We start from the raw sequence: 125,144 nt of genomic DNA on the forward strand, positions 1-125,144 counted from the left end.
TGAAAATGAAAGTGCAAGGCAGGGCTGACAGAGGTCTTTGACACAACACAGACTACTGTTGCTACACTTGCTGATTCACCATAACTACATGGAAACACCCTATTGCTGAAGACACCAAGATATAGAGATTTAATCTAAAATCCATCAGAAAACAATTGCCCTTTCAAAAGGTCAGAAGGTACATTAGACTATGCTAGGAGGATAAAAGATGTCAAGGACTTTACTCCTACCATGCCTAACTACATTTTGTACACATGCTCAGCAAGATATGCCCAGTGTTACGATTGCTAGAGGATAAATAATTGCTATATTACTGGATTTAAACATTTACCACATAAAAGATATCATGTTTTAAATTATATTTTAATTAAAGACCCATGACTGGAGAGATCATGCACCTTAGGGAGGAATATTCTATACTCATTCTGTTACATGGCCATGGGGAAAATTGAATTATTAATAATTTATGCTTATTGCCATCACCTAATTAGGGTTTCAGTGCTGTGAAGACACCATGATCAAGTACCTCCTATAAGGGACTACATTTATTTGTATTGGCATACAGGTTCAGAAGTTCAGTCATTATCAATGCAAGAGGATGGAAACACCCAGGCAGATGGGTGACTGAAGGGGGAGACAAAAGTTCTACATCTTGTGCAATAGGCAAACAAGAGAAGATTAGCTTCCCCAAGGCTAAAAGAAGGGTGTCAAAGTCCACACACACACACACACATTGACACACTTTCTTCAACAAGGCCACACATGCTCCAACATGGCCATAATTCCTAACAGTGTCACTCCCTATTCCAAGGATATACAAACCACTATATTCTAGACCCTAGCCTCCATAGGCTTGTTCAAAGACATGAGTCTATGGAGGACATACCTAAGCATAGCATAATACAAAATGCATTGAGTCCAATTTTAAAATCCCCAAAGTCTAAAGCCATCTCAACAATGTTAAAAGTCCAAAATTCAAAATTTTCTGAGATTCAATCATGTAAATATAATCCTCTATAATATCACAATCTAACAGCAGATCACATACCTGCAATAGCATTCCAAAATTCCATATGAAGAAAGGCTAGACTAAAGAAAGACAGGCAACCAGCTAGTCATCTCCAAACTCTGCATCTCTATGTCTGATATCAAAGTAGTCTTTATACCTCTGACTCCTTTTTCATCTTTGTTGAAAGCAACAAATGTCTTTCACATGTGCTATTTCCCACACCCTTCTGGCAGCTTTCCTCAGTTCACAGCTCTTTGTTCCACTATCTGAGATAGACTCATGAACCTATGTGGTCCACCAAAGGGCATGCATCACCTCTCCAGCTGTAGCTATCGTTGCATTCTAAGTTGTGGTTGACTCTACTCTGCTGCTGCTACTGTTCTTGCTGGTCATCCCATGATACTGGCATTTCTAATACACTGAGGACTTCTGCAGAAATTGGTCTTCAACAAAAGCCTCTTATTGGCTCTCTTTATGTTGCTAATTTCTTAGATCCAACTAAATGGAATCAAATGTCCCAGTAGTTCCTTTTATGTTTTACTCTAAAACCACTTCCTTATGGCATAAAAGGCCAATTTTACTACTTGCTGTGGCTGGAACATACTCCTCCTCCTTATTCTATTACCAGCTTTCTGATTTCTAACTCCCACTCTACCTAATATTGGGAGTTCTGAAAGTTAATATTTAGTTTATTCTTGAACTTAGACGTCTGCATGGATTTGAACCCTAAATGCTGAGATGAAAGGTATGTATCACCATGTCTGGACTTAAGCTTTTCTAGACCTAGAATTTGCCTCGGACTTGGAAGAGTAAAATGATCCCATGCATCATATCAGATCACCACAGACTAAGGCTGGTCTTCAATAACAACAAAAACACAAAAAGCCCACATATACATGGAAGCTGAACATTCCTCTATATTGAAAATTGGTGAAAAGAAAGTCGAGAAAGAAATTAAAGACTTTTTAGATTTTAATGAAAATAATGAAAGCATGCCCAAATATATGGGACACAATGAGAGCAGTGCTAAGAGGAAAAGTCATAACTCTGAGTGCCTCGAAAAAGAAACTGGAGAGAGCATACGTTAGCAGCTTGATAACACACCTAAAAGCTCTAGAACAAAGAGAAACAAATACAACAGAGAGGAATAAAAAGCAGGAAATTATGAAAATCAGGGCTCAAACCAACCAAGCAGAAATAAAATGAACTATACAAAGGTGAAAGAAAACCAGGAGCTGGCTCTTTGAGAAAATCAACAAGATAGATAAACCCTTAGCCAGACTAACCAGAGGGCACAGAGAGACTGTCCAAATTAAGAAAATCAGAAATGCAAATTGTTCTGTCTAACTCTTTGAAGAATTGGATTGGTATTTTGATGGGGATTGCATTGAATCTGTAGATTGCTTTTGGTAAAATGGCCATTTTTACTATATTAATCCTGCCAATCCGTGAGCATGGGAGATCTTTCCATCTTCTGAGGTCTTCTTCAATTTCTTTCCTCAGTGTCTTGAAGTTCTTATTGTACAGATCATTTACTTGCTTGGTTAAAGTCACACCGAGGTACTTTATATTATTTGGGTCTATTATGAAGGGTGTCGTTTCCCTAATTTCTTTCTCGACTTGTTTCTCTTTTGTATAGAGGAAGGCAACTGATTTATTTGAGTTAATTTTATACCCAGCCACTTTGCTGAAGTTGTTTATCAGCTTTAGTAGTTCTCTGGTGGAACTTTTGGGATCACTTAAATATACTATCATGTCATCTGCAAATAGTGATATTTTGACCTCTTCTTTTCCGATCTGTATCCCTTTGATCTCCTTTTGTTGTCTGATTGCTCTGGCTAGAACTTCAAGAACTATATTGAATAAGTAGGGAGAGAGTGGGCAGCCTTGTCTAGTCCCTGATTTTAGTGGGATTGCTTCAAGTTTCTCTCCATTTAGTTTAATGTTAGCAACTGGTTTGCTGTATATGGCTTTTACTATGTTTAGGTATGGGCCTTGAATTCCTATTCTTTCCAGGACTTTTATCATGAAGGGGTGTTGAATTTTGTCAAATGCTTTCTCAGCATCTAATGAAATGATCATGTGGTTCTGTTCTTTCAGTTTGTTTATATAATGGATCACGTTGATGGTTTTCCATATATTAAACCATCCCTGCATGCCTGGGATGAAGCCTACTTGATCATGGTGGATGATTGTTTTGATGTGCTCTTGAATTCGGTTTGCCAGAATTTTATTGAGTATTTTTGCGTCGATATTCATAAGGGAAATTGGTCTGAAGTTCTCTTTCTAAATTCATTTGGAATAACAAAAAAACCAGGATAGCTAAAGCTATCCTCAACAATAAAAGGACTTCAGGGGGAATCACTATCCCTGAACTCAAGCAGTATTACAGAGCAATAGTGATAAAAACTGCATGGTATTGGTACAGGGACAGACAGATAGACCAATGGAATAGAATTGAAGACCCAGAAATGAACCCACACACCTATGGTCACTTGATTTTTGACAAAGGAACCAAAACCATCCAATGGAAAAAAGATAGCATTTTCAGCAAATGGTGCTGGTTCAACTGGAGGGCAACATGTAGAAGAATGCAGATCGATCCATGCTTATCACCCTGTACAAAGCTTAAGTCCAAGTGGATCAAGGACCTCCACATCAAACCAGACACACTCAAACTAATAGAAGAAAAACTAGGGAAACATCTAGAACACATGGGCACTGGAAAAAATTTCCTGAACAAAACACCAATGGCTTATGCTCTAAGATCAAGAATCGACAAATGGGATCTCATAAAACTGCAAAGCTTCTGTCAGGCAAAGGACACTGTGGTTAGGACAAAACGGCAACCAACAGATTGGGAAAAGATCTTTACCAATCCTACAACAGATAGAGGCCTTATATCCAAAATATACAAAGAACTCAAGAAGTTAGACCGCAGGGAAACAAATAACCCTATTGAAAAATGGGGTTCAGAGCTAAACAAAGAATTCACAGCTGAGGAATGCCGAATGGCTGAGAAACACCTAAAGAAATGTTCAACATCTTTAGTCATAAGGGAAATGCAAATCAAAACAACCCTGAGATTTCACCTCACACCAGTGCGATTGGCTAAGATCAAAAACTCAGGTGACAGCAGATGCTGGCGAGGATGTGGAGAAAGAGGAACACTCCTCCATTGTTGGTGGGATTGCAGACTGGTAAAACCATTCTGGAAATCAGTCTGGAGGTTCCTCAGAAAATTGGACATTGAACTGCCTGAGGATCCAGCCATACCTCTCTTGGGCATATACCCAAAAGATGCCTCAACATATAAAAGAGACATGTGCTCCACTATGTTCATCGCAGCCTTATTTATAATAGCCAGAAAATGGAAAGAACCCAGATGCCCTTCAACAGAGGAATGGATACAGAAAATGTGGTACATCTACACAATGGAATATTACTCAGCTATCAAAAACAACGACTTTATGAAATTCGTAGGCAAATGGTTGGAACTGGAAAATATCATCCTGAGTGAGCTAACCCAATCACAGAAAGACATACATGGTATGCACTCATTGATAAGTGGCTATTAGCCCAAATGCTTGAATTACCCTAGATCCCTAGAACAAACGAAACTCAAGACGGATGATCAAAATGTGAATGCTTCACTCCTTCTTTAAATGAGGAAAAAGAATACCCTTGGCAGGGAAGGGAGAGGCAAAGATTAAAACAGAGACTTAAGGAACACCCATTTAGAGCCTGCCCCACATGTGGCCCATACATATACAGCCACCCAATTAGACAAGATGGATGAAGCAAAGAAGTGCAGACCGACAGGAGCCGAATGTAGATCGCTCCTGAGAGACACAGCCAGAATACAGCAAATACAGAGGCGAATGCCAGCAGCAAACCACTGAACTGAGAATAGGTCCCCTATTGAAGGAATCAGAGAAAGAACGGGAAGAGCTTGACGGGGCTCGAGACCCCAAAAGTACAACAATGCCAAGCAACCAGAGCTTCCAGGGACTAAGCCACTACCTAAAGACTATACATGGACTGACCCTGGACTCTGACCCCATAGGTAGCAATGAATATCCTAGTAAGAGCACCAGTGGAAGGGGAAGCCCTGGGTCCTGCTAAGACTGAACCCCCAGTGAACTAGTCTATGGGGGGAGGGCGGCAATGGGGGGAGGGTTGGGAGGGGAACACCCATAAGGAAGGGGAGGGGGGAGGGGGATGTTTGCCCGGAAACCAGGAAAGGGAATAACACTCGAAATGTATATAAGAAATACTCAAGTTAATAAAAAAAAAAAAGAAAATCAGAAATGAAAAGGGAGACCCATTTCTTGTCCCATTAAACAGGTATTCTATAGGCATTTGTATATTTACAGACATCTTTTAAGGTTAGTGTTTTTTTCTATGATTCATTGAAAATATTTTCCAGGACTCGGAGCTAGGACATTCAACTTCCTTCTATTCATATTATCCTCAAGTTAGTACTTTGTATGGTATTCCAGATTTCCTGGATGTTTTGTGTAAGGAAATGTTTAGAGTTAACTTTTTCTTTGGTTGATGTAACAACATCTTTTTTGTAGTTCTACACCACAAATTCCCTCATCCGTCTCCTGTACTCTGGGTGTGATGCTTGTATCTGTTCTTCCTGTTCTCTTCCCTAGATTTTTCAACTCCAGGATTCTCTACGTTTGTGTTTTATTTATTACATCTATTTCTATCTCTCTTTATTGCTTCTGATATACTGAGAGAAAATTCTACTGGTGTGGCAGGCCTCTGATAAGTATCCTTGTGTTGTACGATTCTGAATCTACAGGTCTTTGTGGATAACAATCTGCAGATCTGCTCAGCAGTGACAGATCTGATGAAAGCAGGCAGACTAGTGGGTGGAAAACATAGGTCTCCCTGGTATAGCAGGCTTCCCAGAGCAGCTCAGCTTGCTCCAGAAGTCCTAGCCAGAAGGGAATTAGGTGGATGAAAGAAAGTCTAGCTCTTAATTGTTCTTTCAATTAAGATGAGATATTCTACATATAAAGAAATATGCAAACTGTTTGTTATGGTTCTTTATTTAGTTCTGTGGGAGTTTATGCAAACAAATATGACAAATTCCTCCAGGCTTTGTGGCATGCAGCAGAGGATCTTTCTTGTCTCCAGATGGAAGGAAGATGTCCTCTGCTCTGTCAAGTAAGATTCCAAAGAACATTCCCAAAATCTTCCAGATTGTCTCTCTGTTTGCCCTGCAGACTAAGATCAAAACAATTTTATAAAAGTTATGAATTACTACAGGAAACAAGTGAGTAACAGATTTCATCTTTTTACCTTTAACATTCACTGGATTGTCAGTCAGGGAATTTATCCAGTCTCTTCCCACAAATACAACTGAATAAATTATCACAGTTAATATTGTCTAGTCTTGTTTTAGATAAGAATACACATCCTCCATCCTTAATATTGTATTTCCTTGTGTTCAAGGCACTGGGGAACAAAAAATGGACCATTGTTTAATTTTGGACATTCTCTGAATTAAATCATGGTTTTACAAGTTCTATTTGCCAAATGAAACAGAATATAACACTATTAATCATAAGTTATTCACTAAAATGTCATCTTTTTGTAAGGTCATTAAAAAGACATGGTAACAACAAAATCCTTATCTCTTTTCACACCTGCAATTTGTGGTCAGCTGGGAAAACTGAGTGACAATATTTCTAAGATATTACTTTATGGCGAACCTGTTCTCTTTACTTATATCATGTGAATGAAAGTGCTAAGATAAAAGAAAAATCAGATGTGTGACACAGAAAATATTGTCTTATATGCTTGTGTTGTAAGGAGAAAGGGAGGATTTGAAATATAATCACAGATGAAGGTTGGGAACTAAAATTTTGGACTTTTCTTTCCATTTTCCTTCCCCACATACTAGCTAATGGGGCTTCACAGAAACATGATAATCTGCAAGAGAGTATATTACAGCATATGAATTATTTCCTTTTATAAAGAAGTTACATGTTGCAAAGCAGAAAAATATAAAATCAGACCACAGAATAAATTAGCATGTAGGATGAAATACAAGGAACATGTGTTCTGGGGACCCTGGTCTATATAGCATAAGCATAAGTCAAAAAGTAATTATTTAATAATTAATATCTTCTTGTATAAACCAGCATAAATAAGAGTTCTACTCAGGCAAAAAAGTACCTCAGCCAGTTTTTTGCTAATGACTGAAGAACACACTCAAAATGGAGATCCTCAATATTAGATTCATTGATGCCAAGTGGGACTCAATTCTAGTTCCAGGATTTGGGAATTGACACTCTTCCCCACGAAAGGAGTTTGAGGCTAGACTGAGTCAATGACAATCTGTCGAGAGAGAGAGAGAGAGAGAGAGAGAGAGAGAGAGAGAGAGAGAGAGAGAGAGAGGAAGAGAAAGGAATCCACTCTACACGGGAATGAGATTTCAAAGGCATCAGTCTTAGTGAAATATGTCACTGTCTTTGAACTCTGGGTTTAAGATGAGGAGAAATGGAATATTCATACTTAACATATTTACATATGAAAAAGGAACAAAGGTAAATTAAACCAAGTGTTTTCTGGATCATATACAGAACAGGCAAAAAACCTTAGGAATGGATATGCATATTATACATCCATAAGAAATTCTAGTAGGTACGGTCAAGAAATCATGTGTGAATGTGGAATAGAGGCAAATGGAAGAAAGAACCCGGAAGAGAGCAGTTCACAAAAGATAATTATTAAAATATAAATATAATATATGTTCACACGATGACTTGCACATTAATTGTCATGACAACTTTTAAAAATGACAAAAGATAATGTCAAAATTTGGAAAAAAGTATGTTCACATGTGAATTGAGAAATATTGTGAAATAACGGTCCAATATAAATGGGCTTTGTAAGTAGGACAATTAAACACTGATCTAATAAAAAGCTTGAGTTAGCCAAAACAATATAGTGACAATGGCAACTGTAAAAGAGTCAGAGAAATATGAAGCCCAACACAAATCTGTACATAGTACCTAACACTCTGTACTAGGCTACACTCATTTATAGTACAAGAAAGCACGTCTGCTTGTCTGAGGCCACGTGTGGGCAAGGTACAGAAAAGAACTTAAATCTTAACAAAGTTGCTCTGTTTTAGTTAGATGGTTTCTATTGCTTGATAAACCACCATGGTCAAAGCAACTTGGAGAGGACAGAATTTATTTTACTTAAACTTCCACATCAGCATCCATAATTGAAGGAAGTCAGGGCAAGAGTCATTCTTGGCAGGAGATGGAAAGCATCATCTGATTTGGATGTTAGGAAGAATTACAGCTTACTGTCTTGATTCCCAAAACTGGCTCAGTGTACTTTCTTAGCATACCCAACACCACTGTCCCAGGGGTGAAACCCAAAATAGTCTGGGATCTCCCTCATCAGGAACTAATTAAGAAAATTGTCAATAGGTTTGCTTACAGCTGTGTTATTGAGACGCTTTATCAATTAAGATTTCCTCCACTCAGATGACTGTCCCTTCTCTCGGTTGACACAAAAGTAGTTTGTACTATGGTGCTTGAAAAGATGTATGTATTTGTTAAAATCCATTTATCTCATAATGTACAGTGTTACATGTTATACTTGCAGACTCCGATTATAAGATTTGACTTTAAAAAATGTAAGTGTCAGGTGAGTAAATAAAACAAACAATGGACTGAATCATTTCAGAATTAAAGGACCGTACATGGATTGCACTGTATGATCCTAACATGAATAAATATCAACAGTGGCATGATCCAGAAAACTGACAATTGTAAATATGAGTTATGGATTAAAACATATTGCTAGATCCATAAGGAAGATTTTGAGCTTTACATTTTAAGGTGATGACACAAAAGAAATTGCTTGACACAAGAAAATATTTACTGACAACATAGTATTAACATATTATCATTATTATTAATATTAGGTGCCATGAGACAAAACTATCACTCTATAGCACAGAATGACCTCAACCATATGATGAAGCTGTCATATGCAGCTGGCCTTGATGAATATCATCATGTCTATGGGGTTTCAACTTATCATCAAATAATCAAAGAGAGATAGTGAGTGAATCAAGACATGTATAGATTATGGAAGATCATTTGCCTTCCTTAACTGGTTCAAGAATTATTAATAAACTCTAAAATAATTTTAAAACAAATTCTAGACTTTATTCTTCCTATGCGCAAAAAGTAACAAATACTAGTCAACCAAATAGAAACAAGTAATAAAGGAACAAAAATCCACAACTTTATCCTAGTTCTTTTTTCATATAATGTTGTCAAATAAACTGCACACCTACTTCCCACTCCTCCCAGGTATGTACCTATTCTTGTGACTATGCCCCCAAAAGAGAAGAAAGGTGCTGGAAAGGACAAACTCAAATAAACAAACAAAATGCAAACAACAATCTAAATAAGACCAATATGTTTTGTCCACATAGTCATTAGAGAATTGCCAAACCCTCTGTGGCCAGCCCATTATAGATAAATGAATTCTTCCCCACCTGCAGCCCTGTGAGAAGCGATCCTTTGTGGAGAGCTACACTAAAGAATTCATATCACATTTTTTAGGTTCTCTTGGTTGCTTTCTGTCTAGATTATTACTTTGGACAGGTGTTAGTGATTGCCAAGATACCTTCTATGTATCTCTCTCTGAATTCTGGTATTGCAGTCATTTATACAATGTCAAAAATGGTTCCTTTGCCATTTATCAATAGCAAAATGTTGATAGGTACTTTCACATGATTTCTGGACATATTACAGACTAAGATCATCCAAACGTTCTCTCAAATCAACACAATTTATTGATATCACTGGGCCCTTCAGTGTCAATTCAGGCCAAGACATTAACACAACTCCAGATTACTATATGACCAGGAATATCCACATGATATATGGCCTTTCAAATGACTTGAAGCAGCAAATCAGGGATACCAGAGTGGCCTCAAGAAGCAGCATGGATCATGAATATCTTTCCAGGAGGTCCAATATAGAACTAAAGAGGCCATTTAAGGAGGTCCAGTACAGGCATTAAATAATAAAATGCCCTACAGACTTTACAGCCATATCTTATTAAGGCACATTCCCAATTGAGATCCCCTTTTCTCTGGTGACTTCTGTTGAGTTGATATAAAATTAATTTGCAGAACGATGATTGAAAAGATGTACATATTTGTTAAAACTCGATATCCCAGGACTTACTGTTGTGGTAAAAATTAAAAAGGAACATTTTCTATCAGTCCCCATAAGCTGGATCTGGTGGCTCTGGTTGCTACCCTGCCATGCCCACTCCCAGCTGTCTCCCTTTTAGTCACCCTCTCCACGAGGTCTAATAGGTGGTACTTACCACACCACACGCACACACACACACACACACACACACACACACACACACACACACACACACACCTCATTCTGTGGGCCCCTGCATGTTCTCACACTCTGTGAGAAACAGAACCTGGTCCACACACTTCAAGTGCCTCTCAGTCATTTCTTTCACACACTGTCCTCTTTAGCCCAGTAAGAAGGAAGTCCCAGCTACTTGTAATTTAGCAATTAGATTTTCATGTTAAATTATCAATCCACAATTCTTGCACACAATTATTTCACTGCCAATTGATAATGATATAAACGGCTTACCTAAACAAGATAAAATCGATCTAGTTCACCTAAATCTGAACCAACCTCCTCCATAAACTCCATCTTGATTGCCCTCCTTGCTCCTCTCTCCTGCATTACAAAAACTTTGTCCCCACCCCACTCTCTACTGTCCAATCAGTTACCTCCTTTACATCAACCTGGAACTTACAGTGGGTACATTTACATGCAAACTCCAAGTTCCAGTATTGAATTTTTAAATGGAATTTTCAAACAGTGAGCCAAGCTGTCTCAGAATTAAAGGATGTTACATGTGGAAGTACTGCATGATCTTGAATATGAAGAATTATCGACAGTGACATTATTCAGGAAACTCACAGTTATGAATATGGGCTATAGATTAAAACATATTTCTAGGTCTATATTGAATTTATGAGGTTCTGAGTGAATCTATAAAAGAAATTGCTTCTCTCTTGAAAGTATTGATAGAGAGCTAAGTAATATAATTATCATTATTACTAGGCTTTATTAAAAAGTAGTCTCACTGTGTAGCATACAGTGACTTCAAACACACTGTGAAGAATAAGCTCCCCCTTAACTCAGGAAAGTATAAGATTGTAAGTGTTGAGTTATCACATGCAGCTGGATGCAGTGAATATTACTATATCTGTGAGATATCAACTTTAATCAAATGGATCCAAGAGAGATAGAGTGAATGAGGACATAGGTAGATTGTGGAAGTTTGTATGATTTTATTGAACTAGTCAGGCAAATGCTCTTCAATTCTAAACATGTAGTTTACAGAGAATAAATACACTCTAAAAGTATCAATTCTTCTATGTACAAAAAGTAACAGATAGTAATCAACCGACAAACAAATAGAAACACACAACTACATCCCAGTTCTTAATTGTGCTGCCAGAGCACTAGAATATTGAAATCCTGGTGATGATGCAGTGTGTGCTATTTATCAGTATTGTGTATTTGCTTCTGTGTTATTTGGGAAGGACAGAGTAATTCCTCAGGGCTTGGGCAAAAGACATCCATTCTATAAACATAGGTGCCCTGAGTACCACGCAGAAAAAAAAAGGCGTTTGCAGTGTTAAGACAGATATTCAAAGAGCATTTCTTTCCTTCCCAGCTCATTACCTTATTTCCGCAGTGGCCTGAGTCCTGTGGTTAAATCATTCAGTCACTAAGTAATCACAAATCATCACAGGAAACCAACAAGGATGACAAAATATTCTACTATTATATTTCCTTCACTCATTACACTGAATCACAAAGTGTATCTACCTTGTTTTTTACAAACACAGGAGCAGAATTTACCACAGTCATCATTGTATCTATCTGTGAAACCGAAAAATGTACGGTCTCCGTCTTACATAGTGATATTGTTACTGTGAAATCACTATAAAACATATAGTGAGCAGTTATTTAAGTTTGAAGGTTATATATATTTATGTGAAGGTATTTAAAACAATGTTTTTTTAAAAAATACTGATTATGGACTTAATTATAAGTATATAAGTAAATAAATTTACTTTTCTCTAAATGCATAAAAAAGGTGATACAGTTAGCTCAGACTGAAAAGGACATGATGGTATGTACTCACCAATAAGTGGATATTAGCCAAAAATGTATAGAATATCCAGGAAACAATCCAAAGAACTCAAGAAGGTTAACAAGCCTAAAGGACCAAATGAGGATATCTCAATCACACTTGGGATGAAAAAAAAATAATCACTATGGGGAAGGGTGCTGGGTTGGAAGGGCCAGGAAGGGGAAAGGTGTAACAAGATCAGGTATTGTGTGTGTAGGGGAATGGACTGAAGCCTTGAGGGCCAGCAGGAATAATGGAAATAGGCTACCTTCGGAGATAGATGTTGAAGGGAGAGGACCCTCTAGAATATACCAGAGACTTGGGAGGTGAGAGACATTCATGACTAGATGAAATGCCCTACAGTGGGGAGAGGTACAGCCAACCTCCAGCAGAAAGACAGGGCATCAAGTGAGGGATGGTGTTGCTATTACACAGTCAAAATTTCTGGCCATGTATTGTCTGAAAGAACTACTGGAACAAAAAGGGAGAAGACCTTGAGAAAAAGAAGGTTCAATGACAGTCCAAAATTGAGATCCAGCTCAGGGGAAGGCCCCAAGGCCCGACAGTGTTACTCTGTCTGCTTACAAACAGAGGCCTATAATGACTGCCCAGGGAAAGGCCCAATAAGCAGCTGAAAGAGACAGATGTCTATATTTGCATCCAATCAATGGACAGAAGTTGATGACCCCTGTGGTTTAATTATGGAAAAGCTGAAAGAAGCTGAGAAGGAGGGCAAATCCATAGGAAGACTAGCAGTCTTAACTAACTTGGACTCCAGTAATCTCTTATACACTGAGCCACAAACCAGGCAGAATACAACTGCTGATATGAGGACCCCAACACATATACAGCAGAGTACTGCCAAGTCTGGTCTCAATAAGAGAAGATGCACCTAACCCTTGAAAGACTTGGAAGTCCAGGGAGTAGGGAGGTTTGGTGGGGTATGTGATGGGGGGGGAAACATCTTCTTGGAGACTAGGGTGGGGAGATGGTGTCAGGGTAGACAGGGATGGAAGATAAATTCTGGACTATAAAAAATGATGAAAGAATTAAAAAAGAAAATGATGGTCTTTTGAACAAAACTGAGATCCTAATACAGTCTGCACTGTTAACTTTTCATTAGCCAGTTAACATAGATTTCCATATTTCTAAGGGATAATTTTATATTAAAGTTGATTTCTTCTGATACTCTTTACAAAAGCAACAGATGAATAGAAGGAATATGTTACTTGGCAAACAGGACAAAGTCTTATATACCTCTTTTATAGGAGGAAAGAGTTTTGGAATAGAGTCACAGAAGAGGTTTTGTGACCACTATTGTGGTTTATGTCCTCTTTCCTCTCTCTCTCTCTCTCTCTCTCTCTCTCTCTCTCTCTCTCTCTCTCTCTCTCTCTCTCTCTCAGAACTCATGGGACTTTGATGAAACATGGTGATTGACTATCCTTTCTGCATGCAATACAACTGTAACCTCTGCAGGATGGTGTATTAAGTGCTATGAATGTGTTCTTCAGAAAACATACTTTAAAATGTTGACAAAAATATGTAATAACTGGGAAAGCTGAAGCAGGTCTGTGACATCAGCACTGGGAGGCTGAATTAGGAGGATCATAACCAGGTTAGACTAGGCTATAGAGTCAGGTCCTAATTAAAATTTAACTAATAATTAATACCTCAATCAATGCACTCTGAACAATTAGTAAGCAGACTCCTAAACAGCCTTAGGCTTCAGCAGAGCTGACACTTCAGAGGATCAGCAAAGCCTGACATGACTGTCATTTAAATACTAAATACTGAATCTGTGAAGACCAGGAGTTCAAGGCATATTTGGTCAAGACGGTGAGTTTGAACCAGGCTAGCCTAATGAGAATGTTATGTCAAAGAATACCATACAGAGAATGATATCCAAAAAGCAAAGGGATAAAACTTTAAAAATGATCACCTTTCTTTAACCCTGGATGTAAACCGTGAAGAAACAGTATTTAGATTTACTTTAGGAACACAGTGTGAAGATAAATGAAGCCAAGGTGGCATGAATAACAGGGAGCAGAGGTAAGATACAGTAGTAATAAGTATATGTGTTAGTTAGCCAGCCATAAGATTTCATTTGGGTACAATCAATAAAGAATATGTATTGAACATGACAAAAGAAGAAAAGGCTCCAACAGTTACTAACTATTCACAGATAGAAATAAAGTACATATGCTGTATCATGAACTCTTTTGGTTACTTTCATAGTAACCTAGGCCTGTACAGAAACACAAGTTAGGAGCACATTTCTCACTGAGTTGATTAGAAGATGGCATTTAACAGATGAGCCAGCTTCTGTACCTACTCACTTTAGAGAATGGTCGTGGTGGCCACAGGAAACCTCTGACCACTGGACTCCCTTACTCAAACCTCAGGTCTGGCCCTAGTAACAACACTGTCATCAGGCAATAGTTCTGTAGCATAGACAAGGTCCACAAAGTTCTCTTAACTTGGATACAGGCATCTTCTCTTCTTCTTCTTATTCCATTTGTTACTACTTGTTCATCTCTGACTGTGAATGCTTCTACAGGCTGTAAACAAATTTATTAACTCTGTAGTCAGTCTCAGAGGCAAATACAAGTAATCCAGGTGCTTGGGAGAAAGAGCTATGACTATTAAGGCTAGTTTGTTTGAAATGATAATGTATGTAAAAAACATTAATAACAAACTAATAATCTCTGTGATTAAACCTTATTAATAAATCTTAGAAGGCTGTATGTCCTCTGTCTACCTCAGTGATAGCCTGCTTAACAGTGTCCTACAAGGAACAAGAGGAAGAATTTTTCTGGATGGTTTGGAACCTAGCCGTCCACACTGAAAACACCACACTTACATTAAAATTGAACCAGAAAATGAAAGGCCATGTTTCAAGGCACTGAAAGAAATATTCCTGATAAAGCTATAACTGTGAGTAAGATGCCTCAGATGCTTTCTGTAACAGGTTAAGAAGAAACTCGGTGAATGCCACAAAGAAAATGGCATCATGAACAAAAGGCAACAGGAATAATTAATTAAATACACAAAGTACAGACAATAGGATTACTATCTAGCACATGTAAAATCAGTATGTTGGGCATCATTTGAATTATAAGGTAGACATGTCTAACTATAGTCCCAATGCCAGAGAAATGGAGGCATGACAATCAGGTGTTGAAGGACAGCCTGGGTTTGATGAATCTCTAACTCAAAATAACATGAAATAATAAAAAGTAAAGTTATTTTTAAACTACATAAAAAGCGACTTAAACTACAATTACCTAGAAAAGTCATGAAAGGAAAAACAGAATTATGAGGTGATTTCTTAAAATTCATATTTCTAAAAAAAGTCAACAATAAGCAAAAAATACTAAAATATGGTAGGAAGGCACAAGGGCTAATCTGAAGATTCAAGGACAAGGGATGATGAAACAAAAGACAGGAGAGAAAAATAAAGATGGGTCAACCAAAACCAAGGATGTATAGAAGGTCACATCAAACCCAGGAGTTAGTAAGTTTATAGTTGACCAAAACAAAATACTCTCCAGGTTTTCTTGGTGGTTTGGAGTTTTTGTTGTGTTTGGTTTGCTTTTGCTTTGTTTATATATGTGGTGTGTTTCAGTGTTTATTTGGGGACAATTTTTTTCTTATTGGGTTTTTGTTTGCTTGCTTGCTTGATTTTATGTTGCCCTTTGGGTTTTTGTTGTTGTTTTGGAGAAACAAGTAGCATGAAGATGAATGGGTGGGAATTTGGGAAGGAATAAGGAGTATTTAGTGGAGACAGAACCTGATCAAAATATATTCTATGAAAACATCTAATTGAAAAATAGAAATTTTCAAGAATCTGAAAGAATCAAATGCAGATACTTATACCAAAACTATAGACAGAAGGCAGAGGCCCCTGTAGTTGAATTAGGGAAAACTGTGAGAAGCTGAGGAAGGTTACCCCATAGAAAGACCAGAAGTCTCATCTAACTTGGACCCCTGGGTTCTCTGACATTGAGCCACCAACTAGGCAATATACATCAGCTTTCATGAGGTCCCTTACACACATACAGCAGAAGACTGCCTGATCTGACCTCAGTGAGAGAAGATGCACTTAACCCTGGAGAGTCATGAGGCCCTAGGCAGTGGAGAGGACTGGTGGGGAGGTGGTGGGGGAGGTGGGGACATCCTACTGAAGACTGAGCAAGGAGGTTTAGAATGAAGAACAGAAGGTGGACCAAGAGGGGGCTAAAGATTGGACTGTAAAAAAACATTTAAAGAATAAAAATAAATTAATTGATTGAAATTTAATGTTAATGAAGAGTTATAATTTAGAAGATATGTATTTTTATAAGAAAACCAAAGTGCAAGGCATAGGATTACTCCAGAGGAATTACTGGTCAGGGAGACAAAACCTGTCTCCCACATAGAACAGCTATTGCTACTGTCCTTAGTAATCCATTATGAGTATAAAGTAAGGCCCTATTGCTGAGGACTTTCCCATCAAGACAGAGACATTAACATCAAACAAATATGGAAATATCTTTTTCTGTGCTAGCTTTCTAAGGGTTAGCAGGTGCTTTGCAGGTTACAGGGGAGAAAATTTATGAATAATCCTGTCCTGCACTAGACACTCTATCCTGCAATGCTGACTGATACAAAGCACACAGATATGCCTCACATTACAATTGTAATAGAGATACCTTCTTAGTGGAACTGTGGCCTTTACCCCAAGAAAAACATGCTTGATATGGAAATCAAAATCCAGAATTGGGGAGGTCTCTAGCCCTAGGTGAGAACTTGCTACTATCATTCTGCTAATTGTTCAGGAATTAAATAGTATTCTTATCATTTATAGTAATGACCTAAACCTGAGTTTCTCTCAACCTCCATCAGAGAAGCTTCTTTTACAGTGGGTAGAAGTCCGTGCAGAGAGGCAGAGATTGGTCAAATGCTTAGGAGAAGCATTTTGTGCTCAGCCATAAAGGAGACATCTACATCAACTTCCTCCCCTCGATACCACCACCTAGACTTGGGGAACAGCATGGAAGAGGACAGAACAAGAATGTAAGAATCAGAGATGGGAAAGAGCTCTCTAATATGCAGGCTATGGACAAGACGTATGGCAAAGACTGGCAAAACTTTTTATATCTTAGGGAATCACTTTTTTTGGGTTACAGGTGCTGGAAAGGAGTTATTCATTCTTTTTTTGATAGTGTGGACACTGATGTGTTTCTTTATGCAAGTTTGTGGCCTATAACCATGCACCATGATTACGAAGATATGCGTTAGCAGGGCACATGGTAGAGCTGGTGCAGAAGAAGCTTTTTGTGTGGAGTGGGGATGACATGATCATAATTTATTTTATATAATGAGATAAATGAAATTTATCAAGAAAATGAATATTATTAATAAAGATAGTAAGTGGAGAATTTTCTACTAGATTATAAATAAATATAAAACTTGGAGTCTACACAACACATTGAAATAGAAAGTAGGCATATATATGTATGTATTCATAAACATGTTCTTATATTTTTAAGTAACCAATAATTATGTAAGCTAATAATAACAAAAAAAGTCACAGGAATATCTGAGAGACTCATTGTATCTGTCATGATTATTCAGTCACTCCACACTCTCTCAAGATTTTGACTTTCTAGTGCCCTTCACAACTTAGAACAAACAGTCATGAGGTGTATTCATATTAAGTCACTTTTGGTCAGTTTCTCAAACATACATCTTCCCTCTGAAACAAGTACACAGACATGGCCTTATGTAACTTCTCCTTATGCGTGCAGTGCATAGAAAATGAGGAAAGTCATGTAAAATGAGAGAAAAGGCTTTGCACACAATTCTCCCAATCCCCACACCAGTGTTACAGTCTGAAGGGTTCAGAAACTCACAGTTTAGATGGGTTGTTGTCAATCCATGTCCAATCACTTTTTTTATTATCATAAGACAATCCAATCCAGTAACTGTCTGGAGTAACAAGGAGATGAAGGAACATCTGTAAAGGAAATAACACACCTTATGATGAAATTTCTTTCTGTTGAATGAGAGAACATTCAGCAAAAGTACCCAGCATGCCTGTGTCATTCTCTGCTTTCATATCTCAACTCTCAATCTCACCATGTAAACTTTCTAAATAAATTCCTACTAGTATCACATTTAAATCAAAACTATGTCAGTTCAATGAGTTATTGATAATAAAAACTTCAGGTGTCCTGAGATATTGGGTTCATGACACAATTTGTGACAGTGCTTGTTAGACCGAGGCTTACTATGTACAAAGCCAGTCCTTGAATTAACAATCTTCTTGCTTAAGACCCATAAAAGCAAACAGATCATTAAACAGTTTCTGATACTCTATGAAATTGTTCAAATGTGCACTTCACACTGGAATACTTCATAAGCATATAGGAAGTGCTTGTATGGGAAGTACTGCCCTATTTTCAAAGAAAATTTATAAAGGCAAAAATTGTTCTATGAAATTCTGTGCATGAAGCTCCATACTCCAGAGAGGAACTTTCCCTAGGTAAAATCCAGAAGTGCCAGAACTGAGAAGTAGATGGGGAGATATTTGCTAGTATTTGGTGTATCTTACATGAGATACCTGAGTGGTATGATGTCTAATAGAGTAATTATATTTTAAAATATGAGTGGGTTTAAATTTAATAATATTGGTGGTGGCGGTGGTGGTGGTGGGAGTGTGTGTCTATGCGTGTGTGTGTGTGTGTGTGTGTGTGTGTGTGTGTGTGTGTGTGTGCTTACATGCTTTTGCTTGTAAGGATTTACTTATGTTTTGTGTTTGCCTGGATGTAGTTATCTAGTTACCCCTTTATGTTGGATTTTTCCTTCAAGTATTTTGTGTAAGTCTGGAATTATGAATAGATATTGCTTGAAATTGGATTTGTTTTGTGATATCTTCTTATCTCCATCTAAAGTGATTGAAAGTTTTACTGGGTATAGTAGTCTATGTTGTCATCTCTGGTTTGTCAGAGGTTACAAGATTTCTGCCCAGGCCTTTTTAGCTTTTGAGTCTCTGCTACGAATTTGGGTGTAATTTTGATAGTTCTCCCTTTATATGTTACCTGCCATTTTTCTTGCTTCTTTGAATATTTTTTCTATGCTCTGTAGATTTTGTCTTTTGATTATTATGTGGTGGGAGGATTTCCTTTTCTGGCCCAATTCAATTAGTTTTCTAAAAGCTTTTTCTAAATGCTTATAGTCTCATCTTTCTTTAACTTGCTAAAGATTTTTTCTATCATTGTGCTGAAAATAATTTTGGGCTTAGAGCTGGGACTTGTCAAATTCTTCTATTCCTATTATTCTTAGGTTAGGCCTTTTTATGGTATATCAGATATCCTGGGTGATTTGCATCAGAATTTGTTTTAATTTAGCATTTTGTTTAACTGATGTATCAATTTCTTCTTTTGTACCTTCTAAGCTTCAGCTATACAGAAAATTCCCAGCATAGGATTGTCAAATGGCTGAGAAGCACATAAATAAACTTCAAAGACCTTAGCCATCCAAGAAATGAAAATCAGAAGAAATCTGAGATGCCATCTTATAAATATCAGTATTAATAGGATAAAAAAACTAAATTGATGGCACATGATAGAAAGGATGTGGAGAAAGGGGAAGGCATCTCCAATTCTAATAGGAGTGCAAACTTTTACAAGCAATTTGGAAATCAATTTGGTGGTTTCTCATAAAACTGGTAATAGTTCTACCTCAAGACCCAGCTTATCCTTGACCTATGCCCAACATAAACAGGAAATGCCAGAATTTTTTAAATTTGTTTTTTTTAATTGTCATTTCTAAAGATAGATTTTTTTTCACAGAACATACGAATACTACATGGTAATGATTAAGGAGATTTTCCACGAAAAACGCAATGGGACTAACTGTTCAAACCATTTAATTCTACATTTCTCATATTATCTCATTATGCATCAAGGCCCAGCATTCAACCATTTTCCCTGTTGTCATCTGATTACTCATTTCAGGGAGCCACACTCCTAATTCCAAAGAGCAAACTCTAGGCAGAAGGGATTTAATAAACAACGGGCTGCCACAGGATATGTTTTACCAAAGGATCAAACTTCATCTGGGAAAGATATGGTTTCTGAAGTATTCTCTTATAGATTCCTGAGAAAGGGAGGAGAGAGAAAGACAGAAGTGTCTCTATAAAAACAAGTCTCCCTTTAGAAGTACTATGGTCTACAGTTTTGTTCCCATTACAGGAAAACCATATACAAATAGTAAAAACACAGAACAAAACAAAACAAAAAACCTGGATTCAGTATCTCACCAGTTCATCCTCATCATCTATCGTCAGAAGGGGCAAACTGAAATTCTGACAGGTCTGGGTACATCCACTCCATGTTTTTCTGTCCATGATGAAATAATAACATTTTATACCATAACAGAACCAGTGCATTTCAACACCTCTACCTACAACAGAGATGGTAAATGGTTAAACTTATTATTCTCTGGTATTCTGTTATCAGAACATTGTATTTATTCAACCTGTGTAAAAAAAGGTAAACTTTCACATGGCTCAAAAATTGAGATTGTATGATGACCAGAGACCCCTGCACATCCAGGATCTATTGTTAATAACATAGAGCTATAGAAACATTTCTCGTGTCAATCATAGATGAATCACTAGACAAAATGTAGCAAAAATACACAAAAGAATACTATTTATTCTTTAAAGTGAAATGAATCAGCCTGTCATGATGACTTATGCCTGTAATCAGAGCACTCCAAAGAGAGAAACAGGAGGAACACTGCCAGTTTGATGCCAGCCTAGACTAAGTGTTGACATCCATACCAGCCTTGGCTATTCAGTAAGTTCCAAGTCATCTTAGGCTACAGAATGGCATCTTGTTTCAAACCAAACACAAAAACAGGATGCTGACCTATGTGATGAGCATCATTGACTTTAAGGATGGTGTGAAAAGTGAAACACTTCAGGCCTAAGACAACATTGTATGAATGCTTTCAGATTAGATTTCTAAAACAGCCCAGTTCTCTGAAGCAGACACTTGTGAGATACTAGGGGCAGAAGGGAAGGCAATGAGCACTTTCTGCTCAAAGGGGGTTAAACTGATGACTGAAATCTAGTTCTTCAGTAAACCATTGTGCCCAAACTAGTCCCCACACATTGATCTGAGTGAAATGCTATTATATTAAGAAAATTAAGAGACATATGAAGGAGATTTTGCTACTCATGCTGTTCTCATTGTTATGTCAAGGCCTTCATTGGTGTGCCCATAAGCCCAAATGTTTCAAGATGAATGCATTATGATGTGTGCAGTTTGTATAGGAGGATCACCCAATATGAATTTTTTGACTAGTGAGGTGCTGAGAATGTCTATGCTCTGTTAAAGTTTATCTTCCATCTTCATTTTTCTGTGACATGATATCATTGTGCAGGTCAGACTGGCCTAGAATTTACTGGAATGTCTACATTGTCCTTACAATTATAATCCTCCTTTCTCAGTCTCAAAACTATAGGGACTAATACATCAGTATGCTACCATTTACAGATAATGAAGTTATTTTAAAATAATGACCCAAAACCTATTTCATAGGTCTGAAATACTTCAATTACATATTTTGGATCATTTTTCCCCTGACACATATTTTATACTGTAGCAGATTTAAAAAAAATCAGTCCTCGCATAAAGAGAATCATCACAACCTACTATTGGTCAACTCTCTCAAAACAACTCAGATGGAAAACACACACACCCGCACACACACACACACACACACACACACACACACACACACACACAGTTATTTTTATAACTGCATTCATGTAAATGCTCTAAGTACATTTTAGCATAAATATTTTATATTATGCTCTTATTAAAAAGTTTCATGTTCTGTCAGGAATGAAGTCAGAGACTCAGATTTTCCCATAGACCAAAACAATCAAAATTCTCAGATATACTAATGTCTAATTCCATCCCCTAGGATCAGTAGGAGTGCCAAACAGACACTCCCCTCTAGAAACTATAATATTCTCCTAATCCAAACAGGGTTTTCTGGGTTTCCAGGCCCTAATAAGGAACCCCAAAGCAATTAACCCAGAGACCACCAGCATTTTAAGTTGCTTGTTGTACTTCAAATCTTCCAAATAAGAAATAATAGGGTAATGCAGTTCTGCACACTTGTGGTCCTTCCATGCTCAGTACCTGAGTGCTGTGAAGAATCTAAAACAGTCTTGGTTTTGTTGTAACATCTGTTCTTTTCTCTGTTGAGGAAGTCCAGAAAATGATTAACAGCACTATACTCTGTAGACATATCTCTCAGCATTTCTTCCTTTAAGTTGATGTCATTTTGCATGGTGCTGTAGTTATGGTGGAGGTTGGATAGTGTTTCCTGAAGTTCATGTTTTTCTTGACTGTACTGAAAAACTAAAATTAGTAACATATAAAACATCAAAAATGGTCATAAGGGTTACATATTAAAATTTAAGATTAGAAGAAAAGATTCATGTTTACAGCTAAAACATATCATTAATTTTGTTGGTACTTTTCCATTTGTAAATTGGCACTTCAATTAACTCACTATAGAAATATATACATCAAGTCTTCCTTAGAGGACAGTTAAATATAAAATAAATACGGCTGTATAAAAATTATTTTGGAAGTAATGTCCAATTACTTCATTTTTAAAGCACAAATTTACAAATAAATACGTTAACACACCATAAAATTTTGACATAAACATCGTTAGGAAATGATGAAATTCTTATTGGAGCTTATGGAAATCTACATATCCACACGTATAACAATATTAAAACACATCCTGAAAGTGATTTCCTTTTAATTGTGAAGGAATCCCATAAAGTTTAACTTTTAATTTAGCTGTGCAGATGAAGTCTGTTTACTTAAGCATGATCTCAATATATGTTGAAGAGAAAGGAAAAGAAGGTCCTTGTTATTCTTTACAAAGCTGTTTCTCACAAAATGTTTATGTAAGATTCTCAGTACTTGAGATCCATGTAGTAAGATCCAAGTAGTAAGATCCAAGTAGTATTATCACCAAGTATTGAGAAGGAACATGGCCAAAATTGAGACAAAAGGGGGAGTTTGCAACAGCCCCAGAGTTCATAGCTTAGGTATGTAAGGGGAAAGGAGACTGCAGCGTTTCAGGATAAAAAATATGAATGTACAGAGATTCTGGCTCATCCCCTCATTATAGGTAGAAAAATGGAAAGTGTGTAACTGCATAGCAGTTCATGACTAAAACTATGCTTTATGCAGAAGATCAAAAGAGATGTATCTGAAATACTCACTGTTTATCACCATCACTGCAACCGATACTAGCCGAAAGAAACACAGGATTCCAAGAGCTGTCACAGTGATCTGCCAGCAGACTGAACAATCATAAAAAAGGAAAATCCCCATGAAAAGAATACATCTCATACAAATTACAGTCTGTGTAGCATGGAAACCCAGAAATTTTTTTACACAAGTCTATGATATGAACTGACTGAACATGTGCTCTCAAAGCTCTAGATGTCTATCTAAAATGTACCTGCTCTAGGAATACTACAGGGGTAAAGTCTCATAAAATTTTGAAGAAGGCCATGGCCTTGAATTGTGAATCCTCTGACTCAGCCTAGAAGGAGGTAGATGACAGGCATGTCCCTTCACACAGTTCCATAGGAACTGTAGTGCATTCTACAGAAGACACTGGAGGCACAGTTATAATCCATGTACAAGATATCAAGTTGGAGCATGCAACCAACAAGCCAGAGAGCATAAATGAAGATGAAGAGGAAGGGAAGAGGTATGAATGCTGTTGAGAACTGATAGAGAACCTGAGTTGCTCTGGATTTGATCTGTATACAATCCCATGCATGAAAGGGAATATATGTCAACAATCTCTATTGCCCTGTAAGTTCAAAATTCCTCAATATAATATTAAACATTTTGGTATATCTAAGGTAATTGAAATCTGAAACTCATGCCTCTGATTACCACTGTATCAGAAAAAAAGAAAAGAAAAGAAAAAGAACAAATCTCGGATTGGAGCACCTCAAGTGGAGTGTTTACAGAGTAAATACAAAGAGAATAAAAAGTAAGATTTCCTTGGCTTCATTAATAAACAAAATTATTCTTTGGTAATTTTGGGAGCTAACATTGGGGTTTACTCATCCCCACACACACTAATCCTCTCATTTGCTCTCCCTTCATCTGTACATTTATTCTCAGGAGGACACTAATTCTTCTGATGGACATCTGTTGTTGCCTAGCTGCATTAGAAGTTTGGGTATTTATGGCAAATAAAACACATTTTTCAAGAGTGAAATATTTCACTCCTAACAAATGAAAGCAAAAGCTTCATTTCCTTAGGAGTTCATTTCTCTAGAACACTTCATATTATTTTAGGCACTAGCTTTTCTGTTAGTTTTAAAGGTTTAGCCTGCTATACTTATCTGCTGAGTGGCTCTTCCAGAGCATGAAAAATACAGAGGTGGATGCTCACAACTATTGAACTGAGAACAAGATCCCCATTGGAGGAGTTAGAGAAAGGACTAAAGGAATTGAAGAGGTTTGGAACTACATAAGAACAAAAATACCAACCAACCAGAGTTCCCAGGAACTAAACCACCATTCAAAAACTACAAATGGACAGACCCATGGCTCCAGCTGCATAAGTGACTGAAGATGGCTTTGTTGGATGCCAAGGCGACGAGAAGCCCTTGGGCATGAAAAGGCTGGACCAAACCCACAGTGTAGGGGAATGTCAGGGCAGGGAGGGGGAAGGGGTGGTTTTATGGGTGAACGAACATCTCATGGAATAAGGGGGATGGGACAAGGAAAGGAGTTTATGGCCAGGAAACCGGGAAAGGAGGTGAGATAATGAAATATAAATAAATGAAAAAATCCAATAAACAAATGTAAAAAAAATTTTTTTTCACTAAACTAAATAACAAAAAAACCTCACTTCTTCATTCCCAAGAATTTCTTTTACAAAGTTCCAGTGTTCAAATCAGCCCATCTGATTTATTCCCTTACCAACAAATATCTAAGCAGTAGAAATAGTGTTATATTTTTCTTTTTGTTTTATTTTTCCTTAAACTTGTTTGCCTTATTTTTTAAACGTAGCTTTCAACAATTTTTGTACATGATTACCCTCCAACTAATACTCTCTGCTTCCCACTCACTAGTGTGCATAACCAAGCCCAGATGTAATAGAACATTATACTTTTCAATAAAAGCCAGTAGGATAGATTTAAATTCCTAAAACTTTAAAATACATTTTTTTAAATGATAAAATCACTTACCTCTGTTTCCAGCTTTTCTAGGCCTCTGAGTCTCCTCAGTCCTCTCCTGGTTCTGCAGCACTGAAGATTTATGAAATCTTGCAGTTGAGAAAGTGAACCTCTGCTCATTCATCTTGGGATTATTTGGAGTATCTTCTGTGTTAAAATATGCCCTTGAGTGATTTTTAAAAACAGAAAAAGGTAAATGTTTGCCTTTAGGAAAGTACCTGGATCTGATGGTACAGAGGGTTGGGAAAGGGTGAGGCCTGACTAATTCACTTAGTGATCCAAACACCCTGATATGGACTAACCCTGAATTCAATTACAGGTGAGAAAACTTTGCAGATTTGTGTTAAAGTTGCTTACTTTTCTCATGCTAACATCAAGTTCTAGGAAATATGATAAGAATTAAAAATGTAATACTAAATTAGTATAATATTGACATGGCCTGTTTGTTCAAGATTTCTGCACCCAAAAATTTTAGGTAAAATCAGTACCACTGAAAATCATTGAAAAAATTTTAAACAATCTATGCAAATAGCAAAGAGTCAAAGTTTAAGTAATAAATAAAAATGTTGTTTTAAAGTTATTATTACACATTTTGATAAACACAAGAAAATTAAATTCTTTTTCTGTCTTTATTTATACATTATGCTCAGACCTTCACAGACATTACTACAGGTGATCCAATACACAAAATATCACTTGAGTTCCTGTGTTGAAGACCCAAACACCTAAGATGGCCAACTTCTCCATGCAAGCCACAGTCTATAGATCCCACTCATGCTGGTACCTGGTAAATGGATTTAAATAGAAAAGATCCTACTGAGTGGGATAATTCAGGCCCAGACAAACAACAATGAATATTCTCTCTCATCTGAGACTCCTGGCTCAAAGTCTTCAAAATAATTTGTAATATTTAATAACTGCCAAGAACCAGGAAAATAGAAAAGGCACATTGCCAAGTCGGGTGTGTGAACAGCAGAGAGAGGCCTGGAGGATGCAATATGAAGTTGTAATCATAAATTATTCCATGTACAGAGTCATGTCACATATAACATACTCATGCATGATGTTGCAAGAGTGGGCTAAATGAAAATACATTTTGTTACATTTTAGAATATGTGAGGTAATGCTCACAAAGGAAACAATCTGATAATAGATATCAATGCATTAGTAAACAGTAAGCCTTTGTAACTGGCCTTACCCTCACATTAATAACTGAGATGAGAGCCAGCAGAAAATAAAGACAAGCTGCACATGCATTCTCTCCTAGTTTTTTAATTTATGAAATTTTCTGGAGTAATTCATCGTTTTCCTTATTTCTTGACAAAAACAGAACCCTTCAATTACAGAATTCTTTTTCACAATTGTTATTTATTATTATTGTTCTTGTGATGGGGGCCTCAAGCCAAGGTACATGTGTCCAGAAGACAATTTTACCAAGCTGGTTCTGACACTCCAACTTCCTTTGAGTTAGTTCCAGATATCAAGCTCAAGTATTCTGTCAGGCTTCTGTAGCAAGTACACTTACACACATTTTACCTAGATCATATCATAACATCTTTCAGATGGTTTATATATAAACACCTTACACAGATAAAGAGTAATGAATTCCATAATTCCTCTACATTAATTTCTAAGCACACAAATCACAGCATACTGCAAAATAGAATCACAGGTGTGGAATAACAGTTTGCAAATTCTGCCACAGTTAACCTGATCTAACACAACAAATGAACTTCCCCAATCATACCTATTTCATGTCACACCATGTGAAATTCTCTAAATTATATTTGATCATTTGATTGAAAAACAATAAAAGCTGCAATTGTTACCTGTGTCTCTACACAGAAGTGATTCTGGTAGAAGGAATTGATCCCCCAATTGAGGGACAGCTGGTCTTCCCTGATTTGTCTCCTCTAAGAGACTCCAAAAATAAAGGTAAAACTAAATTTCTTCTGAATGATACTCAACCTCATGATTTTCTGCCCCTCCTCTTGAACAAAGCGAAAAGAGGAAATTGCTTTTGAAAGCTGCATATGAGAGCAAAGGAAAGTAGCAGCATATTATGCCAGATGCTGCAAAAGTAGTGCCCATAAATCATATTTAAAGTCTAATAAGATAAAAACTCCTGCAGATAGAGAAAACTAGTGTCTTTAGCAAAACTATTAGGAAAAAAGAGGGACTGAAACTCCTCTGCTTACACTTTTGTAATAGACTATTGGATATTTTCTCTTATGGTTACTATTTCTACACTTCTTGATTTTGAATTATGCTAATTGCAGCTAAGTGTGTATTAGAAATACCTCTAGAGAACTCACATTTCCACTTTTAAAGTCATCCTCTACCCACTGCTAGCTTCGTAATCACAGATAATATTTACTGTCAACATTGATGCCATTCCATATGGAGTGGTGAGCTGCTGATGTTTTTATAGTGCTGAGATATGAAATCTAAGACAATGAGCTTACTCAGCAAATACTCTGTCCCTGAGCTATAGACTCATGCCTTTGTTTGGTTTTCTTCTGGTGTTTAGTTTTGCTTTTTGCATGTTGGTTTGTTTGTTTGATTTCATTGTTGCTCTCTGCTCTCCCACTCACAGTTATCTGGGCTCACTCTTGTCTATATAAGTATTGCAGCTATACACAACTATAACAACTTACTACATGCTTCTGATAGTAAATTGTCTGGAAACTAATAAGCAATGCTTCATTATATATATCCATATATATATATATATATATATATATAGATCACAAGATGTTTAAACCTATATGTAATTATTAATCACTTCTATTCAGCAAAAATTAAGTAGAAAATGCTCCAATATTGAATGATTTAGCTGTTTTACAGTGTTCCGTTTTTCTGTTTTAAAACTACATGGGATATACTTTAGAACATACTAAGAAAGACATTTTATGCATGGAGTCATGGATTAAAGGAGATTTACATTGGAGGAATTCTGATATACATCATTACATGACATCTAGATCATTTACAGTCTATGAGTTAGAATGAAAATATTCACAATTGCTTTTCCAGAGATAAGAAGAGGTGGTTTTCTTCTATGAGTTTTGCACATGAGATTGTGATAAAAATTCCTATGTTTTATCATAGACTGATTTAAACTACAGGTGCATGGGGAAGTTATAATAGTGTGGGTTCTAGGAACTAATCATATTAGCAGAGGTTAACTCTAGCCCTCTAAATTAACCTATATCAGAACTAACATCTTGTGACTAATGGATTAAAAACTTCATGAAATCTATTAAAATAGCTGACCACTAAACTCCACTAGCCTGAAGGCTTAGAATGTCTTCTGATGACCCAGAGAAAAGATTCTGCCCTCTCCATGTAATTAACTTCTCTGATGTACCCAGTAATGTATGCTGAAATTGCCTTGACTCATGACTTTCAGGTTCTTTGAAACATCAAATCTTTATGAAACTGCTTTCACATTGGAACATGGAAACTTCGTCACTCAAAATGTTTCCAAAATATACTGTATTTTATTTCTCTTAAGGTGATATCTGGTTTTTGCATCAATAAACCTGCACTGAAAGTTACTGCTATGCACAAATTGCTCAGGAGTTTGCAAATTCTAGTGAAGTTTCACATGCTGAATACTTTAGATACTTCACTGTGTTACAGGGTACAGTTCACAGGAGGTATGTACAAAGGCTTGACGCATTCAACAAAATAATCATAATAATAACGATAATAATACAAGTGACAAGGATAATAACTAAAACAATGATAATAATAGTAGAAGAAAGAGAGGAGGTAGAAGACTATTTGTCTTCAATAGTCTGTTGACTTGAGCCAACCCTTTTCAGAATATGTTCAAGTCTCTCACTAAACTGTACTTTCATTAGACTGTAGCTTTTCCAACTTGCTGGTTTGTGTTGATGAAAACAATTTAAATTATTCTTAAATCAAGAGATAGTGCTTAATGAAGCACTAGGAATTGGTGGATGTCTTGAGACTACAAGAAGAAATGAAGATTCACTCTCAAGGCTTTTGCCTAAAAGATTAAGTCAGAAGGGAACACCTGCTTCTCTTCTCCACTGTTAACTTCTAGCCAGGCTTGAATCATAACTGCTCAGGGGTTTCTTCAATTTTTTTCACTCCACCTCCAATGTTTACTCCCACTTCATAATCTACTCATGTGCTTACCAATAGACTGTTCTGCCTCTTTATTATATGATCAGAGTCTTTCTTCTTAAATTGTGTCTTTTACGGATTTAAAGATTGGGTTGTTTGGTTTTTTGCTGGTTAGCTTCTTGTCTTCTTTATATATTTTGGATATTAACTCTCTGTAAGATATGGGGTGTGTGAAGATTGTTTTTCAAATTTGTAGGTTGTTGACTTGTCATATTGGCTATGTCCGTTGACTTAGAGAAGTTTTCCAGTTTCATAAGGTTCCATTTATCAAATCTTGACCTTAGAGCATGAGGCACTAGGGTTCTGTTAAGGAAATTTCCCCCTGTGACAATGTGTTCAAGGATCTTTCCTACTTTCTCTTCTATTAGATTGAGTGTATCTGGTTTTATGTTAAGGTCCTTAATCCACTTGGACTTGAGCTTTGTGCAAGGTGACAAATATGGGTCGATTTTCATTTCTCTACATACAGACAGTTAGACCAGCACCATTTACTGAAGAGGATTTCTTTTCTCCATTGTATATTTTTGGCTTCTTTCAAAGATCAAATGTGCATAAATGTGTGGTTTCATTTTCCGGTCTTCATTTCTATTCCGTTGATCAACCTGTCTGCCTCTGTACCAATACCATGCATTTTTTGATCACTATTGCTCTGTAGTAAGCTTGAGATTAGCAATGGTGATTCTCTCAGACATTTTTTGCTAAGAATTGTTTTCAATATTCTGTTTTTTTTTTTTTTTGCCTTTCCAGGTGAATTAGATAATTACTTTTTCCATGTCTTTGAAGGATTGTCCTGGGATTTAGATGGGGAATACATTGCATCTGTAGTTTGCTTTAGTGGGATGTCCATTTGTATTACGTTAATTTTTCCAGTGCATGAGCATGGGAGATCTCTCCATTTTCTGAGAACTTCTTCAATTTCTTTCTTGACAGACTTGAGGTTACTATCATTGAGATCTCTCACTTCTTTTGTTAGAGTTACCTCAAAATATTTTATGTTATTTGTGACTATTGTGAATTAAGTTGTTTCACTTGTTTCTTGTTCAGACTGTTTATCATTTGTATAAAGAAAGGCTACTGATTTATTTAACTTAATTTTTTATCCAGCCACTTTGGTTATTGTGTTTATCAACTGGAAAAGTTCTTGTGTAGAATTTTTGGGGTTGCTTATGTATACTATCGCAACATCTGCAAATAGTGATAACTTTATTTCTTCTTTTCCAATTGTTATCTCCTGATCTCTTTTTCTTCTCTTATTGCTCTAGCTATTACTTTGAGTACTATATTAAATAGATATGGGGAGAGTTGGCATACTTGTCTTTCCCCAATTTTAGAAGGATTGCATCAAGTTTCTCTCCATTTAACTTGATTTTGATTGCTGGTTTGTAGTAAATTGCTTTTATTATGTTTAGAATTTGGCCTTTAATTCTTGATGTCTTCAATAATTTTAACATAAAGGTGTGTTGTGTTTTGTCAAATACCTTTTCTAGATCTAATAGATCTAAGGAAATGATCATGTGAAAAGAAGATAAATTTTATATTGATAATTATTGGTGTGTGTGTGTGTGTGTGTGTGTGTGTGTGTGTGTGTGTGTGTAAGTACATAGTTTGAGTACATAGATGCCTTGTGGTGTACATTGTTTTCAGAGGACAACTTTGGGGATTTATTTCTTCGACCAATGATCCTATGAAACAAATTTGGGGATGACATCAGGCTTGTGTGGCATATGCTTTTACCCACTGAGACACTTCAAAATCCAATTTTGGATACTGTAACATAAGTACCTATGAGTCACCACTCAAGTCTGCCATTATCATGCACCTCATGTTCGATGAAACAGATGATAGATGTTAAGTCATCTCAACAGTAAAAGAAAAGTTACATGGGTAGAATGTGGTTGACTCAGTAATCACTCCAGCTACTCTGTTTTGTCTCAGCACCCTCATCTGGGAAGAATTCCTGTATTTCCAGCACACAATTTTGGAGGACATGAGAAGACAAGTAGGATGTAACAACAGCAGAGTTGATTAGGTGGTCCCAGTGTCCCAGTGCAGGCAGATGCTTGTGATATCTCAGTTTTCTGTTAAAACCGATGCTGAAGTAGTCAGCTGACTTACTTAAGGACCCTGTATAACTAACTCTGAACTTATGCTCCACAGACATCATCAATGCATGCATAGAAAATGCATACAATGGCACTTAGAAGGGTCTGGATTTTAGCTTCTCACAAAGAATGAATCTGGGAGGTGGGGAGACATGAGTGGAAATACTATCTCAGACTCATTTAACTTTACGTAAATCTTATCATTCATAAATTCTTTGAGCACAAAAATCAGAAGAGCAATTTCTTTACAAGGTTCATGTGAAGGTTTAATAAAATACACAAATAGCTTTTTGTTTTGTTTTGTTTTTGTTTCTGAGACAGTATTTCACTATTAACACTGTGGGTTCTGGAACTCACACATAGACTTGGTTAGCCTCAGAATAATAGATTGCCAAGTGCTGGGATTAAGGTATAAATCATCACACTCATTTCCAAAAGAAAAAGCTTTTAATCATGAATTGGCAAATGGATAGTAAGTTGCATTCAGCACTAAACATTATTATTCATGGGGCAACACTCTAATCTTTTCTTAGCATATAACTCTGAACAAAACACTTAAACTTCAAGCACGTGTTTTCGTGTGATCACTAAGAGTATGTCACCTCCTTCCTAGGTTCAGAGTAACTGTTATCAGGGATATGAAGAGAAGCTGGTAGATTTTTAAGAGCCTCCAAAAGCTTCTCTAAGACACAAACTGGATAAATTTTCTAAGAGTGCAGGTGTTGGAAGCACAGGATAGGGAGGGTACTTGAGCAAAACCTAGAAAATGGCACATCTACTGATCTGAGCTATTGCTGCTCTAGAAAACCCACATTTTTCCCTCATCTGGGAGGTTTGTATCACAGTCCCCTCAGAAATATTAAAGGTGCTGAGACCTTTTTGCATCCTTATCTCTGTTGAGAGAGTTATTATCTTTACCACAGAAGCTAACCACATGCAGAGGGTACACTTCCTTGTGCTTTCTGCATATTGTTTGCCTCCTCTAACATCAAGAAAACAAGTGTGTGAACAAAAACTTCAAAGTTATTTGTTCATTATTGTAACCATATCATTAGTGGGAGGAAAGGGGCCACCAGTGCACTTGAAAAACAGTTGATAGTCAACAGAAACTGAACACAGATTGAGTGCTGGATTGTTTTTATGGCCAAAGATAGGAGGATGCTCATTAACTGTAAAGCCAAAGAGCAGCGATTTCCTCTAGGCTTTGTACACCTGAACTCTGAATAAATAGAAAAATGCAAACTGTAATGACTGCAGAAGAAATGGAATTAATCGATGACACATTATTTTCTTTGAACAAAGTTCATCATAAAACAGAAAGTCCTGAGCTGACATGGCAAGGTAATACAAGAAAAACTTAAAGATATTTAGTTTTCTTGAGTTTTTGTCTCTAAATTCATGTTTGTTAAAAAAAACATACTTAACACACAAAACACACAAACATATATGTATATGTACACATACACATACATCATATATGTCTATATCTACAACAACATACAGTCTCAATTTCTTGGCTTTGTTGTTAAAGCCTTTATTTCTGAAACCACAACTGTCCATCCTCCTTTATGGTGAGAAAATCACAAACAAAATCCAATGTTCAAACCTTCAGTCAAACCCTCAAACCTCAGTGACATCATTGCAGAGCTGCAAATGGCTCTTCCTGTCCCAGGCTGAGGTGAGGGACACCTGGAATAGTCACCAGCCCACAGGAAAGGGCTCATCACTTGCTTCACTAGGACACTGGCCTTGGTCTTATCTTTTACGGTGGAACTTTTACCACCATGATATACAGTAAACTTCACAGGTCTTAAAAAAAAAACAGCTCTATTTTGAGATTTCCTGTGCTTGTATTCACCCTGTGCATTTATAATGACAGTTATTTTAACACTCTGCCTTCCCTGCCTACACATATAGTCTTAGACTCGCTCAAGCACTGAGAGAAAATAAGGAAGTTGATTCAGAATATACTAAGAATGATAAAGGGGGCCCAAATGGGGTTTATTGTGGATATCTGTTCTCTTCAGTACCCAGGGATAAAATTCACTCTTGGAGAAGACATATGACAATCCATAAGACCTGTGCTCTTCATTCTCTCTTTTCTCACTGTGTCATACTTCAGAGCAGAGAGTTTAGTCCACTTCCACTGCATCCTCTTTGGACTCTGCAAGTTCAGCTCCTCCTCCTTAAATCACTCATTTTTTAAAGTTTTATTTCACTTTCGTAATGTGTGGTCTCATATAGTTCAGGATGGCCCAGAATTACTATGTAGCTGAGACAGCCATGAAACACCTTCTAATTTGTGAGTTCTGGAATTACAGGGGGATCTACAATTTCTAGCCTTCTTATCATTCATTATTTTACCTGTGGTGGTGTGCTTATTTTTCTTATTTTGATGAGAAGTTTTATGCTATTGTATTATCCAATAAGACTAGGAATTCTGCTATTACAACAGGAAATCCTATTTGTGGTTCAACTTATACTTAGAAATTTAATTGCACAATTTTCAAGTAATCTCAGCTATCATTCATAGTCCTCTCAACAATGTCGAGCAGCCATATTGAAAATGGCTAGTATTCCATGGAATCCAGTTTTGATTCCCAGAATCCACATATAACATCTAAGTGATTGTTTTATAGTTTATGGACATTTATTTATGGTTGGTTTTCATTTTAACTCACTACAAATTAGAATCAGCTGAGTTTAGAGCCAGCATTTCCAGGCTTCAATCATGGGCTAATAAATAGTTGGTTTCCAGAATCATAAAGGTTTTCCATGCCACAGTGGAACTAAAAAAAAACTAAAAGGTCCCCAGTCTTCTTGACTGAACAACCACTGCATTGTCAGCTCCCTGAGAGAGAAACACTGTGGAACTACACAAAATGTTAAAACATCAGCCAGGAGGACAAAGCACATAAGTGGGAATTCCACTCTGAATATTGAATCAGCTGTTGTTAACCCTATAGCATTTGCAGAGTTAATAAGTCCTTATATATGTTATTTTAGGGTTACTTATAGGACTACAAATGGCACTTACAGGCTTATTTAGGTATCCCCAATTTAGTGAGTCATAGCTAAGGTCACACTCATTGATTCTTAGGTGCCACTGTCTTATCCCCAGTCTCTGTCATCCTGGACACTGAAACAAACAAACTTTGAAAGTGATGGTCTATTCATTTGACATGTTACTACTGGATGTTAAAGGAATATGCAACAAGCATATATATGAAGGCTGAAAGCAGAAATTGCAGAGAAACTCTCTGGCTCAGGCTAGATATTTTTCTTTCTTCTCTTTCTTTTTTCAATTTATTTATTTATTATGCATTCATTCATTCATTAATTTATTTATTTGACCACTCTTCACTCCTCCCACTACTATTCTCACAAGCTTCTCCCCCATTAATCCTTCCCCTTTTCCTCAGAGAAGGGGAAATCTTCTAAGGGTAAGAATTTGATCTTGTACCTCCAACTACAGCAGGCACATCCTCTCCCTCAAAGGTTAGATAAGGCAGTCCTTATTGGAGAAAGTGATCCTAAGTTAAGCAACAGAATAGCAGCAGACTCCACTCTAATTCTTAGGAGACCTATATGAAAACTAAGACATACATATGTTAAAAATATTTTGGAGTCCTAGGTCCAGCCCTTGCATGCTTTGCGGTTGGTGCTTCAATCTCTGTAAGGCCCCATGGACCCAGGTCAGTTGTCGCTGTAGGAATTCTTGTAGAATCCTTGAACATCAGGATCCGCTCTCAATCCTACCCTCTCATCTTCCACAAGACTTCCTGAGCCTTGCCTAATATTTGACTGTGGGAACACAACATCTCTTTCCATCATCTGCTGGATGGAGACTTCAAGAGACAGTTATTATGCAAGCATAGTAGAATATCTTTAATCACGTGAGGTTTTGGCTTTTTTCCAAAGTATGGGTTTCAAATTGGGGCAGTCATTGGCTGGCCATTCCTACCATGTCTGCTCCATTTTTACTCACGTGTATCTTGTAGGTTGAACACACTTTGAGTCAAAGGTGTTGTGGGTAGGTTGGAGCGTATTTCCCTCCACTGGTACTATCAGTTTGCTAGAGGTAGCCATTATATGGTGGTCTTCATATTTCCATCTGCTAGGAGTCTCAACTCGGTTCATCGCCACAAACACCCAGATACTTCTTCCATGAAAGGTCTCAAGCCATTCACAGAGATGCCCCCCAACTGATTTCCTTTCTCTGTTTCAGCACTTTTATACACTCCCTTACCACACCTGATCTCCATCTCCATTATTCTTCTCAAACATTCTCACATGTAGTTTCCTCCATTTATCCACCGCTGGTGTATATTTTATTACCCCTTCTGAGAGAAAAACAAGCACATCCCACTTGAATCCTCTTTGTAAATTAGTTTCTATGAATCTGTGGATCGTAGCATGGGTATGCTGTAATTTATGGCTAATGTCTGCCTGTAATTGAGTACATATTATGTGTGTATTTCTGTATCTTAGTTGCCTCACTCAGGATGAGATTTTCTAGTTACATTAATTTACAGCAAATTTCATGACATTTTTGTTTTAACAGCTGAATAGCATTGAAACAAACTGAGTGGCAGGAGAGGGAAATGGGCACCAACCCATTCATTGTGTAGATGTACCACATGTTCCTTATACATTCTTCAGCAGAGGAACATCTAAGTTGTTTCACATTCCTGGCTATTATTAATAAATATGATATGTACATAGTTGAGCATATGTTACTGTGATGTGGTGGAGCATTTTTTTAAGTATAGGGCCATGCATGTTATAGCAGAATCTTGTAGTAGAACTTTTTGCCATTTCCTGAGAAATTGACAAATTGATTTCCAGGGTGGTTAACAAATATGAGTTCCTGCCACTACTAGAGGAGTATTTCTAATGCTCCACATCCTTGTCAGCATATGCTAACCCTTAAGTTTTTTTTTTTTTTAATTTTTTATTGGATGTTTTTATTTACATTTCACATATTATCCTCCTTCCCAGTTTGCCATCAATTAACCCTCATTTTTAAAATGTTTCACAGCCCTTCCATATTCCTTTGTTTAGAATTCTCTGTTTATATCTGTACTCCAATTTTAATTGGTTTTTTTTTGGATTATGTGTATAACTTCACAATTGTTTTTATATATTTTGGATATTAGCCCTCTATCAGAAGTAGAGCTGAGGAAGACATTTTCCAATCTGTAGGCTCTTATTTTATCCTAAAGAAAGTGTCCTTTGCCTTACATAACTTTTCAGTTTCATAAAGTCCCATTTACTGTTGATCTTAGTGTCTGAGCTGTAAGTGTTCTCTTCAGAGAGTTGTGTTTTGTACCAATGAGTTCAAGATTATACCAATTTTTCTTTCCTTTTAAATTTTGTATTTATGGTTTTATGTAGATCCTCTTTAACTTGACTTTTGTGCTGTATGATAAACAAGAATCTATTGGCTTTCTTCTACATTTAAGCATCCAGTTAAACCAGAATCAGTTGTTGAAGATAATCTCTCCCATTTTCATTGTATGGATTTGCCTTTTTGTTAAAAATTAAGTGTCTGTCGGTGTGTGGTTTTACTTCTGTCTTTGATTTGATTCCATTAATTAGCCTATCTGTTTTTATACCAATACCATGCATATTTCATTTCTATTGCACAGTAGTGAAGCTTTACGTAAGTCAGATGATACTTCCAGAATTTCTTTTACTGTGCAGGATTATTTTAGCTACCCTGTACTTCATAAATTTTTTCTTTTCATATGAAGTTGATAATTACACTTTCAGGGTCTGTAAAAACATGCGTTGGAATTTTCATGGGAATTGGTTTAAGTTTGTGGATTGATTTTGGCAAGATATCTATTTTCACTATGTTAATCCTATCTATCTACATGTAGCACCCATTACAACTTTTAAAAGTTAAAAATATTTAAAAATACTTTCAATATTTTAAAATTCCAAGTGGATTTTAGAAATTCAGCATTTTTGATTGTGGCTACTGTTTGATGAAATGTATGTTACAAACCTTCTTAATTGAGGACAGAAAATACATGACCTAGAAAAATTATTTCTAAGTAAAACTCAAAGGCTTTTATTTCAATGCATGTTCAGTAGTAGTTTCTGACGTCTTATTCTCATCTATGAGCTTCTGGACTAAAAGGACCCATGTACTCCCACTTCTCTGCACAGTGAATAATTAGCTAAACAGTGCTAAACAATGACACGGTGTCTCCAAAACAAAGTTTAAAAAGCTGAAAAATAAGTTCATTTAAGCTGAATGAGAAATCCAGAATAATCTGTACCATTGGCAATGTATAGATAAGTATTACTCAAGAGGTTTCCCCAATGGTTGACAGTACATATTATGTAGAGGGGCCTACAACAGCTTATTCAGGGTCCATATTCCTGAGTGTTCTTGAGCAATCTTACTATTTCTCCTCATGAAAATCTTGTATAAAAGATGTAATGGGAGTCTTCTCTGGGTGGTTACAGGATCTGTGGTTCATGTAATGCCAATGTTATGTCCAAAATAGAATTTACAGCTACACATCTGACTTCAAAGTGGAACTTGGATGTACATCTCCAGTCTTGCCACTCAGAAAGTCATTCAGTGGGGATCAGCAAGTAAAATAAATCGTTTTCTATAGAATGAAATTGAAACTAGGCTGCCTTATGGAATCCTGATCTCACAAGAAAACAAAAACAAACAAACACATATACTCTCCTCACTTAGGCAAATAATCATTGTTTTACTTTAATCCACAAAGTGCATGGTCTTCATTAGAAAACCCCTAAGAAGCTAGTACACACTTAAAAAAAAAACAAAAATCCTAATTTGTTGTTTGCCATTTTGTCCTAATGACATTATACTTTGCCTTACAGAACCTTTGTAACTTTATGAGGTCCCTTTTGTCAATTCTTGATCTTAGAGCATAAACCATTGGTGCTCTGTTCAGGAAATTTTCCACAGTGGCTGTGTGTTCAAGAATCTTCCCCATTATGTTTTCTATTAGTATGAGTGCATCTTGTTTTATATGGAGGTCCTTGATCTACTTGGACTTGAGCTTTTTTCAGATCAATAGAAATAGATTGATTTGTATTCTTCTAAAAGCTGACCTCCAGTTGAACCAGCACCATTTGTTGAAAAATTATATCTTTTGTCCATTGGATGATTTTAGCTCCTTTGTCAAAGACCAAGTGACCTTAGGTGTATGGGTTCATTTCTGGGTTTTCAATCGTATTCCATTGATCTATCTTTCCTTTTCTGTACCAATACCATACAGTTTTTAATCACAATTGCTCTTTAATACAGCTTGAGGCTGGAAAAAATGATTCCCCAGTAGTTCTTTCGTGTTGAGAGACAGTTTTCTCTATCCTGGAATTTTTTTTCTATTACCCCCAAATGAATTTGCAAATTGCCCTTTCTAACTATGAAAAATTGATTTGGAACTGTGATAGGTACTGCATTGAATCTGTAGATTGCTTTCACAAAATGGCCATTTTTACTATATTAATCCAGCCAATCCTTGAGTATTGGTGGTCTTTCCACCTGGTGAGATCTTCAATTTCTTTCTTCAGAAATTCTTCATCTGTATGAAGTTCTTGTCATACAGATCTTTCACTTGCTTGGTTACAGTCTTTTATATTAATTGTGACTATTGTGGAGGGTGTCATTTCTGTAATTTCTATGTCATGCTGTTTATCCTTTTAGTAGAGGAAGGTTACTGATTTGTTTGAATTAATTTTATGTGCAGTTAATTTACTGAAGTTCTTAATCAGGCTTAATAGTTCTCTTGTGGAACTTTTGGGGGCACTTAACTATACTATCATACCATTTGCAAATAGTTATGTATTGAATGTTTCCTTTACAAATTGTATCCCTTTGACATTCTTTGGTTGTCTGATTGCTCTGGCTAGGACATCGATTATTATATTGAATAAGTAGGGAGAGATTGGGCAGCCTTGTCTAGACCCTGATTTATTGGGAATACTTAAATTTTCTCTAAATTTAGATTGCTGTTGGCTACTGGTTTGCTGTATTGTGCTTTTACTATGTTTATTTATGGGCTTTGAATTCCTGATCTTTCCAGGACATTTACCATGTTGGATTTCATGCTTTCTCAGCATTAATGAGATGATCTTATTTTTTTTTCTTTGAGTTTGTTGATACAATGTATTAGGTTTATTGATTTCTCTTTTTTTATCTTTATTAAATTGAGTATTTTTTATTTACATTTCGACTGTTATTCCCCTTCCCTGTATCTGGGCCAACATCCCCCTAACCCCTCACTCTCCCCTTCTATATGGGGTTCCCCTCTACATCTTCCCCCCATGACCAATCTCCCCCTAACAATCACGTTCGCTGGGGGTTCAGTGATGGGAGGACAAAGAGTTTCCCTTTCCACTGGTGCTCTTACTAGGCTATTCATGCTACCTATGAGGTTGGAGCCCAGGGTCAGTCCATGTATAGCCTTTGGGTAGTGGCTTAGTCCCTGGAAGCTCTGGTTGCTTGGCATTGTTGTACATATGGGGTCTCAAGCCCCTTCAAGCTATTCCAGTCCTTTCTCTGATTCCTTCAACGGGGCTCCCGTTCTCAGTTCAGTGGTTTGCTGCTGTCATTCACCTATAATTTGCTGTATTCTGGGTGTGTCTCTCAGCAGAGATCTACATCTGGGTCCTGTCAGTCCTTCATTCATCATATCTAATTTGGTGGCTGTATATGTATGGGCCACATGTGGGGCAGGCTCTGAATGGGTGTTCCTTCTGCCTCTGTTTTAAACTTTGTCTCCGTATTCCCTGCCAAGGGTATTTTTGTTCCCCTTTTAAAGAAGGAGTGAAGCATTCACATTTTGGTCATCCTTCTTGAGTTTCATGTGTTATGTGCATCTAGGGTAATTCAAGCATTTGGGCTAATAACCACTTATCAATGAGTCCATACCATGTGTGTATTTCTGTGATTGGGTTACCTCACTCAAGATGATATTTTCCAGTTCCATCCATTTGCCTATGAATTTTATACTGTCTTTTTTTGATAGCTGACTTATATTCCATTGGTAGAGGTACCATATTTTCTCTATCCATTCCACTGTTGAAGGGCATCTGGGTTCTTTCCACCTTCTGGCTATTATAAATAAGGCTGCTATGAACATAGTGGAGCATGTGTCTTTGTTTTAAGTTGGGGCATCATTTGGGTATATGCCCAAGAGAGGTAGAGCTGGGTTCTTACGAAATTCAATGTCCAATTTTCTGAAGAACCTCCAGAATGATTTCCAGAATGGTTGTACCAGTCTGCAATCCCACCAACAATGGGGAAGTGTTCCTCTTTCTCCAAATCCTTGCCAGCATCTGCTGTCACCTGAGTTATTGATTGTATCCATTCTGACTGGTGTGAGGTGGAATCTCATGGTTGCTTTGATTTCCATTTACCATATCACTAAAGATGTTGAATATTTCTTTAGGTGTTTCTCAGCCATTTGGCATTACTCAACTGTGAATTCATTGTTTAGCCTGAAGCCCATTTTGTAATAGGGTTATGTGTCTCCCTGCAGTCTAACTTCTTGAGTTCTTTGTATATTTTGGAGATAAGCCCTCTATCAGTTGTAGGATTTGTAAAGATCTTTTCCCAATCTGTTGGTTGCCATTTTGTCCTAACAACAGTGTCCTTTGCCTTACTGAAACAGGAACCATTTGGAATTATGATTATGATTATGATTATTATTATTATTCCCTAATCTTTTTTCTTCAGTCTTTATACCCCTCCTAGCCCTCTAGATGGTCCCATTCCTATACCTCCTCCACCCCCGTTCTTCAAGCAGATGTCCCCACCCACCACCCTCCACACCACTAAACCTCCCTACTCCTTGGGGTCTAAATTCTATTGAGCATTAGGTGCATCTTCTCTCACTGAGGTAATCCCAGGCAATCTTATGCTGTATCTGTTTCAGGGACCTTATATCAGCTCTTGTATACTGCCTGGTTGATGGTTCATTGTCTGAGAGATCTTGGGAGTCCAATATATTTCACACTGCTGAGTCTTCATATAGGGTAGCCCTACTTCTCAACTTCTTCCACCTTCTTCCTAATTCAGCCACAGTGGTCCCTGACTGCTTTACATTGGTATCTGCATCTGACATTTTCAGCTGCTTCTTGACCCTCTCAGGGACCAGCCATGCCTGGGCTCCTGTTTTTAAGCATACCATAGCATCAATAATAGTGTCAGGCTTAGGGTGTTCCACATGAGATTGATCTCAATTTGGGCCTGTAACTGGATAGTCTTTCCCTTGAGCTCTTTTCCATTTTTCTTTCAGCAGTTCTTTTAGAGAAGAAAAAAATCCGAGTCAGTGTTATTGACTGTGGGATGACAACTTCACCCCCTTCACTTGATGCCCTGTCTTTCTATTGAAAGTGGAACCTACAAGTTCCCCCTACACCCTGTTGGATGTTTCATCTAAGGTCACTCCCTTGAGTCCAGAGAGTCTCTTACCTCCCAGGTCTCATACATTCTACAGGCCATACCCCACCTCTAATTCTCAAGGTTGCTCATTTCCATTCTTCCTTTGGCCATTTGGGCTTCAATCCTATACTCCCCAATACCTTTTCATATTCCCATTTCCACTCCCTTTCCTCTCTCCTAACCAGGTCAACCCTCCTTTTGCACCACAACAGCCATGATTGCTTTCTTCACCCTCCCAAGATTGATTGAGTCATCTTCCTTTGAGACCTTCAGCTTCTTAAGGTTTGTGAGTTCTATGGATTGTATACTGGGGATTCTGTACTCTTTATTTGCTCATATACCCTGATTAGTGAGTACATGCAATGTATGTCCTTTGAGTCTGAATTACCTTATTCAGGATGGTATTTTCTAGATCTAACTATATGACTGGAAAATTCCTTAATAAATTAGTAATATTCCACTGAGGAAATGAACCACATTTTTCAACATTTTTTACTATGTTGTGGAACATCTGGGTTGTTTCCAGCTTCTGGCTATTACAAATAAGACTTCTGTGAACATAGTGGATCATGTGCCATTGTGGTGTGGTGGGACATCTTTTGGGTATATGCCTGAGAGTGGTATAGCTTGGGCTTCAGGTAGATCTATTTCCAATTATCTGAGGGACCTCCAAATTGATTTCCAGAGTGATTGTACCAGTTTGCAATCTGACCAGCAATGGAGAAGTGTTCCTCTTTCTCCACATCCTCATACTGACATGTGCTATCACTTGAGTTTTTGGTCTTAGCCATTCTGATTGGTATAAGGTGGAGTTTCAGGCTTGTTTTAATTTGCATTTCCTTGATTACTAAGAATTTCTAACATCTCTCCAAGGGCTTCTCTGCCATTACAGGTATATCTGTTATGAATTCTCTTTTTATGTCTATATCCTATTTTTTCGTTTGGGTTGCTTGTTCTTTTTTTTGTGGTTAGCTTCTAAAGTTCTTCATATATTTTGAATATTAACCCTCTATCTGATGTGGGGTTAGTGGAAATTTTTTAACAATCTGTAGGTTGCTGATCAGTCCTATTGACTATATAGCCTTTGCCTTAAAGAATCTTTATAGTTTCATGAGGTTCCATTAATTAATTAATGTTGATCTTAGGACTAAGCCATTGAAGATTTGTTTAGAAAGACACACTCACACACACACACACACACACAAACACACAGACACACACAAACACACAGACACACACAAACACACACACACACACACACACACTCACACTCACATACACAAACACCGACGTGCCAATGAATTCAAGGCTCTTTCCCAGTTTCTTGTATTTTATATTCAGTCTATATGGGTTTATGTGGAGATTCTTGATCCCCTTGAAGAGTAGACTGTAGGAAATAGCAAAATCCATGACTGAAATTAAACAAAGAGAAATAATGTGAACTATAATAGATTGTACAAAATCAAAAGCTGGTACTTCGAGAAAATCAACAAAATAGATAAGCCCATAAACAAAATAAGTAAAGGGTACAGAAATAGTATCCAAATTAAGCAGTCCCATTAAAGTCAGGAAGAAGATGAGTTTGCCCACCTGTCCCCTGCCTATTCAATATAGTACCCTTAGTGTTGTCCAGAACAATTAGGAAACAGTAGGATATCAAGGGGATTAATATTGGGAAGAAGAAAGTCCAGATATCACTATTTACAGATGATATGACAATATACATTACCAACCCCCAAATTCTACCAGAGAGCTCCTATACTTGACAAACAACTTCAGCAAAGTGGCTGGAGTTATTGAACTTTTCAAAATCAGTAGCCTTAATATAACTTAAGTATGAATTGGCAAAGTAAAAAAAAACTAGGAAAACAACACTCTCACAATAGTGACAAATAATATATCTTGGTATGACTCTAGCCAAGCAAGTGAGTGATATGCATGAAAAGATCTTCAAATCACTGAAGAAAGAAATTGAAGAAGACCTCAGAAGTTGGAAAGATCTCCCACACTCATGGATTGGCAGAATTGATGTAGTAAAAATGGCCATCTTACCAAAAGCAATGTATAGGTTCAATGAAATCCCCATCAAAATACAATCCCAGTTTTTCACAGAGTTAGAAACAGCAATTCTCAAATTCATAAGGAATAACAAAAAAGGTCCAGGATAGGAAAATAATTCTTAACAATAAAAGCACTTTGGTGGGAATGACCATCACTGACCTCAAGTTATATCATAGAGCAGTACAGATACAAACCACGTGGTTTTATTACAAAAATAGGAAGATATATCAGTGGAATAGAATTGATGTCCAACAAATGAAACCACAACCCTATGGTCACTTCATCTTTGATAAAGAAGCCTAAATCATCCAGTGGGGGAAAAACAGTATTTTCAACCAATGGTGCTGGTACAACTGGCAATCAGCATGTAGAAGAATTTAAATTGATCCACGGTCAAGAAATCAAATAAAAATATGTTGCTAGGCTATGGGGGGAGACGAGGAACTAAGGATAGCCATTGTATGATTCCCAGACAACAGGCAAACAATAGGCTCCCAGGATCACACTCAAATAACTATAGCCAAAATTCCAAGAGGCACAGAAGATAGAACCTACAGAGACCTCCTCCAACAGAGAAGCCCAGTCCCTTGTTGAGGGATGGGCCAACACAGCCCTCTCAAAATTTTTAACCCTGAAATATACATGTCAGAAGGAAGAACAGGGACAAAAATGGAGCAGAGCTTGATGGAAGGGCCATCCAGGGACTGCCCCATCTAGGGATCCATCCTGTCTGCAGACACCAACCCTTACACTGTTGGTGTGGTCATGAGGCACTTAATGACAGGAACCTATTGTGGCTGCTTCCTGGGAGGTCTGACTAGCAAATGACCAAGGAAGGTGTGTATGTGTGGAGTTAACCATCAGACTTAGCTAAGGGACCCTGGTGGAAGACCTGATAGAAGGACTGAAGGAGCAGAGGGAAACTGCAATCACATAGGGAAAACATCAACAACATCAGTTGGCAGCACCACTCATTACTCCCAGAGACTAGACCACCAACCATGGAGGGAGGGAGGGATCCAGGACTCTGGATACATATGTAGCAGAGGATGACCTTACCTGACAACAATGGGAGGGCAGGTCCTAAGTTCTGTGGAGGTTTGATACTCCAGTGTAGAGGGATGCTGGAGCAGTGGTGCAGAAGATGTTGGGTGAGCAGGAAAGTTCCCTCGTTGAGACAAAAAGGAGGAAGGGGAGGGTGAATATGGTAAGGGGAGTGGTTATGGGGGGATAACTGAGAAAGGGAATTTCTTTTGAGAATTAAACACATAGAATGATTAACAAAAAAGAAAAATGAGAACAAGAACATGGAGAAAAATGTTCATTTAGTTAGGAAGTACTGTAAGTTATTTGTTACAAAGGTGGCTTACGTTTTTTATTATATAAAAATGTCAGTTTCCATGCAGGAATAAGATAGATAAAATACTAATGCTCAGGATGTTTTGCATGGAAAATAAGCAGAAAATAGACAAAACACTTCAGAAATGTAAAGGGAGATATAATAACTACTGAAATGGAAGAAATTCAATAAACATCATCAGATCCTACTAAAATGCCTATCATGAACAAAACTGGAAAATCTAGGTGCATTGAATGAAATTCTAAAATATTACCACATACCATAGTTAAATGAAGTGCAGGTAATATATCTGAACAGCTCAATATCCCCTTAGGTAATTAAAGACATTATTAAAACACTACCAAAGCCCCCCCCCCAAAAAAAACCATGGGTCAGATGGGTTTAGTGTAGAATTCTAAGCGACCTTCCAAGAACAACTAATGAAAAAAAAAACACTCCTCAAACAATTCCAAAAAATAATGAAAGGAAAAGAACTTAATTCTTTCTATGAAGCCACAATTACTCTGATACCTAAAACATGCAAAGACCCAACAAAGAAATAGAACTTCACAACAATTTCACTTATAAATATCTGCAAAAATACTAAATAAAATTCTCAAAAGAAATCCAAGACCACATCAAAACCACTATTCAGCATGATCAAATTGGATTCCTCCCAGGAATCCAAGGTTAGTACAATATATGAAAATCCATTAATGCTATCCACTATATAAGGATACTCAAAAGAAAAAATTACATGATGATCTCAATAAATCCTCAAAAATTCTTTGACAAAAGATAACACTCTTTCAGGTTGAAAGTATTGGAGAGAACAGAAATTCAAGAAACATACCTAAACCTAATAAAAGCAATATACAACAAACCAACAGCCAATTTCAAATTAAATGTAGAAAACTTGATGTAATCCCACTAAAATTAGAGAACATACAAGGATGTCCATTCTCTCCATATCTATTCTATATAGTACTTCATTACTGGTTCAAGCTAGAGCAATAAGTCAACAAAAGGAGATCAAGGGAATATGAATTGTCAAAGAAGAAGTCAAGGTATCGCTATTTGCAGATGGTATGATAGTATACATAAACATATCAAGAAATTCTACCAGAGAACCTCTAGGATTGATAACTGCAGCAAAGTGTCTGGATATAAAATTAACTCAAATGAATCAGTAGCCTTCATTTGTAAAATTGCTAAAAGGGTTTATAAAGAAACTAGAGAAACAATATCCTTCACAATACTCTCAAATAATATACAATTTCTTGTGGTGACTCTAATCAAATGAGTGAAAGATCTATATGACAAGAATTTCAAGTTTCTCAAGAAAGAAACTTACGAAGACCTCAGAAAATGGAAAGATCTCCCATGCTCATGGATTGTTATATTTAATATAATAAAATATCCATCCTATAAAAAGCAATCTTCATATTCAACTCAATCCCCACCTAAATTCTAACAACATTCTTTGAAGACATGGAAAGAGCAATTCTCAAATTCATCTTGAAATACAAAAAAAAAGCAGAATAGGAAAACAATTATTAACAAGAAAGGAAGTTTTAGGGGAATCATCATCCCTGGTCCAAATTATACTACAGTGAAATAGTGATCAAAACTGCATTGTAATGGTATAGAGACAAACAAGTTCATCAATAGATTATAATTGAAGACACAGAAATAAAACCACAAACAATAGATAATTAATCTCTGACCAGGAAGCCAAAAGTATAGGCTGGAAGAAAGAAAACATCTTCAAATTGGTGTTGGTGTAACTGGCAGTTGGTATATAGAAAAATGAAAATTGATCCATACATGTCACCTTACCCAAAGTTCATCAAGAACCATAAAAAGGAAAAATTGAGTGTTTTCCTATAGAGTCTCACTGGGTATACAAACCACATTTAAAGCCAGATCCCTTGCCCTACAGTAGAAGTACAACACAAAATGAATTCAAGTGCACTTTTGAAAGATCTTTTCTCACAATGTCTCTAATATCCAGCATTAATCTTTACACTTTCTTCCTTATAGGCCCTTTTTTATGTGTTAAGGTTTCTAGTTTTGTGTCGACAGTTTTCTGTGTTTACAATTGTGTATATATCTGTGTCTATTTGTGTTTCTTAAGATTTTTCTATGTTTTTTTCCATTTTTTTTGTTTTTTACAACTTGGAAATTTTTATTTTAAGTAATTATATATTATTGTTAGAGTTGGGTATAATAATCTGTATATGAAAGAGAGAGAGAGGAAACATATTACTTTGAGAGAGTGAGAAAAGTAAGAAGGAACTGAGAAGTGTGGATGGAAAAACATAATATGGATGTATACTATTACAAAATTTGATTTCTATACACATATATTTAAAATAAAATTTCTTTGAAATGTAAAGTCAGTTTTAGTGCCCTGCACATTGAGCAACACACAGCACCTGTTGAATAAATTTCTTCTGTAATATTTAGAAGGAAAGAAGATCTATGCTGCTCTTACAGAGGAAATGAGTTTATTTCCCAGCATTCAGTTTGTTCATAACCTCATAAAACTGCAATTTTCCTTGATCCAGTGACCTATTTTGGCCTCTGCTGGTACTCATACACACAGTGTATTGATCAGACAAACATCAACAAATTTATAAATAAAAAATTAGAATAAAATATTATCTGATTTAAATGTGTATGTTAAAACTATATAATTTCTGGAAAAATTATCAGATAAATCCTCTGCACTTGAATGTAATCAAACACATGTTGAAAACAAAACCTGCCAAGTCAATGTTCAATGAAATGTTAAAATATCTGTTCTTACGTGATGTATTCCAGAAAATGCTGAACGAGAAATCAGGAACTTGTTCTGGCATATTATATATAGTTTTTTAATTCAAATTATTTGAGTGTGTGTCTCTCAGTTTGTGTGTGTATGTATGTATGTATGTATGTGTGTGTGTATTAATTATGTATCTATGTACCTTTATATATTTTTTCATACAGTTTGAATACAGAAAAATCTAATAAGAAATTAGCTTATATGAACATATATTTGAGAAAAGAAACCACCTACCTGAGTGACCTATAAGTACAAGAAAAGATGGTTAATATCATTAGATCTCAGAGAAGTAATAACTTGTCAATTTATCCAGATGGTATAAATACAAAGCATTGATATCATCAAATATTGGTGAAAATGAGCAGTAATATGATATAAGTTCCTTATGAAACAAATCTTCACTTAACACTGGAAAACAAACATCATAGCTTTGAATGTTTAAGAAAATAGATATAGATGGATAGATTATTGAAAGATAAAAATAAAAGTAAAAAATGTATTTGACACAGGGAAACACATAAATTAATTTGACAACTTTATTCAAATGTGTTAAAACTTAGAAACATATGATATGTTCACATGTGAGTGTAGGAATAGCATGGTTCTTTGTGTAACATAAAATGCTGATTATTAAAAAGATTGAACCACTGCTTTTTGAAAAATATATGTTAACTGAAAATAATTAATAATAAAGTCTACAGGGAAAATATTGTCAAATACAAATCTGTGCAGCGCACATTACACTCTGAACTAGGCCATACTAATTTATATTACAAGACAGCATATGCCTACCTGTCTGGGGACAGGCAGGGAGGTCATTGGATCAAATAGACTTTGGAAAATAAAGTTTCTGTTGTAGAAAATGATGGCTCTCTTAGTCTGTTTTCTCTTTTGAAGTAACACCATGGTGAATGTAATTTGGAGGGGAGATGGATTATTTTGTTCACATTTCCACATTATAGTCTGCCATTGAAGGAAATCTGTACAGAAAATCAAACCTGACAGGACGCATTAAGCAGAAGCTGATGTGGGATCAAGAAAGGTGCTGATCATTGACTCCCCATTGCTCAGTCATATTTATTAGAATCTCCTAGACCACAAACACATAGGTGGCACCCACAATCTGACTGGCCTTTAGACACAAATAGATAATTAAGAAAATACATGAAGGCCTACCCACAGCCAAATCTTATTAATCACTTCAGAATTGAGGTTCCCTCCTGGGATATGATTCTATTTTGTGTCAAATGGACAAAAAACTACTTAGTACAACTGTGATTGAAGATATGTGATTATTTGACACAACTACTATTTCTAATGACTTAATGTAGATACTCCAAGATCAAGACCTGATATTTTTAAGTGTCATGATAAAAACCACAAAGAAATTGCAAAACAATAACCATTTTGAAACTGAAGGTCATGGGCAAATTACAAGTAAATGTATAGCATGATACTGACCCTTAGGACATACTAACATCATCCAGAAAATGGACAGACATGAATGTAAATCATCGATTGAAACATACTAATAGATCAATAACAGATATGTTATCATATTTATAGTTCTATACTGTGGAAAATGCTTATCCCTAAAAAAATGACTGTAAACAATTTATATTATTATTAATGTCATCCTTGGGCTTCATGAGACAAAGTCTCATTCAAGAGCAAATGATATTAGAATTTACATGTCGCCTAGGCTGCCCTCACATTCATGTGTATAGTATGTTTATAAGTCTGAGCTACCATACCTAACTGGCTTCAATAAATTTTACTGTTTCTATGGGATTACACTTTCCCAACAAATGGAGCAGAAGGAGAAAGAGAAATTAAGAACACGTGTGAACTTCAGAAGGTTCTCTGAGTGTCTTGAACTAGTCATGGCAACTAGTCATGAAGTCTGAAATTATATTTTACAGCAAACATAAGGTTTTCAAAATTATTTTATTTATTAACAGTCAAGACACTACCCCAACCAGTCCTCCCATCCACAGTTCCTCGTTTTAAAAATGCTAACTTTTTCTACACCCCCCCAAAAAAAACAAAAAAAAACAAAAAAAAACCAAATAGTAACTAACCAATACATGAAAACACACAACTGCAGATTTGTTATTAATTGTGGTAACAAGCCATGCGCTGTAGAAATATCCTAAAGAATATGTGATGTGTGCATTACTTATTGAGTTCTCCATGTGGTTCTGTGTGTCATTCAGGAGACAATGTGAGGAAAATCGTTTGGGTCTTGGAACAAAGGATGTCCATTCTCCACATGCAAGCTGCTCCATGTGCCAGAAGGGAATACTGTGTCTGCTCTTAAGACAAATTTCAGAAGACGTCTTCGCTTTGCAACTCATCTCTTTATTCACAGAGCAGACTGTGACCTTTCGTTAACACTGCACAACGGGGCAGGATATTTTTCGATTCCCTTTTCACAGATACAAAGATGTCTTTTACCACAGTCATCATCATTTAGACCTGTCATACTGAAATATTTACAATTTCCTGTTTTTTGTAGTGATATCATTGCCACCAAATCACTATAAAACAAAGAAAATAGTTGTCAGTTATTAAAATTTCAAGTTTATATTGTTGAAGGCCATGACTTTTGTAACACGTTTTATTAACGAAAATATACAGAATATGGAATGAATCACATGTGTAAGACTAAAATGTTTTTGTTTTCCCTAAACTCCTAAAATATGGTCTTGGGCCAGTGACTTGAATGTGTTAGACTGTTGACACCAAATCGGACCATCTGTTTTTAGCCCTCAGATGCTGCACAATAAAGAAGAGACCTAGGTCCTTTCAACTGTCAATAAATTACTCAGGTGTTGTGATCTGTGCATGAACATGCACATAAATCCACACAAAAAGACATAAAGAGTAAAAGTAAACATAGATACAGTCTCTGAACATGACCAATGAACTATCCTTTTCATACCACTAATTTTGTGGAGCAAGGAAGATTATTTTTCAGCATTTCAGAAATAATAAGGGCTAATTTAATATTGAAGTTATTTTTCTATGATTATTTTGTGCTATGATGACAGATTGAAGAGAAGAAATATGTGTATGGGGCATCTAGTGCAATCTTATTTTCCTTGTTTTTAAAGAGAAAAAGGGGGTGTTTAATTCAATTACAAACAATGGTTTGTGAGTACAATTTTGTTGGGTTTTTTTTTTTGACTTTCCCAAATCAGAACTAACAGGTCTTATTTGAAACGTGGTGACTGAGGAACTTCCTTGCATTCAACTCAACAGAAATCTCTGCTGTTTTGTATACTTTATACCACAGCTATCTTACTGTAAAACAATTTTAAAAGTTTAATAGATAATAGAACAAAGAAGAGGTGATACATACATAGAATCTCAGCATGTGGGAGTAAAATAACAGGTGAAAAGATTTTGGACCTCTGAATGACTAGGATTACAAACCAGGTCAAAATTGGCTTTGGAACAAGAACCTGATCAAATATTAACTAATAATTTAAAGTTTAATGAATATATTTGTGACAGATAATGATGCAGATTTCTACATAGGCTAGAGTTCAGTAAATGTGAGATTTCCAAAAGATTAGCGAGTGTGGCTGTAAATCAAGCAGGGAAAGGGAGGATGGATTAGGGGATTTCAAGAGAAGAATCCAGGAAAAGGGTTAACATTTCAAAAGTAAATAATTAAAATATCTAATAAAAAAAGTTGGTGAGGATCTCTTAATTGTGGAGTTGGAGGACCTGAACAAAAATATTCTATGAAACAATGTAACTTAATGATCAAGGTTGAGCTGTGTGTGGTGGTGATGCACATCTTTAACCCTAGCATTTGTTGGCAAAGCCTGGTAAATCTATGAATGTGAGGTTAGCCTTTTATACTGAGAAAGGTCCAGCAGAGTCTGAACTATACAGAGAAATTCTATATTCAAAACCCTAATATGTATGAAGAATTAAACAACAGAATTATAAGATACTAAATGAATAATGAAGTGCAAATCAGGGATACATCCTGGAAATTATTGGTCATGAAGACCAAGAGATCTCCAACACACCGGCTATTACCTCTACACTTGTTTCTTTAACCACAACTACATGGTAACACCTTATTGCTGAAGATATAACACACTGTGACACAGAGACATATAGATTTAATGTCAAATCAATCAAGAATAATTTCCCTTTGGCTACATATCAAAGGGTCAAATGTGCATTGCAGTCTGATTGGAGGATAAAAGATATCAATGGCTTTACTCATACCACAACAAGCTACATACATACTAAGCAAGATATGCCCAGTGGTATCATTGTTAGTGGATAACTAACTGCTTTTTTACTAGATTTAAAACATTTACTTGAGGAATGCCATGTTTTAAATTCTAATCAAATCAAAAGCCCATGATTTCAAAGAACATGGGTCCAATGCCATAATCTTCTAAAATACTTCAGATATACAGTCATGTGACAAAATTATGTTATTACTTATTGTCTAGAGCTGGGTGTCATAATTGGGGTTTCATTGGTGGTAGGATACACCATGATCAAGGAACCTCTTATAAGTGATATTTAATTGGGACATGTTTAAGTTTCAGGGGTTCAGTCAATTACTAAGGCAGGAGCATAACACAGATGGAGGATTAGAGAAGGAGATGAGATTTTACATCTATATCCCTAGATAGACAGGAGAAGATTGGCTTCCACATAACTAGGTGAAGCGTCTCAACATCTGCCCACAGGGACATGCTTTCTCCAGGACAGGCACTAAGACATCAACACAGCAATAATTTCTTACACTACCACTAACTGGGACAAGCATAGTCAAACCAACATATTTCATTCTACAACTTCAATAGGATTATACAAAACTATGACAAACCTAAACATAATGCAAAATGCATTATTAAAACGTCAATAGTCCCTACTGTATATAGCAATCTCAACAATGTTAAATGTCCAAAGTTCAAAGTCTTTTCTGAGATTCAATTATTTAAATGTATTTTCCTATAAAATCAAAAACAAATGGCTGAAGAAACAAATCCGACATCCCAGGATATATAGTAACAATTCAAAATGCCATATGGAGGAAATAATAGACTAAACCAAGACAGGAAATCAGCTAGGCAACTCAACACTCTACAACTACATGTCTGATATCAAAGAACTCTTCAGATATCTGACTCTTTTTCCATCTTTGTTGACTCTGAATGAAAGAGCCTGAGTTGGGTGTTAATCTAAAGCCATTGGGAAAGGTCCATCACAAACCTCCAAGCATAAAGACCTTTACCTTCCAAGGAGTAGTTAGTTCCCAGAGCATCTTCAAACCAAACTGTTAAACAAGGCTCCCTGTGACTCCCAACAGACCTCCCCCAGACTCCCAGCTGTCCCCCGTGGAAATTTCAGAATGGTCCACTGATCACAAGTCAGCTTGGAGGTTACTTTGCCCTATCATTAATACCCTGCCTCATTAAAAGTTGTTTGAATTCTGCCCTAATTGATTGCAAGTTATAAAGCTCCCTGACAGTCTGCTCTGTGTCATCTCCCTTTAAAAACGAGGACCAGGAAAGACCAAAATTAAACTCCACTTGCTATTGATTCAATCACTATCTCCATGTGTCTCATTCAAGAGGTCCTGGAAAAGATTCAATTCGGACCTCAACAACAAACTCCTTTCTCCCTGTTAATGCCTTTCTTCAGCTCACAGCTCCTTGTTCCAATATCTGGTATACACTCATGATCTTCTGAGTTCCTCCAATGGGTTTCGATTACTTCTCCAGCTCTGCCCTATGTAGCATTCTAGAATGTAATTGACTCCACTACACTGCTCCCTCTGTTTTTAGTGGTCATCCTATGATACTGAAATATCCAATATCCTGGGGTCTCTGCTGCAACTAGGTCACAAAAGGAGCCTCTCATAGGCACTCTTTATGGTGCCAATCCTCAATTTATTTGTATGACTCCCTTTGTACTCAGACATCACAGCTTCCCCTTTATCAATGATCTTCCCTTGCCTCTCACAGGGCTGAGCCTCTTTGTTTTTCCTTGACCCCTACATATCTTCAAAACCACTATGACTTTTGTGATTCTTAAACCTTATAAAGGCCATCGGCTGCAGGAGGTACAGCTTTATCTCTTCTTACCTCTTTGTGTTCTCAGAAAACACTACTCAGAACTTTTCACCAAAATAATGCTGATCTTTTCTTAACCATCCCTAATTTCTGAAGATGAGCTAAAAAGCATTAATTGACTCAATATTCCTTTTATTTTTACTATAGAGCAAGGTTCCTATGGCTGAAACTGCCAAGTTCTACTACGTGATAAGGCTGGAGGATGTCCCACCACTATACTTCTCAGCTTTCTGTTTCCTAACTCAATCACTGCATAATATTGGTTCTCCTGAAACATGTTCTGTAGATTGACAAGAATTCAGAGGTCTGCATGACTCTTCCTTCTAAATGCTTGGATTAAAGATATGTAAACCCATGCCTGGATTTAAGCTTTTCTATACCTAGAAATTCCTCTGTCCCAGTCTGGCCTTGAACTCCAAAATCTGCTTGCCTTTATCTCCTGGGATTAAAAACTTGTACCACCGAGTCTGACTCTAAGCTTTCCACACCTTTTCAAAATCTGGAAAAAATTTGTTAGAGAAAGTTCATAGCACTAAGTCCCTCCATAAAGAAACTAAATTTTGCATACTATGTATTTATAAGTACACCTGGAAGGTTTGGGGAAAAAAGAAGCAAACACAACAAAGAGGAATAGAAGGCAAGAAATAATAAAAAGAAATCAACACAGGGAGAAGTCAATGTCAAATCAATATGGAAATATCTTCCCCTGGGCTGGTTTTCAAAAGTTTAACAATTGTTTTTGCAGTTTTAATGGGAGAAAAGATATGAATAGTCCTAACTTGCATTTGAACCTGCATGCTACAATATTAATCTATTAGGCAATTTATGTTAGGCATAAAAAGACCCTTTCTTATTAGAACTAAGGCTTTTACTATATGAAAAAATAATGTTTGGTGTTGTAAGGTAAATCAAGAGTCCAAGTTTAGAGAAGTCATAGATTCTATATTGGAGGTTGCTACAACTGTCCTGACAAATGGTCAGTTGCCAGATAGATCCCCCAGAGCTCCCAGGGACTAAACCAACAACCAAAGTGTATAAATGTAGCCACACATGGCTCCAGCTGCATATGTAGCAGAAGATGGCATCTTCAGGAATCAGTGAGGAGAAGCCATTGTTCTTGTGAAGGCTCAATGTCACCGTAAAGGGCAATGCCAGGCCACGGAGATAGAAGGGAGTGTGTGGGTGGGTGAGAAAGCACCCTCACTGAAGCAGGGGGCAGGATGATAGAATAAAGGGTTTCTGGAGAGAATTCTGGGAAATTGGCTAACATTTGAAATGTAAATAAAATATCCAATAAAAAGAAAGAAATACTCAAAGTCATCAGAGAAATGAAGTTTAAAAAGATACTGACATTCTATGTCACAACAATCAGAATGTCCAAGATCAAAAGTCATGTGACAACACATGCTTGGGACGTGTGTAGAAAGAGGAACACTCCTCCATTGGCAGTGGGATTGCAAATTGCTAAAACCACTCTGGAAATCAATTTGGCAGTTCCTCAGAAAACTGGAAACAATTCTATCTGAAGACACATCTATATCAGTTATACCACTCTTTGGCATATAAAAAAATGATGCCAGACTATACCACAAGGACATATGTTCTACTTCTTCATAGAAGCCTTATTTGTTATATCCAGAAGCTGGAAACAACCTAGATGTCCCTCAGTCAAGGAATGGATACAGAGAATGTGGTGCATTTTTACAACATGGAATACTATTCAGCAATTAAAAATGAGAACATCGTGAATTTTGCAACTAAATGGACATAGAAATTATCATTCTATATGAGGTAGCTCCAACCTAAAATGGCATGCATGGTATATTCTCACTGATAAGTAGGAATTAGCCAAAAAGTATAGAATGACTATGATACAACCCAGAGAGCTTAAGAAGTTTAACAAGCAGGAAGACTCAAGTGAGGATGCTTGAATCCCACTCAGAAGGGGAAAGGAAATTATCACAGGAGGTAGATAGAGGGAGAAACCTGGATAGGAGAGGGGACAGTGAGGGAAAAATATGAATAGGACAAGATATGGTGGGAAGGGATAGGAGATATATTCAGAGGGCCAAATTAATGAACGGGAATGGGCAGTCTCAAATAGTGGGAGGAGGAGGGACCCTCTGGAAATTACAGAGAACTGGGAGGTGAGACAGTCTCATGACTCATTGGGGGTTTCCTTATCTAAAATGTCCAACATTTGGGAAAGAGAATTGAAGTCTATCTCCAGTAGGTCAACAGGGTCTCATGTACAGGGACAAGAGTGATGGTGCAAAGACAACATTCTTAACCCAAGAATTGTTCCTGTCTAAAAGAAATTTAAGACAAAAATGGAGACAATACTGAAAGAAAGGTAGTCGAATGTCCGGGCCAACTTGTGATCCATCCCATAGGACGAAAGAAAGGTCTGACTCTAGTATGCTATGATGTGGTTACAGACAGGAGTCAGGCTTCTCTGTCCTCTGAGAATACCAACCAGCAGCTGACTGAGACAGAAGCAGATAGTAATTCCCAAACATTGGACTGAAGTTAGGAACTCCTGTGGTTGTAATAGGGAAAGGATTCAAGAAACTGAAAGGGAGAAGGATCACATGAGAAGACCAGCAATCTCAACTAACTCACACTCCAGGGGGCTTCCAGAGACTGACCCACTAAAGAGGAGCATACACAGGCTGATCTGAGGCCCTGGCAGCTATTTAACATAAGTCTGCCTTATCTGACCTCAGCAGGAAAGGTGCACTTATTACTTTAGAGCCTTGAGGCCCCAGTGAATGAGGAGACCTGGTGAGGGAGGAGCACCCTCTCATAGGCAATAGGAAGGAAGGGATAGAGAACTATGGGAGGGGGTACTGAAGGAGACAATGAGTGTAATGAAAATATATAAAATAATTTTAAAAATTTAAGGATATATACTTAATATTATGATATATAGATAAATACAAAATGTTTATGTATATGTATATTTGTATATTTTACACATATATTAAAGAAATAAGTTTCAATCATACATAAAAGTATTTATAGTTATAGCATAGGCCTGTCCTGCTCTCAACATCCATGATAACTTTTTTTGGATATTTTATGTAGTCACATTTTAAATATTGTCCCATTTTCTCTTTAAACCTCAGAAATCCCCTGTCCCTTACACCCCTCCTCCACCTCACCATCCAGGAAATCCCCTATACTGGGGAATCTAATATTCACAAGACCAAGGGCCTCTCTTCCCATTGATACAGGACAATGCCCTCCTTTGCTACATATACTGTTGGAACCATGGGTCCCTCCATGTATACTCCTTGTTTGGTGATTTAGACCTTAGGAGCTTGGGGGTTCTGGTTGTTCGATAATCTTTTTCTTCCTCTGGAGTTGCAATACCCTTTTTCTCATTCATATTTGTATAACTTCTCCAGTGGAATCCCTATACACAATAAGATGGTTTGCTTCAAGTGTCCTCATCTGTTCATAAGGGCTCTGGCAGAGCCTCTCAGGACACATCCATATAGGCTCCTATCTGAAAGCATTTCTTTGCTTCCACAATAAGAGTTTCTGGCTTGATGTCTGTATGTGGGATGGATCCCCAGGTGGATCAGTGTCTGGATGGCCTTTCCTTCAGTTTCTGCTCCATATTTTGTACCTGTATTTCCTTTTGACAGGAGTCATTCTCGGTTGAAAATTTTGAAGTTGAGTAGGTGTCCTCATACTTGGGGCCTTGCCTAACATCTTGATATGTATGGAAACTGCAGGTTCTCCCTCCAATTTTGGAGGCTTTTAGCTAAGTTCATCCCACTTAGGTCCTGGGAGCTTCTTGCTTTACCGACATCTAGTACTTGCTGGTGGCTACCCCCAGTGTCCCATCCTCCATTACTATAAACCGATGTTTAAATTCTTGGTCCTGTCGCATCCCATAACTGGTCCAGTGTCCATTTCCCCATGCCCTTCCGCTCTTCCTCCAAAGCCCTCCCACCCTTTACTTTCTATGAGTATTTCCTTCTCTCTAAATAGGACTGAAGAATCTACATTTTGCTCTTCCTACTTCTTGAGCTTCATATGGTCTGTGAATATGTACCTTGGGTATTCTGAGCTTTTATCCTAATATTCAACATATCAGTGATTGCCTACAATAACATTTTTTCTTCTGTGACAGAGTTATCTTCCTCAGGATGATATTTTCAAATTTCATCCATTTGCAGAACAATTTAATGAAGTCATTGTTTTTAATAGCTAATTAGTACTGCATTGTGTAGATATACTACATTTTTTGTGTCAATTTCTCTTTTATGAGACTTCTGGGTTCTAACCAGCTTCTGGATATTTTAAATAAGGTTTCTATGAACAAAGTGGAGCATGTGTCCTAGTTTTATGTTGGAGAATCTTTTGGGTATATGTATAGGATTTATATAGTCTGGGTCCTCATTTCTATGTCCAATTTACTGAGGAACCACCAGACTAATCTCCATAGTGATTGTACCAGCTTGTAATCCCAACAACAAAAATCTCCACTGTGCCCATGTGTTTGAATCTCCTTTCCATTTACTCTTCTTTGTGTGTTACTGGGTCTGGTTTTATGTGGAAGTCCTCATTTGACTTCTACTTGAGCTCTGTACAAGGTGTTAAGAAAGAATTGCTTTCATTCTTCTACATGCTGACCTCCCATTGTGCCAGAACCATTTGATGTAAATGCTGGATGATTTTAATTCCTTTGTTAAGGTTGAAGTCACCATATATGTGTGTTCATTGCTGAGTATTCAATGCTCATTGATTTACATGCCATAATGCATGCAGAGAGGCAGAATTGGTCAAAGTTCTTGGAATAAGTTATCATTCCTTAAAGAGACATCTACATCAACTTCTTCCCCTCCACACCACCACCAAGAATCAGGGAATAGCAGAGAAGGAGACATAGAAAGAAAGTAAGAACCAGAGAGGAAAAAAGCTCTCCGAAATGCAGCCTTCTGGACAAAATAAAATTTCTACAAAGATTATTTCTTCTTATTAAATTAGTATTCTTAGTTGACAGTTTCAGAAAAGGAGATTCAATTATTTATTAAGTTTGTATCCCTGATGACTTTCAAGGTTTTAGTAGCTGAGCTACAATCATGCACCTATGTACAGTTAATAATAAAGGCATGAGATAGTGAGAGACATGTTAGAGTTTTTAGATTGAATAGAGGTTGATATGTTGATATATTATTTGTTGTATGTAAAATACTCAAAAAATATATAATATTAATAAATTAAGCAGTAACTGTTTTCTACCAGATTATACATTAAAAATGTGAAACAACAACTTCAAATGGGAAGTAGGAATCCATATGTAAGCATATATGAACATGTTCTTATATTTATAAGGAAAAAAAAATTATATAAGCAAACAGTAAAAATGTCAAAAAATATATGAGAGACTCACATTCAATGTGTCTCTCATGATCATTCAGTCACTTCATAGCATCTCAAGTTATTGACTTGCTATTGCCTTGTGCATCTTAGAAGACACAATCCTGAGATATATTAAGCATCATTGGTCAGTATCTTGAACACAAAACTTACCTGTCAAACACTGACTCATAGACTTCCTTATGCACCTTGTCTTTCCCCATGAGCTCCATAGAAAATGAGGAAAGTAAAGTGAAATGAGAGAAAAGTGTTTATACACAATCTCCCAATTCTCATACCACTTTTAGAGTCTGAAGGGTTCAGAAACTCACCAATTCAATGGGGTGTTGTCAATCCATGACCATTCCTTTTTTTTTATTATTATATGACAATCCAATCCAGTAACTGTCTCAAATAATGTGGTCCTGAAGGAACTTCTGTAAAGGAAACAACACACCTCATGATGATTTTCTGTCTGTTTGATGAGAGAAGAGCAAGCAAAATTTCCCAGCATTTCTTTGTCATCCTCTGCTGTTCTTTCTTCCCACTGCTTAGACCCACCATGTTCATTTCCTAAACGTACTTCCAACTAGTAGTGCATTCATATCAAAACTATATCATTTCAATATGTTATTCTAAATAGAAAATTCAGTTGTTCTGGGATACCTGTTCATGACATGATTTGTGACTGTGATTCGTAGACCAAGTCTCACTATGTATACAAGTCTCTGCTTGAACTCACAAACTTCCTGCCTAATACCCGTTAAAAACATAGATCACATGGTATGTACTCAATAATAAGTGCATATTTGATTAAAAAAGTACAGAACACACAAGATACAATCCACAGTCTTCCATTAGGTTGACAAACATAGAGGCCCAAATGAAGTTGGTTCAGTTCCACTTGGGAGGGTTAGGAAAGTAATCTCTGCAGGCAGAAGTAGGAAGTGACCTCTGTCAGACTAGGAAGGGGGAGAGGATACAGAAATATGGTAAGGTATGGCGGGAATGAGCAAAAAACCCTCAGGGAGAGGTTGGGGATTTAGCTCAGTGGTAGAGCGCTTGCCTAGCAAGCACAAGGCACTGGGTTCGGTCCCCAGCTCTGAAAAAAAGAAAAAAGAAAAAAAAAACCCTGAGGGGTAGCAGAATGAATTGGAGTGTACAAACTCTAGGGAGATGCCTCTTTAAAGCACTATAGACCTGAAATGTTGGAGACTCTGAGGCCTCAAAGGGATGGACCTTAGATAAAATGACCAACAGTGGGGAAAGGGAACTCATAGAGTCCATGTCCAGTAGAAATACAAGTGGACATCAATAGAGGGATGGGGTTGACATCCAAAATCATAAACTCTGACCCAGAATTTTTTCTCTCTAAATGAACTTTAGAAACAAAAATGGAGAAAAGACTGAGAGAAAGGCAATGCAGTGATAGGCACAAATATGGATCCACCTCTTGTAGAGGCTCCAAGGCCTGACACTATCACTGATACTATAGTTTGCATACAGACAATTGTCTAGCATGGCTGTCCTCAAAAAGGCCCACATATAAGCGGGGCAGAGACAGATGCAGACACTAACCCCAAAAATTTAATAGAATTTTGGGACCTCTGTGGTTGAATTAGGGAATGTTTGGAACAAGCTGAGGAGAAAAGAAACCCCATAGCAGTTCAGGGTCTCAATTAACCAGGATCCCTGAGATCTGCCACATACAGATCCACCAACCTCACAGTATACAGGACTTCATACAAGCCCCAGACACCTATACAGCAGAGGACTGCCTGGTTAAGCCTCAGTTGGGAAAGATGCACCAAACCATCAAGAGTCTTGAGCCCCCAAGGAGTAGGGCTGGCCTGGCAGGAGAAGGGTGGTGTACTTTTTTTGGAGACAAGGTGAGGATGAATGGGGTGAGAAACTGTGGGAGGGAGGACCCCGAGTGTGAAATGACTAATGGACTGTAAATAAATAAATAAATAAATAAATAAATAAATAAATAAATAAATAAATAAATGTAACTAAAAGGAAAAAGAACAGTGGAAAAATAGCAGTTTCTTTCCCACATGCATGTCCCAAACCCTTTGAATGGCAGTATGGGCAGGAGGGCTGCATTTCTATAGGGAAGAAGCTAATGTGTTACACTTTACCCTCATCTTTTTTCTATCCCCCAGGAATTACTGATGGAGACTCAGCTCATTCACCAGCAGGAATGTGCTGCTTGCAGTGCATCCAGTCTGGTAATGCTTTACCATGAACAATGGAAGAAAAGAACGAAGTCCTCTCTCAGACTGACCGCAAATTACATGCTCCCTTAATCTGTGCTTGTAGTCTCCAACTCTTCTCCTTATGCTCGTCCTGCATAATAGAGACTGGCTACTTGTTCAGCAAACTTGTTTTCTTCTTCTACCTTGAAGCCAGTTGGATGAGGCTGAACGACTGTATTCTGGACAAAGGAATGTGACTGAAAATAGAGTGAGTTATCTCTAGGCCACTCTAATAAAATTGACATGCTCAAACTTCCACTCTTTTCCTTAACCATTCAAAAACAGAACACAGAAGATGCAAGGAGCAAACACATGACATCAATTGTTCAATTTTTGTCAATTTATGCAAAACATATAGTTATGGATTATATAAATTCTCTGTATTAATTTAGTGAGTATCATGTATTACTATTATAAAGACTTACAATGTAGGCATAGGAATTTTCTTCCAATTATCTACATCTGTACATTTTTGTATAAATCTTTCATGTCTTTTGTTGAATTTATCGGTGCTTTCTGATTGTTGAGGATATTATAAATAGACTTGTTTTCTTAATAATTTCCTAATTTCATTGCCTGATTTTCCATATAGATTATAACATGCTCTTTATACTGCTCTTCTTTTCTAAATGCTCAACTAAATTAATGTGTTATCTAATTTAATTGAGGTTTCCTTTCGATTTTCAATCTAAGAAATGTCAAGGGTAAATAGAAATATATTAACTTCTATTTTCCAATGTAGACAAAATTATTTCTTTTTCTTGCCTAATTGCTATAGCTAAAGTCTTTAGTACACCACTGAATATAAATGACCAGAATGAGCAATCTATCTTGTTTTTCACCTTAGAGGGAAACCATTCACTTTGTCTCTGAAGTAAGATACCACCTGTGAGATTTTTAATCATGTCCATTTAGATTTTGGATGCATCACCTTCTATAACCCTCCCCCCAAAACCCATATATCATTAATTGATTTCTGATGACCTATGCCACTATTCAAATTCCATTTTTGAATAGTAGAGAAGCATATTGGAGGTGTTCTTATGGAAAGTAATGATCTGTCTTCAAGGAAAGATCAGTAAGAAAAATAGTGCTATGTGAAACAATGTGCATGAAGCTCCATGCAACACAAAGGACCTTTCCATATTCCCAATGCAGAAGACACAGGACTGATTATGGGAGATACTTGGCATCATTTAGGGTGTATATATGTGACATTGGAATGGCATAATATTTAATTAAGAAGCTGATTTTATTTTTTAATATATGAGTAGGTTTAAACATACTTATGTTGATTGATTGAGTGTGTGTGTGTGTGTGTGTGTGTGTGTGTGTGTGTGTGTGTGTAGGATGATGTCACAGGTGAGGCAGGTACAGGATAGAAGGAGGCCTGTCATTGGAGGAGAAGAAAGGATGGGCAGGAGAGAAGTTTGAAGGAAGAGGAGGAGACTAAGGGAGAGAGGAAGAGAAGGAGAGAGGGAAAGAGGGGAGAAGCCATGGCAGGTGATGTTAAGATTCTTCTCTGTGTATTTACAGGTTGTTTTCAATGTTCCTAAGGGATGGATGGTACCGGGCTTTGTATGTTTAAGTGGGCAATTATATCTTACAAATTGGATCTAATATTATTGTGTTGTGTGTTCTTTCATGTGAGGGTTTGAGTGTAGGAAAGTATGCGGCTGAGATGTGTGTCCGCCAAGATATCTAGCAGATATCTTGGGGCACCGTGGTGCTGACCAAGCGGGGTAAAAGACAACATTACTCTGTATTATGTTTATAGTATTACAACAAGGTGTGTGTGTGTGTCTCTCTGTGTGTGTGCATATCTGTGGGTTCTGTTCCTTTCCTTGATTTTGCGGGTATTGATCTAATTATTTCCGATGTTTTCTTGAATGTATATTTCCTCTAGGGTTGGAAGCTTCCTTTTAGTATTTTCTTAGTTTTGTCTTGAAATATCCTTTTTCCTCCATTCTATGGTGATTCAGAATTTCACTCGCTATTTCTTGCATTCTAGGTTGACAACTGTGGTGTTTTAGAGATTTTAACATATCATATCTGAAGTCAGGAGCAATTCTTATTATTCTGCCTTTGACTGTTACCTGCCTATTTTAGCTTGGAGCAGATAGTACTCTTTCTTTCTCTTTAGATTTTGTGTTTTGACCAATATGCTGAGGAAGTGTTTTCTTTTCAATCTTGGTCTAATTTCTGTTCTAAAAGCATCTTCTATGTTTATAGGCTTCTCTTTATATAGGCGACTGTTTCTTTAGATTGGAACAGTTTTATTTTTTGACTTTCCTGAAATATTCTGGATTTGGAGGTGGGACTCTTTGACTTTCATTTCTATTATTCTAAGGTTAGGACTCTTCATGGTATCACACATTTCCTGGATGTGTTGTGTGAGGAATTTTTTTTAAGATTTAACATTTTATTTGACTGTTGTATTAATTTCTTCTGCTTTTTTCCTATGTCTGAGGAAAACAGAGAATTCTCAACAAATGAATCTCAAATAGACAAGAAGCACTTATATAAATGTTGAAAGTCCTTAACCATTGGGAAATCACAAATCAAAACAACTCTGAGATCCCATCTTACCCCAAGCAGAATGTCTAATATCAAAAAATTCAAGTGATAGCACATGTTGGCAAAGATATGGAGCATGGTGAAAACTTCTCCATTGCTGGTGGGGGTGCACATTTGTACAATCACTTTCGTAATCAATTTGATGTTTCCTCATCAAACTGGCAATAATTCAATCATAAGATCCAGCTATACCACGACTGGGAAATACCCAAAATAAACTGCACCATACCAAAAAGACACTCACACAACTATGTTCACAGAAACTTATTCTTAAGAGCCAGAAAGTGGAGAGAGCTTAGATGTCTTTCAACTGAAGTATGTATAAATAATATGGTATATGTCTGTAATAGAATACAATTTAGCTATGAAAAACAAAAACATCATGGCTTTCTCAGGCAAATCGATGGAACTTTAGAATACAATCCTGACTAAGGTAACCCAGTCCCAAAAAGGACAGGCATGGTATGAATTCACTTCTACATAGTTTTTAGCCATAAAATACAGGGTGCCCATGCTATACTACACAGGCCTTAGTAGGATGGACAGAAAGAGGGCAACAGGCAAGGATGCTTTAGTCCCACTTGGAGTGGGAAATGGATGGTCATGGAAAGCAAATGGAGAATTGGAACTGGGTTAGAAAGGGTATAAGAAAGGGAGTGGGAAATTCAGTGTTTGGTTTGCAAATGCTTAATCACTATGGAGTGATTACAATGAGAATTTGTGGACATCTACGACTGATGGGAAGGGTACGGGCATTCCCAGAATATGCTGGAGAATTGGAATATGGAAGGTGCACATGAATCAAAAAAGGTGTCCTTAGGTGTGACTCAAAGTATTGGGGATATGGAGCCTGAGATGGTTGCCTCCTTCGGCCAAGGAGGAACCCTGGGGAATCAAAACGGACATCAAGCCACCCACAAAATTTTCATCCCAAAACTTACTTTTCTACAAGCCATACAGAGATTGGAGATGGAGCACAGACTCCCCAGTTGGGAACAGCCAACTGATAATTGGCTGAACATGATACCTACCCCATGGAAAAAGCAACAACCCCTAACGCTATGAGTAATAGTTGATTATCTTTGCAGACAAGAATTTACAGTTTCTACTCAGTAGCTGACACAATCACTGATCCTACTAGTGGTGCTCAGACAAGAGTTTAGAGACTCCACCCTGTAGCTGACACATAAGGACACAGACACCCTTAGCCAAACAGTGGATGGAATTTCAAGAATATTATGGAAGAATGTAGGCCCCAAAAGGGGATAGAAACTTGACAGGAAGACTAACAGAAGGAAATAACCTGGACCCTAGTGGTCCAACAATAAAAGAGCATACACAGGGCTGGAACTAGATTTTCCTGCATATGGGCACTTTGGTCATCATGTGAGTCCCAAAAAACTGGAATGGGAGATATCCCAAAAGCAGTTACATATATATAGGCAATGTTCTTCTACCTGGACTTCCTCATCTGGACTGAGTTGAAGAGGGTGCGCCTAGCCTCAGGGAGACCTGATGTGACAGGATGGAGTAATAACTAAGGATCCACCACACTCTCAGAGGCGAAGGGGATTTGAATACAGGATGGACTGTGGGGAGTGATGCCCAGGAAGAGGTTAGTCCACAAGATGTAATATGGATAAGTAAAATACAAATAATAATAATAATAATAATAATAATAATAATAATAAAAAATATAAATTTGGTTATGTTTACTGTATCAAATGGAAAAATTGCACTATTTTCTTTCACTAAGAATTCTTTTGTGCTGTTGTTTAAACATGTATTTGTGTATAAATATCATACTGTGTTGTATTCAATATGTGATTCAACATGATGCTGCAATCATTTCTCTAGAAAAATATAGTCTTCATATTAGAAAGGATTTCATTTGTAATTATTTAAAAATAATGTCAGAAACTTGGAAAAGTTGTTTTCTTTAAAATAATGATTTCTAAACATGATTTTTTTTTACAAAACGTAAGAATACTACACAGTAAAGATAGGGACAGTTTCAGTGAAGATCACCATGGGGCTAACTAGTCAACCATTTAATTCCCCATTTTTCATAGCATCTCATTTTGCAAATAGGCCCAGAGCTCAGCTACATTTCCTGTTATCATCTGATTACTCATCTCAGGCATCTGCATTTCAAGGTTCCAAAGAAAAAACACTAGGCAGGAGGGGCTTATTTGGAACTCCAAGGAGAAAAATGACTTTCACCAAGAGGATGTGCTATACCAAGGGGTTAAACTTCAAGAGGGGAAGGCATACTTTTTGAGGTACTCTGTGGTAGACTCCTGAGCAAAGGAGGAGACTGAAAGACACAAGTGTCTTTATAGTAACAAGTCTCGTCTTGACATACCTGAGTCCCACAGTTTTTTTTTTTTAAATTACAGGAAAACCATATACTTTTTAAAAATCCAAAATTCAGTATCTTACATCCTTACATGTATCTTCAGAAAGGATAAGCTGTAATTCTGGCAGGTCTGTATACATTTACGCCATGTTCTTTTGTCCATGATGAAATAATAACATTTTATACCATAGCATAACCAATGCATTTCAACACAACCACCTACAGAAAAGAATGAAATAGTTAAACATTATTTTCTTGGATTGTGTTAGAATAACAATGTATTTATTAAGGCTGTGTAAAAAAAATAAAACCTCACAATTCTCAGAAATAGGGATTTTATAATGCCCAGAGAACTCTGCACACTCCTGATCTATATAACACTGTAAATAACACTGGAGATAAAGAGAAATTTTATGTGTCAAACATGGGTGAATGAGTAGAGAAGATGTAGCCTGTGTATAAAAAGAATTTCCCTTATCCTTTAAAGAAAAATGAAACAGCTATGCATGATGACTTATGCCTATAACCTGAGAATTCCAAAGACAGAGACAGGAAGTACACTACCAATTTGAGGCCACCATAGGCTAAGTGATGAATTTCATGCTATCCAACTGTCCATTGGCTACAGAATGATATCATTTCTCACACAAAACCCAAAAGAGAGATGATGACCTACATGACAAGCATGGATGAACTTGAGGATGGTGAGTAAAGTGGAACACACCGGGCCTAAAATCACACATTACAATTCCATACAAATCAGTTATCTAAATCATCCCAGTTCTATGAAACAGACACTTTGGAGATAACAGGGGCTGGAGGGAATGAAATGAGCACTTGCTACTCAGAGGCAATTAAATTGATAACAGAATTCTAGATCTGCAGTAATGCATTGCCACATTGGTGCATACAATACTGGGTAATTAGCACCATGACAATGTCTGTGTTACATGCTATACTTTAAGATTAAAAGAAAGATACAGGAGAAGTTTTGATGTTGACACTCTGTAGTCTTGATTATGTTGAACCCTTATATGATGTCCCCACATGCCCAAGGTTTCAAGTTAAATACATTAAAATATGTACAACTTGTGTAGCAAGATCACCTGAATATGAATATTTTATTTACTGAGGTCCTGGGAATATCCATGCTTTGTTTACAAACTTAATGTCCTACCTCTATTTTTCTGTGAAGCACGATATTCATGTAGCATAGGTTTGTCTGGAATCTGCTGTTCTTTCCACATTGTCCTGAGAGTTATAATCTTTGTTCTTCAGTATCCTAATCTTAGGGATTACATCATTGTGCTACCCTTTACAGATAATGAAGTTATTTTAAACTAATGACACAAAGTATTTTTCATGGGTGTGAAATACTTCAACAATGATCTAGAGCTCTTTTCATCCAGTCACAATCTTTATAATATAGCAGTTTTAGATATATTTAGTCTTCACATAATGAGAATCATCACATCCTACTGTCTCAGCATGATGAGATAATAAATAAGAACTCTTCATAAACTCTAATTCTTGAAAAAATATTTAATGATGATTGATAAACGTTATCAGTTGAGAATGACCAGTAACAATGAAGAATACGAAAGGTTTCCTGTGACACTTGATATTTTCATCTTTTCAGTCTCATTCATGTGTCACTGACATAGGTGCAATGTCTGCAAACCATGGTTAAGCGCTCCTGTACACTCCAGGGAGGATCCCTTTATTACCAACAGGCCAACTTTCTGAAGACGAGTCAGATGACACATACATACATACACACACACACACACACACACACACACACACACACACACACACACACACAAGTGTGAATGCACACAAAAACACACACACATACACACACACCATTATTTTTATAACTGCACCCATATGAATCTTTAAGTCTATTTTAGAATGAATACTTGAAAAATATACTCTATTAAAAACTTCTGTGAGAGTGTCAAATACAGCGGCGAATGATAGCAGCAACCCACTGAACTGAGAACAGGAACTCAATTGGAGTAATTAGAAAAAGGATTGAAGGATCTTAAGGGGCTTGCAACCCCATAAGAAAAACAATGCCAACAAACCAGAGCTCCCAGGGACTAAATCACCTCCCAAAGACAATATATGGACTGACCCATAGCTCCATCTGCATATATAACATAGGATGGCCTTGTTAAGCACCAATGGGAGGAGAAGCCATTGGTCCTGGCAAGGCTGGATCACTAGTGTGGGGGAATGTCAGGGTGCAGGAAGGGGGACTGAATGGGGAAGGGAATGGGAGAGGGGACTTATGTCTGTGAAACCGGAAAAGGGAAAAAAGAACTTGGGTGTAATGTCAGCAACAAAGAGGGACTCTCAGACTTTCCCTTGGACCAAAAAATTATCACAATTACTGATTTGTGAGTCCACCCTCAGGTAGCTAGAAGTGTCCCAAATACAGAAACTATAATATTCTCCTAACCCAGACAGGGATTTCTGTGTTTCCAAGACCTTACATAAATAAGGAACCCTCAAATGATTAACCCAGAGATCACCAGAATCTTAAGCTGAAGTATGGCCTTCAATGCTTCCATAAAAGATCATCCAACAATAGATGATAATGCAATTCTGAATTCATGGTCCTCCCCTGCTACATACGTATGTGCTGAGGGGAAGCTAAAACAGTCTTAGTTTTGTTGTACCATCTGTTCTCTTCTCTGCTTATTAAGTCCAGAAGAGCATTGTAGTGAACACTCTCTACAGACATATTTCTCAGCATTTCTTCCTTTAAATTGATGTCCTTTTCCATGGTGCTGCAGTTATGGTGACAGTTTCGAGTTTTTTGCAGTTCATGTGTTTCATGATTATACTGAAAAACTAAAGTAGTCACAGGTATAGCAGCATAAATGTTCATAAAGTATATATATTAAAATTTAAGATTCAAGAAAAAATTCATGTTGACAGACAACTCATTATTATTTTCATTGGTACTTAACATTTATAAATTAACACTTCTATTAACTCACTATTGAAACAGATACATAATTTTTTCTCTGTAGTTAAGCTGACTGTAAAATAAATAATACAGCTGAAGGAAATTATGGTGGAGGAAACTTCCAATTACTTAATACTTTACAGCATGATTAGACAAATAAAAACCTAAGTAAAATATTTCGTGAATACTTAACATGTCATGGAAATTGAACTAAGAAATAGTTAAGAAAGGGGATGATGATTATTGAAACATAAAGTGTGTAAACTATCCTCCTCCATAGCTTTGTTTTAGCATAGCCTTGAAGTGATACTCTGTAAATATGAAGGAATCTAATAAAGTTTAACTTTTAATGTCTCAGAACAGATGAAGTCTTTTTACTTAACCATGACCTCAATACATTGAAGAAAAAGGAAAAGAAGGTCATCAATTATTTGCACAGCTATAACTCACAAAATGTTTGCGTAAAGTTAACAGTCATTTTAGCTCAGAAATGTAGACTAGCACCAAGTCCTCAGAGTGAGCATGTCCAAGAGTAAGAAAGAGCAGGGCAGCTGCTAACCGCCCCAGAAATAGCAGATTAGTTATGAAAGAGAACAGAGCAATGAAGAGTGTCAGGATAAGTTATAAAAGTCCTTGATTCTCACTCATCTTTGATTATAGGCAGGACAACAGAGTGTATAACTGCATCATCCCTGTCCAAAGCTATTTTTAGGCAGAAGTTCAATTAAGATGTATCTCAGTTACTTACTGTTTGTCACCAGCATTGCAACAGCAACCAGCCGAAGGGAAAGGAGGATTCCAATAGCAATCACAGTGAGCTGCCAGGGGACTGAACACACTTAAGTCAACAAAACATAGCAAGAAAATCAACACCATTAAAAGCGCACATCTCAATACTAATTAAAATTCTGTTTAGCAGAGAAAAAGGGGAAATTATGCATAAGTTGATGATACAAACTGAATGAAAATGTGCCCTCAGAATTGTAGATTTCTCCCTAAAATGCACCCGCTGATGAAATCCTACATGTGTGAAGTTTCACAAAATCCTGAACTTATTTCTGGTTGTATTGTGAATCCTCTGGAATCAGACTAGAAGTAGTTGGGTGACAGACCTGTGTCTTCACCCAGTTCTATAGGAACAAATATGCATTCTAGAGAAGGCATTTGAAGAATAGTTGCAATGCAATCCAAGAATACCAACTGGAGTATAGAGTCCACCAGGAAAGAAAATTGAGGATACAGAGTAATGAAAGAAAGATGGATGTTCTTGAGAACTGGTAGGGAGTCACAGCTGGTCTGGACCTGATCTGTATAAATCCCCATCTTTGAAAGGTCCTATAGCTCAACTATTTCTTTTTCATGTAATTTGATTTTGCTCTATATAATACTAAATATTTTTTGCATCTATGATACTTAGTATCTGAAACTCATGCTTCTGATTACCACAACATCAATGAAGAAAATTATCTCAGCATGGAACAGAGTCATGACAGTGCATATCGAACAACTGAAAAATTGTAAAGAAAATAAAGTGATACTTTTGCTTTTTCACTAATAAATTAAACTATTCTTTGACATTTCAGGAACTCACAATAAGGTTTAGTCATTCCCACAACCTCTAACCTCCCATTCCCTGTTCCTTCATCTGCAACATTATTACCATTTAGAGTATTCATCTTCTGATGACAACTGTTGGTCCCTGTTATATTAAATGTTGGTGATATATATGACAATTAAAACACTTTCCTTGAGAACAAAAATATTGTTTCTAATGCATAAGCCTCATTTCTCTAGGATTTTCTTTCTCTAGAAAACTCAGTCTTTTTTCAGACGCTAGTTTGTTGGTTAGTTTCAAAGTTTTCAAAATTTTCTTGACTAGACTGAATTAAAAAAATCTCCTTATGGTTTCTCACAACTTTTCCTATTCTTAATTTATTGGCTATTTTATGTATTTTAATTTCAAATGTTATTCCATTCACAGCTTCCACCCTCTCCCATTACCCCTCCCCATTCTGTGAGGATGCTCTCCCTCTCAGTCACCCATGCCTAGCTCTACAACCTGGCATTCAACTACTCTGGAGAAATGTGCCTTCACAGTACCAAGGGCTTCTCCTCCTATTGAGGTCAGACAATGCCATTCTCTGCTACATATGCAGCTGAAGCCATGTGTCCCTCTATATGTAACTGACTAAAAACCGAAGAATACCAATAATTTATAATTCTCTCCTTTTCGGTTTTTAAAACTTCATTGCTTTATTTTTTTTTAATTTAGTGTTAAGTACTTTTTTATTTGATTACCCTCCAACTAACATTAAAAGTTCATTCTTCACTTGTGCATAACCAAGGCCAGATGAAATGGAACATGATAGCTTTTGATAGAAGGCAGTAAGTTATTTTCAATTGTTGTAAGTTTAAAATGCCTAAAAAGCAAGAGATTTTAGACACTTAAAGCACTTACCTCTGCAGCCAGCTTCCCTGGGCCTTTGAGTCTCCTCAGGCCTCACTTGGTAAAGCAACCCTGAAGACTTTTTAAATCTCACAGTTGAGCAAGGAACATCCTGCTTACTCATTTTGGGAGTGATGTATGAAGTCTGTTTTCAGTTAAAATCGGGCCTTGAGTTTTTTCTAAAAACAAGTTGAAATGACCATTTTTGTTATGGTACCTGGATTTGATGATAAATAGGGTTGAGAAATGGTAGGATGAATAATTTACTTAAGTATCCAAACACCCTGACCTGGAATTGCCCCAATTTCCACTACAGGTGAGAATCTTTGCATATTTCTGTTAAATTTGTTTATATTTCTAATGTTCACAGCAATTTTGGTTAAGAAATATGTACAGAATTAAAAATTTATTAAGTCATATTAATATTGACGCAGACACTTTGTTCTAAATATTCAGCACATACAATCTTAGGTAAAAGTGGTACTACTGAAAATCATTATAATAAAACAAACCTTTTAAACAAACTATCAAAACAAAAATGAGTAAAAGCATTAGCAAGTAATAAAAATGTTGCTTTAAAATTATTTACACATTGTTGCAAACACATAAATATTAAATATTCTTTCAGTATTTTTTTATACATGGCTCACAGAGTTTCCCAGACACTACTTTCCAAGGAATACTAGAAAATTATTATTTCAGGTGATCTAAGTCATGTAACTAAATCTTCATGGAAGCTACAATCAGCTGATATGTACGATTTCTCCATCTAGCCACAATGTACATATTCCTCTCTATGCTTAAACCTGGTGAATGGATTCAACCAGAAAAGATCCTACTGAGTGGCATAATCCAAACCCAGAAAGACAAAACTAAATATTGTCTCTCATCTGAGGCTCCTGGCTCAAAGTCTTCAGAAATCCTATGTTGCCCCTAGTTACTGCAGCAATAAGAAAAGTAAAAAGGGGACATAGCTGGATGGATGTGTGAGCAGCAGAGAGAATCATAGTGGATACAATATGAAGTTTTAATCTCAAAGCATTCCATTTACACAACCATTTCACATATAACACACTCGCACATGATGTGGCAAGAAGAGCATGTAGAAAAATAAATTCCATCACTATGCAGAATATATGAACTAATGCCCATGAAAAATACAATCTGATAATACATATCAATGTATTAGTAAATAGTAAGTATTGGTAACTGACCTTACCCTTACTTTAATCACCAAGATGTGATCCAGTACGTAATAAAGGTAACAAATGGCATATATTAAATCATTCTTCCCTTATTTTAATATATAAAGTTTTCTGAGGTGATTTACCTCTTCCTTTATTTTTTTGACCAAAAAGGAACCCTTCCATTAAGCAAATCTCTTTCCAAATTGTTATTTTTTTATTATTGTCCCTAGGGTGGAGCTGGCTGAGCCACTTATAATCGGTCCAGAAGACAACTTTAAAAAGTGCATTCTCTCACTCCACAATCATGTTAGTTCCAGGGATCAAATGCAGGTATTAGATCAAGGATATTTATCAAATACATTTACAAACTGATCCATCTAACATGGGTCCAACTGAGATAATTTTCATTTGAATGAAATATGAACATTTGACACAGTTAAAGAGTAAAGAACTCCATAGATACCTCTATCTTAACTTCTTAGCACACACACAAAAAAATTCACAGTTTAGTGTGAAAGAAGATAATCAGTGCAGAATAACAGTTTTCACATGCTGCCAGAGTTAACTTGATCTAACACAACCTGCAGGGTTTCTTCATCAATCCTATTTTCATGTCAGGCCATATGAAATTCACTTGATCACTGATAGGAAATCAATAAAAGCAGGTATTGTTACCTGTGTCTCTATCCCAAAGTGATTCTGTTGGAAGGTACTCGTCTCCCAATTAGAGATAGCCTTGACCTTTCCTGGTCTGTATCCACAAAGAGGCTTCCACATGAATGACAAAACTAACTTTCCTCTGAGTGATACTCAACCTCATAACTTTCTGCTCCTCCTCTTGACCAAAGCGAAAAGAGGAAATTGTTTAATGAAAGCTGACTCTGAGGGTAAAGCAAAGAAGCAACATACTGTGCTGCTGCAAAATACATGTCAATAATTAACATTGGAAGACTGAGAAGATGTAAAATGTGGAGAGAGCAAAACCAGTGTCCTTAGCAAAACAATAGGAAAAACAATAGGAAAAACGGGGAATGGAGTTGTTCTGTGCCTAGACTTCAAATGGGCTGTCAGAAATTTTGTCTTATGTCACTAATTTTAAAGTTACTTCTTGATTTTGATTTATGCAAAGTGCAGGTCAATGTATGGATTAGGAATGCCATTAAAGATCTCATTCTTCCACTGGGAAGGACTTTCTTTACACTCTTCTAGCTTTTTAAACATAGATATTCAATGTGAACATTGTCATTTCACATGAAGTGACAATAATGCTGGTTTGTTCAAGGTGCTGGGATATCAAATCTAAGAAAATAACCATGCTCAGTATATACTCATTCCCTGAGTTATAATGTATTCTGGTGTTTTGGTTTTGGTTTGTTTGTTGATACTTTTTTAATGTAACTGTTTTATCTTATACTATGTAGCACAGGCTGACTCCACATTTGCAGAACTCTGTGCTATTTTTTGTCTTAGAAGTATAGCTGTATACCACTACACCAATTTGCCCCATGTTTGTGGTAGATATTTTCTAACAAATAAAAAGAAGCTCTGCATTTTATAAATATGGATCTCAAGATTTTTAAAGCCGTTTGTAAAAATTAATCAATTATATGTGGCATAAATTAAATAGATAATCCTCTAATGCTGAATATCTTAGATGTTTATTAGAATTTTCTTCTTGTTTTTTCAAGAACTACATAGGATATACTTTAGAAAATACTGAAAAAGTCATTTTATGCATATAGTCCTGGAATTTTAGCAGATTAGCATATGAGAAACGCTAATATCTATCATCACCTGACATCTAGTTAATTTATATTATATCAACTGCCATGAACAAATTTACAATTGATTTTAAAGAAAAGGTGAATTGTTATTCTATGAGATTTGCTCATGTTTTTGTGTTGACAAGTTCTGGGAAGAAGCTCTATTAGTAAAGAGTGATTTAAACAACAGGGAAGAGGAAACTGTGAAATGGTGTGTGTCTAGTCTATGTCACAAAAAGTTCTAGATTCTCTACCTGATCATTTCCAAGAGTGCATGTGTTTAGAAGGTCAAGAAAAGGAGGGTATATGAGCAAAAGTGAGAGTGTTTCAAATCAACAGCACTGAACCATAGCTGTTCTAGAAAACATCTATCACTCTGGAATCTGGGAGGTTAACATCTTACTATCCACAGACAGTTAAATGTGTTGAGACTTTACTGCATTATTATCTCTGCTGAGAGGTTGTCATCATTACCATGGAGGCTCCTCTAACATCATGCAACATGTGTGGGGAAAAATGCAAGAGATGTTTGGTCATTACTGGGACCACAGTATGGACAGGACATAGAGTACCTACAAGTGCACTTAATGAGGGAAGAGGGCAGTTAATAGAAAATGGACAGACAGTGCGTAGATTTTGGTTTTTCTCTGTTTTTTGTATGTCAGAGACAAGTGGATGTCCGTAACTGTAAAGCCAAGGAGCAGCAGTTTCCTCTAAGCTCTGTAGAGCTAAGCTCTGAAATTATAGAAGACGGTAAACTATAAAGGAGCATAATTAGCTTTCAAGATAGAGTGACTTTGGAAGGATTGGAACTAACTGACACTCCCGTTTTGTTTCTTTGACCAAGGTTCACCATAAAACAGCAAGTCCTGTACTTCACATGACCAAGTAATAAAACAAAGAAGTGAAAAATATAAAGACAGTATTGTTTTCTTTAGTTTTCTATTGTAAATTATATTGTGGAAAACAATAACAATATACATACATACACATCACGCATACATGCACACACACAAACACACCACACTCAACACACACATATTCATATTCATGGCTGTTTTCTTTCAGAAACCTTTATTTGTTAAATCACAACTGCCAACTCCTTTATGTTGAGAAAGAAACAATCAGAATCCTACATTCAAATCTTCCAGTCAGAACCTCAGACCACAGTGCCACCATTACACAGCTGTGAGCTGTTCTTCCTGTCCCTGGCTGTGGTGATGGACACCTGAAGTAGCCACCAGTACACAGGAAATTATGGTTTGATCACTTGCTTCACTGGAAGAACTGGCTTATCATGGTTAGTGTCTCACCACATGGTGCTGTCTTTCAAGGTGGAACCTTTACTACCATGAAATATGTTATAATTCACAGGTCTTAAGGAAACCACAAACAACTGTATTTTGAGATTTCCTGTGCTTGTGCCCACCCTGTGTATTTATAACGACAGTTATTTTAACACTCTGCATTCCCTGCCTACCCACATAGTCCTAGATGGATTGAAGCAATGAGAGGAAATGACGATGATGATTCAGGAATGTACTAATGAAAAATGGGGCCCAAATAGGGACTAAGCAAAGCAGCTTTGTGTATTAAACACCCACTTGGTTGTCAGCTCTCCACTCAGAGGCAAATATTGTGCAACTGCTACAAGTGTCAAAATAACTACCAGGAGGATCAACCTATTAAGTGCAATAACCATTCTCCATTGTGATTCAGATGTTGTTAATTTTATAGCAAGTGCAGAACTAATAATTCATTACATATATTAGCTTAGGACTACAATGTCTCTTACTCATGCTTTCTATTCCTGGCCAAAGATCATGAAAAAAAAAGCAAGTTGGGGAGAAAGAGTTTATTAGACTTTTTGGTTTATTCCACGTTGCTATTCATCAAAAAAAGGAAGTCAGGGCTGGAAGTCAAACAGGTCAGGAAGGAGAAGCTGATGCAGAGGGCATAGAGGGATGTTACTTACTTGCTGGCTTCCCCTGGCTTGCTAGGCTTGCTTTCTAACAGTACCCAACACCACCAGCAAAGGGATGGCACCACCCACATTGGGCTGGGCCTTCCCCCCTTGCTCATTAATTGAGACAATGCCTTAGAGCTGGATCTCAGGGAGGTATTTCCTCAACTGAGGCTCCTTCTCTGTGATAACTCCAGCTTGTCTCAAGATGATACGTAAAACCATCAAATACACTATTTTGAATAAAAATGGCACTCATACACTTATTTAGGTATGCCTACATTCACACCCATTGATTCTTGGGTGCCCCTCTCTTAACCCCAGTCTCTGTCTCATCCTGGACACTGAACCCAACAAACATTGAAGGGAATGGTTTAATTCATTGCACATGTTACTGGTAGATGTTAAAGGAATATGGAAAAAAGCATATACTTCACGGTTCAAAGCAGAAATTACATTCTTTCAGACTTGCTGCATGGCTCACTTTACCTTTTTTTTTTCATTCTTTTCTTTCTTTTCTCCACTTTTTTGATTTTTGAATGTTAAATTTCTATTTTTTTTTACATCCCAGATTTTATTCCTCCCCGATTCCACCCTCTGAATGTTCCCATCCCATACCTCCTCCTGATCCTCCTTTCTCCAAGATGATTATCCTACCCCAAAAACCCTCTACCCCAGCACAACGTGAAACTCCCTGGGGCTTCCAATCTATTAAAGGTGAGGTGCATCTTCAGTGTCTGAAAAGAGACCAGCATTTCTCTGCTGTATATGTGTTGGGGGCGGCGGTCTCATATGAGATGGTGTTTGCTGCCTTGTTGGTGGTCCAATGTCTGAGACTTATTCAGGGTCCAGATTAATATAGAGTGTTGGTCGTCCTACAGAGTCACTTTCTTCCCCAGCTTATCCCAGCTTTCCCTTAATTCAATTACAGGGGTTAGCAGCTTCTGTCAGTTGGTGGGTGCAAATATCTACATCTGCTTTTTCAGGTCTTTGATGGATTCTTTCGGAGGACAGTCATGACAGGTCCGTTTTGTGAGTGCTCCATAGCTTCAGTAATACTGTCAGGAATTGGGGATTCCTCTTGAGCTGCATCCCACTTTTGTCCTGTCACTGGACATCCTTTGCCTCAGTCTCTTCTCCATTTCCATTACAACATATCTTTCAGACAAGAACATTTATGGGTCAGAGTTTTGAACGTGGGATGGCAACCCCATCCCTCACTTGATGCCCTGTCTTCCTGCTGGAGGTGAGTTCTCATATTTCCCTCTCCCAATTGTAGGGCATTTCATCTAAAGTCTCTTCCTTTGAGTCTTAAGACTCTCTTGCTTCCAAGGTCGCTGATAAATTATGGAAGATCCTCTAAAACTCCTAACTCCCGAGTTTGCCTGTTTCCATTCTTTCTGCTAGCCCTCATGGTTTCACCTCTTTCCCCCACCAAATACCAGATCATGGTCTCCTCTCCTCTCAATCCACCAATTCCACTTTATTCCTAGATCTATCCTTTCCTGCTCTGATTCCTTTCTTTTATACAATGGTACACTTACTCACCACTCTCTCCACTACTCATGTACCCACACTCACATGCCCCTACCCCATTATCGCTTCCACATTTCCTCAAAGAATATGAAACACTCCATGGCTAAGAACCGACCCTCCTACCTCCAATTACAGTAGTCATATTTTCTGCCTTTAAGACTAGAAAAGACAGTCCCTGTTGTGGAATTCGTTCCAAAGTTAAGCAAGAGAATTGCAGCAGCCTCCACACCAATGTTTAGGAGAACCATATGAAAAGTAAGTCACACATAGGATAAAAATATATAGGGGTCCTAGTTCCAGCTCAAGCATGGGATTTCGTTGGTTGTTCATTCTCTGTGAGGCCACATCGGTCCAGGTTAATTGACTATGTACATCTTCTTGTGATATCATTGACCTTCAGACTCCCTCTATCCTATCTTATCCCTCACTCTTTCACAATACTACCTGAGCTTTGCCTAATATTTGACTGTGGAGACACTACAACTCTTTCCACCCAATGATGGATGAAGACTCTCAGGAGACAGTTATGCTAGGCACCAATATCAAGCATTGGAAAATATCATTAATCATGTCAGGGTTTGGGTCTTTTCCTAAGAAATGGATCCTAAGTTGGTGCAGTCATTGGTTGGCCATTCCCACAATGTCTGCGCCATCTTTATTCAAGTGTTTTCATAGACTGGACAAATGTTCAGTCAAAGCATTTGGGGGTATGTTGGTGTCCATTTCTTTCCACCGGAAGTCCCTTCTTTGTGCTAGATGTTGCCACTTAGTTTCCATATCCCCAGCTAGTAGTTGTCTCAACTAGTGTCATCTCCATAAGGATTCAGGTGCTTCCCTTAACCCAGGTCTCAGAGGATTCCCAGAAATGCCTACTAACTGAGTTCCCCTTTCTCTCACAATCCTTTTCTACTTTTCCTCGCCACACTAAATCTTATCCCCATTAGCCTACTTAACCACTCTCCCATCAAGTATCCTCCATTCATCCACCTCTGATATATATTTTATTTCCCCTTCTGAGTGAAATACAGGTATCTTCACTTGATTCCTCATTGTAACTTAGTTTCTTTAAGTCTGTGGAATGTAGAATGTATCTCCTGTACTTTACGGATAATATCCAGTTATAACTGTGTACATAGCATGTGTGTCTTTCTAGATCTAAGTTTCCTCACTTGGGATGATAAGTTCTAGTTCCATTAATTTACTGCAAATTTCATAATGTCTGTGGTTTTTAATTTTTTTCTTCATGTTATTACTGTTTTATTCTAAATATTGAACATTTTTTTAACTGGGTATTTTTATTTACATTACATATATTATTCCTTTTCCTGGTTTCCAGTCCATAAACCCCCTTTCCTATTCCCTACCCCTTCTTCTGAATGGGTGTTCACCCTCCCAAACACCCCCTTCCTACCTCCCCTCCCTGATATTCTACTCCATTGGAGGGTCCAGTCTTGGAAGGACTAAGGGATAAGACTTTCATTTTTGCCCGACAAGACCATCCTCTGCTACATATGTATCTAGAGTCCTGAATTTGTCCACGTGTACTCTTTCAGTTGTGGTTTAGTCCCTGGGAGGTCTGGTTGGTGGGTACTGCTGTTCTTATGGTGCTGCAAGCCCCTTCAGCTCCTTACTACTTTCTCTCATTCCTCCAATGGGACCCCATTCTCAGATCAGTGGTTTGTTGCTAGCATTTGTCTATTCCTCTGTCAAATTCTGGCTAAACCTCTCAGGTGACATCTATATCAGGCTCTTGTCAGCATGTATTTTGGCTTATTAAATATTGTCTAATTTCATTTGCTCTCTCTCTGTATCTATATCTATATCTATGTCTATATCTATATCCATATCCCTATCTATCTATCTGTCTGTCTGTCTATCTATCTAATCTACATCTATCTATCTATAGCTATTATCCATATATATATATATGGATATATATATATATATATATATATATATATATATATTTGATAGCTGAGTAGTAATCCAATGTGTAGATGTACCACAGTTTCTGTATCCACTCCTCGGTTGAAGGGTAACTAGGTTCTTTCAAGCTTCTGACTATTATAAATATGGCTGTTATAAACATAGTGGGACATGTTTCTTTGTTTTGTGTTGGAGCATCTTTTGGGTATATGCCCAGAAATTGGGTAGCTTGGTCCTCAGATGTGTAATTCTCTAGGGAACTTCCAGACTGTTTTCCAAAGTGTGTATAACATCTTGCAAACTCGCCAACAATGGAGAAGTGTTCCTTTTTCTCCACAGCCATGCCAACATCAGTTGTCACCTGAGTTTTGATCTTAGCCATTGTGACTGCTGTGAGGTGGAATCTCAAGTTTGTTTTGATTTGCCTTTCCCTGATTTACTAAGGATGATGAACATTTCTTTAGGAACTTTTGTGCTATTTGATATTTCTCAGCTGAGCATTCTTGGTTTAGCTCTGTACCCCACTTTTTAATTGGATTGTTTGGCTCTCTGGAGTCCTCCTTCTTGATTTCTTTGTATATTTTAGATACTAACCCTCTATCAGATGTAGAATTGATGAAGATGTTTTCCCAATTTGTTGGTTGCAATTATGTCCTAATGACAGTTTCGTTTGTTTACTACAGCTTTGTAGTTTTCTAGGTACCAATTGTTGATTCTTGATTTTGAGCATAACACGTTGATGTTTTGTTCAGGAAATTTTCCTAAATGAACATGTGTTTGAGGGTCTTCCCCACTTTTTCTCCTATTACGTTGAATGTATCTGGTTTGCAAGGAGATCCTTGATCCACTTGGACTTAAGCTTTTGATGGAGCAATAAAAATGGGTATATTTGCATTATCTGACCTCCAGTTGAACCAGCACCATTTGCTGAAAATGATATCTTTTTACCACTGGATGGTTTTAGCACATCTGTCAAAATCAAGTGACCAAAGATGTTTGGGTTCATTTCTGGGTCTTTGTTTCTATTCTGTTGATAGACTTGCCTCTCTCTGTACTAGTACGATACAGTTTTTATCACTATTACCCAGACGTTCTTTTATTCTTGAATACAGATTTTGCAATCCTGGATTTTATGCTATTCCAAATCATATTGCAAATTGCTCTTTCAAATTATAGGAAGAAATGAGTTGGAATTTTGATGGGGATCACATTGAATATATAGATTGCATTTTGGTCAAATGGACATTTTTATACTATTAATCCAGCCAATCCATTAACATTTCAGGCTTTTCATCAGAAACTTTAAATTTGTTTCATACAGATATTTCCCTTGCTTGGTTACAGACAGACCAAAGTATTTTCTATTATTTGTTGCTATTATGAAGGGTTTCATTTCCCTTATTTTTTCTCAGCCTGAATGTCCTTAAGTAGAAGAAGTCTACTGATGTATTTGAGTTTATTTCATACCCAGCTACGTCACTGAAGTTGTTTGTCAAGCAGAGTTAATTTCTCGTGGATATTTAGGGGTCACATAAGTATACTATCTTATTATCTGCAAATAGTGATATTTTGATTTCTTTCCTTCCAATTTTGATCACATTGGCCTCCTTTGATGTCTGATTGCTCTGCCTAGGATTTCGAGTACTGCATTGAAAAAGTAGGAAGAGAGTGGGCAGCCTTGTCTAGTCCCTGATTTTAGTGGGATTGCTTCAAATTTCTCTTCATTTATTTTAATGCTCCCTACCATTTGCTATATATTGCTTTTATTATGTTCAGGTATGGGCCTTGAATTCCTGATGTTTCCAAGATTTTGCACATGAAGGGGTGTTGGATTTTGCCAAATATTTTCTCAGCATCTAATGAGATGATCATGTGTATTTTTTCCTTTGAATTTGTTTACATGGTGGATTATGTTGATGGATTTCCATATATTGAACAATGCCTGCATCCCTGGAAAGATCCTCCTTGATCATGTTGTATGATTGCTTTGATGGGTTGTTGGATCCTGTTTGCAAGAATTTTATTGAGTAATTTTGTGTTGATATTCATAAGGAAATTGGCCTGATGTTTTCTTTTTCTGTGGGGTCCTTGTGTGGTTTAAGTATGAGCATAATTGTGGCTTCATTGAAGGAATTATGTAGCACTCCTTCTGTTTCTATTTTTTTGGAATAGTTTGGACAGTTATGGCATGAGATCTTCTATTAAGTTCTGATAGAATTCTTCACTATTCTCATCTTGTCCTGTGCTTTTTTATACTGGGATATTCTTAATAATTGCACATATTTCTTTAGGAGTTATGGAAATGTTTAGATGGTTTATGTGATTTTTTTTAACTTTAGTACCTGGTGTCTGTCTTGAAAATTTTTCATTTCCTTGAGATTTTCTACTTTTGTTGAAATAGACTTTTGTGGTGGGATCTGATGACTTTTGAATTTCCTCAGATTCTGTTTTTATCTCTCCCTTTTTTTCTGATTTTGTTCATTTGAATATACTCTCTGTACCCTCTCATTAGTCTAGCTAAGGTTTATCTATCTCGCTGATTTTCTCAAAGAATCTGCTCCTGGTTTCATTGGTCCTTTGTATAGTTCTTTTTGTTTCTACTTGCTTGATTTCAGGCATGAGTTTGATTATTTCCTGAAGTCTACTCCTCTTAAGTGTGTTTGCTTCTTTTTCTTCTAGTGCTTTTGGGTGAGCTGTGAAGTTGGTAATGTATGTTTTGTCCTACGTTTTCCTTCAAGAGAATATAGTTTCATTATGTCCTTCTTATTAATTGTTGATCTGAGTGCCTGAGCTATGGGTGTTCTCTTCATCATATTGTCTATTACAGTAATTAACTTAAGGCTATTCCCAACTTCCTTTCTTTTAAAATGTGTGTGTCTGGATTTATACTGATCCACTGAGACGTGAGTTTTGTGCAGGATATTAAAGCTGGTTCTATTTCCTCTCTTCTATATGCAGATGTCCACCTAAATCAGCAAAATTTGTTGAACATGCTCTACAATTTTCCTTGTATTATTTAGCAAAAATATTTGAAAAAAATCAAGGGTCTGTAAATTTATGGGATTACTTTTGTGTCTTTTATACGATTCCATTGATCAGCCTATGTGTTTCTATATCAATACTATGCAATTTTTATTTCTATAGCCCTATATTGAAGGTTGAATTCTGGTAGGTGATATCTACAGATATTATTTTATTATACAGGATAATTTTAGCTGTCCTGTACTTTATGGATTTTTTTTGTTCATATGAAGTTGAGAATTACTCTTTAGACTTTAGAAATTCAAAGTTCGTATTTGTGGCTGCCATTTGATTAAAGGTATGTTACACATCTTCTTAATTGACGAAGGAAAATGCATGACCTAGAAAAATTATTTCCAGTCCAGTCAAGAAAATGCGGACCCACTGGCAAGGTATAGATAAATATTGTGCAAATATTTTCCTTATACCCTGATGTTACTGATTATTGCATTTTAGTCTACAAAAGGTTTCTTCAAGGCCCAGTATTCCTATGAGTGTTCTTGACCACTCCTACTCTCTTTCCTCAAAGAAAGTAATTGAGAAACATGTCATAAGAATCTTCTGTTGGTGAGCACAGTTTCACTGGTTCAAGTAATGTCAATGATCAAATAAAATCATAACTGACAGGTACACATCTGATTTCCAGGGGAACTAAGGATGCACATTTGCAATCCTGGTGCTCAGAAAATCATTGAAGATGTATTAGCCAGTTAAATCCATCTCCTACTATAGAGTAAGTTTGAAACTGGGTTGGCCTAAGGAATCCTGATCTCACAAAAGAAAAACCAAACAAACAAAGCAAATGTAAAACCCATACAATAAGCAAATAAGCACTGTTTTTCTTTCATAGAAAAAGTACATGCTCTTCATTAGAATAACCATAAGAAACTAATACATATTTAAAATATAGCAGAAATCTAACAATGTAAGAAAAGTCACAATATACTAAAGTGTCAATGAGGGTCCTGAGGGTACCTGGAAGAGAATGGGGCACAAGAAATATGAAGAAGGAAGCCAAGACAAGAGTCTGATCATGGCGTCAATTTTATTTTTTCCCAAGGCTGAATTTATACCATAGCATAGTTAACAGAGGGAGGGGGGGAAGTATGAAACATTAACGTGGGCCAAGGACACAATATTCATGTGGTCAGGTAATTGGCTGATGTTGACAGGATGTTAGAAAGGTCACAGGTTTGTCTTATCTATTGGTCAGCAGGATGTTGGCTTTTCAGAAAGGTTACAGGTCATCACATTGTGTCAGATGTATTTTTCAGCATGGTCAGAGTTTTATCATATCATTATTCATCCTGACAACCAGATTTGTATTACTCCACTGCAGCTGGCTGGGGATGTTTCATGAACGCTGGCTGGGGATGTTTCATGAACGCAGTCATACTTAATGCTAAACATAATAATAACATCAATAATGGAGGGTTTCAAGGGAATCACTCCCAACATTAAAGGACAAATTTAACCAAATTAAAAGATAGAAATATTTATACTTTTCCCAAAATAAGTCCTGTCTGGGAGGCTGGTGACTATCATGGCTCATAGCTGCATAAGAGTGTTGGTAGATTTTTTTTTCCTTCTTATCATATAGGTCACTTTCATTAACTCCGTTAAAAAGCCAGCAGCATGAAATCTTCTGGGTATCTTCCAAATTGACCAAATTGATTTCTATATATGCAGTAGCCAAGTGTTGAGCAATAGAGTCTTGTAATATGGATCTGGTGAGAAACTAAAAGCAAAAGCAATATATCTAGTGAGAAACTAAAATCGAAACAATATCCCATGTGGCTTTGGTGACTTCTGGGATCTTTATGACCAACATCTGGCTGTGGTATTTTTTATGGCTTTTTGCTTCTTGAACAGTCATTATCAACCATCAAAAAGTTTCCGCTATTCACCTATAACTGTCAGTACTTAAACTGAACAAGTTTCACAATGTCAATACTTAGTCTTCTATAGGGAAAAGTTTCATGGGTCGTTAGCACCTGCTTGGAAACTATTGGCATTGAAAAATGCAGCTCATAATTGTTTTCATTTGTGTCCCTACCAGAAACCACTGCATACTCAATTGATAATAATTCTCTACCTATGATCTGCATGGATGCACGGTTAACCTAACTGGGGCAGTGAGCAAATGAAGCGAGACACATGGATACGTACAAAAAAGCTAGTGCAATCAGATGGTCTGGTGTATCTGAAACAGGAAGAATGTGGGATTATTATTATTATTATTATTATTATTATTATTAGATTATCTTTTTTTCTTCAGTCTTTATCCTCTTCTTGGCCCTCTTGATGTTCCTAATCCCAAACCTCCCCCATTCCTGGTCTCCAAGCAGATGTAACAACTCAGCCTCCTCCACACCACTAGACCTTCCCACTACCTGTACCCTCAATTCTCTTGAGCAATAGGTGCATCTTCTCTCATTGAGGTAAGTCCAGGCAGTCTTGGGCTGTATCTGTGTCAGGGACCTCATATCAGCTCTTGTATCATGCCTGGTTAGTGGCACATTATCTGGGAGATCTTTTGAGTTCAATATATTTCAGACTGCTGTGTCTTCCTTTGGGCAAGCTCTTGTTCTCAGCTGCTTCCAGCTTTTCCCTAATTAAGCCAGAGTAGTCCCTGACTGCTTTCCATTGGAATCTGCATCTGATTCTTTCAGCTACTTGTTGAGCCTATCAGAGGGCAGGCATGGCTGAGCTCCTGTTTGTAAGATTAAAATAGCATCAGTAATAGTGTCATGTCTTGGATGTTCCACTTGAGATTGATCTCAATTTGGGACTGTCTCTGGACATCCTTTCCTTGTGCTCTTTTCCATTTTTGTTCCTGCAGTTCTTTTAGAAAAGAAAATTCTGGGTCAGTGTTATTTGCTGTTGAATGACAACCTCACCCCCCTGCACACACACTCCCATTTCCATTCTTCCTGCTGGCCCTTTGGGCTTCAGTCCTGATCTCCCAATACATGATCATATGATCATATTTCCATTTCCCCTCTTTCCTGTCTCCCACCCAGGTCCTGCCCCCTTCCGCTACCCCCCCCAGATTCCCATGATTACCTTCTTCACCCTCCCAAGTGGGATTGAGTCATCCTCATTTGAGACCTTCAGCTTCTTAAGCTTCTTGAGTTCTGTGGATTGTATCCTGGCTATTTTGTATTTTTTATGACATTCTCTTATTAGTGAGTATGTGCCACACATGTCCTTTTGAGTGTGAGTTACCTTAATCAGTATGACATTTTCTAGTTCCAAATATTTGACTGTAAAATTTCTGCTGAATAGTTGAGTAATATTTTATTTTGTAAATGAACCAAAATTCTTGCAACTTTTCCTCTGTTGTGGAACATATGGGTTGTTTCCAGCTTCGGGCTATCACAAATAAAGCTTCTATGAACATAGTGGATCACGTGCCCTTGTGGTGTGGTAGGACACCTTTTGTGTATAAGCCCAAGAGTGGTATAGGTGTGTCTTCAGGTAGATCTATTTCTAGTTTTCTGAGGAACTTCCAGATTGATGTCCAGAGTGATTGTACCAGTTTGCAATCCCACCAGGCTTGGAGAAGTGTTCCTCTTTCTGCTGATCCTCATATTGACATGTGCTATTACTTGAGTTTTTGATCTTAGCCGTTCTGATTGGAGTTAGTTGGATTTCCAGGGTTGCTTTGATTTTCATTTTCCTGATCACTAAGAACTTTGAACATTTCTAAAATATTTTTCAGTTGTTCCATATAACTCCGTTAGGAATTCTCTCTTTAGGTGTTTATCCTATTTTCTGATTGGGTTTGTTCTTCTTTTTTGTGGTTAGCTTCTGAAGTTCTTCACATATTTTGAATATTAGCCCTCTATCTGATATCGGGTTAGTGGAAATTTTTTACCAATCTGTAGGTGGCTGATTTGTTCTATTGACTACGTCCTTTGCTTTAAAGAATCTTGCTAGGTCCATGAGGTTCTATTTATTAAAATTCTTGATCTTACAGCTTTAGCCATTGAATATTTGTTTATGAACGCACACACACATTTCACAGACACACGCACACACACACACACACACACGCACACACACGCACGCACTCACACACATGCATGCCACTGAGTTTGAGAGTTTTTCCCACTGTCTCTTATCCTATATTCAGTGAATATTGCTTTATGTTGAGGTCCTTGATCCACTTGCAGAGTAGACTGCAGGAAATAGTCGAGCTCATGGAAGAAGTTAAACAAAGAGAAAAAAGTGATGTATAAAAAATTGGCAAAATTAATGTAATTAAGTATATATCCTATAAAAAGCAACCTTCAGGTTCAATTCAATTCCCACCTAATTCTAACAGAGTTATTTAAAGACATGGAAAGAGCAATTCACAAATTCATTGAAAATTCATTGAAAAACAAATAAAATGAAAAAGAATAGGAAAAATTTCTGTTTTTTTCTTCTCCTCTTTAATCTTTATTAACTTGAGTATTTCTTATTTACATTTTGATTGTTATTCCCTTTCCTGGTTTCCAGGCCAACATCCCCCTAACCCCTCTACCTCTCCTACTATATGGGTGTTCCCCTCCCCATCAATCCAGAAAATAATTCTTAAGCATAAAAGAATTTTTAGGGGAATCACCATCCCTGACCTCAAACTATACTCCAGTGCAGAAAGTGTGATAGAACTGCATGGTAATGATATAGAGATAAACAAGTTGGTCAATAGAATATAATTGAAGACTCACAAATAAAACCACAAACTAGGGACACTTCATCTTTGATCAGGAAGCCAAAAACATACGATGGAAAAAGGAAAGCATCTTCAATAAATGGTGCTGGTGTAATTGGCAGCTGGTATGTAGAAAAATGAAAATTGATTCATACATGTCACCTTACACAAAGCTCATCTAGAACTGTATGTAAAGGATTAATTAGTGTTTTCCTATAGAGTCTCACTTGTATACAAACCACATTTAGGACAGATCCCATGCCCTACAGTAAAACACCAACACAAAATGAATTCACTGTCACTTTTAGAAGATCTTTGTCTCACAATGTCTTAAATGTCCTGCATTAATCTTTTTCTCTTTCTTCCTTATTGGCCCTTTGGTTATGTGTTAATGTTTCTAATTTTTGTGGATACGGGGTTTCTGTGTGTACAAATGTGTATATCTCTGTGTCTATTTGTGTTTCTTAAGCTTTTTCTATGTTTTGTTTTTTCTTCTGTTTCTTTGCTTTGTCCAAACTGGATTTTTATGTTATGTAATTTTATATGATTGTTATAATTGGGTATAAGAATTTGTATCCAAAATAGAAAGAAAGGAAAGATTTTACTTTGAGGGAGTAAGAAAAGTGGGAAAGAACTGAGATGTGTGGATGGAAAAACATAATATGAATGCATACTATTACAAAACTTAGTTTCAATAAAATATATATAAAGTAAAATAAAATTTCTTTGAAAAGAAAGTCAATTTTAAGTGTCCTGCACATTGAGAAACACACAGAATCTGTTAAATAAATTTCTGCTATAATATTTACAAGAGAAGAAGACATATGCTGCACTTACATCAGAAATGAGTTTATTTCCCAGCACTCAATGTGTACACAACCTCATAAAACTACAGTTTCAGGTGATGCAGTGTCCTATTCTGGCTTCTGCTGGTACTCATACACACAATGCATAGGACCAAAAAACATCACAAAATTTATGAATAAAAAATTACAAGAAAATATTATCTAATATAAAGGTGTATATTGAAACTACATATTTTCTGGGAAAATTAACAGATGAAACCTCTGTAGCTGAATGTACTCAAAGACATGGGGAAAGCACAAAAAACTGGTAAGTCAATGTTCAGCGGAATGTTAAATTATTTGTAATTAAGTGATATATTCTAGAAAATGCTGAATGAGACATCAGAAACTTTTTCTGGCATATTCTCAGTGGTTTTCAATCCAAATTATTTGAGTGTGTCCCTCCGTGTGTATGTATGTATGTATATGATGTATGTATGTATGTATGTATGTATGTATATTTATATGTATATTTTCTTAAACTTTGAAGACAGAAAACTCTAATAGGAAATGAGCTAATATGAACAGACATTTGAGAAAATAAACCACCTACTTGAGTGACCAATAAGTTCATGGAAATTTGGTTGGTATCATTAGATTTCAGAGAAATAATAACGTGTCAATTCAATCAAAGCATTGATATCATGAAATATTGGTGAAAATGAAGGGCAATGTGATATAAGCTCCTTATGAAACAAAACTTCACTTAACATTGGAAAAATATCATAGCTCTAAATGTTTACCAAAATAGATATAGATAGATAAATGATTGCTAGATAGATAGAAATAAAAGTATGAAAAGTATTTCACACAGTAAAACACATTGACATGGTAACTTAAATCCAAATTATTAAAACTTATAAACACATTGAATGCTCACATGGGAATTTAGGAATAGCATTGTTCTATGTGTAAGAGTAAAATGCTGATTAACGAAAAGATTGAACAACTTCTTTGTAAAAACAAAGTACAAGTTAAATGAAAATCATTAAAAAATATACAGAGAAAATAGTGTCAAATACTAATCTGTGCAGAGTATATTACACTATGTACTAGGCCATACTAATTTGTATTACAAGACAGCATATGCCTACTTGCCTGAGGACTGGCAGGCAGGTCATTGTGTCAAAAAGAACAGATGGAAATAAAGTTTCTCTTGTAGGAATTAATGGCTCTCTTAGTCTGAATTTCTCTTGTGAAGTAACACCATGGTGAATGTAATTTGGAGGGGAGAAGGATTACTTTTTTTACATTTCCACATTATAGTCTGTCACTGAATGAAATCAGGACAGAAACTCAAACTGGAAAAGGACCAATAGGGAGAAGCTGATGTGAGGGTCAAGAAAGGTGCTGATCATTGACTTCCCATTACTCAGCCTTATTTATTAGAATCTCCTAGACCACAAACACATTGGTGGCACCCATGATTTGACTGGCCTTCATACAACTATTTAAGAATATAACTACATGCTTGCCCACAGTCAGATCTTATTAAGTCACTTCAGAACTGAGTTCCCTCCTATTATATGTTTCTATTTTGTGTCAAATGGACAAAAAACTAGTTAGCACAACTGTGGTTGAAGAGATTTGCTTATTTGATACAACTACTATTTCTAATGACTTACTGCAAATACTCCAATTCAAGACCTGATATTTTTAAATGTCATGATTAAAATCACAAAGAAATTGCAAATCATTAAGCATTTTGAAACTGAAGATATTGAGGACATTACAAACAATTGCATAGCCTGACACTGACCCTTTGGACATACTAACATCATCCACAAAATGGACAGATATGAATGTAAAGCATGGATTAGAACATACTAATAGATCAATAATAGATATTATCATTATAGTACTAAACCGTGGAAAATGCTTATCCCTAGAAAAATATTTATAAACCATCCATATCATTATTACTGTCATCATGGGGCTTCATGAGACAAAGTCTCATTCTAGAGCAAATGATGTTCCAATTTACATGTAGCCTAGGCTGCTGTCACATTCAGGTATACAGAATGTTTATAGGTCTGAGCTACCATACCTAACTGACCTCAATAAATTTTACTGTATCTGTGAGGTTACAACTTCCCAACAAATGGACCAGAAGGAGAAAATGAGAAATTAAGAACAAATGTGGACTACATAAGTTTCTCTGAGTGTCTTGAACTAGTCATGGCATCTAGTTATGAAGTCTGAAATTATATTTTACAGCAATCATAAGGTTTTCAAAATTATTTTATTTATTAACAGTCCGGTCATCGCCCCCTCCAGCCCTCCCTTCCACAGATCCTCGTCTCAAAAGGATTTTAAAATGCTAACTTTTTGTACATCAAAAAAAAAACCAAATAGCAACTAACCAATATATGAAAACCCACAACAGCAGATTAGTCATTAATTGTGCTATCAGCCAAGGGCTATAGAAATATCCTAAAGAAGATGTGATGTGTGCATTATGTATTGAGTTCTCCATGTGGTTCTGTGTGTCATTCAGGAGACAATGTGAGGGAATCGTTTGGGTCTTGGAAAAAAGGAAGTCCATTCTCCACATGCAAGCTACTCCATGTGCCAAGAGGGAATACTGTGTCTGCTCTTATGCCAAATTTAAGAAGACTTCTTCCCTTTGCAGCTCATCTCTCTATTCACACAGCAGAATGTGACCTTTCCTTCACACTGCACAATGGGGCAGGGATTTTGTCCATTCCCTTTTCACAGATACAGAGATATCTTTTACCACAGTCATCATCATGTAGACCTGCCATACTGAAATACATACAGTATCCTGTTTTTCGTAGCGAATTCCTTGCCACAAAATCACTATAAAATAAAAAAAAGTTGTCAGTTATTAAAATTTGAAGTTGATATTGTTGAATGGCATGATTTTTGCAACAAATTTTATTGACAAAAATGGAGAGAATAAGGAAGGAATTACATGTGTATGACTAAAATATTTTTAGTTTCCCTAAAAGATGGTCTTGGGCCAGTGACTTGAATTGATAGGGACTGTTGACACCAAACCTGGCCATCGGTTTTTATCCCTCAGATGCTGCACAATAAAGAAGAGACCTAAGTCCTTTCTGCTGTCAATGAATTACTCAGGTGTTGTGATGTGTGCATGCACATGCACATAAATCCACACAAAAAAGACATAAACATTAAAATTAACATTGAAACTGTCTCTGACCATGACTCAATGCATTACCCTTTCCATACCACAAATTTTGGGCCGCAAGGAAGATTATTTTTCAGCATTGCAGAAATAATAAGGAATAATTTTAAACTGAGTTTATTTTTCATGATATTTTGTGTCATGATGACAGAGTGAAAAGAAATATGCGTTTTCTAGCTGGGGCACAAACCTTGCTTTTTCATGCCCACAGCTCCCTGCTCCCAAACACCATGGGAGAGAGAACTCACCACCCAGACAGGTGGGCACTCCTTAGACTGCAGCGCCCGAGAGACCTCCACTATTGCCCACCCTTGCACACATCCCTGGACCAATAAGAAACTGTATAGTGCCTCTGGGAACAGGAAGATAGTGGCACTCAATGCTGTGTTCCAAACACAGCCTGGATCTGAAGGGACCCAGTCAAACAGCTCCCTGCACCTAAATATCTTGAGAGGGAGAACTAGACCTTCAGAGGGGCAGAGAGGTCTGGGAGCAAGAGGAAACTATTCTCTGCCCACATTTCTGACTCTAGAGGAAAATGCCTAGCACCATTTGGGCCCCCTGAGCACAGGATCCTGAGCAAAGGTGGGGCAGACCCTTCTGCTTGCTTCCCTCATGGAGAGCTGAAACCCAGCTCTGAGAAGTGGCTCCAGGCCCAAGACCAGAGGTAAGACCAACTTTCTGCTCCAAGTTGACTCAGGACACATGGCCCCAAGAACAGCTGAAGACCAGTAGACAGGAATGACTACAGGACTGAAAGCCGAACACTCTGTTCCCATAACTGGAGGAATGAAAACAGGAAAGCAGGTCTACAGCACTCCTGACACACAGGCATATATGATGTTATAACCACTGTCAGAATTATCAGAACAAGGTAAAACCAGAGACAACATGATGGCAAGAGGCAAGCGCAGGAACCCAAGCAAGAAAAACCAAGACTATATGGCATTATCAGAGCCCAATTCTCCCACCAAAGCAAACACTGAATATCTAAACACACTAGAAAACCAAGTTCTAGATTTAAAATCACATTTGACCTTGATGTTGCAGGACTTCAAGAAAAACATAAAGAACTCTCTTAAAGAAATGCACGAAAACACAAATAAACAACCAGAAGCCTACAGAGAGGAAATGCAAAAATCCATGAAAGAATTAAAGGAAAACACTATCAAACAGGTGAACGAAATAAAAATGGAAATAGAAGCAATAAAGAAAGCACAAAGGGAGACGAACCTGGATATAGAAAACCAAAGGAAGAGACAAGGAGCCATAGATACAATCATCACCAACAGAGTGCAAGACATAGAAGAGAGAATCTAGGAGCAGAAAATTCCATCGACACAACTGTCAAACATAATGTAAAACAGGAAAAGGTGCTGGCCAAAAACTTACAGGAAATCCAGGATAAAATGAGAAGATTAAGCCTAAGGATAATAGGTAGAGAAAAGAGTGAATACTCCCAACTCAAAGGACTAGTAAATATTTTCAACAAAAATCATAGAAGAGAACTTCCCAAACTAAAGAAAGAGATGCCTGAAAACATACAAGAAGCCTACAGAACTTTAAAGAGATTGGACCAGAAAATAAACTCCTCCTGTCACATAATAGTCAAAACACAAGATGCACAAAAGAAAGAAAGAATATAAATAGCAGTAAGGGGAAAAGGTCAAGTAACGTATAAAGGCAGACCTATCAGAATTACACCAGACTTCTCACCAGAGATTATGAAAGGCCAAAGATCCTGGACCAATGCCATACAGACCCTAAGAGAATACAAATGCCAGCCCAGGTTACTGTATCCAGCAAAACTCTCAATTAACATAGATGGAGAAGCCAAGGCACTCCATGCCAAAACCATATTTACACAATATCTTTCTACAAATCCAGCCCTACAAAGGATAATAAATGATAAATCCCAACACAAGGTGGCAAGCTACACCCTAGAAAAAGCAAGAAACTAATCGTTTTGCAACAAAACAAAGAGAAGACAAAGACACAAACATAGTCTCACATCAAAACATGAATATAACAGGAAGCAACAATCACTATTCCTTAATATCTCTCAACATCAATGGACTCAATTCCCCAATAAAAAGACACAGATTAAGGCACTGGATACGTAATGAGGACCCAAAATTTTGCTGCCTACAGGAAACACACCTCAGAAACAAGAACAGACACTACCTCAGAATGAAATACTGGAAAACAACTTTCCACGCAAATGGTCTGAAGAAGCAAGCTGGAGTAGCCATTCTAATATCGAATAAAATCGATTTTCAATAAAAAGTCTTCAAAAAAGATAAGGAAGGACGCTTCATATTCATTAAAGGAAAAAATCCACCAAGATAAACTCTCAATATAAATATCTATGCTCCAAATATTAGGGCACTTACATACATAAAAGAAATTTTACTAAAGCTCATGGCATACATTGCACCTCACACAATAATAGTAGAAAATTTCAGCACCCCATTCTCATCAATGGACAGACCATGAAAACAGAAATTAAACAGAGACATAGACAGACTAAGAGAAACCATGAACCAAATGGATTTAACAGATATTTTTAGAACATTCTATCCTAAAACAAAAGGATATACTTTCTTCTCACCACTGCATGGTACTTTCTCCAAAATTGATCATGTAATTGGTCATAAAACAGGCCTCAACTGATACAGAAAGACAGAAATGATCCCATGCAACCTATAAGAACACCACGGGCTAAAGATGATTAGTAATCCTTTGTGTAGATATACCACATTTTGTGTCAATTTCCCTGTTAGGAGACATCTGGGTCCTTCCCAGCTTTTGACTATTATAAATAAGGCTGCTATGAACATAGTAGAGCATGTGTCCTTGTTATATATTGGAGAATCTTTTGGGTATATGTACAGGATTTGTATTGGCTGAGTCCTCAGTTCTATGTCCAGTTTTCTGAGGTACCACCAGAATGGTTTCCATAGTGATTGTACAGGCTTGCAATCCCAACATCATGGAGAAGTGTTCCTCTTTCTCCACATCTTCACCAGCAAATGCTGTAACTTGAGTTCTTGATCTTAGTCATTCTGACTGGTGTAGGTGAATCCCAGTGTTGTTTTGATTTGTATTTTCCTGATAACTAAGGATTTTGAACACCTTTTAGGGCTTTCCATTCTGTGATGTCTATCTCCCTGAGTTCTTTGTATATATAGGATGTTTGCCTGTATCAGCTGTAGGACTGCTAAAGATTTTTCCCAATCTGTTGGTGGCTATTTTGTACTCTTTGCGGTGTCCTTTGCTTTGCAGAACCTTCTCAGTTTTATGAGGTCCTATTTGTTGATTGTTGATCTTTGAGAGACATTTGTGTTCTGTTAAGGAAAATTTCCCCTGTGCTCATGTGTTGGAAGCTCTTCACCATTTACTCATCTTTTAGTTTTACTGTGTCTGGTTTCATGTGGAAGTTCTTGATCAACTTCTACTTGAGCTTTGTACAATGAGGTAAGAATGGATGGATTTGCATTCTTCTACATGCTAACCTCCCATTGAACCAGCACCATTTGATACAAATGATGAATGGTTTTATGTCCTGTGTTAAAGATCAAGTGACCATATATGTGTGTTCACTGATGGGTTTTCAATTGTATTACCTGACTGTCTGTCCCATAATGCATGCACGGAGGCAAAATTTGTCAAAGTTCTTAGGAGAAGTTCTTATGTGCTCACCCCTTAAAGAGACATCTACATCAACTTCTTCACCTCCACACAACAACCGAGAATCAGGAAATAGCAAGGAAAGGAACATAAAAAGGAAATAACCAGAGAAGTGAAAAAGCTCTCTTAAATGCAGCCTTCTGGACAAGATTAAATTTCTTCAAAGATTATTATATCTTCTTATTAAATCACTATTCTTAGATAACAGTTTCTGGGGAAGGAGAATCAATTCTTTATTGAGCGTGAAGCCCAGATGGCTTTCCTTTTTTTAGTAGTTCAGCTACAATCATGCACCTATGGACAGTTAATAATGAAGACATGAGGTAGTGAGACACAAGTCAGAGCTTTTAGTTTGAGCAGAGGTTGATATGTTGATATATTATTCGTTGTATATAAAATACTCAAGAAAAAATATATATAATTAATAAATTAAACAGTAAATTGTTTTCTACCAGATTACACATTTAAAAATGTGAAATTTGTTCAACGCAACACCTTCAAATGCGAGGTAGGCATCCATATGTGAGCATATATGAACATGTTCTTTTATTTATAAGTAACCAAAATTATATAAGCAAACAATAGTAAAAATGTCAAATAAATGTGTGAGAGAATCACATTCAATGTATCTCTCATGATCATTCAGTCACTTCACAGAATCTCAAGTTATTGACTTGCTATTGCCTTGGGCATCTTGGAAGATAAAATCCTGAGATGTATTAAGCATCTTTTGGTCAGTACCTTGAACACAAAACTTATCTGTCAAACACTGACTCAGACACTTCCTTATGCAACTTGCCTTTCCCCATGAACTCCATAGAAAATGAGGAAAGTCATGTGAAATGAGAGAAAAGCGTTTGCAATCTCCCAATTGCCATACCACTGTTAGAGTATGAACGGTTCAGAAACTCACAGATTAAATGGGCTGTTGTCAATCCATGACCATTCCTTTTTTTTTGTTATTATATGATTATCCAATCCAGTAATTGTCACGAATAATGTGGTCCTGAAGGAACTTCTGTTAAGGAAACAACACACCTCAGGATGAAATTCCTCTCTGTTTGATGAGAGAAGAGCAAGCACAATTTCCCAGCACTCCTTTGTCATCCTCTGCTGTCCCGTCCTTCCACTGCTTAGTCCCATCATGTTCGTTTTCTAAATGGACTTCCTACTAGTAGTGCATTCATATCAAAACTATGTCATTTCAATATGTATTCCAAATAGAAACTTCAGCTGTCTTGTGATACTTTGCTTATGACATGATTTGTGACTGTGATTCATAGACCAAGTCTCACTATGAATACAAGCCTGCACTTGAACTCACAATCTTCCTGCCTAAGGCCCATTAAAAACAAAAATCACATGCTCTGTATTCAACAATAAGTGCATATTTGATAAAAAAGTACAGAATAACCAAGATACAATCCACAGTCCTCAAGAAGGTTGAAAAATAGAGGGGCCCAAGTAAGGCTGGTTCATTTCCACTTGGGAGGAGTAAGAACGTATTCTCTGCAGGCAGAAGTAGGAGGTTACCTTGGTCAGACTACATAAGAGGAGAAAATACAGAATATGGTCAGGTATGGGGGAATGGGCAAGAAACATTTATGGGTAGCATAATGAATGAAAGTGTGCAACCTCTGGGGTAGGAATGTGGGGGAGCCCTCTAGAAAGTGCTATAGACATGAGAGGTTGGAGGCTCTGAGGCCTCAGAGGGATAGACCTTAGATGAAATGCCCAGTAGTGGGGAAAGGGAAGTCATAGAGTCCACATCCGGTAGAAATAGAGGAGAACATCAATAGAGGGGTGGGGTTGCCATCCTTCAGTAAAAAAAAATTCTGACTCAGAATTATTCCTCTCTAAATGAACTTTAGAAACAAAAATGGAGAAGAGACTGAGAGAAAGGCAGTGCAGTGACAGGACCAAATTTTGATCTCCAAGACCTAACATTATTACTGATGCTATAGTATGCATACAGACAATTGTCTAGCATGGCTGGCCTCAAAGAGACCTGAACCATCGCCCGGCAGAGACACTTACACCAACCATTTAATTGAAGTCTAGGAACCCTGTCGTTGAATTAGGGAATGTCTGGAAGAAGCTGAGGAGGAGAGAAACCCCATAGCTGACCAGGAATCTCAATTAATCAGAACCCCTTAGATCTCCCAGAAACGAATCTACCAACCTCACAGCATACACCAATTTGTAAAAAAGCCCCAGACTAATATACATCAGAGGATTCACTGGTCTGGCCTCATTTGGGGAAGATGCACCAAAAGTCCATGAGACTTCAAACCCAAGGAGTAGGCCTGGCCTGGCAGGAGAATGGTGGCAGACTCTTTTTGGAGAGAGAGGGAGGAGGATTGGGGTGAAAAACTATGGGAGGGACAACCCCGAGTGTATAATGATTAATGGACTATAAAAAAATAAGTAAATAAAGGTAACCAAAAGGAAAAAGAATAGTGGAAAAATAGCAGTGTATTCCTCACATTTTTGTCCCAAACCCTGTGAATGTCAATATGGGCAGGAGGCCTGCATTTCTACAAGGAAGAAGTTAATGTGCTACACTCTATCCTCACCTTTATTTCTATCCCCCAGGAATTACTGATGGAGACTCAGCTCATTCACTAGCAGGTATGTGCTTCTTTCAGTGCATCCAATCTGGCAACGTTTTAACATTAACAATGGAAGAAAAGAACCAAGTCATCTCTCAGACTGACCACAAATTACATGCTCCCTTAATCTGTACTTGTAGTCTCCAATTCTCCTCCTTAATCTTGATTACCTTGGGTAACAGAGACTGGCCACCAGTTCAGCAAACTTGCTTTCTTTTTCTACCGTGAAGCTAGCTAGATGAGGCTGAACGACTGTATTCTGGCCAAAGGAATGTGACTGAAAATACAGTGAGTTAGCTCTAGGCCACTATAATGAAATTGTCATGCTCAAAGTTCTACTCTTTTCCCTAACCGTTCAAAAACAGAACACAGAAGATGCAAGGACCTAACACATGACATAAGCTGTTCAGTTTTTGTCAATTTGTGCAAAAAATATACTTATGGATTATATTAATAATCTATTTCTTTAATGAGTATCACCTATTACCAATATAAAAAACATACAATGTAGGCATAGAAATTTTCTTCCAATTATCTACATATGTACATTTTTGTATAAATCTTGCATGTCTTTTGTTAAATTCATTGATGTGTTTTGGTTTTTGAGGATATTATAAATAAACTTGTTTTCTTAATAATTTCCTAATTTCATTGTCTGATTGTCCATATATATTATAACATGCTCATTATATTGATCTTCTTTTCTAAATGCTCAACTAAACTCATGTGTTAGCTTAATAATTTAATGAAGCTTCCATTGGATTTTCAATCTATTAAATGTCAACTGTAAATAGAAATACATTAACTATTATTTTCCAATATAGTTATAATTATATCTTTTTCTTGCCTACTTGTTATAGCTAAACTCTCTAGTACAACACTGAATATATATGACTAGAATGAGTAGTCTATCTTGTTTTTCACCTTAGAGGGAAATCATTGACATTACTCTGAAACAGGATACGACCTGTGAGTTTTTTCTGATTTCCATTTAGAAGTTGCATGCCTCACCTTCTATAACCCTCCCCTTCAATAAAATCATAGATCTTTGAATAATTTCTGATGACCTATAACATTATTCAAATTCCATTCCTGAATTGTAGAGAAGGATATTGCAGGTGTTTGTATGGAAAGTAATAGCCTGTCTTCAAAGAAATTTCATAAAGATAAAAAGTGCTGTGTGAAATAATGTGCATGAAGCTCCATGCTACACAAAGCAACTTTCCATACTTCAGATGCAGAAGTGACAGAACTGTTGAAGGAGAGTTACTTGGTATCATTTAGGGTGTCATACATGTGACATTGGAGTGGCATAATATTTAATTAAGGAACTGATTTTATTTCTAAAATATGGGTTGTTTTAAATGTAGTTATGTTGATGGAGTTAGTGAATGTGTGTGTGTTTGGGTGCATGTGTTTGTGTGTGTGTGTGTGTGTATGTGTGTGTGTGTTTGGTGTGTGTGTGTGTGTGAGTGTCTGTGTGTGTTTGCGTATTCTATGTGCTTTCCTTGATTTTGCTGGTAAGGGTTTAATTATTTCCTGTGATTTCTTGAATGTAGATACCCTCTAGGATTAGAATTTTTCTTTTAGTATTTTCTTGGATTTGTCTTGAAATATCTTGTTTTCTCCATCTATGGTGATTCAGAATTTTATTGGGTATTGTTTTCTAGATTGGTATCTGTGATGTTTTAGAAATTTCCACATATCATATCTGAAGTCATGTGTAATTCTAATTATTCTGCTTTCGACCGTTACCTGCCTATTTTCTCTTGGAGCATTTAATATTGTTTAAATTTCTGTAGTATTTTTGTTTTGATCAATATGCTGTGAGAGTGTTTTCTTTTCAATCTCAGTCTAATGTCTGTTATAAAAGCATCTTCTATGTTTATAGGCTTCTCTTTATATAGGTGACTGTTTCTTTAGTTTGGAAAAGTTTTATTTTTAACTTTCCTGAAGTATTCTGACTTGGAGGTGGGACCCTTTGACTTTTGTTTCTATTATTCTGAGCTTAGAACTCTTCATGGTATCACAGATTTCACGGATTTTTTTGTGTAAGGAATTTTTTAGATTTAACATTTTATTTGAAGTATTAATTTTTCTATTGTATTTTCTATGTCTGAGGTAAACAGAGAATTCTCAAAAAATGAATCTCAAATAGCCAAGAAGCACTTATATAAATGTTGAAATCCCTTATCCATTGGGGAAGAACAAATCAAAACAACTCTGAGATCCCATCTTACCCCAAGCAGAATGACTGATATCAAAAAAATTCAAGTGATAGCATATGTTGGCAAAGATGTGTAGCATGGTGAAAACTCCTTCATTGCTGGTGAGGGTGCATATTTGTACAACCACATTGGAAATCAATTTAGTGTTTTCTCAGAAAACTGGCAATAGTTCTATCATAATACCCAGCTATACCACTCTTGGGCGTATATCCAAAATATGCTGCACCATTCCAAAAAGACAGTTGCTCCACTATGTTCATAGAAATGAATTCATAAGAGCCAGATGGTGGAGAGTGCTGAGATGTACTGAAGAATGTATAAATAATATGGTACATCTGTATTATTGAATACAGTTTAGCTATGAAATCAAAGACATCATGACTTTTTCAGGAAAATGGATGGAACTTTAGAATATAATCCTGAATAATTTTACCCAGCCCCCAAAAGGACAGGCATGGTATGAATTCACTTCTACGTAGTTATTAGCCATAAAATACAAGGTGCCCATGCTATACTACACAGGCCTTAGTAGGATGGAAAGAAAGAGCAGAACAAGCAAGGATGCTTCAGTGCCACTTGGAAGACGAAATGGATGGATATGGAAAACAAATGGAGAATTGGAACATGGTGGGAAATGGTATAAGAAGGGCAGTGGGTTTAACAGATATTTATAGAACATTATATCCTAAAGCAAAAGGAAACACCTTCCCACCATCTCATGGTACTTTCTCCTAATTTGACCATATAATCAGCCATAAAACAGGCCTCAACAGATACAGAAAGGTAGAAATAATCCTGTGTGTCCTATCAGACCACTTTAGGCTAAAGCTCGTCTTCAATAAAAATAAGGAAAGAATGCACAAAATTACATGGAAGTTGAACAATGTTCTACTCAATGATAAACTGGTCAAGGAAGAAACAAATAAAGAAATTAAAGACTTCTTAGAATTAAATGAAAATGAAAGTACAACATACCCAAACTTATGGGACACAATGAAAGCTGTGCTAAGAGGAAAACTCATATCTCTGAGTGCCTGCAGAAAGAAACAGGACAGAGCATACATCATCAGCTTGACATCACACCCAAAATCTCTGGAACAAAAAGAAGCAAACACACCCAGGAGGAGTTGAAGGCAGGAAATAATCAAACTCAGAGCTGAAATCAACCAAGTAGAAACAAAAAAGGACTATACAAAGTATCAACAGAACCAAAAGCTGGTTCTTTGAGAAAATCAACAAGGTAGATAAACCCTTAGCCAGACTAAACAGAGGACACAGGGAGTGTGTCCAAATTAACAGAATCAGAAATAAAATGGGAGACATAACAACAGACCCAGAGCAAATTCAAAAAATCACCAGATCCTACTCCAAAACCTATATTCAACAAAACTTGAAAATCTTCAGGAAATGGACAATTTCCTAGACAGGTAAAAGTTACCCAAGTTAAATCAGGAACGAATGAATCATTCAAACCACCCCATGACTCCTAAAGAAATAGAAGCACTCATTAAAATCTACCAAGCAAAAAGAGCCCAGGGTTCAGTGCTGAATTCTATCAGACCTTCATAGAAGACCTCAGACCAATACAATCCAAACTATTCCACAAAATTGAAACAGATGAAGCTCTACTGAATTCCTTCAATAAAGCCACAATTACTCTTATACCAAAACCACACAAAGACCAAACACAGAAAGAGAACTTCAATCCAATTTCCCTTAGGAATATTGACACAAAGATATTCAATAAAATTCTTGCTAACCTAATCCAAGATCACATCAAAACAATCATCCATCGTGATCAATTAGGCTTCATTCCAGGGATGCAGGGATGGTTTAATATATGGATAACCATCACCAAAATCCACTGTATAAACATACTGAAAGGTAAAAACAACATGATCATTTCATTAGATGCTGAGAAAGCATTTGACAAAATTCAAGACCCTTTCATGATAAAAGTCCTGGAAAGAACAGGAATTCCAGACCCATACCTAAACATAGTAAAAGCCATATACAGCAAACCAGTAGCTAATGTTAAACTAAATGAAAAGAAACTTGGAGAGTAATCCAACTAAAATCAGGGACTAGACACAGCTGCCAACTTTCTCCCTACTAATTCAATATAGTTCTCAGATTGCTAGCCAGAGCAATCAGACAACAAAAGGAGACCAAGGGGACACAGTTTGGAAAGGAAGAAGTCAAAATACACTGTATGCAGAGGATATGATTGTATACTTAAGGGACCCCAAAGTTCAACCAGAGAAGTACTAAACATGATAAACACCTTCAGCAAAGTGCCTGGGTATAAAATTAATTCAAATAAATCAGTAGCCTTACTCTACACAAAAGGGAAACAAGCCGAGAAAGAATTCATGGAAACAACACCCTTCATAAAAGTCCCAAATAATATAAGATACCTCGAGGTGACTTTAACCAAGCAAGTAAAAAGATCTGTATGATAAGAACTTCAAGCTTCTGAAGATCTCAGAAGATGGAAAGATCTCCATGCTCATGGATTGTCAGAATTAATATAGTAAAAAGGACCATTTTACCAAAAGCGATCTATGGATTCAATTCAATCTCCATCAAAATTCCAACCTAATTCTTCATACAGTTAGACAGAACAATTGTAATTCATCTAGAATAACAAAAAACCCAGGATAGCTAAAACTATCTTCAACAATACAAGGATTTCTGGGGGAATCACTATCACTGAAATCAAGCAGTATTTCAGAGCAATAGTAATAAAAACCAAATGGTATTGGTACAGAGACAGACAGATAGAGAGTGGAATAGAATTGAATACCCAGAAATGAATCCACACACCTATGGTCACTTGATTTTTGACAAAGGAGCCAAAACCATCCAATGGAAAAAAGTTAGCATTTTCAGCAAATGGTGCTGGTTCAACTGGAAGTCAGCATGTAGAAGAATGCAGATCAATCCATTCTTATCACCCTCCACATCAAAGCAGATACACTCAAACTAATAGAAGAAAAAGTGTGGAAGAATCTCGAACACATAGGAACTGGAGAAAATCTCCTGAACCAAACACCAATGGCTTATGTTTTAAGATCAAGAATTGAAAAATGGGATCTCATTAAACTACAAGGCTTCTGTAAGGCAAACGACACTGTTGTTAGGACAAAATGGCAACCAACAGATTGGGGAAAGTTCTTTATCGATCCTACAACCGATAGATGGCTTATATCCAAAATATACAAAGAACTCAGGAAGTTAGATCTCAGGGAGACAAATAACCCTATTTCCAAATGGGATTCAGAGCTAAACAAAGAATTCACAGCTGAGGAATGCCGAATGGCTGAGAAGCACCTAAAGAAATGTTCAACATCTTTACTCATAAGGGAAATGCAAAACAAAACAACCCTGAGATTCTATGTCACACCAATTGGAATGGCTAAAATCAAAAACTCCGGTGACAGCAGATGTTGGCGAAGATGTGAAGAAAGAGGAACACTCCTCTATTGTTGGTGGGATTGCAGACTAGAACAATCATTCTGGAAGTCAGTTTTGATGTTCCTTAGAAAATTGGACATTGAAATACCTGAGGACACAGCTATACCTCTCTTGGCATATACTGAAAAGATGACCCAATATATAACAAAGACACATGCTCCAGTATGTTCATAGCAGCCTTATTTATAATAGTCAGAAACTGGAAAGAACCCAGATGCCCTTCAACAGAGGAATGGATAAAGAAAATATGGTACATCTACACAACGGAATACTACTCAGCTATCAAAAAATGACTTTATGAAATTCATAGGCAAATGGATGGAACTAGAAAATATCATCCTGAGTGAGGTAAACCAATCACAGAGAAACACCCATGGAATGCACTCATCGATTATTGGATATTAGACCAAATGCTCAAATTACCCAAGATGCACAGAACACATGAAACTCAAGAAGGATGACCAAAATGCGAATGATCCACTCCCTCTTTAAAAGGGGAACAAGAATATCCTTGGGAAGGAAATAGAGAGGCAAAATTTAGAACAGAGGCTGAAGGAACACCCATTAAGTGCCTGGCCCACATGTGACCCATACATATACAGCCACCAAACTAGATAAGAGGGAGGAAGAAATGAAGTGCAGGCTGACAGGAACTGGATGTAAGATCTCCTGAGAAACACAGCCAGAATACAGCAAATACATTCGTGAATGCCAGCAGCAAACCACTGAACTGAGAACGGGACCCCCGTTGAAGGAATCAGAAAAAGGTGTGGAAGAGCTTGAAGGGGCTCGAGACCCCATATGAACAACAATGCCAAGCAACCAGAGCTTCCAGGGACTAAGCCACTACCCAAAGACTATACATGGACTGACCCTGGGCTCCAACCTCATAGGTAGCAATGAAAAGCCTAGTAAGAGCACCAGTGGAAGGGGAAGCCCTTGGTCCTGCTAAGACCGAACCTGGAGTGAACGTGATTGTTGGGGTGATGGCAGTAATGCGGGGAGGATGGGGAGTGGATCACCCATATAGAAGGGGAAGGGGGCTAGGGGGATGTTGGCCCATAAACCTGGAAAGGGAATAACAATCAAAATGTATACAAGAAATACCAAAGTTAATAAAAATGGGGGGGGGAAGAAGGGGAATGGGAAATTCAGGATTTGGTTTCATAATGTGTAGTAGGGATGACATGATTACAATGAGAATTAGTGGCCAATTAATACTGATGAGAAGGTTAGGGGCATTTCTAGAATATGCTGCAGAATTTTGATATGGAAGGTGCACAAGAATCAATAAGGGTGTCCTTAACTGTGACTCACTGTTATGGGGATATGGAGCCGGATGTGGTTGCTTCCTTCGGCTAAGTAGTAACCCTGGGGAATAAAAACGGACACCAACCGTCCACAAAATTTTCATCCCCAAACTGATATTGTCTACAAGACATGCAGAGATTGGGGATGGAGCAAAGACTTCCCAGATGGGAACAGCCAATTGATAATTGGCTCAACTTGAGACCCACCCCATTGTAAAAACAGCAACCCCCTAGCCCTATGTGTGGTACTTGTTTATGCTTGCAGACAAGAATTTGGGGGCTCCACCCAGTAGCTGACACCTACACACGCAGACGCCCATAGCCAAACAATGGATGGAATTTCAGAAATATTATGGAAGAATGTAGGCCCCAAAAGGTTATAGAATCTTGACAGGAAGACCAACAGGAGTAACTAAACCGGAACCTAGGGGTCCAACAAACAAAGAGCATACACAGAGTAACTAGATTTCCCTGAATATGAGCACTTTGGTCATCATTTGGGTCCCAAAGAACTGGATGGGAGATATCCCAAAAGCAGATATATATATATATATATATATATATATATATATATATATATATATATATATATATATATATATGCAATGTTCTTCTACCTGGGCTTCCTTATCTGGACTGAGTGGAAGAGGATGCACTTAGCTTCTGGGAGACCTGGTATGACAGGATGGAGTAATAACTAGGAATCCACCTCCCTCTCAGAGGAGAAGGGGATGGGGATGCAGAATGGAGTGTGGTAGATGATGCCCAGGAGGTTTTCAGTGCACAAGATATAATATGGATAAGTAAAGTAAAGCAACAACAACAACAACAACTACTACTACTACTACTACTACTACTACTAATAATAATAATAATAATAATAATTTAAAAATTGGTTACGTTAAGTGTGTCAAATGCACTATTGTCTCTCATTAAAAATTCTTTTATGATGTTATTTAAATATGTATTAAATTCCTGTATAAATATACTGTGTTGTTAATAACAAAGGATTCAAGATGATGCTTCAATAATTTCTCTAGAAAAATATATTCTTCATACTGGAAAGGATTTCATTAGCAATTATTTAAAAAAGTCAGAATCTAGGAAAATATGATTTCTAAACTTAGATCTCCATTTTACAAAATGTAAGAATACTACACAGTAAAGAAAATCACCATGGGGCTAACTAGTCAACCAATTATTTCCCTCTTTTTCATAGCATCTCATTTTGAAAAAAGACCCAGAGCTCAACTACTGTCCCTGTTGTTATCTGATTACTCATCTCAGGCATATGCATTTCCAGGTCCTGAAGAGAAAACAATAAACATCAGTGGCTTATTTGGAACACCAAGGAGAAAAATGACATACAGCAAGAGGATGTGCTATACCAAAGGGTTAAAATTCATGAGGGGAAGGCATGCTGTTTGAGGCACTCTCTTGTAAACTCCTAAGAAAAGGAGGAGATTGAAAGACACTAGTTTCTTTGTAGTAACAAGTCTCCTCTTAACATACCTGAGTCCCACAGTTTTATTCAAATTACAGGAAAACCGTATACTTTTTAAAAATTCAAGATTCAGTATCTCATTATTCAGGGGAAGAAATAGAGTATAAGAGAATAAGGGGCAAGTAATTATCTACAGTACCAGTTCATCCTTAACATCTATCTTCAGAAAGGACAAGCTGTAGTTCTGACAGGTCTGTTTACATTCACGCCATATCCTTATATCCATGGTGAAATAATAACATTTTATACCATAGCAGAACCAGTGCATTTCATCACACCCGCCTACAGAAAGAATGAACATAGTTAAACATTGTTTACTTGGATTGTGTTATCAGAACAATGTATTTATGAAGGCTGTGTAAAAAAAAAAAAAAAGTAAAATGTCACAGTTCTTCGAAACAGGGATTTCATAATGCCCAGAGAACCATGCACACTCATGATCTATATAACATTGTTAAACCATTAGAAATAAAGAGACATTTTATGTGTCAATCATGGATGAGTCAATAGAAAAAATGTTGCCTGTATATACAAAAGAATCCTCCTTATCCTTTAAAAAGAATGAAACAGCTGGGCATGATGATTAAGTCTATAACCTGAGGACTTCAAAGACAGAGACAGGAAGAATACTACCAATTTGAGGCTGTTATTATTCATGGGTTTGAAATACTTCAAAGACGATCTAGAGCTGTTTTTTTTTCCTCTCTCAATTTTTATAATATACCAGTTTTAGATATACTTAGTTTTTACATAATGAGAACCATCACATCCTACTCTTTCAGCATGATGACATAAAAAACAAGTACTCTTTATAAACTCTAAATCTTGAAAAAAATATTTAATGATGATTGACAAACAGTATCAGTTAAGAATGACCAGAAGCAATGAAGGTTAAGAAAGTTTTCTTGTGACACTTAAAATTTTATCTTTCCAGTTTCATTGATACATCAATGACCCTGGTGCAATATCTGCACACCATGGTTAAATGCCCCTGTCTACTGCAGGGAGGATCCCTTTCTTATAAACAGGCCAACTTTCAAAAGACAAGTCAGATGAAACACACACACACACACACACACACACACACACACAATTATTTTTATAACTGCGACCATGTAAATCTTTAAGTATTTTAGAATGAATACTTGATAAATGTACTCTATTAAAAACTTCTGTGAACGTGTCAAATGAGGAACCAAATGATAGCAGCAACCCATTGAATTGAGAAATGGATCTCCATTGGAGGAATTAGAGAAAGCATTGAAGGAACTTAAGGGGCTTGCAACCCCATAAGAACAACAATGCCAACCAACCAGAGTTCTAAGGGACTAAACCACCACCCAAAGACTATATGTGGACTGACCCAAGTATGCAGCTGCATGTATAACACAGGACAGTCTTGTTAAGCACCAATGGGAGGAGATGCCCTTTGTTGTGCCAAGGCTGGATCACCAGTGTAGGGGAATCTCAGGCTGAAGGAAGCAGAAGTAGATGGGGAGGGGAATGGGCAGAGGACTTATGTTTGTGAAGCTGGTAAAGGGAAAAAAAGAAATTCTGTGTTATATCAGCAACAAAGTGGGCCTCTCAGACTGTCCCTGGGACGAAAAAAATTATAAGGATTACCGATTTGTGATTCCATCCTCAGGGAGCTAGAAGTGTACCAAATATAGAAACTATAATGTTCTCCTAACCCGGACAGGGTTTTCTGTGTTTCCAAGACATTATGTAAATAAGGAACCCTCAAATGATTAACCCAGAGATCACCAGAATCTTAAGCTGAAATTTGGCCTTCAAACCTTCTATAAAAAAAACAATAGATGATAATGCAATTCTGCATTCTTGGTCCTCCCCTGCTACATACCTGTGCGCTGAGGGGAAGCTAAAACAGTCTTAGTTTTCTTGTACCATCTGTTCTGTTCTCTGTTGATTAAGTCCAGAAGAGCATTGTAGTGAACACTCTCTGCAGACATAGTTCTCAGTATTTCTTCCTTTAATTTGATGTCCTTTTCCATGGTGCTGCAGTTATGGTGACGGTTTTGAGTTTTCTGTAGTTCATGGTTTTCATTACTGTACTGAAAAACTAGAGTGGTCACAGGTTTAACAGCATAAATGTCCATAAAGTATATGTATTAAAATTTAAGATATGAGAAAAAACTTCATGTTGACATACAACACATCATTATTTTCATTGGTATTTAACATTTATAAATTAGCACTTCTATTAACTCACTATTGAAACAGATACATAAATTTTTCTCTATACTTAAGCTGACTGTAAAATAAATAATAAAGCTGAAGGAAATTATGGTGGAGGTAAGTTCCAATTACTTAATACTTTACAGCATGATTTGACAAATAAAAACCTAAGTAAAATATTCCGTGAATACTTAACATGTCATGGAAATTCGACTAAAAAAAGTTAAGTAAGGGGATGATGATTATTGAAACATAAAGTGTGTAAACTATGCTCCTCCATAGCTTTGTTTTAGCACAGCCTAGAAGTGATACTCTGTAAATATGAAGGAATATAATAAAGTTTAACTGTTAATGTCTCAGTACAAATGAAGTCTTTTTACTTAACCATAATCTCAATACATTGAAGAAAACGGAAAAGAAGGTCATCAATTATTTGCACAGCTATAACTCATAAAATGTTTACATAAAGTTAACAATCATTTTAGTTCAGAAATGTAGACTATCACCAAGTCCTCAGGGGGAGCATGTCCAAGAGTAAGAAAGAGCAGTGCAGCTGCTAACTGCCCCAGAGATAACAGATTAGTATTGAAAGAGAACAGAGCACTGCAGAATGTCAGGAAAAGTTATTAAAGTCCTTGATTCTCACTCATCTCTGATTATAGGCAGGACAACAGAGTGTATAACTGCATCATCCCTGTCCAAAGCTATTTTTAGGCAGAAGTTCAATTAAGATGTATCTCAGTTACTTACTGTTTGTCAGCAACATTGCAACAGCAACCAGTCGAAGGGAAAGGAGGATTCCAATACCAATCACAGTGAGCTGCCAGGGGACTGAACACACTTAAGTCAACAAAACAAAGCAAGAAAATCAACACCATTAAAAGCGCACATCACAATACTAATTAAAATTCTGTTTAGCAGAGAAAAAAAAGGGAAATTATGCACAAGTCGTCGATGATACAAACTGAATGAAAATGTGCTCCCAGAATTGTAGATTTCTCCATAAAATACACCCACTGAAGAAATCCTACATGTGTGAAGGTTCACAAAATCCTGAACTTATTTCTGGTTGAATTGTGAATCCTCTGAATCAGACTAGAAGTAGTTGGGTGACAGACCTGTGTCTTCACCCAGTTCTATAGGAACAAAAATGCATTCTAGAGAAGGCATTTGAAGAATAGTTGCAATGCAATCCAAGAATACCAAGTGGAGCATAGCGTCCACAGGAAAGAAAATTGAGGATACAGAGTAATGAAAGAAAGATGGATGTTCTTGAGAACTGGTAGGTAATCACAGCTGGTCTGGACCTGATCTGTATAAATCCCCATCTTTGAAAGGTCCTATAGTTCAACTATTTCTTTTTCATGTAAATTTGAGTTTCTTCTATATAATACTATATATTTTTTGTATATATGATATTTAGAATCTGAAACTCATGCTTCTGATTACCACAACATCAAAGAAGGAAAGTATCTCATCAAGGAACAGAGTCATGACAGTGCATATAGAACAACTGAAAAATAGTGAAGAAAATAAAGTGATACTTCTGCTTTTTCACTAATAAATTAAATTATTCTTTGACATTTCAGGAACTAACAATAAGGTTTACTCATTCCCACACCTGCTAATCCTCTCATTCCCTGTTCCTTCATCTGCAACATTATTACCCTTTGGAGAATTCATCTTCCGATGGCAACTGTTGTTCCCTGTTATATTAAATGTTGGCGATATTTATGACAATTAAAACACTTTCCTTGAGAACAAAAATATTGTTTTTAATACATACTCCTCATTTCTGTAGGATTTTCTTTCTCTAGAAAACTCAGTCTTTTTTCAGACTCTAGTTTGTCCATTAGTTTTAAAGTTTTCAGAATATTCTTGCCTAGACTGAATTAAAAAAAAATCTCCTTATGGTTTCTCACAACTTTTCCTATTCTTATTTTTATTGTCTTTTTTATGTATTTTAATTTCAAATGTTGTCTCATTCATATGTTCCCCCTTTTCCCGTTACCGCGCCCCATTCTGTGAGGATGCTCTCCCTCTCAGTCACCCATGCCTAGCTCTACACCCTGGCATTCAACTACTCTGTGGAAATGTGCCTTCACAGTACCAAGGGCTTCTCAGCCTATTGAGGCCAGACAATGCTATTCTCTGCTACATATGTAGCTGAAGCCATGTGTCCCTCTATATGTATTCTTTGGTTCGTGGTTTAGACTCTGGGAGCTCTGGAGTGGTCTTATTGGTTGATATTGTTGTTTTTCCTATGGGGTTACAAACACCTTCAGCTCCTCAGTCCTTTCTCTAGCTCCTAATTGGTGTCCCCATGCCCAGTTTGATAATTAGGTAAAAGCATTCTCAGCTGTATCAGTAAGGCTCTGGCAGACCCTCTCAAGAGACACTCATATCAGGCTCCTATCAGCAAGCACTTCTTTGCATCAGCAACAATGACAGGGTTTGGTGTATGCATATGGGATGGTTTTCCTGTTGGGGCAATCCCTGGATGATTTTGTCCTTTACTTCCTGGTCCACTTTTTCTCACTGTATTTCCTACTGTGAGTATTTTGTTCACCCTTCTAAGAAGGACTGAAACATTCACATTTTTTCTTCTTTCTTCTCTATTCTTGATTGTCAAGATTTTTTTCTTGCTGATTCCCATTGTTCTACATTCCTCATATGTCTTATTTTGTAACTGACTAAAAACCAAAGAATAGCAATAATTTATAATTCTCTCCTTTTGGTTTTTAAAACTTCATTGATTTATTTTTTAAATTTAGTGTTAAGAACTTCTTTATTTAATTACCCTCCAACTAACATTCAAAGTTCACTTCTTGACTTGTGCATAACCAAGACCAGATGAAATGGAACGTGATAGCTTTTGATCGAAGGCAGTAAGGTATTTTCAATTATTGTAAGTTTAAAATGCATAAAAAGCAAGGGATTTTAGACACTTAAAGCACTTACCTCTGCAGCCAGTTTCCCTGGGCCTTTGAGTCTCCTCAGGCCTCACTTGATACCACAACCCTGAAGACTTTTTAAATCTCACAGTTGAGCAAGGAACATCCTGCTTACTCATTTTGGGAATGATGTATGAAGTCTGTTTTCAGTTAAAATCAGGCCTTGAGTTTTTTCTAAAAACAAGTTGAAATGACCATTTTTGTTACGGTACCTGGATTTGATGATAAATAGTGTTGGGAAAGGATAGGATCTGAATAATTTACTTAAGGATCCAAACACCCTGACATGGAATTACCCCAATTTCCACTACAGGTGAGAATCCTTTGCATATTTCTGTTAAATTTGTTTATATTTCTAATGTTCACAGAAATTTTTGTTAAGAAATATGTACAGAATTAAAAATTTATTAAGTCATGTCAAATATGATGCAGACACTTTGTTATAAATATTCAGCACATACAATCTTAGGTACAATTGGTACTACTGAAAATCATTATAATAAAACAAAACTTTTAAACAAACTATCTAAACAAAAATGAGTAAAACCATTAGCAAGAAATAAAAATGTTGCTTTAAAATTATTTACACATTGTTGCAAACAAATAAATATGAAATATTCTTTCAGTATTTTTATTTATATATGGCTCTCAGAGTTTCCCAGACACTACTTTCCCAAAGTATATTTGAAAATTAATATTTCAGGTGATCTAAGACATGTAACTATCTCTTCATGGAAGCCACAATCAGCTGAGATGTACAATTTCTCCATCTAGCACAATGTACATAATCCTCTCTATGCTTGAACCTGGTGAATAGATTCAACCAGAAAAGATCCTACTGAGTGGTATAATCCAAACCCAGAAAGACAAAACTAAATATTGTCTCTCATCTGAGGCTCCTGGCTCAAAGTCTTCAGAAATCTTATGTTGCCCCTAGTAACTGCAGCAATAAGAAAAATAAAAAGGGGACATAGCTGGATGGATGTGAGAGCAACAGAGAGAATCATAGAGGATACAATATGAAGTTTTAATCTCAGAGCATTCCATTTACACAACCATTTCACATATAATACACTCGTACATGATGTGGCAAGAAGAGCATGTTGGAAAATAAATTTCATCACTATGCAGCATATATGAACTAATGCCCATGAAAAATACAATCTGATAATACATATCAATGTATTAGTAAATAGTAAGTATTGACCTTACCCTTACTTTAATCACCGAGATGTGATCCAGTACATAATAAAGTTAACGAACGGCATACATTAAAACATTCTTCCCTTACTTTTAATATATGAAGTTTTCTGAGGTGATTTACCTGTTCCGTTATATTTTTGACCAAAAAGGAATCCTTCCATTAAGCAAATCTCTTTCCAAATTATTATTTTTTGTTATTGCCCCTAGGGTGGAGCTGGCTGAGCCAATTATAATCAGTCCAGAAGACAACTTTAAAAACTGCATTCTCTCACTCCACAATCATGTTAGTTCCAGGGATCAAATTCAGGTATTAGATCAAGGATATTTATCAAGTACATTTACAAACTGATCCATCTAACATGGGTCCTACTGTGATAATTTTCATTTGAATGAAATATGAACATTTGACACAGTTAAAGAGTAAAGAACTCCATAGATACATCTATCTTAACTTCTTAGCACACACACAAAAAAATTCACAGCTTAGTGTGAAAGAAAATAATCAGTGCAGAATAACAGTTTTCACATGCTGCCAGAGTTAACTTGATCTAACACAACCTGCAGGGTTTCTTCATCAATCATATTTTCATGTCAGGCCATAAAATTCTCTTGATCACTGATAGGAAAACAATAAAAGCAGGTATTGTTACCTGTGTCTCTATCCCAAAATGATTCTGTTGGAACGTACTCTTCTCCCAATTAGAGAAAGCCTTGACTTTCCCTGGTGTGTATCCACAAAGAGGCTTCCAGATGAAAGACAAAACTAACTTTCCTCTGAGTGATACTCAACCTCATAACTTTCTGCCCCTCCTCTTGACCAAAGCGAAAAGAGGAAATTGTTTAATAAAAGCTGACTCTGAGGGCAAAGCAAAGAAGCAACATACTGTGCTGCTGCAAAATACATGTCAATAATTAACAGTGAAAGACTGAGAAGATGTAAACTGAGGAGAGAACAAAACCAGTGTCCTTAGCAAAAGAATAGGAAAAATGGGGACTGGAGCTGTTCTGTGCCTTGATTTCAAATGGGCTGTCAGAAATTTTGTCTTATGTCACTAATTTTAAAGTTACTTCTTGATTTTGATTTATGCAAATTGCAGGTCAATGTATGGATTAGGAATGCCTTCAAAGATCTCATGCTTCCACTGGTAAGGACTTTCTTTACACTCTTCTAGCTTTTTAAACACAGATATTCCATGTGAACATTGTCATTTCACATGAAATTACTTAAATGCTGTTTTGTTCACGGTGCTGGGACATCAAACCTAAGAAAATAACCATGCTCAGTATATACTCATTCCCTGAGTTATAATGTGTTCTGGTGTTTTGGTTTTGGTTTGTTTGTTGATAGTGTTTTAAAGTAACTGTTGTATCTTATACTATGTAGCACAGGCTGACTCCACATTTGCAGAACTCTGTGCTATTTTTGTCTTAGAAGTATAGCTATATACCACTACACCAATTTACACCATGTTTGTGGTAGATATTTTCTAATAAATAAAAAGAAGTTCTGCATTTTATAAATATAGATCTCAAGATTTTTAAAGCCGTTTGTAAAAATTAATCAATTATATGTGGCATAAATTAAATAGGTAATCCTCTAATGCTGAATATCTTAGGTGTTTATTAGAATTTTCTTCTTGTTTATTCAAGAACTACATAGGATATACTTTAGAACATGCTGAAAAAAGTCATTTTATGCATATATTCATGGAATTTTAGCAGATTAGCATATGAGAAACTCTAATATCTATCATAACCTGACATCTAGTTTATTTATATTCTATCAACTGCCATGAACAAATTCACAACTGATTTTTTAAAGATAAAGGGAATTGTTATTCTATGAGATTTGCTCATGTTTTTGTGTTGACAAGTTCTGGGAAGAAGCTCCTTTAGTAAAGACTGATTTGAACTACAGGGAAGAGGAAACTGTGAAATGGTGTGTGTCTAGTCTATGTCACAAAAAGTTTTAGATTCTCTACCTGATCATTTCCAAGAGTGCATGTGTTTAGAAGGTCAAGAAAAGGAGAGTATATGAGCAAAACTGAGAGTGTTTCTAATCAACAGAACTGAAACATTGCTGTTCTAGAAAACAACAATCACTCTCAAATCTGGGAGGTTAACATCTTACTATCCACAGACAGTTAACTGTGTTGAGATTTTACTGCATTATTATCTCTGCTGAGAGGTTGTCATCCTTACCAGGGAGGCTCCTCTAACATCATTCAACATGTGTGGGGAAAAAATGCAAGAGATGTTTGGTCATTACTGTGACTACAGTATGGACAGGACATAGAGTACCTACAAGTGCACTTAATGAGGGAGGAAGGTAATTAATAGAAAATGGACAGACGGTGCGTAGATTTTGTTTTTTCTCTGTTTCTTTGTATGTCAGAGACAAGTGGATGTCCATGACTGTAAAGCCAAGGAGCAGCAGTTTCCTCTAAGCTCTGTAGAGTTAAGCTCTGAATTTATAAAAGAGTGTAAACTGTAAACGAGCATAATTAGCTTTAAAGATAGAGTGAGTGTGGAATGAATGAAACCGGCTGACACTCCCATTTTGTTTCTTTGACCAAGGTTCACCATAAAACAGCAATTACTGAACTTCACATGACCAGGTAATAAAACAGAAAAGTGAAAAAATAAAGAAATTATTGTTTTCTTTAGTTTTGTATTGTAAATTTTATTATGAAAAACAATAGCAATATACATACATACACATCACACATACATGCACACACATGGACAGACACACACACACACACAACACACAACACACACACATATTCATGTTCATGGCAGATTTTCCTTCAAAAACCTTTTTTTGTGAAACCACAACTGCCAACTCCTTTATGTTGAGAAAGAAACAATCAGAATATTTCATTCAAATCTTCCAGTCAGAACTTCAGACCACAGTGCCATCATTACACAGCTGTAGACTGTTCTTCCTGTCCCTGGCTGTGGTGATGGATACCTGAAGTAGCCACCAGTTCACAGTAAATGATGGTTTGATCACTTGCTTCACTGGAAGAACTGGCTTATCCTGGTTAGTGTCTCACCACATGGTAATGTCTTTCAAGGTGGAAACTTTACTACCATGAAATATGGTATAATTCACAGGTCTTAAGGAAACCACAAACAACTCTATTATGAGATTTCCTTTGCTTGTGCCCACCCTGTGCATTTATAAGGACAATTATTTTAACACTCTGCCTTCCCTGCCTACCCACATAGTCCTAGATGTTTTGAAGCAATGAGAGGAAATGAAGAAGATGACTCAGGAATGTACTAATGAAAAAAGGGGTGTAGATAGGGACTAAGCAACCCAGCTTTGTGTACTAAACACCCACTTGGTTGTCAGCTCCCCAACTCAGAGTCAAATATTGTGTAACTGCTACAAGTGTCAAAATAACTACCAGGAGGATCAACCTATTAAGTGCAATAACCATTCTCCATTGTGATTCAGATGTTGTTAATTTTATAGCAAGTTCAGTACTAATAATTCATTACATATAGTAGCTTAGGATTACAATGTGTCTTACTCATGCTTTCTATTCCTGGCCAAAGATCATGAAAAAAAGCAAGTTGGGGAGAAAAGAGTTTATTAGACTTTTTTGGTTTATTCCACATTGCTATTCATCACCAAAGGAAGTCAGGGCTGTAAGTCAAACAGGTCAGGAAGGAGGAGCTGATGCAGAGGCCATAGAGGGATGTTACTTATTTGCTGGCTTCCACTGGGTTCCTAGGCTTGCTTTCTAACAGTACCCAACACCACCAGCAAAGGGATGGCACCACCCACAATGGGCTGGGCCTTCCCCCCTTGTTCATTACTTGAGACAATGCCTTAGAGCTGGATCTCAGGGAGGTATTTCCTCAACTGAGGCTCCTTCTCTGTAATAACTCCAGCTTGTGTCAAGATGACACGTAAAACCAGCAAATACACTATTTTGAATAAAAATGGCACTCATAGGCTTATTTAGGTATGCCTACATTCACACCCATTGATTCTTGGGTGCCTCTCTCTTATCCGCAGTCTCTGTCTCATCCTGGACACTGAACCAAACAAACATTGAAGGGAATGGTTTAATTCATTGCACATATTACAGGTAGATGTTAAAGGAATATGGAAAAAAGCATTTACTTGAGTGTTCAAAGCAGAAATTACATTCTTTCAGACTTGCTGCATGGCTCACTTTAGCTTTTTTCCATTCTTTTCTTTCTTTTCTCCAATTTTTTTTATTTTTGAATGTTAAATTTTTATTTATTTTTTTTTACATCCCAGATTTTATTCCTCCCCGAAACCACCCTCTGAATGTTCCCATCCCATACCTCCTCCTGACCCTCCTTTCTCCAAGATGATTATCCTACCCCGCAACCCTCTACCCCAGCACAACATGAAACTCCCTGGGGCTTCCAATCTATTAAAGGTGAGGTGCATCTTCAGTATCTGAAAACAGACCTAGCATTTCTCTGCTGTTTATGTGTTAGGGCCGCCAGTCTCATATGAGCTGGTGTATGTTGCCTTGTTGGTGGTCCAATGTCTGAGACTTATTCAGGGTCCAAATTAATTTAGAGTGTTGGTCATCCTACAGAGTCACATTCTTCCTCAGCTTCTCCCAGCTTTCCCTTAATTCAATTATAGGGGTTAGCAGCTTCTGTCATTTGGTGGGTGCAAATATCTACATCTGCTTTTTCAGCTCTTTGATGTTATCTTTCGGAGGACACTCATGACAGGTCCGTTTTGTGAGTGCTCCATAGCTTCAGTAATACTGTCAGGCCTTGAGGACTCCTCTTGAGCTGCATCCCACTTTTGTCCTGTCACTGGACATCCTTTGCCTCAGTCTCCTCTCCATTTCCATTACAACATATCTTTCAGACAAGAACATTTATGGGTTAGAGTTTTGAATGTGGGATGGCAACCCCGTCTCTCACTTGATGCCCTGTCTTCCTGCTGGAGGTGAGTTCTCATAGTTCCGTCTCCCAATTTTAGGGCATTTCATCTAAAGTCTCTTCCTTTGAGTCTTAAGACTCTCTTGCTTCCCAGGTCGCTGATAAATTATGGAAGATCCTCTAAAACTCCTAACTCCTGAGTTTGCCTGTTTCCATTCTTTCTGCTAGCCCTCATGACTTCACTTCTTTCCCCCACCAAATACCATATCATGGTCCCCTCTCCTCTCAATCCACAAATTCCACTTTATTCCTAGATATATCCTTCCTGCTCTGATTCCTCTCTTTTATACAATGGTACATTTACTCGCCACTCTCTCCATTACTCATGTAACCACACTCACATGCCCCTACCCCATTATCGCTTCCACATTTCCTCAAAGAAAATGAAACACTCCATGGCTAAGAACCTTCCCTCTTACCTCCAATTACAGCAGTCATATCCTCTGCCTTTAAGACTAGAAAAGACAGTCCCTATTGTGGAATTCGTTCCAAAGTTAAGCAAGAGAATTGCAGCAGCCTCCACACCAATGTTTAGGAGAACCATATGAAAAGTAAGTCACACATAGTCCCAGTTCCAGCTGAAGCTGGTTTTTGGTTGGTTGGTCATTCTCTGTGAGGCCACATCGGTCCAGGTTAATTGACTATGTACATTTTCTTGTGATATCATTGACCTTCAGACTCCCTCTATCCTATCTTATCCCTCACTCTTTCACAATACTTCCTGAGCTTTACCTAATATTTGACTGTGGAGACACTACACCTCTTTCCACCCACTGATGGATGAAGACTCTCAGGAGACAGTTATGCTAGGCACCAATCTCATGCATTGGAAAATATCAAAATCATGTCAGGGTTTGGGTCTTTTCCTAAGAAATGGATCCTAAGTTGGTGCAGTCATTGGTTGGCCATTCCCACAGTGTCTGCTCCATCTTTATTCAAGTGTTTTCATAGACTGGACAAATGTTCAGTCAAAGCATTTGGGGGTATGTTGGTGTCCATTTCCTTCCACTGGAAGTCCCTTCTTTGTGCTAGATGTTGCCACTTAGTTTCCATATCCCCAGCTAGTAGTTGTCTCAACTAGTGTCATCTCCATAAGGATTCCGGTGCTTCCCTTAACCCAGGTCTCAGAGGATTCCGAGAAATGCCTACTAACTGAGTTCTCTTTTCTTTCACAATCCTTTTCTACTTTTCCACTCCACACTAAATCTTATCCCCATTAGCCTCCTTAACCACTCTCCCATCAAGTATCCTCCATTCATCCACCTCTGATATATATTTTATTTTCCCTTCTGAGTGAAATACAGGCATCTTCACTTGAGTCCTCATTGTAACTCAGTTCCTTTAAGTCTGTGGATTGTAGAATGTATCTCCTGTACTTTACGGATAATGTCCAGTTATAACTAAGTACATAGCATGTGTGTCTTTCTAGATCTAAGTTTCCTCACTTGGGATGATAATTTTTCGTTCCATTAATTCACTGCGAATTTCATAATGTCTGTGGTTTTTAATGTTTTTTTCTTCATGTTATTACTGTTTTGTACTAAATATTGAAGATTTGCCTTTTTACTGGGTATTTTTATTTACATTACATATATTATTCGTTTTCCTGGTTTCCAGTCCATAAACCCCCTATCCTATCCCCCACCCCTTCTTCTGAATGGGTGTTCACCCTCCCAAAACCCCCCTCTTCCCACCTCCCCTCCCTGATATTCTACTCCATTGGAAGGTCCAGTCTTGGAAAGAATAAGGGATAAGACTCTCATTTGTGCCCTACAAGTCCAACCTCTGCTACATATGCATCTAGAGTCTTGAGTTTGTCCACATGTAGTCTTTCAGTAGTGATTTAGTCCTGGGAGGTCTCGTTGGTGGGTACTGTTGTTCTTATGATGCTGCAAGCCCCTTCAGTTCCTTTAATACTTTCCCTCATTCCTCCAATGGGGACCCCATTCTCAGATCAGTGGTTTGTTGCTAGCATTTGTCTCTTAATTTGTCAAATTCTGGCTGAACCTCTCAGGTGACATCTATATCAGGCTCTTGTCAGCATATACTTTGGCTTAATAAATATTGTATAATTTCAATTGCTCTCTCTCTCTGTATCTATATCTATATCCATATCCATATCTATCTATCTATCTATCTATCTATCTATCTATCTATCTATCTATCTATATCTATTATATTTATTCTGGATCCCAGAAGGTGGGACAGGCCCTGAATGACCACTCCTTAAATTTCTAACCAATCGTTTGTCACCCTAAGCCCCCCCATGAATATTTTTGTTCCCCTTTTTAAGAAGACCTGAAACATCCTGGCTTTGGTCATCCATCTTCCTGAGTTTCATGTGGTCTGTGAATTGAATCTTGGGTAATTCAAGCTTTTGGGCTAATATCCACTTATCAGTGAGTGCATACCATGTGCGGTTTTCTTTTTGTAGTTTGGTTACCTAACTCAGGTTGATAGTTTTTAATTCCATTCTTTTGCCTATGAATTTCATGAAGTTATTGTTTTTGATAGCTGAGTAGTAATCCAATGTGTAAATGTACCACGTTTTCTGTATCCACTCCTCTGTTGAAGGGCAACTAGGTTCTTTCCAGCTTCTGACTATTATAAATATGGCTGTTATAAACATAGTGGGACATGTGTCTTTGTTTTGTGTTGGAGCATCATTTGGGTATATGCCCAGAAATGGTGTAGCTTGGTCCTCAGATGTTGAATTCTCTAGGGAACTTCCAGACTGATTTCCAAAGTGTGTATAACATCTTGCAACCTCCCAAACAATGGAGGACTGTTCCTTTTTCTCCACAGCCTTGCCAGCATCAGTTGTCACCTGAGTTTTGATCTTAGCCATTCCATGCTGTGAGGTGGAATCTCAAGTTTGTTTTGATTTGCCTTTCCCTGATTTACTAAGGATGATGAACATTTCTTCAGGAACTTCTGTGCTATTTGATATTTCTCAGCTGAGCATTCTTGGTTTAGTTCTGTACCCCACTTTTTAATTGGATTGTTTGGCTCTCTGGAGTCTAACTTCTTGATTTCTTTGTATATTTTGGATTCTAACCCTCTATCAGATGTAGAATTGGTGAAGATTTTTCCCAATTTGTTGGTTGCCATTTTGTCGTCATGACAGTTTCGTTTGTTTTACAGAAGCTTTGTAGTTTTCTGAGGTACCAATTATTGATTCTTGATTTTGAGCATAACACGTTGATGTTTTGTTCAGGAAATTTCCCTCAATGACCATGTGTTTGAGGATCTTCTCCACTTTTGCTCCTATTACTTTGAATGTGTCTGGTTTGCGTGGAGATCCTTGATCCACTTGGACTTACGCTTTTGATAGAGCAATAAAAATGGGTATATTTGCATTATTCTACCATCTGACTTCCAGTTGAACCAGCACCACTTGTTGAAAATGATATCTTTTTACCACTGGATGGTTTTAGCACATCTGTCAAGGATCAAGGACCAAGGGTATGTGGGTTCATTTCTGGGTCTTTGTTTCTATTCTATTGATAGACTTGCCTCTCTCTGTACCAGTATGATACAGTTTTTATCACTATTACTCAGACATTCTTTTATTCTTGAATACACATTTTGCAATCCTGGATTTTATGTTATTCCAAATCATATTGCAAATTGCTCGTTCCAATTATACCAAGAAATGAGTTGGAATTTTGACGGGGATCACATTGAATATGTAGATTGCTTTTTTGTCCAAATGGACATTTTTATAATATTAATCCAGCCAATCCACGAACATTGGCGGCTTTTCATCAGAAACTTTAAATTCTTTTCAAACAGATATTTCACTCGCTTGGTTAGAGTCAGACCTAAGTATTTTCTGTTATTTGTTGCTATTATGAAGGGTTTCATTTCCCTAATTTTTTCTCAGCCTGTTTGTCTTTAAATAGAGGAAGGCTAATGATGTATTTGAGTTTATTTTATACCCAGCTACTTCACTGAAGTTGTTTGTCAAGAATAGTAATTTTCTGGTGGATATTTAGGGGTCACATAAGTATATTATCATATTATCCGCAAATAGTGATGTTTTGATTTCTTTCTGTCCAATTTTGATCACATTGGCCTCCTTTTGTTGTCCGATTGCTCTGCCTAGGATTTCAAGTACTGCATTGAAAAAGTAGGGAGAGAGTGGGCAGCCTTGTCTAGTCCCTGATTTTAGTGGGATTGCTTCAAATTTCTCTTCATTTATTTTAATGCTCCCTACTGGTTTACTATATATTGCTTTTAGTATGTTCAGGTATGGGCCTTGAATTCCTGATGTTTCCAAGATTTTGCACATGAAGGGGTGTTGGATTTTGCCAAATATTTTCTCAGCAACTAATGAGATGATCATGTGTATTTTTTCCTTTGAATTTGTTTACATAGTGGATTACGTTGATGGATTTCCATATATTGAACGATGGCTGCATCCCTGGAATGATCCTCCTTGATCATGTTGTATGATTGCTTTGATGATTTGTTGGATCCTGTTTGCAAGAATTTTATTGAGTAATTTTGTGTTGATATTCATAAGGAAAATTGGCCTGATGTTTTCTTTTTCTGTGGGGTCTTTGTGTGGTTTAAGTATGAGCATAATTATGGCTTCATTGAAGGAATTAGGTAGCACTCCTTCTGTTTCTATTTCATGGAATAGTTTGTACAGTGATGGTATGAGGTCTTCTATGAAGTTCTGATAGAATTCTGCACTAATGTCATCTTGTCCTGCGCTTTTTTATGCTGGGATATTCTTAATAATTGCACATATTTCTTTAGGAGGTATGGGACTGTAGATGGTTTAACTGATTTTTTTTAACTTTAGTACGTGGTGTCTGTCTTGAAAATTTTCCATTTCCTCCAGATTTTCTATTTTTGTTGAATATAGACTTTTGTGGTGGGATCTGATGATTTTTTAATTTCCTCAGATTCTGTTTTTATCTCTCCCTTTTCCTTTCTGATTTTGTTCATTTGAAATTACTCTCTGTGCCCTCTGGTTAGTCTGGCTAAGGTTTATCTATCTTGCTGATTTTCTCAAAGAATCTGCATCTGGTTTCGTTGGTCCTTTGTATAGTTCTTTTTGTTTCTACTTGCTTGATTTCAGGCATGTGTTTGATTATTTCCTGAAGTCTACTCCTCTTTTGTGTGTTTGCTTCTTTTTCTTCTAGTGCTTTTGGGTGAGCTGTCAAGTTGGTAATGTATGTTTTCTCCTACGTTTTCCTTCAAGAGAATATAGTTTCATTATGTCCTTCTTATTAATTGTTGATCTGAGTGCCTGAGATATGGGTGTTCTCTTTATCATATTGTCTATTACAGTAATTAACTTAAGGCTATTCCCAACTTCCTTTCTTTTAAAATTTGTGTGTCTGGTTTTATGATGATCCACTAAGACATGCGTTTTGTGCAGGATATTAAACCTGGTTCTATTTGCTCTCTTCTATATGCAGATGTCCACCTAAATCAGCAAAATTTGTTGAATATACTCTACAATTTTCCTCCTATTATTTAGCAAAAATTTTTGAAAAAATCAAGGGTCTGTAAATTTATGGGATTACTTTTGTGTCTTAGATATGATTCCATTGATCAGTCTATGTGTTTCTATATCAATACAATGCAATTTTTATTTCTATTGCCCTATATTGAAGGTTGAATTCCGGTAGGTGATATCTTCAGATATTATTTTATTATACAGGATAATGTTAGCTGTCCTGTACTTTATGGATTTTTTTGTTCATATGAAGTTTGTAATTACTCTTTAGACTTTAGAAATTCAAAGTTCTTATTTGTGTCTGCCATTTGATTAAAGGTATGTTACACATCTTCTTAATTTACGAAGGAAAATGCATGACCTAGAAAAATTATTTCCCGTCCAGTCCAGAAAATGCTGAACCACTGGCAAGTTATAGATAAATATTGTGCAAATTTTTTCCTTAAACCCTGATGTTACTTATTATTGGATTGTAGTCTACAAAAGGTTTCTTCAAGGCCCATTATTCCTATGATTGTTCTTGACCGCATCTACTCTCTTTCCTCAAAGAAAGTAATTGAGAAACATGTCATAAGAATCTTCTGTGGGTGAGCTCAGTTTCACTGGTTCAAGTAATGGCAATGATCAAATAAAATATTAACTGACAGGTACACATCTGATTTCCAGGTGAACTATGGATGCATATTTGCAATCTTGGCTCTCAGAAAATCATTGAAGAGGTATTAGCAAGTCAAATCCATCTCCTTCTATAGAGTGAGTTTGAAACTGGTTTGGCCTAAGGAATCCTGATCTCACAAAAGAAAAAACAAACAAGCCAAGCAAATGTAAACCCCATACAATAAGCA

The 125,144-nt window shown here is 36.9% G+C and overlaps 2 protein-coding genes and 1 pseudogene across 15 annotated transcripts; all 3 read right to left on the bottom strand.

Moving 5' to 3' along the window:
- Positions 1–6,054: 6,054 nt before the first annotated feature.
- Klra22 (killer cell lectin-like receptor subfamily A, member 22) lies at positions 6,055–27,579 on the bottom strand. Of its 3 annotated transcripts, XM_087656028.1 has the most exons (9): positions 27,374–27,552; positions 25,557–25,708; positions 23,559–23,639; positions 22,453–22,674; positions 20,556–20,698; positions 18,145–18,248; positions 12,263–12,337; positions 6,326–6,481; positions 6,055–6,250 (listed from the first exon to the last, which is right to left on the bottom strand). In XM_087656028.1, the coding sequence occupies exons 2-8, from the start codon at positions 25,666–25,668 to the stop codon at positions 6,346–6,348; spliced, it is 873 nt and encodes a 290-aa protein (XP_087512154.1). In that variant the 5' UTR covers positions 25,669–25,708; positions 27,374–27,552; the 3' UTR covers positions 6,055–6,250; positions 6,326–6,345. The 3 variants fall into 3 exon arrangements, with proteins under 3 accessions (XP_087512154.1, NP_775413.2, XP_087512155.1); NM_173291.2 differs by lacking the exon at positions 12,263–12,337 and having other exon boundaries at positions 27,374–27,482; XM_087656029.1 differs by lacking the exons at positions 6,326–6,481; positions 12,263–12,337 and having other exon boundaries at positions 27,374–27,579.
- A 22,824-nt stretch (positions 27,580–50,403) lies between these two features.
- Positions 50,404–74,615, bottom strand: Ly49s6 (Ly49 stimulatory receptor 6). 11 transcript variants are annotated; one of them, XR_015685722.1, is made up of 7 exons: positions 74,447–74,615; positions 72,597–72,763; positions 70,887–70,967; positions 67,250–67,377; positions 62,252–62,401; positions 60,297–60,401; positions 50,404–51,015 (listed from the first exon to the last, which is right to left on the bottom strand). XR_015685722.1 is itself a non-coding variant. In XM_087658485.1 (6 exons), exons 2-6 carry the CDS (start codon positions 72,706–72,708, stop codon positions 50,841–50,843), a joined length of 609 nt encoding a protein of 202 aa, XP_087514611.1. In that variant the 5' UTR covers positions 72,709–72,801; positions 74,447–74,583; the 3' UTR covers positions 50,404–50,840. The 11 variants fall into 11 exon arrangements, 4 of the variants coding, with proteins under 4 accessions (XP_087514611.1, XP_087514610.1, NP_001376158.1 ...); XR_015685720.1 differs by having other exon boundaries at positions 62,252–62,419; XR_015685719.1 differs by lacking the exon at positions 62,252–62,401 and adding an exon at positions 69,802–70,020.
- A 17,135-nt stretch (positions 74,616–91,750) lies between these two features.
- Ly49s4 (Ly49 stimulatory receptor 4) lies at positions 91,751–114,605 on the bottom strand (annotated as a pseudogene). Its single transcript, NR_172009.1, has 7 exons — positions 114,524–114,605; positions 112,678–112,844; positions 110,467–110,547; positions 109,382–109,600; positions 107,660–107,802; positions 97,303–97,407; positions 91,751–92,347 (listed from the first exon to the last, which is right to left on the bottom strand). The product of NR_172009.1 is annotated as a Ly49 stimulatory receptor 4, transcript variant 1, non-coding (transcript).
- Positions 114,606–125,144: the final 10,539 nt, after the last annotated feature.

Source organism: Rattus norvegicus, chromosome 4 (genome assembly GCF_021556685.1).
Source record: "Rattus norvegicus strain SHRSP/BbbUtx chromosome 4, alternate assembly SHRSP_T2T, whole genome shotgun sequence".
NCBI classification, from domain to species: domain Eukaryota; kingdom Metazoa; phylum Chordata; class Mammalia; order Rodentia; family Muridae; genus Rattus; species Rattus norvegicus.

Excerpts from the sequence above, each read along its gene's own strand:
- Ly49s6 (XM_087658484.1), bottom strand. The coding sequence starts at position 72,708 with ATGAGTAAGCAGGATGTTCCTTGCTCAACTGTGAGATTTAAAAAGTCT. Across the intron at positions 67,378-70,886 it reads TGCAATGCTGGTGACAAACA|GTGGTTGTGTTGAAATGCAT; the intron begins GTAAGTAACTGA and ends TCTTTTCTGTAG. Across the intron at positions 60,402-67,241 it reads CTGAAGATACATGTAAGGAT|AAGTTCCTTCAGGACCACAT; the intron begins GTAAGATACTGA and ends TTTCCTTTACAG.
- Klra22 (XM_087656028.1), bottom strand. The coding sequence starts at position 25,668 with ATGAATGAGCAGAGGTTCACTTTCTCAACTGCAAGATTTCATAAATCT. Across the intron at positions 22,675-23,558 it reads TGCAGTGATGGTGATAAACA|TTTTTCAGTACAGTCAAGAA; the intron begins GTGAGTATTTCA and ends TACTAATTTTAG. Across the intron at positions 18,249-20,555 it reads TAGATGATGAGGATGAACTG|ATGTTCCTTCATCTCCTTGT; the intron begins GTGAGATACTGA and ends TTTCCTTTACAG.